Source organism: Rattus rattus, chromosome 1, assembly GCF_011064425.1.
Source record: "Rattus rattus isolate New Zealand chromosome 1, Rrattus_CSIRO_v1, whole genome shotgun sequence".
Lineage (NCBI taxonomy): Eukaryota > Metazoa > Chordata > Mammalia > Rodentia > Muridae > Rattus > Rattus rattus.
In genome coordinates this window covers 249878213-250003905 of record NC_046154.1, presented here as the reverse complement: position 1 = coordinate 250003905, position 125693 = coordinate 249878213, and the positions used below count along the sequence as shown (strand labels likewise).

Genomic DNA, 125693 nt, shown 5'->3' with positions numbered 1-125693 from the left:
AATGCAGAAATCAAATGCCTTCCCAGAGGTCACAGAGGACAGAGAGAGGTGTGCAGACCACTCCTGTAAAAAAACCATCTCGGGTTCTGCAGAAGTCCAGAAGAGCAATGCGGTAAGTACAGGGTGGGCGATGGGGTGAGACATGGGCTGAGGTTGCCCTGAAGGAATCCATCTACTTAGGTGTGTTCTAGCTTGTTCTGAATCAGTCTTGGGAATGAACCCTGCCACCTGACAGGCCAGGCGACATCTGCAGGGGCCTCAGGATATCTGGGGCTTAGTTGCTACACCTTTAAGTAGGTCGAGAAGGGGGAGGTCACCCTTGGCTACACACTGAATCCAAGACTTGCCTGGGCTCCATAAGACCCTGCCACAAAACAAAATGCCCAGAACTAGAAACTGATCGAGAGAGGCGAGCAAGCCAGGTGGAGTATCTGCAAGGAAGATTACACGTGTGGCTGAGGGTTCCAGTACCAAGAGAAGGTGTAGAGCTGGCATTGACCTTGCATGAGCTGTCCAGGCCACACCCCCAATCTTGGCCCTGATTCTAATAAAAGTGACAAGTTCATTGCTGGGACCGGACTTGTGTCTGGAAAGGACCAACCTTGGATTCTTTGTGAGGACTGGATGGGTGGGCTGAGCCCTGAAGGAGCTCGCTCCCTGGGCCTTGAGTGACGTCACACTTTACCTGATTGGCGCACACATGCGCCAATTATAGTCCTCAACACAGATCTGCAAGCAGAACTGGCATCGATCGCCCTAAGGACATCCAGAAAATCAGACCTTTAAATTTGTATGTAAGACAGTGTCTTGCCACGCAGCCTTGTGGGTAGAGGTACACGTGAGGTTAGGGAGGGGGTGTGTTCAGGTACAAATGCACGTGCGTTCATGTGTGTGGAGAGGCCAGAGGTCAACGTCAGATGTCTTCTTCAACCGTTCTCAGTTTTGAGACAGGGCTCCCCACTGAACCCGAATCTTAGTTTGATTAGCCAGCAAGCCCCAGAATCGTTCTGCCCCTGCCTCCAGCCCCGGGATCACGAGTGTGTCCTATTGTGCTGGCCTTTTACGTGGATACTGAGGATCCAAACTCAGGTCCTCCCTGTGTCAAACACTTCACCAACTGAACCATCTCCTTAGCTCCAACCCCAAACTCTTGCTCTTCCTGCCTCAGTCGCCCCAGTGCTGGAACTACGGTGCTGGCATTAAGCCGAGCGGCAGACGAAGATTCTGAACTCAGATCTGAAGCTCTGAATTATCCACAGGTCATTCAGAACTAGGAAGGACAGGAGGTGTGAGGGAGGTGGGGTGCTGGGACACTAAAATCTAACACTGAAGAGACAAGTGGACTGGAAAGGGACAGTCAGAAGATTGGACATCTGAGAGGCTTGAGGACAGAGTCACAAAGGGGGGCGTGGTCTTCAAGGGGGAACTGAATGTGTTCACAAAGGCGTGTAGCCCTGTGAGCTGGATATTGTCCCCAGACTTAGGAGCTCTCTGTGGCTAGCTGACTCAGCGGGAACTGGGGCAGAGCTGGGGGCTGGAGAATGAATGGCAAATCCAGCGGGCACTGGAGATTCTGTTGAGAAGTGAAAGGGGAGCTGAAGGGAAGCTGAAGGGGACAAAAGCCAACTGAGTGTGCTGTGCCCAGCTGACCTTGGCTTGGGGTTGGGGCCAATTGTTTCAGCCTGCTTCGGGGAGGAGCAAGAGAATCCATTTTGGGGGGAAAGTTGAAGAAGCTGGAAGCGGGAGGGGGACTGTCTGTGGCACAGAGGTGACAGGGAGAGTGAAAGAGCAGTCGCTCCAGCGGGTGACAGAAGTGTGCGGTTTGCATGACATGTTCTACTTTGCCCAGTAGGTTGTCTTATGAAATGGAGCCCCTCCGTAAATGCCTGTTGACCTAAAACAGTGGGAAACTGGGAAATTGTTTCTGAGTGACTGAGAGAGCAGCCTGCTTCCCCACACCTCCCCGGGGACAACCCAGGCTGTTGGAGGAAATGGTTATAACCAGAGCGGTGAAGCTCTGCAGAGCAAGCCAGCCTAGGACCCAGATATCCCTGTCACAGAGCCATCTGCTAGATCCAGGATCTGGCAGGTATGAGGAAGACATATACATCTCTGCTGCCTATACCGGGTACAGCCATGTTGGGACAAGACGATGGAAGGTGAGCCTGCTCTTTGCAGCAATGAAGAGGCTGGTGTGGGCGGAGGTGCAGGGTCTGAACCCAGACTCCATGGCCCTACCTGTGTATGCAGCTCCTGTGAGATTCAGGATTAATAATGAACTTAAAAGGCTGTAATACGGGGTTGGGGATTTAGCTCAGTGGTAGAGCGCTTGCCTAGGAAGCGCAAGGCCCTGGGTTGGGTCCCCAGCTCCAAAGGAAAAAAAAAAAAAAAAAAAGAATCATGCCGTCTTTTAAAAAAAAAAAAAAGGCTGTAATACAAGACCACACTAGGTGCTACATGAACGACAGATGGTTTTCTTTTTTCCTTTTTCTTTCTTTTTTTTTTTTACTTTTCTATTTTTGAGCTGGGACAACAGGGCCTTCAGGATCTACTGAGCTAAATCCCTAACCCTTCTTGTTTTTTTTTGAACAGGGTTTTCTGTGTAGCTCTGGCTGTTCTGGAACTTGCTTCATAGAACAGACTGGCCTTGAACCCGCAGAGAGATCTGCCTGCCTCTGCCTCCCAAATGCTGGGTTTAAAGTTATACTCCCTCATGGCCAGCGACAGATGGTTTTCTTATCCCTCTCTGTCCCCTCTGCTCTTGTCCCTGACTAGTCCTGAAAGGACTGGGGGTCTTACCATCCCCTCTCTGTCCCACTGACACCCTGCAGAACTATGGGTAGTCTCTATATAGTAAGGGAATTGGTTGATGACTTACGGTCTGTAGTCAACTCCCCAACAATGATCAGCAGCAGCAGTGAATGAAAGTCCAAGGACCTAGCAGTGACTCAGTACCACAAGGCAGGCAGACAAAGGAGAGAATCTTCCTTCTTCCAATGTCCTTATGTAGGTCTCCAGCAGAAGGTGTGGCCCAGATTAAAGGTGTGCACCACCACACCTGGATCTGGGACTTGTTTTGTCCCAGATGACCATGAACTCAGAGATCTCCTTGCCTTAGTCTTGGGGGTTCATAGCCACTTTGCTTCAAGATCTCCACACCAAGATCCAGGTCAGAAACTTGCATCTCCCAGCCTCAAGATCAGGATGTAGACCAGGGCTGGAATTTGAGGTATTTCTTTGTCCTAGAATTCTTCAGCCTGTCCCAGAACTGCTGTAGACCAAACTCAGAGATCTGCCTCTGCCTCCCCCGCTGAGATTCAAGGCATGCGCCACCACCATCCCACTGATACCTGTAGAACCCCTGTAATCATCCAAGACCTTGTAGGAGTTCTCTTCCAGGTAAAAGGCAAGGAAGAGATCCAGAGTGACTGTCACCAGTGTCTGTCACAAAGCACTGAACCTTCACATCAGAACTGGCAGAACTACTGCCAAGTGTAGAGGTGCGCACATGTAATCCCGTCATTTGGGAAGCTGAGGCAGGAGGGTGGGAGGTTCAAGGGCAACCTGAGGTACTTAGATCTTGTCTGAAGAAAGAAAAGAAAGAAAGAAAGAAAGAAAGAAAGAAAGAAAGAAAGAAAGAAAGAAAGAAAGAAAGAAAGACAGACAAAGAAAAGGAAGAAAGAAAGAGAGAAAGAAAGAAAGAAAGAAAGAAAGAAAGAAAGAAAGAAAGAAAGAAAGAAAAGGAGGAAGGAAGGAAATAGAGGTCAGGGATAGGGATGTAGGTTCATGGTAAGGCCCTGGGTAATCCCACACAACAATACTAACACCAATGCTGATACTTCAAAATGTTTTAAAAGCCAAATCAATTGATACTTTTGACAAACCCAATGTTTGTCAAGTTATGCCACTGGTCAGGATTTAGGGATAGGGGACTTCCTTAGGAACATGTTTGTGTTATACTCACCTTTTCCCATCGGTTGGGTTACTCAACTGGCAGGTCGACTTACCAATCAAGATGTTAGTTACAAAGGGAGGTAACTTGGGAACTTAAACTTTATTTGACTCCTATTCAAACTGGAAGCTTCATTCAAAATGGCTTCAGTTTGGTTCCTTCTTACAGACCTTTTCTAAGCCTTTTCATAGCTACAGAACACTCTCCTATGCCTGTCAGTTCTTATTCTTTTTTTTTTTAAACTTTTATTTTAAAGATTTATTTATTTAATGTATGTGAGTACACTGTCGCTATCTTCAGACACACCAGAAGAGGGGATTGAATCCCATTACAGATGGTCATGAGCCACCATGTGGTTACTGGGATTTGAACTCAGGACCTCTGGAAGAGCAGTCAGTGCTCTTAACCTCTGAGCCATCTCTCCAGCCCCAGTTCTTTTTTTTTTTTTTTTCCAGAGCTGAGGTTGTGAGGGCCACCATGAAGGCAAGCACTCTACCACTGAGCTAAATCCCCAACCTTCCCAGTTCTTACTTTTTTTTTTCTGGAAGAGTTCATTTATTATATTAACCACTGTACCATCTCTCAGACACACCAGAAGAGGCACCGGATTCTTTTTTTTGTGAACCAGGACGAACCCAGGGAATTGAACTCATGACCTCTGGAAGAGCAGTGGTGCTCTAACCGCTAAACTAAATCTCCACCCCCCCAGTTCTTATTCTTAAGAATGTGATGATAAATTCAAGTTTGCTGAGTCTTTGGACTGCTGGAGTTCCTGTTCAGAGATTCTTGGGTTGGGTTTGTCCCAGGGACCCTCCAGAACCAGTTGCTGGAGCCTGGTGTCTTCCCGCCTTTCCACCCTTCTCCTCCTCTGATGGCCTCAGTTCCCCTCCTCCAACGTGGCTCCATTTCCCCATCACTCGGCCTGATTTGAAGTCAGTAGTCCATCTTTGTCCAAGAGGCTAATATCACAATAGGGTAGCTGGGATTTCCTGAGGTTGTACCTGCGACTTTGACTTGGTCCTGGGAAGGAGAGCTACTTTACAAGGGAGAGCGTGTGAATGGGAGGCGGAGTCACTGGCTGTGCTGTAAGCTAAGTTTTGCACCAGGGCTTCATACCCAAGGGATGGATCCCTTTCAACTTTGACAATGTGGGCCTGTGTATTTCGGAAGGTATTTGTTTTGTTCAGCAGAAGGGAGTTTGCTGTTCTAAGGACATCACTGAGATCCTTTCCCAATTCACATAAAAGCTCGTGTTAGCTGGTGGCTGCCCTGTCTGGAGACTGTGTCAGTAAATACTAGAGTGTAAGGTTAGGCATAGTGGCCCACACCTACAATCCCTGTCCATGAGAGGCAGGAGCAAGAGGACCACTGTGAGGCCAGAATGAGTTCTACATCACTTAGAGCTACAGAGAAAGACCTGATGTAAAATCAATTAATTAGCTGAGTGGTGGTGGTGGTGGTGGTGCACACCTTTGATCCCTGACACTCTCGAGCTCGGTGGCTGGCAAAACAGCATTTCCTTAGGGGTGGGGCAGGGGGTGGACCTGAAGGCTGACTGAAGGCAGAAAAACAGGAGGAACTTTCTTCAAATACCCAACCCTGTGCCATGAGATAGCAGTTATTTCAGCCTGCTTAAACCACAGAAAATAGCCACAGAGTAGCCAACAGGAAGCAACCCATTAGACTTCAAGGTCACACCCAAAACTGTCTTCTGTCATCCCACCGTGCCCCTGTGCGTGGTGAACAAGTGTATGTGTGGGGGGAGGGGCTGCACACACACATGCATGTACAAATACACACACACAGACACACACACAGACACACACACACACACACACACACAACACACACACACACACACACAACAGCTCCCACAAATGCCTTTCTCTCCTTCTCTGAACCAGGATCTTGCTACAAAACCTAGACTATCCTTCCCCAGCTGGCCTCAAATTCTCAGGGATCTTCCTGCCTCAGCAGGAGAGTGCCTGCCCTAGGCTTACCAGCACAGAGGGCTCTTAGAGCCTCTTTAGGGACAAGCCCAGAGGAGTAGATGTTAATAAGCAAGGGAGAGTGGACAGGCCTAGGTGCTTCATGCCAGAGCTCAGTCCCACCCAGAAGAAATCACACCTGAACACAGACAGGTTCCCTCCATTGCTAAATGTATTCAAAGGTTGGTAACCTAGAAAGTTCTGGAACTTTCTTATCTATGGAAAAGGAGAGCAGGACAAATCCTTTCTTCCTCCCTCTTCATTCTTCATTATTTCCTATTTGGTTTTATTTGACCTTCATAGGGTTCTGTGATTCAAATGTTTGGATTTATTTTTTTTTTTTGTAAAGAGGGAGAAATGGTTGGGCCACCATAGATGACCTCTACTTTTATTTTTTTTAAATTATCCTGTTTTTTTTTTTTTTTTTTTTGTATGGGGAGACAGTGCTCTACCACTGAGCTAAATCCAACCCATGCTCTTAAGTGAGCCATCTCTCCAGCCCTGGATTTTTTTTTTTTTTTTTTTTTTGTGGTGAGGCATAGAGGCTTTTATTATTTTTAAATTGATGTCCAGTGTACCCGGATTTGGAGTTGAGACCCAGACTCAGGTCCTATGACAGAGCAATGCACACTGTCTGTCTGTCTGCCTCTGCCCCTTTCTGTTTTGTAAGACAGGGTTTCTCTGTGTGACCCTTGTTGTCCTGGTCTCTCTGTAGACCTGGCTGGCCTTGAACTCAGAGATCTGCCTGCCCCGCTTCCCTGAGTGCTGGGATTTGAGGCCTGCACCACCATGCCCAGTTTTTGTTGTTGTTTGTTTTTTATGTTAGTATCTACTTTGTATTTGAAAATCTAGGCTGTGCTCTATTTCAGTCAAAGAAGGTGAAAAAAATGACACTTATCAAAATGACACATATCAAGAGATGATTGTACCCGTTGGTTCTGTGTGTCAACTTGACACAGCTGGAATTATCACAGAGAAAGGAGCCTCCCTAGAGGAAATGCCTCCATGAGATCCAGTTGTAAGGCATTTTCTCAATTAGTGATCAAGGGCCCAAGCCCATTGTGGGTGGTGCCGCCTCTGGGCTGGTACCCTGGGGTTTTATAAGAGAGCAAGCTGAGCAAGCCAGGGGAAGCAAGGCAGTAAGAGACATCCCTCCATGGCCTCTGCATCAGCTCCTGCTTCCTGACCTGCTTGAGTTCCAGACCTGACTTCCTTTGGTGATGAACAGCAATGTGGAAGTGTAAGCTGAAGAAACCCTGATGTTTGTGTAGGAATAGGAACCCTGACTAAGACAATAAATAATGCAGATTGTTCACTGCAGTGAATGTAACTAAAATACACTTAGAGGGGCCAGAGAAATAGTGCGGTGGTTAGTACCACTGGCTGCTCCTCAGGGAGGACAAGGGTTCATCTTCACAACCAACTCCAGTTCCAGGGTATTCAGCGCCCTCTTCTGGCATCCATAGGTACTGCATTCATGTGGTGCACAGACATACAAACAGGCAAAATACTTAAGCACATAAGGTAAAAATAAATCTTTTAAAATAAATAGTTAATTTTTTTTTTACATATAAGTGCTTTTGTAAAACTATAATGGGGGGCTGGAGAGATGGCTCAGCGGTTAAGAGCACTGACTGCTCTTCCAGAGGTCCTGAGTTCACTTTCCCAGCAACCACATGGTGGCTCACAACCATCTGTAATGGGTTCCAGCGCCCTCTTCTGGTGTGTCTGAAGACAGCGACAGTAGTACATAAAAATAAATAAACAAATATTTAAAAATTCTATTTGAAAAAAATGCTTAAAAATAAAAAAGAAAACATAATGTGGGGTTCAGGCAGTGGGGGCACATGCTTTTAATCTCAGCGCTAGGGAGGCAGAGGGAGGCAGATCTCTGCGAGCTAAAGACCAGCCTGGTCTACATAGTAAGTTCCAGGACAGGCAGGGTTACACAGAGAAACCCTACCTCAAAAAACCGAAACCAAACCAAACCAAACCAACCCTATAAGGTTATTACAACTGAGATGCTGGCATACACAATTTTATTTTGTTGCTACTTTACAATATATTGGCCTCAGACAGCTCTGAGTTTGAGCTTGCAGCCTGGCCGCTAAGGCACCTCTCCAGCCCAGTTCATTTTTATATTGTTTATTCCATATGTGTGCAGCATGTGCTTAAACTTACAGGGGTCAGTTCTCTCCGTCCAGCATTTGGGTGCAAGGGATGGAATTCAGTCTGTCCGGCTCGGCGGCACGTGTGTTTACTCACTGAACTATCACATCGGCACCCTGGCCATATATGTTTGTACGAACTGCTTTGAGTCCTATGTGGCCCAAGGAAGAATGAAGGGGGAAAGAGAACTGGCAAGTGGGTGCCTTAGCCCTTACTGCCCACCAGGGGGCAGTGCAGCACAGCTGGAAGGGACCCAGTTAGGTTAGTGTGCTCTGTTGTTGACCTCAGAAAACTGCTAGTAACCCTCTCCACCCCTCACCCAGGCTCCCTCAGAGCTACGCAAGGCCATCAGTGCAAAGCACCCGGCGACCTATTCCCCCTTTCTGGTTTTGTTTTGAGACGGAGTCTTCCCAGTAGCCCTGGCTGGCGGGGTCTCCCCAATAGCCCTGGCTGGTCAGAAACTTAACAGAAATCTATGGGTCTCTCTGTCTTCTGGGTGCTGGGATTAATGGCACTCACCGCCATGCCCTGCTCTTTGTTTTGTTTTGAGACAATGAAACTCTGTAGCCAGAGCTGGCTTTGAACTGGGCCTTCCGGCCTCAGCTCTAGTTCTAGGGCAGTGGTTCTCAACTTCCCTAACTCTATGAGCCACTAATTCTGATAGTTCCTCGTGCTATGGTAACACTCCCTCTCCCCAACCATAAAGTTATTTTCGTTGCTACTTCATAACTGTACTTTTGCTGTAATGAATAGTAATGTAAATATCTGTGTTTTCTAATGGTCTTAAGCGATTTCTGTGAAATAGTAAAACAACCTCATGGAGTTGCAACCTACAGGTTGAGAACATCTGCTCTAGCGCTTAACACACACACATACACACACACACACACACACACACACACACACACACACACACACACGCCCCTCCCCCCCACCTCTAACTGGAAGGGAACAGATATTTTGCATCACGTGCTTTTCAGGAGGGTCTCTCACTGGCATTTAGCTGTCAGAGGCTAGGACACTACTAATAACTTGCCACCTGTGTCACTGCTCCATGACAAAGAGTGAGCTTGTCTCATAATGACCGTAGTGCCAAGATCAAGAACCCATGCTCTCGGGGAGGCTGGGACCAATCAGGTAGCTCAGGGTGGCCTCAAACTTGCTGTGGAGCTGAGGATGAGCTTGACCTCCTGTTCCTTCTCTTCCACCTCCTGACTGCTGGGATCACACGCATGCACCATCACACATGGTTCGTGCAGCCCGGAAGATCATACCCAAGACGTCCTGCACACTGGACAAGCGCTCTGACAACAGGGCCTGAGTTCCAGCCCTGCTTCCCTTTCCTTCCTTCCCTTCTGCCCTCTTTCTTTTTAAATTTATTTTTAAACGCATTGGTGTTTTGCCTACATGCACACTTGCATGAGAGTGAGGAATACCCTAGAACTGGAGTTACAGACAACTATGAAATGGTATGTGGATGCTGGGAATTGAACTCGGGTCCTCCAGAAGAGCAGCTGGTGCTCTTAACCACTGAGCCATCTCCCCAGCCCCTTTATTTCTCTATTCATCTCTCCCTTTTCTTTCTTCTTTCTCTTTCTTTCTTTCTTTCTTCCTTTCTTTCCTTCCTTCCTTCCTTCCTTTCTTTCTTTCTTTCTCACTACAACCATCTATAAATAAAGTAAATAATTTTTTTTAAAAAAGTGCTTTAGTCAGGGTTACTATGTTACAGGGTTGCTGTAATGATGAAACCATTATTGCCAACAAGTTGGCGAGAAGAGGGTTTATTTGGTTACTCTTCTGTATTACATAGTGTTGCAGTAAATAATAAAAATAAAAAGGACACCATCCACGCTATTGCTGGCTCCAGCAGGCCACATGGCATCTGCGGGGTATTTTCATCTCAATCAGCAAAAACCGTCTCCACCCAGCTCACTAAGTTTCCAATCTCCATCCCATGTTGCCACCTGCTACTCTCTGGGCCCTGCAGCAATCCCGCCATCCATTTTGTTCCCAAGGCAGGTGGATATCTTGCTGGCTCTCTTGATGTGGACTCTGTTCACATTCCCAGCATCCACCCCTGTGGTTATAGTCCCAACTCCCAGTAACCCGTTAAAATCAAAACTCAATAAGCGGGCTTGGGGATTTAGCTCAGCGGTAGAGCGCTTGCCTAGCGAGCGCAAGGCCCTGGGTTCGGTCCCAGCTCCGAAAAAAAGAAAAAAAAGAAAAAAAGAAAAAAAGAAAAACTCAATAAGCTTGTAATTTATCAATCAGATTTATATCAGTGAGTTCTCCCTCCACAAAATGCCCACATAATACACTCAGAGCCAATTAATATTGCTATAAACTGCCCACCCAGATAAGACAAACTGTCCTGTAATAATCCATCCTTAAAATATTCACATCTACCTGTGGCCATATTAAGGTCACACGGATCTGGGTCGTCGTTCTTTCTCCATCTTGATTCTTCTGCTTTCTCCTCTCTCTCCTCTCTCCAAAACTCTGGGCCCGCCCTACTTTTTCACTGCCCAGTCACAGGCCTTGCCTTATCTTGTGCCTGCCTTTACCTGCATACAGACGTTGAAGGGCAGGAACTCAAACAGGGCAGGAACCTGAGGCAGGAGCTGATGTAGCATCGAGTGCTGGCTCTCTCCACATGGCTTGCCAGACCTGCTTTCTTATAGAACTGCAGACCACCAGCCTAAGGATGCCACCTCCCGTGATGGATGGGTCCCCCCATATGATCACCACGAAAATTCCCCACAGGCCTGCCTACAGCCTGATTATGAAGGTATTTTCTCAATTGAGGTTCCCTCCTCTCTAATGACTCTAGCGTGTATCATGCTTAACACAAAACCAGCCAGCACGATGGGACACTTGATGGACTGACTGTCAAGAGATTCAGGGAACCTGGGCCTGGAGGGACAACCTGTAATCCCAGCCATGCAGGAATCTGAAGCAGGAGGATCACAACTTTAGGGCCAGCCTAAGGTACTTAAAGAGAGCCCTGCTTCAAAATAAAGGAGTCAGGCATGGAGGTGCACATCTTTCATCCCAGCACTCAACAGGCAGAGGCAGGTGGATCTCTGTGAGTTCCAGACCAGCCAGGGATGGACATGGTGAGACCATGTCCCAAAATAGCAAGGCACTGTGGTGCCTGCCCTTAATCCCAGCATGAGGGAGGTAGAGCCATCTCTGAAGTCCAGGTCAGCCTGAGTTACATGCTGAGTCCCTTTCTAAAATAAAATAAAATAATTAACTAATTTGATTAAACCAAAAATAAATTCTGAAAAGAAAGCCAAGGATGCCTGCTTACCATGCGTGAGTCGCTGGTTCAGTCCTCAGTACTGAGAGAGGAAGAGAGACTGAGTAGGGAGGTTGATTCAAGGATGGGGATTAGGGAATGTTTGACTGACTGATAGACAGTTGTGTGGAATAGGGCCTGGCTGTGTGTCTTGTGACCTTCCAGAAAGCTAGGGTCCCGGGGAGCACGCACAGTCTTCAGAAAGACAGGCTTCCAGGCAAGCCATGGTCAATCAAACGAGACTTATCCTGAGTACAGCCATTTTGTTTTCAGACTCCATTTTTATCATCGGGGGGGGAAACGAAGTTCCAAGGGCTCTAGGGAAGCTTTCCAGAGGGCTAGCCAACTTCCTCCTAATTTCTTATTTTGTTCCCCAAAACACAACCATGAAAGAAAAAAATGATCCGAGTGATGAAAAATTGTAGTCATATCTTAGCACAGATGCACACGGGCCTTACGGTTTTTCTGCTTAAATATTTACTAAGATGAATGTTCGGGGATGCTGTCAGCTTCCAAGTCTGTCCTGCTGCCTCTGATTGGTCAGTTTTTGCTGCCTAATTCAAATAAATATCTTGCTTTGCATGGACTCTTGTGCCTGCTTGGGTTGCTTTGGCTTTTCGAACACTAACAGCCAGAAATTACTGTTATAAGAAAAAGCTTTCCTGGGCAGTGGTGGTGCACACCTTTAATCTCAACACTCAGGAGACAGAGGCCTCTTGAACTCTCTGTGAGTTCAAGGCCAGCCTAGTCTACAAAGTGAGTTCCAGAACAGCCAAGGGCTACACAGAGAAACCTTGTCTTGAAAAACGAAAGTAAAAACAAAAAGGTTTTGCTCCTGAGTGATATTTAGTATAAGTGTCAAGTCTAAGCCATTGCAGACTGGGGACCACTGATGTTGTGGGCAAGAGGTATTTCAGGAGAGAGATGTGGCCTACGAAGGCCTACTAACCTCAGTGGACAAGATGGCTTTTAATTTTCTTAAGATTTATTTATTTGTTTGTTTAATGTATGTGAGTACACTGTCGCTGTCTTCAGACACACCAGAAGAGGAGGGCATTGATCTCATTATAGATGGTTGTGAGCCACCATGTGGTTGGTTGCTGAGAATGGAACTTATTACCTCAGAAAGAGCAGTCAGTGCTCTTTTTTTTTTTTTTTTTTTTTTTTTTTTTTTTTTTTGGAGCCGAGGACCGAACCCAGGGCCTTGTGCTTGCTAGGCATGCACTCTACCACTGAGCTAAATCCCCAACCCCTACAGTCAGTGCTCTTAACCACTGAGCCATCTCTCCAGTTGGACAAGTAGGCTTTGTGTGACAGAACCTCAGCCCCAAGGCTGGTAGGTTAGAACATTCTAGAAACAGAGGATTAGGAAATTAGTCCTGGGACTGCGCTGGAGACATTCCCTCCTCATCTGCTTGGTGACTCCTCAGTGATTGAAGTGTACCAGGATTTGCTTGTCCTCAAGTGTAGGAGACACACACAGAAAACCAGGCCAAGCAGAAAGGCCAATGTAGATAGGACTGGAGACTAGTCATGGAAGCCCAGAGCCTCTGCTCTGAAGGACATAGCAGAGACATAAACTTGCAAGGCCTGAAGAACCTGCCGCTGTGTGGTGCCTTAGAGCCAGGGTTACAGGTAAAATGAAGACAGAAAAGTTCTGGGCCATGAGGGTAGCACTCAGAATGTCCTCATTAGATGACTTGAAATGCTCTGGGTGTTACCTAGGAGAAAATTCAACATAAAACTTGTATCAAAGGTCAAAGGTGTGGAAAGCCCCGGGGGAATTGCCAGGAGTGTCACGTGGACTTACTGGCAATTTTTTTCCTATGTATGTGTGTTGTGTGTGGAGGTTAGAGGTTGATGTGGGGTATTTCCACCCATCTATCTTGAGGCAGGTTTCCCACTGGAACCCAGAGCTTGCTAATTCACCTAGTCTAGCTAGCTCGCTCTGGGGAATCCCTCTCTCTGCTTCCTGAGGCCTACAAGCTAGCCATCACACCAGCTTGCATGAGTGCTGGGGATTTGAACTCTGGTCTTCGGACTTGTACAACAAGTACTTTCCCTACCTCTCCCCAACCCCACCAATGTGCTTTGTGCCCCGCCCCTCTTCAGCTTTCCCCAGTAAAAAAGAAGGACATCTCCATAATTTATGTAAGTTTTATGTAAATGTCTTTGAGACTCTGGGCTGGGGTGGCACAGGCCTTTAATCTCAGCACTCAAGAGGCAGAGGCAGGCAGATCTCTAACTTTGAGGCCAGCCTGGTCTACAAGAGAAACCTGCCTCAATAAACAAATAAATAAGTTTTTTGTTTTTTGTTTTTTGTTTTTTGTTTTCTTTTCTTTTTTTTGGAGCTGGGGACCGAACCCAGGGCCTTGCGCTTGCTAGGCAAGCGCTCTACCACTGAGCTAAATTCCCAACCCCATAAATAAGTTTTAAAAATAAATAAAATGGTGGTGAAGATGTGTGTGTGTGTGTGTGTGTGTGTGTGTGTGTGTGTGTGTGTGTGTGTGTGTGTGTGATATTGTTGGTGTTGATGTTGTCTTAGTACGTACTCCTGGTTGTCGTGGAACTCAGTGTGTAGACCAAACTGACCTTGAATTCACAGAGAGCCCCCTGCTTCTCTCTACCTTCTGAGTGCTGGGATTAAATGTAGATAACACCACATTTGGGTGTTTCCTTTTTCTTTGCCTGTAGGGTTTTTGTTTGGTTTTTTTTGGGGTTTTGCCTTGTTTTTGTTTTTTTTGTTTTTTGTTTTTAGACTGGGTCACATGAAGTTCAAGCTGGCTTCATAATCCTTCCTGGTTGTTGAGTCACATCTGTCCCAGGCACATAAAAAACATTCCAAACATTCAGAAGAGTAGCTACTGTTGGGGGAAGGGAGCTCCCCAGGACACTTCCCCATTTCCAGCTGATGGCATTGGGTAGATGAGTGGTCAAAACCAGGATGGAGAGAACTGGGAAGTAATCTCAGACAGAAGATGTTCTGCCCCATCTGAGGAGACCTTGATGCCTTGGGACCCTTCCAGCGGGCGGCTGATCCGTGAGCTTGCGCTCAGTAGGGAGGGCTCCCAGCAGAGGTGCGACCAGCCCCACTCTGTAGGGGAGTGAGATCCACAGGCAGAGCAGACAGATCTCTGGGAAGATAATAAGGTCAGCAGGACAGTGGGGAAAAGGTAAAGGAGACAGATGAGTCACAGAGGTGAAGGGAAGAAACCTAGGGAGGACATGCCTGACCCGTGTGTGTCAGGTATACTACATCGAAGGAGGGGGAGGGGCACACGGGGTCACAGCCAAGGTGTTTATAAACTCCCACCAAGCTCAGGCTCTGCCGCCAGGTGTGTACTCGAACACACACACACACACACACACATTCACACACACACACACACTCATACCACCTACCACAGCTGGAGACCTGTGATACACACACCCATTTGACAGATGAGGATCAAGGAGCAGGATGTGAGCAAAGGAGGGCAGCTAGGTGACAAGGAGGCCAGTCATGGATAGCTGAGGTGCCAAGGGTGACATCTGGTCCTCATTTCCTTTAGAAAACTATCTGTTGTCTTCCTTGACTGGTATCGACTCAACTCTGACTGTCCGAAGCTTCTAAACCGATCTGAGATCCTACCCAAGTCGCTCAGATCTGCTCAGATGGTCAACAAGCCTAACAGAAGCCAACAAGATCCAGGCCCAAGAGTTTGGGTTTTATTGGGGTGGGGGTTGGGGGAGAGAGTTGGTTTTTCAAGATAGGATTTCTCTGTGTAGCCCTGGCTGTCCTGAAACTCACTTTGTAGAGCAGGCTGACCTTGAACTCAGAAATCCACTTGCTGCTGCCTCTTAGGTGCTAGGATTAAAGGTGCATCATCATGCCTAGTTCAGAAACATTTTAAATATTGTTTGTCTGTTTTGATTTTTCCTTTTTTTTTTTTTTTTTTTCCGGAGCTGGGGACCGAACCCAGGGCCTTATGCTTGCTAGGCAAGCGCTCTACCACTGAGCTAAATCCCCTACCCCTGTTTTAATTTTTCAAAACAGGGTTTCTCTTATAGTCCTGGCTATCCTGGAACTCAGGCTGGCCTCGTACTCCCAGAAGATATCTGCCTGCCTCTGCCTCCTGAATGCTGGGATTAAAGGCGAACTTCACCACCACCTGGCCAAGATCTTTTTTTTTACTCTTATGAGTGTTTTGCCTGTGTCTAAGTAAGGGCATCGCACACTTGTACTGGTGCCTACAGAGGCCAGAAGAGAGCTCTAGGTCCCCTGAAACTGGAGTTACACATGATTGTGGTAACTCCTGGGTGCTGGATATCAGACCCAGGTCCCTTGGAGAGCAACCCTTGTTAAGCCCTGAGCAATCTCTCCAGAGCCACTGACTTTATTTTGAGAAGGCTCTAGTCATGCAGTCTTGGCTAACCTGGAACTCTATGTGTAGATCAGGATGGCCTCGAACTTTTAACAGTGTTCCTACCTCTCTCTCTCCAATGCCGAGATTATCAAACCACACCACCATGCCCAGCTCAAGCACAAGACTGTGTGTGCCTGTACATATGTGCACACAAGCAGATATGCATTTGTTCACGTGTGTAGAGGCTGGGGTTGATGTCCAGTGTCATCTTCAGTCACTTCTCCACCTTAGTTTCTTTGTGTATATGGAGTACACTGTCACTGTCTGCAGACACACCAGAAGAGGCCATCAGATCTCATTACAGATGGTTGTGAGCCACCATGTGGTTGCTGGGAATTGAACTCAGGACCCCTGGAAGAGGTCAGTTGGTGCTCTAACCGCTGAGCCATCTCTCCAGCCCTCCACCTTAATTTTTTGAGACAGGGTGCTCACCAATTAGCTAGACTTCCTGGCTAGCAAACTCCAGGTACCCGTCTGCCTAGGATTCTAGATATGTGTCACCGAGCACAACTTTGTTTGTTTGTTTTTGTGGGTGCGGGGGCTCTAAACTCAGGCCCTCATCCCTGCATTCCAGATGATTTACTAAGCTGTCTCCCAAGGCTCCAGGCTCAGGACTGTTAAGGAAAGGAACCTGTTTCTTCTGTGTTGAGTCTGAAGAAGAGAATATGAAGCTGGGAGCTATTGCAACCTTCCCAGAAGCCCAACTAACTGTACTTTGCAACTAACTTGCAAAGTAGAGGTCAGCGGGCCACAGGGCTAGATGGCATTGCCCTGGCAAATGACCTGCAAGCAAGTCATTGACACCGCCTGAAGCTTGACTGTCAGAGGCCAGCAAGTTCCTTCTTTGCCTCTGTAGTTCGGGTCAGCTTTTCTGTCATTAATTAAAAACAAATGTATTGGTTACTTACAGGTCTAATGGAACTCAGTCTAATTAAAGCACCTCATAGCTCAGTGGGGCTTAAAGTAAGAAAGCTCAGGAGACTGGATCAGGGTGCAGCTTGGGATTGGGGGGAAGGGGGTGTTGATTTTGTTGAGGAGAAAATTTAAATAATTTACTTTGTTTATTTAAGGGGAGATTGGTTTTTGTGGAGACATAGTTTCTCTGTGTTACCCTGGCTGTCCTGGAACTCACTCTGTAGACCAGGCTGGCCTTGAACTCACAGATCTGCCAGCCTCTGCCTCCCTAGCACTGAGATTAAAGGCTGATGCCACCACTGCCCGGTTGGTGATTTATTTTGTACACCAGGCTAGCATCAAGCTGGTGGATAGCTACCTGCTTTGGCCTCTCAAGTGTTGACACTGAAGGTTTGTAATATAAGGGAATTAACTTCTTGCTATTCATGAATCTCTTAGAATTTATCAGAGCAACTGAAGCTAAAGATGCTGGCAAGAGGTCCAGACCTAGACAGGACTTTTTTTTTTTTTTTTTTTTTTTTTTTTTTTTTTTTCGGGGCTGGGGAATCGAACCCAGGACCTTGTGCTTCCTAGGCAAGACAGGACTTTTTATTGACTTGTATTTTAACTATTCATTTGTAGATGCATGGAAGGGGTTCCTAGAGAGCTTTGGGGGGGGGGGGATGAACTTTCAGGATATCAGGATTCTGCTGCCCTGAGCTCCTATGTGGCTGGAACTTGTTTGGTCTTGTTATTGTTTGTTTTTTAAGATTTTTAGGGGCTGGGGATTTGGCTCAGTGGCAGGCGCTTACCTAGGGCGCAAGGCCTGGTTGTCCCCAACTCGAAAAAAAGAAACAAAAAAAAAAAAAGATTTTTATTGTTTTTATCTGGGTCTTTAATCCTAGCGCTTAGGAGACAAGAGACAGAGGGAGATGGATCTAGGTGAGATCAAGGCCAATCTGCCCTTCAAAGGGAGTTTCAGGACAGTCAGGGGGCCACAAAGTAAGATCCTGTCTCAAAGAAATCATATATATATATATGGGGGGGTATGTATGGGTGCCCACACAGGCCAGAAGGGGCTATTAGGTCCCCTGGAGCTAGAGTTACAAGTGTTTGTGAGTTGCCTGATGTGGGTGCTAGGAACCAAATTCTGGTCCATTATCAAGACCAGCAAGTATTCTTAACCACTGAGCCATCTTCCAGGCCTAGAGTTTATTTCTACACTTAATTATGTATATATGTGTGTGTAGGGGGTTGTGGACATGAGAAATGCCTTAGGGAGCCAGTAGTCTTGGAACCCACAAAGCCATTCATGCCCACTGGATGTAGGTGCTGAGACAAACTTGGGTCCCCCATGAGAACAATACTCACTCTTTATCAACGAACCATGTCTCCGTCCCTTGGCAGTAGAGTTTTAAAACTTTTTTTTTTTTTCTTTCTTTTCTTTTTTTCGGAGCTGGGGACCGAACCCAGGGCCTTTCGCTTGCTAGGCAAGCGCTCTACCACTGAGCTAAATCCCCAACCCCTGGCAGTAGAGTTTTAATGGTGGATCTGACAGCTGTTATCAATGTAGCTCTCAGCTGTCCCCGCTGGATGAAGGTTTTCAGATGTCATTAATTATCTATATCTACTAAAGTGCTGTATACTCCCATTTTTAGAGGCCAGAGACAGTGAGGCAAAGAGCACCCTGATCTAGGGTCATCATGGAGCCTGCTGGTACCCACACCTACCTAGACAGCCATTGAGGAAAGATACAGCAAGGAGTGCTTGCTGAGATGTGTGACAGATACCTGCACCCCAGCCGTCACCTCAGCGATCAATTTGTACTTTCATGTCTGTGTTCGGCATGACTGCCAACCTCTGAAGAGCAGACACTGTCCCTTGTCCCTTGCCCTGGGCCCATGCCTGGCTTGGCTAGCAGCTTTGTCATGGTACCTATCCTCTCCTTTATCTCTTCCTGTTTCCCTCCTCAGCCTGCAGGAAGTGTAGTCCCGCAGTGACATTCTCAGATCACATGGGAACTGGAACTTGCCACCCACATCTGAGGCAGGTTTGGTCTATGTTTTCCTTTCCACATTCATCAAATGGGTATGATCGAGAGATTCTTCAGCCTACAACTTGGCTGAAAGTGTTAATTAAGGAATACCCAAAAAGATGTATTATCTGTAAATACTGATGATAATGATGACAAGCCCCAACGCAAGCTAGAATCGGAGAAACCTCCCGGCGAGTGGGTCGCTGTCGCCCTCTCCTGGCCATGCTGGGTGTCTTCATTTTCACTTCCTGGGTTTTTCAGAACTCATTGTCCCTTCCCACCCTAAGCATCCACTCAGCTCCTTTTGAACTTTGGGAGTGTGGCCAGAGACCTGAGCAGTTCTGGTCTCAGGTGTCAGGCCATTAACACTGCTGTCACCCTCTGGCTTCCGGACCTTCAGTCTCATGTGGAGGTTACAGAGTTGTCCCACAAAGGCAGCGCTTAAGAGTCTGACCCACCCTGTCTCAGGCTATCCTTAGGACGCAGCCAGGGACAAGAGGCTCTGTGCTCCAAGGCCTTAGTGACTGCTGCAACACCTGAGGGCAAAGATTGTCAACCCCAGATAAGAGGTCACAGTCTGGGCTGGAGAGATGGCTCAGCGGTTAAGAGCACTGGCTGCTCTTCCAGAGGTCCTGAGTTCAACTCCCAGCGATGCCCCTCTTCTGGTGTGTCTGAAGACAGCTACAGTGTGTCCTATACTTGAAATAAATAAATAATTCTAAAAAAAAAAAAAAAGAAGAAGAAAAAAAAAGAGGTCACAGTCTTTTCCTAGGTCCAGAACATAAGCGGCAATGTGACCTTGACCGACACTGGGTACCAGGGGCACCCAAAGGCGGAAGTGGGAAACAAGCCCAAGTTGAAGGTGACCACATCCCCAAGTGAGGGGACCGTGTACAGTTTCTCCCCCCCCCCCCCACAATCTGACCTGATGAGGGCCTTGTGCCCCACGGGCCCAGATTTGGCAGCCAGACCAGAGCTGTCTGGTCCATCTCTGCCCTGGGGCATCCACAAACTGGCCATACACAACACACACACACCACCCAGACTTCTCAGCTGTTTTATTATTAATATTATCTTCTCCTTTAAGCATCCCTTTAAGGGTGAAATGAAATTCAACCATTTACAGAGAAAATGATTTCAGAATGTACATATTGATTTTCCTTTACAAAAAAAATAATACTATTATTATTATTGGTGTCCTTAAATTACACATTTCCCAGGGCCCTACCTTCTGCTTGGGTGAGTCCTGCCTTCCCACCCTGAATCTCACCTTTGTTCCCAAAGCTTCGTCAAGCTTGTCCCTTATAACCACTGTGACCCCTGGGTGAACGAGGCCAGCTGGATGCCTGTAGAGGCTTCCTTGGGTCTAGGGATCACAGGCCAGTGGTTCCTGGAGAATGGGCCCACATTCACATTCAGTTCAGTTTCTCTTCATTTTTGGGGGGAGTGGTCCTGGGTTCCCTGCCCCTCATCTTCCCAGTGTATGCTGTAGTTAGATGTGAAACTTTTTAGTCCCACCTCTCACAGGTGGTCTCTCAGCCCATGGTCAGGCCTTTTTCTGCCTAGTTGGAACTATTATGCTATCTCCCCATTACTAGTGCGAGAAGGAAGGCCAGCCCAGCAGACCTATGCTTTCCCAGTGTCCTTTTCCCTCCCTGAATTGATCACTTGTGGGCAGGAGCCCTGAAATGCCTGAAACAGGACATCTACGAAGCAGCTTGGGGGGTTCCAAGAGTGTGGGGGTAAAGATTTCATTCAAGGGGGTAGGTATCACACAGAAGCATCCACAGACATCTCAGGAGAGAGCCCTGGCTCAGATGGACCCATAAGTCTCTGGGATGCCCTGACTTCTGTGGTCACCTTTCAGCCCCAAGAGGAACCTGAGACGAAGTTTCTTTGAAGGAGAGGTTCCACAGGGGTATGTCCCTCAACGGGAGGAGAGGAGCCATAGAGCCCCTCATCTCCCTCCATGCCTGTTTGCCAGAGCAGCCACCACACTATACCCACCACCTGGCAAACTGCTCCAGACAGAGTTACATCCAGGAGATGCTGGGGTGGCAGTGGGAGGAAGTGGCGGGGCAAGGGGGGCTGAGGGGTGGGCTCTCAGCTGCATATCCCTCTATCTAGAAGATTCCATTCCTCAGACTGAAAAACAGACAGACAGACAGACCCTGTACTCCCTTCTAGTCTTGCTTTCAAGGTTCCGCCGTGGACTTCCCACCTCAGGCATATTATGGAGCCATAGGAGATGAGACCGTGAGATCCAGGTCATAAGGAAGAGGACAGCCAAGCCTAGGCTCCTACACCCACACGTTGAGTATCATCTTTATACAGGGACACATGGATACAGACATGTACAATACACACCAAGCATGCACCCATGCCCATAAATATACACACACGCACAAACACGGACCATTCCACAGGTAGCCCTGGCATACTGGTATCGAGGGAATATCAGGGGCCTCAGGAAAAGGCACCCACTCTTCCCATACACCTGCAAGTCCCCACTGTACCTCAACCCCAGGGCAGACAGGAAGAGAACAGGGTGATGAGCAATCACTTGTTCCCTTCCTGTAAAGATGCTGGGGTAAATAATACAGAACTCTCAAACTGAGGCGGACACACTGCTGTCCTGCTCAAAACTACATTTCCCAGATTCCCTTGCAACTACCTGTAGCCGTGCAGCTAAGTCCTGACCAGTAAGACACTATCAGAAGCAACAGACACATCTGACTCCTGCCCTTCTCAGGAAAGAGTCCACACTTCCTCGCCTTACCATGTGAGCAGGTGCAGCCACTCTACCAGACCTGGAGGTTGTTTGTGAAGCTAAGCTGACTGTCTAACAGGCTTTGGACCGTCTCTTTCTACACTATTTACTTAGTAACAAGCTGGTATTACTGTAATTGCTGCTTGCCAAGGGGCTTCTATAGCAGCTTAGCGTTTTCTCAAATACATCTTGCACCCTTCCCCCCCAAGACAAATTAAGAGGAATGGGTTGATAATGCCACTGACCTTAAGGTCCTTTCTTGGACCCCAGAAGAACTTGTGGTCCCTTCCTGGCCCCCAGCTTGCTCTTACAGGGCTGGGGAAGGGGATGTCATAAAAATGGGACTGGATGCCAGCAGATAGTGATGGGGAGGGAGAGAAGGATATAGGGCCTCTGTTCGTCTCCTTCTCTTGTCCCACCTACTATACTGGCTGTCCATATGGTGTCCAGCTCCTGTCCCACCCCGAGAACTAGACTCCTAGAGTCCATCAAAGCAGCTCCCACAAGACAGCAACAGGAAAGTGATCAGTCATCAAGGTATATTTGGAACCTCAGCCCCCCAGGCATGTCTCCTTAGAGAGGCAGAGGGACTGACAGCCACCGGCTCCTCCCTTCCAGCCATCTGTGACCTCATTTCTTGGGTCCAGCATGTCTGAGGAAGCTGCAAAGTGCTCTCTCTCCAGGGTGCCATTTCCCAATGCTTCCCCAGCCTCTTGGCCAAGATCAGGAGCAGATACACTTTCTAGTCCCTCCTTACTGTCTCTTCTTGCTCCTGGACCCATTGCATTTATTTACAGGATGCTGGGAACTCCTGGCATGGTATACCTCCTTGTCCATTACAGGACAACAATCTGGGATGTCAAAGGTGGGCTTCTCTTAACTAGGCTGAAGTTCCATAGCACTCCCAGTACCAGTCCCAGAAAACGACTGCATGCTCCCCAGGAACACCTCTTTCCCACAGCACTCTTGGGGACAAAAAGTGCTGCATAGATGTCTGGGCTTGCTCTTCTGTACTAAAAAATAGTTTTTTTCTTTTCTGTTTTGGGATAAAAGGCCTGACCCTTAATTCTAGGGGGCTTGAGCCCAGAGGACCAACTCCAAGGACTCCTGGCTCTCTGAAGAGCCCCAGGATAATGAGGAGGTCAAAGATAACACTGGCTTAGCCATCATCTCAGCCAGCCCAGCCCTGTGAAACTGCACAGCCCTAGCCCTCCGTTGTATCCAACTTGCCCCTGACAGCAGATGACCTTCCATCTGAGCCCTGGTTCCGGCGCCCACCCTCTACAGTGCTCTTGGGCTCCTGGTAGGGATTTTCGAGCAAGTAGCGGAACTGGTCATAGTTCTTGAGCAGGTACTTAGGAGCATACATGTGTTCACTGGGGTCTGCAGGAGGGTACTCCTGCTGTGTGCCGTCGAACCATCCCCCAGTGCGAATCAAGCTTCGGATGTAATTGAGGTCCCTCTTGTCCTCGTAGTCACCCCAGCGGGGGAAGTCACCATTCTGGGCCGACACGAGTTTGAAGTAGATGCCCTCGGGTGTGAAGCACCAGGAGCAGTGCCAGCCCGCGAAGTGCAGGGGGCTGCCGAGAGACCACTGCACTAGGATGTGGCCGGTGCGGTTCTCATACTGTCGAAAGTTGGGCATGGTGTAATACTGACGGCGGCGCAGGCGGATGCCGTCCAGCCCATACACAGCCTGCAGCATGTCAATGGTGCAGCCTGACACCACCTCCAGTGTGCCTGGTTGCTTCCAAAAGAAACCATACAGGGACTTGCGCATATGGAAGGCGAAGGGCTCTGTCCAGCCATCGTAGAGCTTGAGGAACAGCACACCATCACGCGCAGGGATCTCGTCCGCGTCGTCGATGATAAAGACGTCATCAGGTCGCAGGTTGCGCAGGCGGGAGACACCATCCTGGGTGAGGAAGGTACGCAGGTAGTCATCTGCAATCCAGCCGTCCTGACGGCCACCAGGTGGGAAGTGGTCCAGGAAGACGTAGAGCACCTTGTGGCGGATGTACTCGAAGGTGCCATTGGTCAGCATCTCTCGGAACTTGAGTGGCCGAGGCTCCCCGTAGGCGGTGAAATTGGATTCGCAGACCACAAAGGCGTCCACAACATCGCCCAGCTCATGGAAGCGCACATCCAGCAGGTCGAACTCATGGTTGATGTTGATGGCGTTGATAACCCGCCTCGGCACCTCCCTGGGTACCAGGCGCTCCTTGGTGGGCAGGTTGGAATACTGGACCACAGTGGGCACCCCGCAGCTGGGCCCGTGCCAGCCTGGCAGGCACACACACTCAACCCACTTGCGCCTAGTGCCCCGACCTCCCCGTGCACTCAACACATGCCGCATAGGCCTCCGAGCAGGACCCCGGGCCGAGGACCCCTCAGCCACCTCAGTCTTCTCCTCTGTCCGCCCTGGAGAAGGTTTCTCCAGCATCCTGGTACCTGGTTTGAAGCACACACCGCCAGCTTTGGTGCGCACAAAATACTCTGTGGTGTCCTCCGGCAACACGAAGTCCACCCGGTGCAGTTCTTCGGTGGCCTTGCTAGGGGACAGTGGCTGGAGCAGGGGGGAGTGGGAGTAGAGTGGAGTCCGTAACAAGTCGGGGTCACCCGGCTCCGGACTGGCCTGGGGAGTGACAGGGGCATTGTTCCAGAAGAAGCTGGATACGAGGTTAGGGCTGAGGGAGGCCAGTTCTCTCGGGAAGGTGACATAGGATAACGTCTTAAAGAAGTGCAGGAAGGAGATGAGGCACAGGCCGGCCATACAGAACATGAGAAAAAGCTTGTAGCGTCTCATCTTCATCCTGCAGGAGATAGAGAGAGCAAAAAGTCAGGGCAGCCTGAGACTCCTGTCCTAGGAAGGGGACTTGAGAGGAATTCTAGCTGCAGTCAGCTGTGAGAATGCCCTGCACTTAGTCACCCATCTTCTGTCCTCAAATGTTCACTGTCCCAGGACTTTAATGACACAGGTTACACACCTTTAATTGACAATACTTAAAAAGCAGAGGAAGATAGGTCTCTGTGACCCGAAGGCCAACCTAGTCTACCTAATGAGTTCCAGGACAGCCAACGCTGTATAGAAAGATCCTGTTTCAAAAAAAAAAGTTGACTGTACCAAGACCCCTGTGATCCCAGTTCCCACAGCCCTGAGACCCACTACACGTCACCTTTCTGTAGACTGCTCTTCCACCAGAAGCCACCAACTGCTCAACAGGGCTAGGCTTGGCTCCTGGAGCAAAATGCAGCCAGGGGGAAATTGTCCTGGAGGGTGTCAGGCTCCAATAGGTAGAGGGTGGGGTGTGAAGCAGCTGCCAATTGCCTAGAGGCTTGCTGATGCCCTGCCCTAGGCTACTGTTCCTTTTATATTTTTCTTCCCCTTTCTCTTCTCTTTGTTTCTTTCTTTCTGTATGTGAAGGAACCAACCAAACCTTTTCAATACATTTTCATAGAAAAATGCTGAGAAACTAAGAGTTTTAAGGACCACCAACTCATCAAGGTCAGAAATCAGGCCAAATTCTAAAGGCTAGGAAAGTGCATTCATTAAGCTGCCAGCACCTTTCCCCATCCTGGGATGGCCTCCTAATTTTATGTTCTTGTCTCTAACAAGGGGGTACCCTCAGACCTTCTACCTCTAATGTCTGTGTATCACAGGAAGGCAGTTAAGTCGGTTACCAGTGACCCGTGAATATGGGCTGGAGAGATGACTCAGGAGAGATGATTCACAGGTTATGAGCACTGGCTGCTTCCCTAGAGGACCCAGGTTCAAGTTCAGCCCACATGTGGAGGCTTGAAACGTTAACTCCAGTTCCAGGGAACCTGACACCCTAACACATACATGCAGGCAGAACACCAATGCACACAGAATAAAAATATTTAAAAAAAATCATTTGGAGGGGGGAGAGAGAGAGGGTGGGGAGCGCGCGCTGTGACAAGGTCTATACTTTATTTTTTTTATTTTAAAGACAGGGTCTCTATTATTAGTTCTGGCTGTCCTGGAGCTCACTATGTAGACCAAGATGGCCTCAAATTCACAGAGATCTGCCTGCCTCTGTGGGCCAAGGGCTGGAGATTAAAGGCTTTTCATGCACTACTGCACCCAGCCCAACTAGTTTTAAACTAAAATTGGACCAGAGTTAAATTTCTCTCCTCTCTCCTTCTCTAGATGCAGAATGATCTCCAACTGAGGACAGCTACTCTGAGTTCAGAGTTTGGAATTCCTCCCTTTATTTCTTTATTTTTGTTAACTGGGGCCTACAATCTGCTTTCTCCACAAGTAAGAGTTTAAAAGTCCACATTTAATCTGCCTCCCAGTGCTGGGATCAAAGGTGTGCACAGTCACCAACACCTATAGATAGCATATCTTTCAGTTCCACCCTGAAGCTGTCAGGAAGGGGGCGGGGGACAGTAGAGTGGGGAAACCTGGGAAAAGAACCATGAGAGGAATGGTTTGCTTTTTCTGAGTTTCTGGGGTTTGATCACAGGCCGTGCGTGCTCAGGCACTGAGCTCCATCCTCTGCCCTGACAGGAGCATTTTAAAGAATGACCACGGGGTTGGGGATTTGGCTCAGTGGTAGAGCGCTTGCCTAGGAAGCGCAAGGTCCTGGGTTCGGTCCCCAGCCCCGAAAAAAAAAAAAAAAAAAAAAAAAAAAAAAAAAAAAAAGAATGACCACAAATGCCAAAGGCTAAGATTCTGTCCCGGGCGCTCCCTGCACAAGCTCGTCCACGTGCAGTCCAACAACTCTGAAAGAAATACATTCTCTGCTAGGGGTGGTGCGGGGGGCTGGGGTGGGGGGGAGGCACGCATGCTTAGCCTGCTGGAGGCCCCGGGTGGCACTCCCAACACCAAACTCCACCAAAATAACATCAAATCGAAATAATGGAGTTTCGTTAATAGTGACACGCTGGTGTCTGTTTCCTCTCTGTAGAATAATAGTAGAGAGGCCGAGTGGATAGACCAACATCTCTATCCACAACCAGAAGCTATTTGAGAAATTAAATGGCGCCAATGAATAGCAAGTGGTTAGTTCCCACATCTCGTGAGTACAGCGATTCATTTAGCAAAGCAAAGGAAATGAAAAGGCTGGGCGTGTTTTGTGGAATTTAAAAGGAAAGGAAAGATCTATTCCTATTAACGTGAAAGTCTTTTCAATTCATTAATGAATCAGGAAAACAACTGGATTGGACCTAGTGTCTAACGTGCTGAGATTTGTGAGTCTAAGCCAAGAACAAAGAAAACCACTCCGATTGTCCACACCCAGAAACCAGTCTGTTTATTTTTTTTCATTTATTGTTGTTAATGCTATTGTGTGTTTTGCTTAGTTTTGGTTTTTGCTTTGTTGGGTTTTCGTTTGTTTGTTTGGGTTTTTTGTTGGTTTTGTTTTGTTTGCAACAGGGTCTCATTGTATACCTTTGACTGGTGGCCTGGAACTGCAGTGTAGACCAGGCTTGGCCTTGATCTCAAAAGACATCTGCCCACTTCGGCTTCCAGAGTGCTGGAATTAAAGGTCTGGGTCAACAGGCCTGACTGGCTGTTTGAGGCAGCGTCTCACAGTTTAGCCCTGCCTGTCCTGAAACTCACAACATAGACCAGACTGGCCTCAAACTTATAAAGATCCACCTGCCTCTGCCTCCTGAGAGTTGGAGGCCAGCCTGGTGTAGAGTAGGTTTTAGACAGTCAGGTTTACATAGAGAAACCCTGTGTCAAAATAGATAGATAGATAGATAGATAGATAGATAGATAGATAGATAGATAGATAGATAAGAAAAAAAAGGGGTTGGGGATTTAGCTCAGTGGTAGAGCGCTTGCCTAGCAAGCAAGGACCTGGGTTGACCCTCAGCTCCAGAAAAAAAAAAAAGAAAGAAAGAGAGAGAGAGAGAGAGAGAGAGAGAGAGAGAGAGAGAGAGAGAGAGAGAGAGAAAGAGAGAAAGAAAGAGAGAAAGAAAGAAAGAAAGAAAGAAAAAAAGAAAGAAAGAAAGAAAAAAAAGAAAAAGAAAGTAAAAGTAAGTAAGTTAGTTCCTGGCCTTTAGCAAGGTCCTGGGACCTGGGCATGGAGTTTCTGGAGCACAGTAGGTACAAAGTAAGCACAGTAAACTTTCAACCATTCAAATGCTCCAGGCTGGAAACCTCCAGCAGGATCTTCCCTTAGCTGTGTGATCAGCAGGCACACCATACTCGATCTAGAGTCTCCCTCTCTTTTTAATCTTTTTGTCACTGCCTCAACTACATTGTTTGGGCTAAAGCAGCATATATGTGAAGTGGGATAAACAAGCATTTGGCCTCAGGGCCTCAGTTAAGTCTCTCGGCCTTTCAAAAGGTCACCGTGACCAGTTTTTACTGATGGGGAAACAGACTTGGAAGGACGGTAAGACTTTGCCCAAAACACCATGACCGTGATGAGTCACAGCTCATAAAATGACTGCTGGTCCCCAGGCAAACCTGTCTCTCTCCCTCAACAGTACAGGAGATCCAGGTACAGTTAACACTGAGGAGCACATTGGGCCCTGTTGCCATGATCCTGTTGCAATGTTTCTGCCTTTGTTACCATGTTGCAATGTTTCTGCCTCTGTTACCATGTTGCGATGTTTCTGCCTCTGTTACCATGTTGCAATGTTTCTGCGGCTGTTACCAAGCTTCACTGAGACCTGAGCCTCACATCAGTTTCTGTCCTAAGCATGCTATGTGCACAGCCTCATACAATCTTCCCAACACAAAGCGGGTACCCAGGTCAGCCTCATATACATGAAGAAACCTTAGCCAGAAGAATGAACTAATGTGTACACTGCTGACTGCTCAGTAGGGTACTTAATTGAAAAGAGACAGTGGTGGCATTTTTACTGGTGAGAGAGCTCTCTTGAGCCATTCTACCTCCTAAGTTGAACCCAATTGGGATGACAGAGTCCACCCAGAGAACATGCAGTGGGCAGCCGCCATGGTCACCTCAGCCCATATCTCTATGTGCCAACACCTAGCCAACCACTGAGAACCTTCAAGGACAAACTCTGCCCCAGGGGAGCTTCCTGTCAGAGTGGGATGAATCACTCACACAATACCGTGCAGGATAGAGTTCTGACCTGGGAAGTAATGAAGCAGAATTAAAGGATAGGTGGGTACAGGCACAGACTCATGGGCGGGCCAGACAGGCTCCCTGAGCAGTGAACTGATGGGTCAAATGACTGAATTTTTTTTTTTTTTGGACCCCGCCCTCAAATGACTGGATTAAGGGACATCTGGAGAACTGAACATCTAAGAGTATTTCTGGAGGTTTGACTGGGAAGGCAGAGAGAAAAGGGTGCAACCTCTGTTCAGGGGAGGACACTAACCAATGGGAAGGGGTCTAGAGGGAACAAAATGGCAGAGCCTGGGCAAGTTCCTTTCTTCTCCTCCTGCCGACCTTAGGACTCCAGGGCTCAGATCAGCAGTTTCTCAAGTTCCCCGAGTTCCCCGTCTTTTGGCAGACTGAGAATCACACCACTCGCTCTGTGCATCTGTGGCTTAGACTCAGATAAGAATACCTCGCTGGGGTCAGGGAAAACAATAGGACGATGTAGCCAGATCATGCAGGGTTCATGGCCAAGGTCAGGGGTGTAGATTGGGCTGGCAAGAAGGTTAAGCAGGTAAAGGAGCTTGCCATCAAGCCTGGTGACCTAAGCTTCATCACTGGGATTCACACGGTGGGAGAACCGACTCTGGCAAGTTATCCTCTTACCTTCACATGTGCTTCACCTTCACCCTCCATAATTGCCTTCCAAGGTGGCAAAAGGGAGGGTGGTGGACAGAGGGCTCTGACAAGAGTGGCAGGGAACTGTCAACTCAGGGAGGTGTGTTGATTAACTGGATGGGAGGTAGACTAGCTTTGGGTAGCAGCCACTCTGCTGTCTGCATGGGGGTGGGAAGTGACCTGAACGGGGACTCCCAGCAGCATGCCTGAAGCTCTTACTTTCCTCAGATAAGAGATCCAGATAAGAGCACAGGTCACTATCACACAACTGTCAGAAGTGAAGGCCTTAGGGACACCACCCCACTCCTACCTTGCTCCTCAGGATGTTCCAGACTTTGGGAACCCAAAGATCCCAGGAGTTGCCTGAGAAACAAGTTCAACTGATGAAGGATTTTACCTCCAGAGAGCTGAGCCACTGCCCTCAGGGGCCAGACAGGCAGCTTTCTGAGGACAAAGTCCTTTGGGCCCTTCTGCAGAGACTGATCCTAGAGCTCAGAGGCTTATACTAGGTCCCACTAAAGCCATAAAAATTCTTCAATAATCCCCCAGGGGCTTCCCAGAACCTTCTCAAGGTATTCACTGTCACTCACACAAGTGCAGATGGTCCCACCCAACCCCCAGCTCTGCCATTCGCTGTGTGCATGGCCTTGGGCTTCACTGTCTTGTTAGCGTTTGTATAGAAATTCACACAAAGGGCCTAGCTCAGTCAGTATGTGCTCCGTCCATGCCAGCTCTTAGCCTGAAATTTGTCCCTGGATAAATTGTCTGCAGGTAAGGGGTTCACAGGAACAAAACTCCAGCCCAGGGACGTGCTATCCTGTCTCAAAGCAACGAGAAACAGTTGAGGCTCTGCTGTAGAGACCAGACAAAGCCTGAGCCGGCCGAGGCAGGTGTGAGCTGGAGATCGACACCATGTCCCAAGAGACCCACCGTGCCAGCTGCACCCTGCCCCTGGGACTGAGCCTCCTGGCTGAATTGGTAAAAGGGTGGAGATGAGCTGCTTCCTGGACACCGGAGACTGAGGCCAAGCCAAGAAGGTGTCAGTAGGACAGTGGCAAATCTGATCCAGGGAGATCCTCTCCCTCTTCTACGTCTCTATTCCCTCCTACACACTGTTTTCCTTGGCTCTTATTGGAAGGTGACATGAAGAAATCTGACAAGATGGAGTGGCACACCTGTGAGTTGGGTTCTCTAGACAGACGGCTCAACAAGAGAGACAGACAGAGGATTTATTGGGCGAAGTGGCTCACATGGCTTCAGAGATTAGCCTGTGAAATGGCGGCATGTGTCTGCAAAGTAGAGACCCTAGTGGGCATGTTGTGTGGTCCAGTCCAAGTCCAAGGGCCTGAGAACCAAGGAACCCTGGTGTGATTCCCACTCCAAGGCTGGGAGTTGGAGAGTTCAGAAGCCACTGGTGTGAGCCCTGGAGCCCCAAGGCCAGAGCATGAAGAGTTCTGGGGTCCAAGGGCAGAAGTGCCCCAATCCTGGAAGACAAGAATTCAGCCTCTGCCTTTTTTTGTTTGCTCCAGACCCCTATTCCACTGGACAGTGTCCTCCATGCTGAGGGTGGAGCTTTTCCCCTCACCTGTGTTTCTTAATACTGTTAGGGTAACACCGTGACCTGCCATGACCTCAGAGTCAGGATCAGCTTGAGTCCAGCCAGTAGCCCCGGAGGTTGTGACTGGATTCATGCAGCAGCAACTCTAGGGGACAGCCTGACAGGTGTCACTCACTGGGTGTCACTTAGTGACAGAGGTGCCTGTGGAGCTCTCCATGGTCCTGAGCTGGCCTGAGCAGATCAGGATCTTAGCTGGGATCTGGTGTTCCCTTGACTGCCCTTGTCCTAGCTCCTGCTGACTGGCCTCTGCTATAGTTTAGATTGTTCATGACCTAAGAGTTATTCCCCTGTATGACACCCAATGACCCTGCCTCCCTCCCTGCCCCTTGATGCCTGGATCTCTAGTGTTCTTAGCTCTGGGCTAGCAATGAGGTCTCTGGTTCTTCTAACTGGGAGAAGGGACCAGATTCATGGTAGAGACATGGTCAGGCCAACAACTATAGGCAGTACTGGGGTGTGCATGGAGCGGAATAAGAAGGCAAAACCCGGGGTTGGGGATTTAGCTCAGTGGTAGAGCGCTTGCCTAGGAAGCGCAAGGCCCTGGGTTCGGTCCCCAGCTCCGAAAAAAGAACCAAAAAAAAAAAAAAAAAAGAAGGCAAAACCCAGCTCAGAAACACCTTCAGGAATTCTGCTTGGTTCATCTGCTCTAAAGATTATCCCGACTTTGTGCTAAGGTCTGCCCTATCTATTCTAGGGTTTGCACAAGGTCCTCTAGCACTCTGTCTGCTTCTGGGGTCTGTGAGCAATCTGTATGTCCAGAAGTTCCTGAGGCACAAGGCAGCCTGTGGCTACAAAGGGCAGATCCATATGCTGCCTGTGAGTTTCTTGACTCTCTGTGCCTTGGTTTCTCCTTCAGTGGTCTGTGGAAAGGGCTGGAAGCTGCCCAGGCACACAGTAGGTGTGCATTCCCGGTTACTGTTAAGCATGGGAATTTAGTACTGTAACTTAGCTGTGTACTCTAAGGCAAGTCTCTTTGCCTTTCTGAGCCTGTCTCCTTGGATGAAAATAAGAAGCTATGGTGTTGAAGCATTCTCTAGGGCGCCTGGTGCCAGAGGCTGCTCTGTAAATGCTCACTTTGTTGTCTCCTGCCAGACATTGGGATGTAGATGTTCCACTGAACGTGCCTTGTTCTGGAAGGCTTTAATAAAGGACTGGGCCAAATGGGAGCTGCTTACCACAGGCGACTGACACTGATCACCCTGCAGCATCGTTTGAGTATCTCATGAGGCTTCAGGACCTTGAGCCAGGCATCTCTAGTCTCTACTCTTAGCTCCAAAAGGCCCCTAAGTGGGAATTCTGCCCAGGGTGTGGGGAGATGGCTCAATGAACAAAGTGTTTGCTGCACAAGCATGAAGACCTAAGTCTGATCCCTGGCATCAATGTAAGGAGCTGGGCACAGCTTCATGTACCTGTAATCCCAGAACTGTTAAGGTAGAAACAAGTGATTCGCAGAGCGAGCTCAGCAGCCAGCACAGCCAATCAGCTAAGTCCAAGTTTTTTTGTTTTGTTTTGTTTTGTTTTTCTTTTTCTTTTTTCTTTTTTTCGGAGCTGGGGACCGAACCCAGGGCCTTGCGCTTGCTAGGCAAGTACTCTACCACTGAGCTAAATCCCCAACCCCCTAAGTCCAAGTTTTAATGAGAGACCCTAACTCAGAAGGTAAGGTGGAGAGTGACTGAAGATGTTGACATCTGGCTTCTGTACGCACATATACATATGTGTACACACACACACACACACTCAGGCATAAACACATACACACACCCCACACATAATAAGGGAGGATATTGCCTACGCCCTCATTCCAAGGCAGTGCTCTCTGCCAGTGTGCCTTGGTCTTCACTCATCCAACTGGCAACACATCCATCCCTTCCGAGCCTTCCCTGGTCTCTGAAGACACACAGAGATCCTCTTGACTTAAAGCTTAATGGCCCCAGGAGTAACAACAGACAGACTGGGCGCTGACAGAACTTGTCGGACTCCTGAGGCTTCAGGATTCAAAGAGAGGCTGACACTGGGTTTGTCTCTTCACTTCTCATCCTTATCCACTCCTTGATGAGTACACATCGGATTGGGCTCCACAGGTCATGGCTATACATAGTGATCGAGTGGTCACTCTGGCCCATATATCATCCAGCTTCCTAAGCCTCTGTGATGGTTTGTATATGCTTGGGCCAGGGAGTGGCACTATTAGGAGTAGGTGTGTCACTGTGGGTATGGACTTTAATACCCAAGTCCTAGCTGCCTGGAAGTTAGTCTTCTCTTAGAGGTGTTCAGATGAAGATGTAGAGCTCTCAGCTCCAGCTATACCATGCCAACCTGGATGCTGCCATGCTCCTGCCATGACACTGGACTGAGCCTCTGAACTTGTAAAGCAGTCCCAATTAAATGTTGTCCTTTATAAGACTTGACTTGGTCATGGTGTCTGTTCAAAGCAGTAAAACCCTAACTAAGACAGAAGTTGGTACCAGGGACTTGGGTATTGCTGTGATAGGCCTGACCATGCTTTTGTTCGGAAGAATGTGGATTTTGGGACTCTGGATTTGGAAAGCAGTGGGGCTTAATGGGCTATCCTACTAAGAATATAAAAGACTTTGTTGTTGTGATCAATTTGAACTGTGCAGGCCTGGCCCAAGAGGATTCAGTGGAGAATTTCAGCATGTGGCCTAGAGACTGTTTTTGTGGTATTTTGGTAAAGAAGTGGCTGCTTTCTGCCCTTGTCTGAAAAGTCTACATGAGACTAAGGAAAAGAGATTTATATTAACTACATTGACAAAGGAAGTCTCAAAAAAGCCCAGCATTAACTTTATTCTCTGGTTAAGTCTCATGAAGAGCATTTTGAACAAATGTAGCAAGCTTAGAAAGGAAAAATATAAAATATATAGTTCAAGTATCAAAGGGGCACCAGGAAGTGGAATGGAGCTGAATCCTGTGTTCAAGGAGATTAAGTTGAATTAAGGGAGTGGTGACCTTGGGGCAAGATCCCACTCAGCTAAGTTTAGGACCAGGCCTGGTGGTGCATGCCTTTAATTCCAGGAGACTGAGGCAAGCAGATCTCTGAGTTTAAGGTGTGAGCATGCAACAAAGCAAATTTTAGATCCAGATGTGGTGTGACACACCTTTAATCCTGGCACTTAAGAGACAGGCATGAGTTCAAAGTCAGTCTACAGAGCAAGTTCCAGGACAGCCAAGCTTAGGCAGTGAAGGAGTTGGAAAACAGAAAGCTGGTGATAATGTAATAGAACAAGAGAGTCATGTTTCAGCTCCAGGAAGCAGTGAAACTCAGCAGCTTCGGCCATGTGGCTCTGGCTTTAGAGTCAAGAGAAAGAGACTACATGGACAATTGATGCTGGTCAGCTAGAGCTAAGAAATTAGTGGGTGGTGATTAAGAAGAGACCAACATCATTGAGGCGAAATCTTTTGGGAAATGTTTTCTGAGAGCACAAAGAAGCTGTGTTCCAGACATAGCCAAGGTTGTACTTAGTGCTACAGCTATACTTGGTAATGTAAGAGCCACCCAAGTGGTACTGGTTTTGAAGACATGAAGGGGTCATGAAGAGCAGCTGAGTCTTGGCACTGTGAGAGGCCATGGAAGGCCATCGGTGAAGGTGCAGCCTCAACTGCAGTTGATGGCCCAGGACTGAATGGATCATGCAAAGGAGGCATGACATATGAAGAGAGCCTATGAGAGGCTTGGTGAAGCCTAGTTGCAGAGAAAAATTCCAGTGTATTGGAGATGCCAGTACCATGGGATGATCGCCAAGAACAGCAGTGGCCGTGGAGTCGATCAACCTGAGCTTAGAGTGCTACAGAGGGCAGAGCTAGAGAAGTGACACCAGCCTTTTGGAGGAGCCCAGAAGATTATGTGTGGATCCCAGACATTGAAACAAGAAGCTTGTAACATTGAAGTTGCCTTGGAGACCCAAGATGTTTGAGACGCCAGAGCTGTGGGCTATCTGTTGAAGAAAGCTACCAACAGTGAGTGGAACCAGCACAGGAGAAAGAAGTTTGTTGCAGTCAAAAAAAATGAAAAAGGAGTTGGAGATCTGAAGATCGCTTTGATATCAGATATGGAAATGCAGAGTTTGAAGTATGCCCAGCTGGCTCCCTGTCTTGCTTTGGGGATCACAGCTGAGTGATTTGATGAATCTCAGAAGAGACTGTGAACTTTGTTAACATTGTTGAGACTGTTACAGACTATGGGAACTTTGGAAGTTGGACTAAATGTATTGTGTGTTATACTATGTTTAGGTATGTCCCCCATAGACTTATATGTTTGAACAAGCCTATGGGAGGTCAGGAAATGGAATGTGATGGTTTGTATATGCTTGGACCAGAGAGTGGCACTATTAGGAAGTGTGGCCTTGTTGGAGGAAGTGTATTATTATGGGCATGGCTTTAATACTCTAGTCCTAGCTGCCTGGAGGCCAGTCTTCTCTTAGAGGTCTGCAGATGAAGATGTGACTGACCTCTCAGCTTCTCCTGCACCATACCTGCCTGGATGCTGCCACGCTCCCACCCTGATGATAATGGTCTGGATCTCTGAACCTGTAAGCAAACCCTAATTAACTGTTGTCCTTATAAGAGTTGCCTTGGGGTTTGGAGAGATGGCTCAATGGTTAAGAGCACTGGTTACTCTTCTAAAGGTCCTGAGTTCAATTCCCAGCAACCACATAATAGCTCACAACCATCTGTAATGGGATCTGATGCCTTCTTCTGGTGTGTCTGAAGACAGTTACATATATATTATTAATAATATATATATATATATATATATTTTTTTTTTTTTTTTAAAGTTGCCTTGGTCGTCATGGTGTCTGTTCACAGCAGTAAAACCATAACTAAGATAGCCTCTGTAGTGCCAAGCTCTGCTGCTTCAAATGCCTGAGAAAAACTAGGGATTGGCTCCAGAGCAGAGCCAAGCCTGGTGGAGATCAGCTTGCTTAGAAGAAACAGAAGCCTTGGGGTACTTAAGCCACTCACCCAGCCACATAACTGAAGTGGATAATTTCTGGTTTCTTTAACAACTTAGTTGGGTCACTTGATGTTTTTCTGGAAACTGTCTTGTGAGAGGGCATGTGATGTTTTGCTGAGGAAAAAAAAAGACACGTGGTGTTTAGGAAGAATATAAATGGAACCCCACAAACAGTGAGAGGATACTCTTGCTTTGCTACACCATGCAACATTTCACAGGTCTTCACTTCATAAAAACACACCAAAGAACTTCTTGTGGCATTCTAACCGGTTCTGGCCACTTCTGCTGACTCATGCTGATTCTTCAGAGCCTTGCTGTTTCTGCTGCATCATGCTGTTGCTACTTACTGACTCTTGTTTGCTGTTTGCTATAGAACTGGACTGCTGGTATCTTGACAATGAAGAGTAGAAACACCCCTGAAGAACTATTTCTAACCAGGTCTACAACCTCCTTTTCCCTATTAACCTTCTTTCTCCTCTACCTCTCACCAGTGGGCTAGATTGAAGCATCTAAGGACCCTAAGGTAGGTTTTGAAAAGAAAAAAAATCTAAGCATAGAGGTGGTGCCCAATGTGGCCTAGGTATAAGGGGTAACTTCACTTCTAAGGTAGTAGAGGAATTAGCAAGTTTTGATGGGTTGGCAAGGTTGTTTAAGGAGGTGAGTAAAAATAGCAGCTACTGCCACTGGGTGGTTGCCTGCCTTGCTACCTGAGGGGGTTTTCTGGTTTTGCTTCATAGTTTTCATGTATATCATTTTGAGAAAGATTGGGGGGAAAGTCGAAACTCTGAAGGTTCATTCAATTTTCTTATCTTAGAAAAGATTGCAGAGTTGGCTTTGCAGATAGAGGTAGAAACACTTGGAAAGCAAAACAAGCCAGTGAGAGAACAGGGTTCAGGCTTAATGTCTGAAACCAGGAATTTACAGCACAATGAAAGAGGGCAGCAAACTAGGCTGGAGGGCAGACTGCCACTCTGCCCTGCTCCATGCACTTTCACTGCCAGGTGCCCAGAGCACTTCTGTGAGACAAGGAGCCAGGGAGAGCAAGAAGATTTGTCTGGGGCTACACAGGAACCTTCAGCTTTTCCAATCATTGTACAGCACATGCCCACTAATGATGGCGGTCATACTTATAATGAGTTTACCTGGTGTCCAATGGAAATGCAATTTAAAGAGGCTGTTGTAGTGTATGGCTTGCAGTCTCCATTCATTAAAAAAATGCTACACAGCATAGAGTTATTCCCCATGTCTGGAAGGGATTGGTGTCAGTGGTGCTAGAAGCTGGTCAACAATCACACATTATCATGCAAAGAAATGGAGCTAATAGAAGCCAAGACTGGCCAGGCATCCTTTGGTAGCTAACAGACAGATCTGAGTACTCTCTAGTGGGGCTGTAGGCTGGGGTCCTGCTCCAGGATAAACACAAATATCTGGGCTGAGGAAAGCCTGGGATACCCAGTCCATTCCCTGGCTCACCCAGAGGGGAAAAGTCTGCTCCAGGGGAAAAGGTGTTGTCAAAGCTATCAAGGACACCTGCCTGCTTGGATGGTCTTTGCCATCCTGTTTACCATGGGACAACTGCCACTGTGCCTTATGTGGGCAAAACCATCAAAGTCAGGGAGGCGAAGAAAACTACAGAGAGGGCAGTTTTTGCCCAACCTGTGCTCCGGGGTACCCAGACCAGACCAGACCACCTAGATCCCATAGAGATCCCTTGGCTGTTTTAGTTCCAGAGTAAAAAGCTCACTGACAGCTCTCAATCTTGCTACCCCACAACCATCTGCACCCTGACTGATTCCTTCCCTTCCTCCAAGCCCTCATTAGCCTGACTTCAGCATCCTGCAGGCTACCTCAGAACTCTTCTACAGAAGGGGCTGGCAAGTCCTTGAGAGAGCTGCCCTGCCAGGACTTTGACCTTCCCCCATACTCCCTACCCGGCAGTGGAGACAAAGGACAATTCTACTGTTGCCAGAGGCAAGCAGATTAGTCATGACCAAAGGCTAGCTGTGGTCAGAAGCATTCATGGCTTTTACGGTGAGCCAATGAAGCAGTGACTCTTGAGAGCCCCGATTTCCATGACCTACCTGTGGTTTGCCTAATTCATGCTAAAGTGACACGTACCACTTACCACAGCCTTGATAGAAATGCCAGGCACCAGCTAGGAAACTTCTACATGCTTTCCCCTTCCTCCCTCTGAGGTAGAGCCTACACTCCCATTTTACACATGAGGAAACTGAGGCTCAAGGGGGTTAAAGCAGCTGGACTCACTCACCTGTCCAGACCCACTGCCCTTCAGGGCTCGAGACCCACACTCCATCCTAAGTGGTTAGGAAGGAGGCAGACCTTGGCCACAGGCTCCAGGAGGCAGTAAGCAGGGTGAACCTGGTCAGCTTATACCTGAGGATGGGTCATATGGCCAGCCTTATTGTTGTTCAACAGAACTCCCTGTGACAATGGAAATGGACCTGGACTACACTGTCCAATACAAGAGCTACTCATCCCATGCAGTTACTGAGCCCAGGAACCTGACTCTGACAACGGAGGAACAAACTAATACCTGTAGCTACATGCACTGGGCACTATTGTATTAAGCTTGCAACTGATCAGCCTAGAGAGAATGGAGGCAGAGAGGCAGTTAGGTTGGTTATACCGGCCCTGCTAGATTGATGGGGGCAGATGAGGGAACAGCCAGCTGGAGTGAAGGGAAAGACCTGAGTGTGGGATGGTTGTGGGCTAAGGTCCTAGCAGACTGTACCTAGTCCAGTACAGTCTAGGTAACTGTGATGGTTTGAAAGAAAATGGCCCCTGTAAGCCCATAAGGAATGTTAGGAAATGTGGCTTTCTTTGTTGGAGGTGTCACTAGGGGGCGGGCTTTGAGGTCTCAGATGCTCAAGCCAAGCCTAGTGTGGCTCTCTTGTTCTTCCTGCTGCCTGGCCATCTGTATGTAGAACTCTCAGACACTTCTCCGGCACCAGGTCTTCCAGTACCCTGCCATCCACAGTTCCTGCCATAATGATGATGGACTGAACTCTGGAACTGTAAGCCAGCCCCATGAAATGGATTCCTATATAAGAGCTGCCATGGTCACGGTGTCTCTTCATGGGGATAGGAACCCTAAAACTAAGACAGAAGTTGGTACCAGAGACTGGGGCATTGCTGTGATAGATAGGCCTGATCATTCTTTTGTTTAGAGGAAGGACTTAGGGTTAGAAAAGCAGTGGAGGGGTTGGGGATTTAGCTCAGGGGTAGAGCGCTTGCCTAGGAAGCGCAAGGCCCTGGGTTCGGTCCCCAGCTCCGGAAAAAAAGAACCAAAAAAAAAAAAAAAAGATGAAGATGGCGGTGCTGAGGGTGATTTGAACTATGGGAGCCTGACTGAAGAGGTTTCAGAGAATTTCAGTTATGTAGCCCAAAGACCTTTCTTGTAATATTTTGGTGAAGAATGCAGCTGCTTTTTGCCCTTGCCCCCCCCCCCAAAAAAAATCCGCCTGAGGCCAAACTGAAGAGTTTTGGATAAATTGCTTCGGCAGAGGAATTATCAAAATGGCCTAGTGTCAACTCTGGTGTGTGCTTACTGGTGGTCACTCTTACGCAGATCAATAACGAAATGGAGCAAGCTGAGCAAGGAAAAGTAGGAAGTGCACAGTTTGAGGAGAAAGGGGGCACCAGGAAGTGGGATGGAACTAAATCCTGTGTTCACGGAGATAAACAGATTAAAGAGAATCCTGATGTTTAATGAAATAAAGGGAGTGGTGACCTCAGGGCAGGACCGCACCCAGCTAAGCTTCAACCAGGTGAAAAGGAAATAAAGAACCGTCTAGGCATTTAATCCCACCTTTAATCCCACGCCTTTAATCCCAGCACTCCAGAGACAGAGGCAATTGGATATCTGAGTTCAAGGCCAACATGATCTACAGATGGAGTCCCAGAACAGCCAAGCTTAAGCAGTGAAGGAATCCATCAAAACCAGAAAGCTAGTGAAGATGTAATCAGGCCCCAGAAGACTGGCCATGTGGCTCTGGCTTTAGAGTCAAGGGCAGGAGAAAGGGGTTACGGAATCTCCCTCCATGATTAAAGAAAGGCACCAAAGCCAAGCATGTGACAGGGGTGTCCTTGCATGGAGGCCTAGAGAATCCATTGTGTGAAGCCCAGGTAGTCTTGGAGACCCCCAAGATGTTAGAGATGCCAGAGCCGTGGAATACCTGCTGGGGAAAGCTGCTAACAGGGGTGGAACCAGCCCAAGAGAAAGAAGTGTGTTGTAGTCAACACAGCTGAAAGGAGTCGGAGATCTGAAGGATGTTTTGACATCAGACATAGAGATGCAGAGCTTGGAGTTTAACCAGCTGGTTTTCCATCTTGCTTTGGTTCAGTACTTCCTCACTATGCTCTCTTCTCTCTATTTCGGAATGGTAATGTATATCCTGTGCCATCATATGCTGAATATCATATATGTGTGGTCTGCTTTTTGCTCTTGATTTTATAGGGGACTACAGTTAAGAGATCACAGAAGAGACTTCGAACTGTGGACTTTTAAACGGGTCAGAGGCTTTGACAGACTCTGGGGACTTCTAAAGTTGGACTGATGATATAGCCTATGGGGACCACAGACAAGAATGTGTTGGCTTGAAAGAACCCATAAGGAATGGCACTGTTAGGGAATGTGGCTTTGTTGGAGTGGGTGTGGCTTGTTGGAGGTGTGTCACTAGGGGTTGGGCTTTGAGGTCTCAGAGGCTCAAACCAAGTCCAGTGTGGCTCACCTGCCCTGCTACCTGCCAATCTGGGTGTAGAACACTAAGCTCCTTCTCCTGCACCATGTCTGCCTGCTGTCATGTCATGATGAGAATGGCCTAAAATAAATGGCCAGCCTCAGTTAAATCAGGTGGTGGTGACACATGCCTTTAATCCCAGCACTTGGGAGGCAGAGGCAGGTAGATCTCTGAGTTCGAGGCTAGCCTGGTCTACAGAGTGAGTTGTTGGACAGCCAGGGCTACACAGAGAAACTTTCTTTGGGGAAGGAAGGAAAGAAGGAAAGAGGGAAGGAAGGAGAAAGGAAAAGAAAAAGAAGTCCAGCTAGCCTTACTGTGTCGTCTCCATCAACAGAACAATGGAGTCCACGGAAGGTCAGCGACCTGACCAAACTCATACAGGAGGTCAAACTCAGGTTTCTCATCATAGCCAGGCCTAGAGTGTGGGGATGGGTCTTCACCCTCTAGCTGTCTGAGGAACAAAGATCCCAGGGCATATGAGAGACAGATAGATTCCCCATATGGACCTGTGATGAATGGGCCCTTACTACTACCCACACACACAGCCCTGCAGATGGTCAAGGGGAACAACATCCCAGAAAGAACAGGTCAGGAAGGGGAAAGGGTCCCTCCAAGCCCCTTTGCAGCCAGAGGTCGACAGGAGGTGGCCCAGACCAGAGCAGATGTGGATAAACCAAAAGAATGAGTCATGTGTTACTCTCAGAAATATGACCTTCCAGGTTGGGGATTTAGCTCAGTGGTAGAGTGCTTGTGGCCCTGGGTTTGGTCCCCAACTCAAAAAAAAAAAAAAAAAAAAAAAGAAAAGAAAAGAAATATGACCTTCCTTCATCATTTCCTGTAGCAAGGAAGCATGACCTTTCACATATGCCATCGAAGTGCCCAAAGCAGAAGAGTCTGGACCTGGCTGGGATACAGGGAAGTTAATCCAAGGCCAAGGGGGACACAGGGACTACAGTCCAGGGTACAGGTTTGGGAGGATGAATAGGTAGGATGGCTACCTGGGAGCCGTTGCAGCAGAGGTCAGACAGAAGGATAAAACTAGAAAGAATCTCTTAGAAACATCAGCTGTCAATAAGAAAGCCAATGGCCAATGAACTAAGGTAGAAAATAGAAGTTGGGACACTGGCCACAAGAGAGAGGATCTAGGAAACAGAGATAAAAGAGAGACTCAGGGAGAGCCACAAGAGATAAGACAAAAAAATGGACCAAGGGGCTGGAGAGATGGCTCAGGGGTTAAGAGCACCGACTGCTCTTCCAGAGGTCCCGAGTTCAATTCCCAGCAACCACATGGTGGCTCACAACCATCTGTGATGGGATCTGATGCCCTCTTCTGGTGTGCCTGAAGACAGCTACAGTGTCCTCATATAAATAAAAATAAATACATCTTTCAAAAAATAAAACAAAACAACAAAAAAACAAACCAGGAGATGAATGAAAACCAGCAGGCAGACGACCTTGGAGATACACGGAGGGAGACGAGAAGAAGCAGGCTGGGACTGAAGGAAAGAAGGAGAGGTTAACTAACCAAATGGTAGACATAGAATAGTTTAAATGGGTTAAATAAGTTATGACCTAGTAAAGGAATGAGCCAAAGTTTATGGCCTAGACATTTGTTAGTAAATATTTAATCTCAGAACCATCATTCTCGGAGCAGGACTTGGGAAAGGAAAAACAGTTTATTAATTTTTTTTTTTTAACAAAAACCCTTAAAGAGCTCAGCTCAGAGGGACAGCGATGAGGAAGCTGAGGAGAGCATGAGGGTTAACGGGAGTCTTCTGAAGAGGACACACACAGCTAAGCCCTCTAACCAGGGAGGGGAGGACAGACTGCGGGAGAGCGGAATCGGGTCATCCCTCCCAGGAAATAGCACCTTCCTCATCCTTCTGTTCAGGGCAGCTGACTCCTGGAGTATTGTCTGCTGCCAGGCGCTGTGCGCCACCCACTTCCCTCCCCTCTGGAGGACAGAGGCTCTGACACACAGCTGGCTGATAGCAGCCTGACATCTGCAGTTCTCAACCCATGCATCTCTCTGCCTCCAACCAGTGTGAGCGCCCATGGTACCTCCACTAGGCTTGGCTGCAGCAATTTTAAAACCACAGTTCACAAAGCCCCAAGTTCTCTGAAGATCTGAAGAGACAGCCAGCGCCTCCTCAGCTCTACCCTCAGGTACTTGCCACCCTGGACATCCTTACCATCTGTCAACTCACCCACAATTTGATGTGGGGAAGGGAAGTCACTGGTACGTCAGGAAGTTAGAGAACGTCCAAGTTAGGAAAACCTGGGCTTCACAGGACTGACAGGACACTTGCACACATGCCCCTAACATGTCTGGTCCGTGCCCCTCCACAGGAACCTCCTTGCTTACATCTCACACCTTCCCTCTGTGTTTTACCCCAGTCCTGACCGCTGGCAACTCAGGCCATGGGCAGGAGGCTCCAAGTGATCCGGCTACTCAAGTGTTACCGTTTGCCTGCCTGACTCAAACCTCTCCCACCGCTCTCCAGTGACCTGCAAGTGTGAGAGGTTCGGGGGCCTATCCTAAGACCACCCAGAGACACCCACAGAAACCTGCTCAGAGTAGTTCATATTGCATCCTGCCCCCGGCCACTCACCGCTACTTACAGCTAAGAGGCTAAGGCACAGAATCAAGGGACAAGCCCTGGTCCTCTGACCTTACCTGAGGCTTATGTTCTCCACCACTCCACCTGTACAGGGTCACTACCTGGGTCTCTACTTGCCATCTCTGCCCACCATTCCACCATATGGTACCTGTTTGGAGGCCCTCGGCTCAGTCCCAGCTTCTGGCTTTTGTAGCAGCCGATTCCTTCCTTGGTGTCCAGGGACAAACAAGATTATCAGTTGTGTGGCCACGAACTGACCTCAGCCAAGTCCATGTCAGCACAGCTGTCTACCTGGAATGGCTTCCTGGAGCTACCTCTTCCCAGGCCTCAGGTCTCCTTGTTTGTAAAATAGGCAAACAGGCAGCTGGGGGGGGGCAGCCCTACTCTCTGAGAAGCCAGGTGTTGGGCGAGGCAGGAAGCACCACCTGCCTTTTCCCTTCCTGGAGTTGTCATGGCCAAGTGCAGGTAACCAACCTCAGACCTCCCTCCTCTGAGCTCTACGCACTCTCTGGCCACAACCCTCATCCTAGAAGACTATGTCCTACCCGCAAGGGATATTCTCAGAAGACCAAAGATAACAACTGAAAGATGTGCATAGCATGCAGGCAAGCTCTCCTTCTCTCTCTGCCTTTCTTTCTGTCAGTCTGTCTCTGTGTGCACTTGTGTTGGGACAGGGTCTCATGTAGCCCAGGCTGCTCTCCCACTTGTTATAGAGTCAAGGAAACCTCTTCTATTTTCCAGTCTTTCATTCCCAAGTGCTAGATTGGACCAAAATCTCTCTGTGTAGAGGGACCCAGGATGACAAGCCCAGGGTAAGAACTCTGCCTCCAGCTTAGTAACCACAGTTCCACAGTGGAGTGTGGCACAGAAGCTCTCCTTCCACGGGGGAACTGAGAGATCTGTGTGGTTGACCACAGATGAGACTTCAGAAGCCTAGAGGAGATCCTCAAGCAGCTGCTACACTACCTAGCAGTCCCATTTTGGCCTGGCCACAACCCTCATCCTCTGTGGTGGATATAAGTCAGACTTGAGCTTTGAAGGCGGCCAGCCAGAGTTCTAAGCACTCACGGGGGCCACCATGTTTTAACCCCGGCTCCACACGCAATGCTCCACTCATAGAGGTTTCTCTCTCCACTTCTACACCGCAGGACAGCCTCCACCTCCCTGAGGCAGTCTCCAAGCTCAGACCACTCAAAGGCCCTGGACTTCCAGGCAGTTGGCTGGGTAGCCTGACTCTTCAACTTCCCAGAAGGCTTTAACCACCAAGTCCTAACCCCGCCCCCCAAAACACACCCTAACATCAACACAATAAACATCCCACAAACCAATAACCAAACAGGATGCCCACAGGCAGGAGCCCCTTCCCCGTCTGTGTGTCAGGATCTCCATCTGCCAGATGCCACGGCATGTACTGGCCCAGCTGCCCATAGCTCCTCAGAGGAAAGGAGACATGGAGCTAAGACACCAAGACTTGCCTGGCAGACGCAGGCCCTCCCCACTTCTGTAGTGAGAGGCTGGATAGAGCTTGAGGAGAGGGGCAAGGCTTGACCTTCAAAACAGGAGAGGCCAGAGAGGAACTGGGCAATCCAAGCAAGAGATTAATGATTAATGGCTTCAACTGGAAGAAGGTGAACCTGTCTCCTGTGAGATTCTGTGGAAGCTTGGGACCTCTGATACTCACTGAGCCACACTCACTCGAACTGATCCCAAGCGTCTTCAGAGTTCCAAAGGCCAGTGGGGGACGAATCTGACAGGGTCCCTGCCCCTCAACTCCCTGCTACCTACAAGCCTCAAGCCTCCCACAGCCAGAAAGGTGGCCCTGTCTCATCAGCAGTAGGAAACGAGAATGAAGGCAAATTCAACAGACACACCGAGGCCAGCTCTGTCAAGAACCGCCTTCCATAGCTATGCAATGAAGAACAGGCTGTTCCCTGCACTAGTAACTCCCCAGCACAGCATCAAGGGGCAGCTTGAGCTTGAAGTTGGGTAGTGGTATTAAGAGTGGGTGCCTCTCAGTTTATTAAGGCCAGAGAGGATGGGACAAAAGAAACATTCTGGGCCCCCGCGGTAGTGTTGGGAAGCTCAGCTCTGAGTTGAAGGGATTTAAACTCAAAGCCTGTCCTTCCTCTATCCCCACCACCAAATGATCCTAGGCAGGTAACCTCAGAGTTCCTGCCTGCATAGTCAGATCAGCCAGCGGCTCTCTTCACAAGGACTAGATGAGATGACATTTAGGAGCCTTGACAAGGACCTGCTTTACAAGTTCCTGAGACTCGCTCTACATGTAGCCTCACCCTGTGTCTGGTAGGAAACTTGACCCCTCTTCCTCTTCTGCAACCCCAAAGCCAAGCTCACTGGCTTCCCTTTGCCTCCCTAACAGCCACAGGTCACTACAATGTCCCCACCTGGATGTCTCCCACTCTTAGCCCTGTTGCTCATGGTACATAACACCCAGAAAGAAACCCAGGTTGCTCATAGATCCTGCCAAGATGGCTCTCACATCTTTGCTAAGTTCACCTTCCTCTTCCCTACCCTTCCTCCTCGGGCTAAGCTCACCCTGGAGTCCTCATGCAGGCTGTCTTAGCCTTCTGGTGCACTGTTACCTCAGATCTCTGCGTGCAGACAGCTCCTCTTTCTGATGTCACTGCCCAAGACCTTCCTGACCCCTGCCCCAACAACTAATTCTCCTCTGTCCCCCACCCCCCCAGGTCTCAACCCCAGAGTTCATCCTTGAGGGAGATGCTAGCCCTTGTTTATGTCTCTCTGCCTTCAGGAATGTCAACTGTAGGAGAGAAGGGTCAACTTCTGCCTTCCACTCCCACTGGCTTGGCTGGCCAGTAAACAACTGCTGGGGACTGGAACCAAACAGTGCGAGGACCCAAGGAACCCTGGGAAAAGGGTTCTTGTACAGAGCGACAAGCTCTGACCCGCTCAAGGGTCCTCGGAGGATGGGCCCAGACACTAAGAACTCACATCCGATGGGACACCCTCCCTACTTCAGTGCTGAGAACACCCCACCACCTTCCCCCTCCTCAGAACATCCCCTCAACCCCCTCTGCTGAGGCCCAGTCTTGTCCCAGCTGTGCCAGCCCCTCCCACCCAGGCCTCCAGCCTCCAGCAACAAAGTACAAAAGGCCACTTTAGCTGCATCTAGCCCAGAGGGCTAGAGGAGGGAGGGGGTGCTCCCTACCCCTCCACTGTCCTCTCAAGACCTCTCTGTTGATGGAGTGAAGCCCCTTTCGAGGAAGCTTTGTTTTCTTTTTTTTTTTTTTTTTTTTTTTTTTTTTTCGGAGCTGGGGACCAACCCAGGGCCTTGCGCCCTAAGCAAGCGCTTTTACCACTGAGCTAAATCCCCAACCCCGGAAGCTTTGTTTCTTACACTGTCCTTGTGATATTGAGGTAGGGAAACGCATAAGGTCAGGGACACGTGTCATGGCAGACACTCCTACAGGCATGGGCAGCCAAAAGGAAGTGACCGTGGCTGTGGGTTACACTGCCTGCCTCCTAGAAGACTGGCTTAGCTTCTGCAGGCACGCTGCAAAGTGCTCTGAATGAACCGTTCTGACAAACAAGTTGATAACCCTATTACACATGCTTGGCACTGAAGGAGGCTTTGGGAACTTCTTTATGCCTGGTATTCTTTTGTCTGGGGCCACTCGATGATTAGCCAAGCAACCACACACACTGGATCCCCAGGAACCTCCCTCAGTCTTTCCACTCAACGGTCTGATGACCTGCTGAGAACTCAAAAACAAACTAACAACAGCAACAACAACAAGAAACCTTCCTCCACCAGGTTCTCCCAGCATCCCTCAGTCCCTACCTGTTGCGGGGTCTTCCTGGCTGGCAGAAACGCCCCCCTACCATAAACTTCTCTTGCCCAGGGACTGTGCCCTTCCCCCAGTTGTTCTTCTCTATATAACCCAGCCATTTTGGTTACAGGTTCTGTTTTGGCCTTTCAGCACCTTGGCTGCTGCTGTAAGGTTCCTCTCCCCTTCTCCACCCTTCTCACATGTTACAGTCCAGCAAGGTGGTCATGTTCAGTCTGGACCCTTCCACATGCCTCTGGCTATGCTCTCTCTCAGATCTACAATAAATCTTCGTCTCCGCCCTTCCTAGGAACAGTCATGCCCTCACTTAGTTATTTGTTTCATTCAAGCGCTCACCAAGGTGAAGGATAGAGCAGCCTCTCTAAGAAACTTCTAGCCAGGTCTCCAGAAACCAGCCAGGCTGGCACTAATCTCAGACCCCATGATCAGCAATTAAGCACTCACCATGACCGGAGCACAGCCTTCCTGAGGGAATCCCAGTCAGGTTCACAGGAGCCAGCCTGCTCTTTTCGTTCTTGGATCCAGTGCCCTCTGAATAAAGTCTAAGCCCAAAGATAAAGTCCAAGTATGCTAGGAGGGGTCAAGGTCCCAGAAAAATCTCCCTCCCCACACCTCTCTCACAGTTTGGACTGCCTGCTAAAGTTGGGACGTCTAGCCTGCTGGGCCATTCCATGATCTGTACCCTCAGCCCCCAGGATAAATTGATGCAGAGGCAGTAAGCAAGCATGGTCTGCTGGGTGAATAAATGACTCTCTTCAAGGCCACACACCTGAACCTTTTTGGACAGTGCAACGCAGTCCCAGAGCTGCCTGTCCTGTCGCCTCGGGCTCCTGAGCCCCTGGAGAAGTGGCTTCCTTATGGTTCTCTTACAGAAGGAGGGATGGTGGTGCAGAGGGGAGACAAAGGAAATGACTTCAGCCTTAAGTGTACAAAGCAAGCCACACAGGGCTGGGAGGAGCCAAGGGTGTGGAGAAAGTAAAGGTCCCTGCCTCCACAAATAAACGCAAAGTTCCCTGCCTTCACAAATGAACACAGAGAAAGCAAAGGATTCTTCTTTCTTTCTTTTTTTCCTTTTTCTTTTTAAAGATTTATTTATTTATGAGTACACTATAGGCATTCGCAGACGCACCAGAAGAGGGCATCGGATCCCATTCCAGGTGGTTGTGAGCCACCATGTGGTTGCTGGGAACTGAACTCAGGACCTCTGGAAGAGCAGTCAGTGCTCTTAACCACTGAGCCATCTCTCCAGCCATCACCACTGCCACCACCCCCTTTTTGACGGGGTTTCTCTGTACAGCTCTGGTTATCCTGGAGCTTGCTTTGTAGGCCAGACTGGTCTCGAACTCAGAGACCTACCTGCATCAGCCTCCCAAGTGCTGGGATCAATGGCGTGTGCCACCACTGCCACTAAGGAATTTTTAATGGGAAAGAACATAACCTGTTCTTCCCCCTAGAAGGCTGGGAATGGAGGTGGTTAATTACCTAGTGATTGACACTATCTGTGAAGCCAGGTCTTATCAAGCTCCCACAAGCGGGGCTGAAGGTGTCTAACAGCCTAGATGAGCTCTGTACTATCAGTGTGACAAAGACCACACCGGATCCCTTTCTAGGCCCTTAATACATGTGACCCATCGTCTTGGAAGGAGTGGAATGCGTTCGGAGTTGGGCTTCGATTAGTTATGCCTCTTTGTGCACAGAGGATTACATCGCACCAGGAAGCTTTGCTCCCAATCGTACTGTACGCATGATTAAGTCACGCACTATGTGTTCTGGAGTTTGACGTCAGACTCTAGAAGTTTGGACCGGCCCAGCTAACCATATTGCACTGAACCAGATTTCCTTTGTGCCTCTCGCAGATAAGTCCTCTGCCAACTGTAACATTTGCAGGAACACACACACACACACACACACACACACACACACACACACACACACACACACACACACACGCACGGATAAAGAATGTGGGGAATGAGGAGCGATGGCTGGAGCACTAGGCTTAGAATTCTCCTCGCGGTCTCCATACCGCTGTTCCCGTGGTGTGAAAGAATAGCTAGAATGGGAGACTGCAGCAAATGACAGGTCTGAAGTGCTCCCTGTATCAGGGGACCCAAAAACACCTGAATACGATCCCAACAGAGCAAGGGAAGGTCGTTGGCTCTGGGTGTCAATAGGTGCTCTGACAAATACTCTGGCCCACTCAGCTCTGCTCTCTACCCAGGGCTCTCCTGAGAGGCAGGCCTGAGACGGAAAGTCAGCTGGACAGACCTTACCAGGAGTGATCTCACAGGTCCAGCGCCAGCTCCCAGACTAGGGAATGAAAACCATAGCTAAGGGCTGGAGAGATGGCTCAGCAGTTAAGAGCACCCGACTGCTCTTCCAGAGGTCCTGAGTTCAAATCCCAGCAACCACATGGTGGCTCACAACCATCTGTAAAGAGATCCGATGCCCTCTTCTGGTGTGTCTGAAGACAGCTACAGTGTACTTATATAGAATAAATAAATAAATCTTTTAAAAAAAAAAAAAAGAAAGAAAGAAAGAAAAAGAAAACCATAGCTAAGAACTTTCCCAGGCCTTCGGAGGCTCTAAGGATTACAGGGCAGGTCCCAAAGCACTAGGGTGACTGATCTTATGCGAGGATATTTCTGAGTGTTGGCAAGGACATACCATAGCAGTCATACCATAGCAGAGTCAGACTGAACCTCTCTGCAATAAGAGCCTCGGGTCAGGATCTAACCATTGGAGACCTAGGAGGCCATCCATCATCAGAGGGGATGGAAGGAGGTGAGAGACGTCTTAGCAGTTGAGAGCAAATACTGATCTCACAGAGGAACAAAGTTCGCCTCCCAGAGCCCATGCTGGGCAACTCACAGCCACCTGTAACTCCATCTCCTGGGGATCTGATACTCACTTCTGACCTCTGTGGGTACCTACACTCTGCAGAAACCCACACACACATGATTAAAAATAAATCTTTTTAAATTTTAGGGTATGTATGTATGTATGTACGTACGTATTGATTTTCCAGAAACAGAGCTTCTTTATGTTGTAGACCTTGGTGTCCTGGAACTCTCTGTAGACCAGGCTGATCTTGAACTCAGAGATCTGCCTGCCTCTGTTCCAGAGTGCCAGGGTTAAAGGAGTGTGCTATGACCGACCAACTTAGTTTAATTACAATTATTTTTTACAAAACTTAGGCATGCTCAGGGCTAGAGAGATGGCTCAGCAGGTAAGAGCACTGATTGTTCTTCCAGAGGACCTAGGTTCAATTCCCAGTACCCACATGGCAGTTTACAACTGTCTGTAGTTCCAAGATCTCACCCCCTCACACAGACGTGCATGAGGGCAAAACACTAACGCACATAAAAAAATAAATAAAATTAGAAATACCACATAGGGCTTTAGGGGCTGAGCCCACTACTCCTGACCTCCACGAGACCACCAGCCAGCTAATTCTTCTTTTTTAAGATTTATTTATTTATTATATATAAGTACACTGTTGCTATCTTCAGACACATCATTACAGATGGTTGTGAGCCACCATGTGGTTGCTGGGAATTGAACTCAGGACCTGTGGAAGAGCAGTCAGTGCTCTAACCAATGAACCATCTCTCCAGCCCAACCAGCAACTTCTTGCCCCATCAATGACTTAACTTTCTCACTTAGAAAACCCAGAAAGTGCTAAAAAGCAGGCATGGAAGTGCTTACAATCCCAGTAGCTCCGAGAGGTAGGGGCAAGAGTCCAAAGTCACCTTCAGCTCTTATCCAGCTATTATCAAGTTCAAGGCCAGTCTGAGATATATGAAATCCTATCTCAAAAAAAAGAAAGAAAGAAAGAAAGAAAGAAAGAAAGAAAGAAAGAAAGAAAGAAAGAAAGAAAGAAAAGAAAGTGCTTTCTTGCACCATATACACTTAAGGAATGTTGCTAGATCCAGGAAAGTCCCATCAGGGGTTCTCATGGCCAGTTACAGCTCTAGGCTCAGGTGATAGCATCAGAACCAGACAGAGGGAAGGGGAAGCTGTGATCCAGGAACAACTTTTCTTCCCTCTTGCCTTTTGAAGACAAAACTTCCATTTTTCTGTTTGAACGTTTCCTTTTCCCTTTCAGAAAAAAGAAAAGGAAAGAGAACGGCCTGGCTATTCTTCTGCCCCACCGGATCCTTCGTGCCCGAGTTCTCACAGGCCTTCCCCCCCCCGTACCTTTTTTTTTTCTGTTATAAACCATATCCATAGATTTCCTGCCAGCTCTGGGCCAACATGCATTTTTCTCTATCAGACTTTACCTTCTGCATGCTAAAGAACGGGAGCTCAAAGAACTCCATCTGCCTCACTCCTCATCTGTTCTAGACCTGACCCAGATCCTGGGGAAAAAATCCTGTCTTGGAGACACGGGCAATATGAGAGGTAGGATTGTACAGAGAGCCCTGGGCTATCCCACATCATCAGGACTTTTAGCCTAAGTCCTGAGTGTCTCAGACCTCTATGTTTCTCTGGCAAAATGGGCCGTTTTATCTGGCGCATATCTCCACCAGGCTCCTTGGCACCCTTGGCACATGTAGTCTACTGAACCAGGGAGAACACAGACCAAAGCCTTGGGCAATACGACCCATCCTTGCTGCCCTTGGGGAATCAGACAAATGGACAAAGGGTTCAGAGAAGAGGTGGGATGGGGCTCTGAACAAAGGGACAAAAACCAGTACCAAAGGTCCTGAATTCAATTTCCAGCGACCACATGATCGCCACAACCATCTGTATCAGGATGTGATTCCTCTTCTGTCACACAGGGATACATGCAAAAGAGTACTAATATACATGAATAAATAAATAAATGCTAGACTCATTCTTTTAAGAAGGATTTATTTATTAGTTTTATGTATATGAATACACCATAGCTGTCTTCATACACACAAGAAGAGGGCACTGGATCCCATAACAGATGGTTGTGAGGCACTGGGTGGTTGCTGGGAATTGAACTCAGGACCTCTGGAAGAGCAGCCAGTGCTCTTTTTTTTTTTTTTTCTTTGGTTCTTTTTTTTCGGAGCTGGTGACCGAACCCAGGGCCTTGTGCTTCCTAGGCAAGCACTCTACCACTGAGCTAAATCACCAATCCCTGCAGCCAGTGCTCTTAACTGCTGAGCCATCTCTCTGGCGCCCCCACAGCTCCTGAGACAGGGTTTATCTGTTTAGTTCCGGGTGTTCAGAAATTCTGTAGGTAGACCAGATTGTCCTTGAACTCAGAGATCCACCTGCCTCTGCCTCTCTAGAGTGCTGGGACTAAAGGGGCATGCCACCACATCCGGCCTCTGCTCCTAGATTTCTAAAGTAAGGGTGCTGATGCCTTCACACCAAGAGTATGAGGTATGCTATTCCTTCCTGTTGCATGTTCCTGGGGACCATGGTCCCTGTTCCTTTCTCCTCAGTTGTGGGTACAAGTCACCAACCTGTGCTACAGTATGGCTCTAAATATTTCCAACTATGGCTTCACATGAGACCCTAGTCAGCCCTTGGATGTCTGGTCTCTAGAGTCCTGAAGAGGAAACTTAAGGGTTCTTGGGGAAGTCATTTGGATAGTGTTTTGCTGGGGCAAAGGCGTGAAGGAACATTTCGCTGAAACAGACACAGGAGAGAGGATGTTCTTTCTACTAAAGCAAGTACGCAAAAAAACAAGCACGTGAAGTGTAATCAATGCTCTTAACTGCTGAGCCATCTCTCCAGCCCCAGGAAATGGAAATTCTTTTCAAGCCTCAGGCAGGGGGCACGCCCCACTTAGCCTCAAGGCTGAACCTAAGGCAGTCTGAGAGACTCACTACCTTGAAGGCCTCCAGTAACTAACTGTTCTATTGCAGTGAAGAGACACCAAGACCAAGGCAACTCTTTAACATTTAGCTGGGGCGGGCTTACCGTTCAGAGGTTTAGTTCATTATAGTCATGGTGGGAAGCATGGCAGTGTGCAGGCAGGCATGGTGCTGGGGAAGTAACTGAGAGTTTCTACACCCTGATTCACAGGCGAGAGAGAGCACGACCGAGTCAGGCTCTGGGCTTTTGAAACCTTAAAGTTTCAACACCAATCCCACCACGGGAGATGGCCAAATTCCACAAAGCAGATAAGGAGTTTGCCTGCTCGGAGTGAGTCAGGCACAGTGGTTGGAGGAAGGGAGTCAGGGTGTGGGGGTATGGGGTGAGGCGCTGGGGAGGGTAGAAGGAATCTTGCAGCCTGAAAGGCTGGCAGTTCAGTTACACAGAACCCAATAGGCATGGATAGATTTATGTTGTTCCAAAACACAGAACATATCATTTCTGTCCCTGACGCTTGTTTTAACTTCCTCTTGGTCATGAGTTTAGTCATCATTGATAAACCGTGACAGAACAGAGTTATCTTTTACAGTCATTTTCCCTTATCAATCCTATAACCCAATTTTTAAGAATCTAGAGACATATTTTGCCAAAGTATGACAGCCTGTTCTTAGGCTGGTTGCTCTTGTGGCTTCTTCAAGGGCATTAGACGGAAAAAAAAAAAAAAAAAAATCACCAAGCCAGCCTGGGCAGGTGGTCATGTCCCAAGCAGTGTATTATCAACTTAATGGTCAGAGTGCTAAATTGTCATTAGTGCCCCCCAAAAAATCTTCAGGCCAAAGCTGCTACAGTTATTATCCAATCTTTGCCACAATACAGTGTCTATATTTTGTATCTTTGTAGAATTTATTTATGTCGAATCTTGGCATTCTTTTGTTTCTTGGTCACATGACACCACAGTGGCCTAACATGAGCTAACTTTTCTAAGAAGGGGAGGTCTTAATATTTTATTCTTTTCTCACTTACCCACAACATTCTTTGTCCATCGATATAAGCTCCTGTGTAAGGTAGGGCAGAGATAACTCCCAACGTAACTTTGTTGCTGTATCTTTTTCCTCAAGGAGCACAGCACGTGTGGCCCACAATCTTATCTGCCACATAATTGCCTGAGTGTACAGTAAGAAAAGGCTTTTAACCTGGTCTGCTACCCACTTCCCTAGGCCACCTTTGTCTTGCTTATCTTTTTACTTTATTTTGATTATCTTATTCCTGAGTGAGCAAAGTACAGAGGCAGATGTCCCAAGAGTATCTTGGAGTCTCATAAGGGATCTCTGGTGTCTTTGAGTCACAACCTCCAGGGTGTAAGGTAGACCGTCAAGTGGGGTCAGATAAGGGTATTTCCCTAAAATCCAGGGGTAAATGCTCAGGATTTGCCTGGGAAAGCACAGGGAGAAGACATAGATGATTCATAAGAAAATTCCATCAATCCAATATCCCAAGTTGTACAAATATTAAAAGACCCCCAAGCATGCAACATGTGGAGACCCAAAGGAAATGTGGAAGACGGCACGACAGTGGTCGGAGCGTGTGGCTCAGCTCTGCTGGATCTTGGTCAAGGAGATGGGCTGGCTTTATGACTTTCGCCTTTCCCATTAGATATGACTGTGCCAATACTTCTTCCCACAAGGTCACACCTCCTCATCCTTCTCAAATAGTACCACTCCCCAACCAGTAAGCTTTGACTGTGTAAGCTATAGAGGCCATTCTTATTCAAACCACAATAGCCTCTGAGACTCCAGCTATCTGTTGCCAACTTCTGGGTGTCAATGACTACCCATCACCTCAAAGACCTGATCTTCTGGAAGTCTTCCAAAGCTGTAACGCCTCTCAAAGCTAATTCTCGCTCGGTTGGCATCCAAAGGCCTTTGAGAGCTTCGAGATGTACATTCCCAGAGCTGTATCCACTCTTGGCTGGCACCCCACTGAGAATAAAAATCTGTCTCATATAAATACCACGCTGCTTTATTACCATCTGCCCACTCTGTTCTTTGAAGCGGGTGTGGCGAGGTCTTAGTTGGAAACAGGAGACAACTCCACAAACCTCCTCACTGGGTGTGATCAAGAAGGCATCTTCTAGATCTTTTACCCATGCAAGTCAAGTTGTATCCTTTCCGGAAATGGCCCTCACTTACTGTCCTTGTAATCACATTTAATAAATGTTTAAAGAATATTTATTGAATGCCGTCTGCCTGCGAGGTCCAGTGCCAGCCCCTCCCGCCATGCCTGTGGCTCCTTTCCTTGTGGCCCTCACCTTCAGCTGCCACAGTAATCTAACCAGCAAAATCTTCCCAGAATGCAGGCAAGCTCGGGGAATAGCCCAGGGAATAGCCCAGGCCAAAATCAGCCTCCAAAGGTGGCAAGAAGGTCCAGCAATAGCGTAGTGAATGAAGGCGTGTGTACACACACACACACACACACTCACATACATGTACAAAGTGTAATTAAACTTTCGTTTGCTTTTGAGAAAGGGTCTTACTATGTTGTGGTGCTTTGAATATGCTTGGCCCATATAGAGTGGTACTGTCAGGAGGCGTGGCCTTTAGGGCGAATGTGCACTATGGAGGTGGGCTTCAGAAGTCTCCTCCTATGCTCCGGCTCCACCCGCTGCAGATGAGAGCTTCCTCCTAGCTGCCTGAGGATGCCAGTCTTTCCTGGTTGCCTTCAGATCAGGGTGTAGAACTTGTCTCCTCCAACACCGTGCCTGCCTGGGCACTGCCATGCTTTCTGCCTTGATAATGGACTGAACCTCTGAACCTGTAACCCAGCCCTAATTAAATGTCTTCCTTTGTAAGAACTGCCTTGGTCATAGGGTTTCATTGCTGTGAATCGACACCAACTAAGACACTATGTAACAACTTTGGCTAGCCTGAAACTTCCTATGTAGATTAGGCTGACCAGGAGCTCACTGGGATCTGTTTCTGCCTTCTAAATATTGGTAAGGTAGACTGCCATTACAGTCTTCCGTGGGTTCCTAGCTCTGCCACAGAAGGGCTCTAATGCACAGCCAGGTAGGGGCTAGGAAATATGCCCTTCTTTCAACCAGTAAGTGAGGTCAAAGACAGGAGACAGCTAAAAGCAAACACCAAAGGGGAGGTGGTAGCCTGGTGTCTCTGTAGTTCAGTGCTTTTGGAAAGGTTCATGCAAGTAGGTTCTTGGGAACCCAGAGAGAGAGAAGGGCCAGGTCAGGAAGAACAAGAGGGCTCAGATGGGGAGTTGGACAAATAATTCCTTTTTTTTTTTTTTGTTCTTTTTTTTTTTTTTTTCAGAGCTGGGGACGAACCCAGGGCCTTGCGCTTCCTAGGTAAGCGCTCTACCACTGAGCTAAATCCCCAGCCCCCCGACAAATAATTCCTACAAATGGAATGTAACCTCGATCCTATGGGCATCCCACACTGCCCGGTGGGACTAACATTAGCATGTCCATGCTCAGGCAATGGGCAAGTATCCAATGAACGGGAACAGGTCATTAGCCAGAGGTGCACCTTGGAGAATACCTAGAACATCTGGAGGGCTTTGCCCGCAGATACCCCAAGTCCACAATGCCTGTTTAGATCCCTCAGTTCCAAGCTGCCACTTCTAGAAGCGTCCTAGCTGGGAGGAATAAGGCAGCAGGAAGGCTACACGGGGTTGTCCAGGCCTTCTCCTTCCCCACAGACGGCTCCACTTTAACAGGAACCAAAGTTTTGTGGCACATAACCTCTAACTTCATAAAGTAACTGAGTAATTAAGGTTTGTGAATGGTCTCTATTGCTCCCGATTTAATATTTGTAGAAAAGATGAAATTATGTGCACCAACAAGCATTTCTACTTAAGGCCACATGAGGAAAACTATTTTAGGATCTCGTTAACTATGTAGCTATAGGCAAAGCTGTGGCCCTTGGTCTGCTCCACACTAGACCATGGGAGAGGTCATGGACAATTAAATCCTACACTTGTCTCCTTCTGAGAAGTAGAGATAGTAACTCCTACCAAATGGGGTCCCTGTGAGCATCTTTCTGTATTGTGAAGCTGCCCTCTGGAAGGTCAGTGTTCCCCCTCGGGGATGGAGAAGGGAGGGAAAATGTAGGAGCACTGGGTGCTGCGCTGAGAACCATTCATTTATGTATTTACTTGGTCATCCACATTTACCAAAGGCCTCTTCAGTATGACACTGACTGACTATTGAAAACACATTAAAAACAAACATACCAGGGCTGGAGAAATGGTTCATTGGTTAGGAGCTGCTCTTCCAGAGACCCACGTTTAGTTCTTGACACCCAGGTCAGGCAGCTTACAGCTGCTTGTAACTTTGTAACTCCAGCTCCAGGGGATCTGACACCTTCTTCTAACCTCCTCAGGCACCAGCACGCACAGGTGTGTACCCTCACACAGATACAGACACATACACAGAAGCACAACTAAAAAGGGTCCACATGCAGACAAAAACACACAAACACGCCAAAGCAAGATGCACATGCTCTGTGGATGGACAGAAAGGATCAAGACCCACACTGGTTTCCCTGATACCGAAAGATTCAAGCTATGTGAACAAGAATTAGTCAGTGTAAACAAACTGTACCTCGATGTGCCCCTCTGAATAGGGGGCTTCTCTGGCACTCCTGGTATGGGCTACCATAAGGACACCGTATACAACTATTAACATTTTCATGGTCAGGGGCTGAGGCGATGGCTTAGTTGATAAAGTACTTGCCGTTCAAGTGTGAGGCTTGCCTAAGTTTGACTAGTACTGATATTATTAAAAAAATAAATAAATAAATAAAGCCAGTCCTAGGGCATGCACACTGCCTGTAATCTGATGCTGGGGAGGCAGAAACCAGTGGGTCCCTACAACTTGCTGGCCAATTGGCATAGCCAAGTCAGTAGCTCCAAGTTCAGTGAAAGACTTTATTCCAAAAAATAATGTGGACAGGTTGGAGAAATGGCTCAGCAGTTAGGAGCACTGAGCGCTGTTTGGTTCCCAGCACTCACAGGATGCTCAGTTCCAGGGGATCCAATGCCTTCTTCTAGCCTCTGGGAGTATCACACAAACTCACAGTGCAGACATAGAGGAAGGTATGGGTGCTCCCATATACACCACTTAAAAATTTTAAAAAGAAAAATAAAGTAAAGTGGGGTTGGTTGTTGAGGAAGCCACACAATGTTAACCTCTAGCCTTTACATGTGTGCGTGTGTATAGACACAACAACATGAATACATTATACTTATGCACACGCAAACTTCCATGAGAAAGTTATACACGTCTGAGGACGTTTGAGGGCACAGATATCAGTAACAGGAGTGGGCTGGTCTGACCTGGGGTTGAGGGCTGGCATTGTGAAAGAGGTATATGAGGAAGTTGCTGATAAGTGATCAGGCATTGATGGTTAGAAAGAGGTAGTGAGGGGTTGGGGATTTAGCTCAGTGGTAGAGCGCTTGCCTAGCAAGCGCAAGGCCCTGGGTTCGGTCCCCAGCTCCGGAAGGAAAAAAAAAAAGAAGAGGTAGTGAGGAATGAAAGCTGAGGTGTTTGAAGCTCACCTCTAAACTATTGGGCTAGCATGTCAGACGGACCCTTCTATTAAAAAAAAAGGAGGGGGAGGAGGGGGAAGACAGGGAGAAAGAGGAAGAGGAACAGAAGAAGGAAGAAGAGAAGGGTGGAGGAGGAAGAGGCAGCGGCCAGGTCAAGATGGAGGGGACCCTTGTGAGAGCAGCTAGAGCAGAAGAGAGTCAGGTTCAGCGATGTGGGGGAATCTCAGGAAAGAGTCCCTTATCTCTTCATCCACTCCCCTCCATGGCAGATCAGGTCCCTGGGGGTGAAATTCTGCCCCCAGCCCAGAGGCCTGGACAATCCCTTCTAGTAATGCTCTTACCTATGGCACTGTCTCAAAGCTCCCCAGATTCTTCTCATCAATAGCCCCTGGCCTTTTCTCTTTCATCAGCCGCCATTATTAGGCACCACCTGAATGCCCGTCCAGGCACTGAAGCCGATGTGTACCACCTCCCACCCGCCACTGCTCAGAAGATGAACAACACAGAAACTGACCAACACTAATTATCAGGGGTTTTATTTCACCAAACGTCCAGATGTTGGCATACCGGGCACCCCTGCCCGAGTGAGGACACGGAAAGGCAAGCCAAGTTTCACTCTAAGAAGGCACAGGAAATGGCCAGCAGAAACCATACTAAAGTGCCCAAATGACACCATATGCACTGTCCCCACTTGAGAGTCAGGGAAGCAGAGGTCACAGATATAGTCACAGATCGAGAAGTGGCAGAGCCACCATCCAAACCTGGCCACTGGTTGGAGAGTCAAGGCTTTAAGTAATTATGCCTGGGTCCCTGGCAGCCAGCACAGGGCTGGGCAGGTGCAAAGTGCCCAGGGGAACCTATTACCCTGCTAGATCCTAAACTGAGAAAAGGACTTATTTTCTCTTTATCCCTTACCCCTCACCTGAACACAATGTGTTTCTTGGCCTGAACGTCTGAAGAAACTTCTGAAGGGAGCCTGGGTCTCCAAGTGGAGAGCTAGATCTGGCTGAAGGAAAAGGGAAAGTGTCATACGGTACTGGGGACAAAGACGCTTTGTGTGCATAGCACGCAGGGAGCAGAGCAGTAGGTGTGCCTCAAGATGAGCTGTACGGTGGTGGTACCCAGAGGGGCCAGAGGACTCTTCCCTGTAGAACAGCCTCCTGCCAGCCACTCCTCACCCCTCACCTCTCACCTCTCACCTCCTCCTAGAACCCCAGAAGAAAGTCCCTTAACTCTCCTGATCCTCAGCACAGCCTGTCCCCCCTCATGAGACTGGCCTCACAGCCAACTGGCCTCAGATGGCCTCATTTTACAGGTAATAGCACCAACGCAGCAGCCAGCAATTTCCCAACGTGGTTCCGGTGTCAGGCATCCTTACGTGCCTCGTCCTCCCAGTCCTTGCCAAAATCCTGGGGAGGACTCTCTCCACTTCACAGAGGTGAAAGCTGAGGCTCGGAGAACCAACTTCCTGAAGTGAGATGGCTACGGCAGAAGGGGTACTGACCACAGGACACACAGAGTCTCAAAAGAGGCAGCCGGGGCCATTTGTTCCATCCCTGCTGCAAACAGCTCCCGGCATCCCCAAGAGCCCGGTGTGATCACCCACGGCTTCTTCACCTGGACTCCTGTTCTGAAACCTTGGCTTCCCTCTCCAGCTGTTGGCAATCAGGCTTGCCCAAAGGGACCTAAGAGCAGTTTACGCCAGATGTGTACAGGGTGTGCTAGGTGCTGCCCATAAAATGGGCTCCAATCACCCCAGATCTCTCTCATCTCTGTGTCCCTGTTCTCACCCCGAGGCACACTGAGGCACCAACCTGCCAAAAGTACCTCTCGCTGCATTTATCCTATCACTGGTGTTGGGACTCGGATTCGAACCATGGTTGCTGCAGCCATAACACGCAGTACTAACTACTATACAATCACAGCCAGCCAGCCACACATGGTTACCCACTTTCAGCTCAGTTCTCATAGCGGCTCAGTGTCCCACCATCCTACACACCATCTCTCAACACACCAGAGATTCACACCTCTAGGTCTTTTCTCTTACTATTCCTTCAGCCCTGGGAACTTTTCCACCTTCCAGTAGGTTCTTTCTCCCTAGGGCAAAGAGCCCCTCTTTCTAACTTTCCCAGAAACCCTGCCTATCTCCTTAGCGTTGGGCAGCACTAAGAATCCTAGAGTTGCCAGCTCCGGGGAAAGAGCCTTGTCTCGCTCTCCCTGCCATCCTCACAGCTGGCTCATTGCCTGGACCTTTAATAACTGTGTCCCTCCAGGTCAATCCCCCACGAAGGCGTCTCTGCACCCATGTCCCAGAGATGATGGAGGACCACAGATCAATCCCAGTAGGGGGAATCTTCCTGCCTACATCCCCACTCTGGGTTCCGAAGGTTAAGGAGCATCACCAGATCTCAGGCCATCAGAGCTGGCTGGGGCGCAACATCGCCGCTTGCTGCACCCCAGCTCAGGCGCCCTCGCCACTAGCACAACCAAGCAAGCTCCCCTCCCCACCCCACCCCGGTTCCAGAACTATTTGTAGATATTTATAGCGCCCTCCCCCAGCCAGGAGCCCTCCTCCGCCCTGGGCAGTGCAGCGCAAAGAGACGGAGACCCCTCCCCAGTAGAAGGTGGGGGCCTCTCATCCTAAGCTTTTCCCTGTTTCCCACTAAGGCAGCTGTAGTTACAGCTCCAGCCACAGCCCCCACACTCGACCAGCACCCCAACCGCGCCTGGGCCTCGGCCAGCCGCCGCAGCAACTCGGGGTCGGGGGTGGGGAAGGCAAGAGCTGAGGCCTCGCGCCCCCAGCCCCGAGCCGCGCCGGAGGTGGAAGGGAGAGTGCAGCGCACAAAGCATGGCTGGAGCTCCGCGCCTCGGGACGCCCCCACCCCACCCCCGTCCAGCCAAGGGAGGGGGTCGCTGCGCCAGGTTCTGCCCCGCGGCCAGGGAGAGCTGCGGAGAGCAGGCGGGTGGGGGCAGGGGGCGCCCGCTAAGCAGTCCCCCCACATCTAGCCCCTCCTCGGCCCCAGGCCCCCGCCCCCGGTGCTGCGGGACCAGCACGGAGGGGGGGCGGTGGTGGGGAGGCGGAGGCGAGGCCTGGGGTGCGGGGACGATGCAGAGCTGCGGCGCGGGTCCCCAGCTCCAGGGTCAACTCACCCATCGCCCGCTGGGTCTCAGCAGCGGCGGCAGCAGCAGCGGCGGCGGCGGCTCCGGGGCCCCCGGGGTCCCCGGCGGGGAGATGCTGGCGTCCGCCGCAGCCTCTCCTCGCCCCATCCCGGGCTCCGGCGGCGGCGGCTGCGGCGGGCGCCGGGCATCGCAGGCAACGCAGCCTGGCCTGGCCTGATCCCCGCCCCACCCCACCTCCACCGGTCCGCGGGCCCGGCGCGGCCGCTTGACTGCACCCGGGGGCGGTAGCGGGGCGCGGCGGCGAGGCCGAGCGCTGCGCTGGAGGTGCCCGCTCCCGCCGGCCCCCGCCCCGCCCCCGCGCGGCCGCGTCCCCTCCCCGCCAGCCGAGCTCTGCGCGCTCCGGGCCGGGGCGCCTGGACCGCGGCTCCCGCCGCCGCCCCGCGCCTCTCGTGTGTGCAGCGATCGGACGCGCGAGTGTGCGCGTGCCCTGCCTGTGACCGTGCGTGCGCCGGCCCACGGCCCGGGCGTCCAGTGCGGGTGTGTGTGCTTGTGAGGCGGAGCTGGCCAAAGTGCTTGTCCGCTCTGCGTGTGAGTGGACCTGCGTGTCTGTGCTCTGCAGCTTGTGGCAGGTTGGCCCTTGTGTGCATGGAGTGTGTGGGTAGATCTGTGCTGTGGCGTGATTGTGCGCATACTGTGGCTGGGGGCACAGGCCTCCTGTGCGGTGGTGTGACAAGGTCCTGACCTATGCGACGAAGAGTACACCCCAACGTAGCCCTATGCAGAGGCCTGGTACTAGGAAGTGTATAAAACACTGGATTGTCACAGTGTCCATGCTGGTTTGTGTCTTGCTCAGATGTGTTGGCCTCTGTACATAGTTCTGCCCCCAACCCCCTTCATCAATACACAAAGCCACCCATGAGGCTCAGATGGTGAAGGGAACGAACGGGAATGTGATGGATCTGGGATTCATCCCTAGACTTGCAGATTTATTTCCCCACTCTTCTCCCCACCCCCCCCCAGGAGGCTCACAAGGGGCAGTCTCTAGCATTCGGGTCACCCGTGGGAGACTTTTATTTATTTATTTTGGTTTTTCAAGACAGGGATTCTCTGTGTAGCCCTGACTGCGCTGGAATTCACTCAATAGACCAGGCTGGCCTTGGACTCACAGAGATCTACCTGCCTCTGCCTCCCTAGTACTGAGATTAAAGGAGTGCGCCACCACTGCCTGGCTGAATGTTTAACAAATATGTTATGTGTGGGTGTTTTGACAACATGCATGTACATTTTGTGCATATGGCGCCCATGGAGGCCAAAAGAGATCATTGGATTCTTCATAACTGCAGTCACAGATGGTTGCTTGTAAGCTGCTCTGTGGGTGCTGGGAACTGAACCTAGGAACTCTGGACAAGCAGCTCCTAACCTCTGAGCCATCTCAGTAAAGCCCCTAATTAGTTTTCTTATTCATACCTTTTTAAAAGATTTATTTATTTTATACGAATGTTTTGTCTGCATCTATGCCTGGTGCTCATGGAGTTCAGATGAGGGTGTTAGATGCCCTGGAACTGACATTATGGATGGTTGTAAGCTGCCATTCGGATGCTGGAAACTGAACCCCAAGTAGGTCCTCTGAAGAGGAACCAGTGCTCTTAACTGCTGAGCCATCTCTCCAGCCTTCGGTTTTCTTCTTAGTATTATGTAAAGTAATTTTATTTCTTAAGAACTATTCATCAAGAAAAATTCATGTCACTGGGGCAAACTCATTTCCACCTGGCAAGGAGAACCCTTTTGATATTATAGTGAAAAAAAGTTTTTAAAAACTTTTGTTGTAGGGGTTGGGGATTTAGCTCAGTGGTAGAGCGCTTGCCTAGCAAGCACAAGGCCCTGGGTTCAGTCCCCAGCTCCGAAAAAGAAAAACCAAAAAACTTTTGTTGTTCCTGGCATATGTGTGCATGTGCCTGTACTGGCTCAAGAGACCATGTTTGTTGCCTTGGAGAGTGCACAGGTGAGAGAACACCTTTTGGGATTTGATTCTTTCCTTTCGTAGTGGGTGGGATCCAGGATCAAACTAAGATTTTTTTGGTCAGGTTTTCTTGGCAAGTGCCCACTGGCTGACTACCTTCAAAGATCCCCCAGGTTTTTACCATTTTGTTTATCTGAGATAAGGCCTCATGTGCCTCTGACTGGTCTAGGACTCAGTGGACACCGAAGGATGACCCTGAGTTCCTGTCCCTTGGGCCTCCACCCCTAGACAGCAGTGATCACCCATGCCTGCTTTCTGTGTGGTGCTAGGAAGCTACGTCAGAGTGTCACAGGTGCCAGACAGGTGCCCCACTACCTGAGCAGCAGCCCCAGTCCCATGTCCCTTAATTTCCAAATGACTTTAAGTGAATAGATTATTGTAGCATGCAGTCTGGAACTGAAAAATTATCAAAAAGGTGGTTTCCAAATGGTAATTTTCATTGTAAAGGAAGTCTACCCACGGCCCCCACCTCTCAGTTCCCTGTAAGCCTCAGCTTTATGATACAATGTTTTCTTGTAGGGGTAGGGGCCTCTCCAAGGCCAGAAAAGGGCCTTGAATCCCCTGGAATATGGTTCTAAGTCGCCTACATGGTTTTAAGCAACCATGTATGTGCTGGGAATCAAACCCAGGTCCTCTGCAAGACTAACAAGTGCTCTTAACTGCTAAGCCATCTCTCCAGCCTCACTTTCTTTCTTTTTAAATATTGGGGTTGGGGATTTAGCTCAGTGGTCGAGCGCTTGCCTAGGAAGCGCAAGGCCCTGGGTTCGGTCCCCAGCTCTGAAAAAAAGAACCAAAAAAAAAAATTTACTTTTATTTATATTTGTGTGTGTGTGTGTGTGTGTGTGTGTGTGTGTGAGAGAGAGAGAGAGAGAGAGAGAGAGAGAGAGAGAGAGAGAGATTGAGATTGCAGGTGCCCTCAGAGCCAGAAAAGGACATCAGACCTCCCAGAATGGAGTTAATGCCACGTATGAGCTGCCAGATACAGGTATTGGGACTCGAACCCTGGTCTGGAAGAATAGCAACTGCTCTTTTTTTTTTCTATTTATTCATTTTTTTTTTTTTTTTTTTTTCAGAGCTGGGGACCGAACCCAGGACCTTGCGCTTGCTAGGCAAGCGCTCTACCGCTGAGCTAAATCCCCAACCCCAGCAACTGCTCTTTAACCATCCCCCAGGACACTTTTCTTTCTAAATAATTTTTAACTCTTATTTTTATGATTTACCCAGACATGTGTATGTGCCTTATGAATATAAGCAATATATATGTGGGAGTGGGATCTCCATCCCCAGAGCCCTGCTGGATTGCAGGTAAGCCACTTGACCTGACATGGGTGCTGGGACTTGATCTCAGATCCTCTGGAAGAGCAGCAGGTGCTCTTAACCACTGAGCGGTCTCTCCAGCCCTGACACTTTTGATATGAGGCATTTTGTGACCTAAAAACTAATACACCACCTCTACACCTTGACTCGCTCTCAGGGTGGTCAACTTGTCTGAATGTATTTATTTATTGTGGCACTCAGGATGGAACCCAGGCCTTCCCAGTTGCCATAGGTTATATCCCACACACAACTTGCATGCCCTTTGATTTCAACATAATGCAAAATGCTCCCATCCCCTGTCCTGAGCCTTCAGAGTTAGAAGGCAGCAAGAAGTACACTCTCCCAGTGCCACCCCTGCAGTTGTGTAGATGACAAGAGATGGCCTAGCCATCCAGAAGGTTCTGGAGACCTGCTGTTAGCTCTTTCTCCCCTACCCCCCACTCCCACCCTTGGGTCTTTGTTTTCCTCCCTTTTCCAGATTCCCAGGCTTCTTGGGAGGCCTCTGGGAAGGAGGAGGAGCTGACTCTGTTAGGGTCATACCAAAGTACGCCTCCGTTTCTCAGGGTTTCTGTGGAGGTCTTTTGGGACAGTGTGGTGAGTACGGATTTCCCCAGCCCTTCAGAGATAGCAAGTGACTTCCTTGGCCACATTCAGCCAGTCCCGGTACGGCCCAGGATAGCAAAGCCCCTCCCCGTCTCAGCCCAGGCCCAGTGGGAGGAGGAGCTCACCTCCCCTGGAGCTGGCAGGAAAGAGAGAGCCTCTAGTTCCCCTTCCTCAGACCCCTTTGAGTTCCTTCTCTCCAGCAAAGCAGCTGGAGGCAGGAAATATGGACTTATTAAAGCCTGGGTTCTAGTCCTGCCCCACTGTGAACCCTTCATTGTAGAGTAGCAAGCTTGCACGGATCTTCCTACAGGCATCAGCAGCATCTGACTACCCCTTCAGTCACTTCCTGTGTGTGGGTAGGGAGGGGCTTGGTAGGTGGTCCTCCTCCCCTCCCCCTCCTCTAGGGACAGGCTGGTAGACTTGGAGGCTGTGGGAGCTGGAGTTCCGAAAAGGCCAGATACAAGATTATCCTGCCCCCAGCGTGTTGCATGGTGTCACCTTACAGCCCAAGCCGGCTCTTTTCTTTCTAGAACTGATTTGGCTCAGGGAACAATTGCTAGGTCTGTTAGCCAGGCATTGGCTCTGCCTGCTAGGCAGCTGCATTCCCCTCCCTGGGTCATCTTACCTGGCCTCTGGCTCTATCCTTCAGGATCTAGTCTAGATAGCCCATCTTTCTGAAGGGCTTTCTAACTTCCAGAGACCTAGCCCAAGTTCTAGTTGGAGAATCCCCACCTGGGTGACCCTAAACAAGTCTCTTCTCTGCAAGCCTCAGTTTCCACCCTGGTCAAGCCTGGGGCTATGGGTAGACAGGGATCCGTTATTGTAAGGTATCCGGGAATATTCCAAAATTCTCGGAAGTATGTGTGCTTATAAGCATATGTCTGCATGTGCATGAACACATGGGTGTGACTTAGATCTATGTCTAATACAAAAATACAAACACACACGCACACGCGTGCGCGCACACACACACACACACACACACACACACACACACGTGGACATAAGCATACTCAGTGTTTGTGTTCCTAGGAAAGGCTCAAGACCATCGTCAAATCCTCAAAGGAGTCAGGACACGCATTTAGGAATCCTGGGCTCTTCAAGCATTTCAGGGACCATCTTAGGCTGATCCAACCCCTGGTGCCTAGGCCTCCTACTCAGCCTCTGCTCACACCCCAGTCTTCCATCATTCTGTGAGCACAGCCTCCCTGGGCCCCCTGTCTACCCTTCTCCTCCTCTGCCTTCTCCCCTCCCACTTCTCCTCCCCCTCCATGGACTTTTCACCTGCAAGCATAGCAGATAATTCACCGGGTTCCTGTGGCCTCGCCTGCCTGCCTATCTCCCCGCTGGGAGGCGGGGACCTTTGCTGACTTTGCTTGTACCCAGCACAGCCTGGCACATATATACCACAGGAGCCAAACCCTGCCAAATGGCCAGGAGCCTCAGGCGCCCTCCCTGGCTGACTTCTGTCTTCTTTTTGAGGAAAACCTCTCACCAGAAGGGTCTGTGGGGACTACTAGCAGGAAAGGGCCCAGAGAAGAGTGCCAGCCCCTCGGTGAGGAAGGCCTCTTCACTGGGAAGTTCTCTCAGTGGGCCAGGGTTGGTATGTGTGCCAAAACACGACCTGGGATGACAGTATCAGTTACACCCCAACCCCCACCCCTGAGAAACTCAGGCCCATGCTCTATCTTCAACTCCAACAGGGCACTCTGGCCCTGGGCTTTTCTGAGCAGCTCCAAAGATCCCACTCGGTGACAGGAAGAGACCATTGAGTGTCTGAATAGCAGAGCGAGGACTACAGGCCAAGTTCTAGATCCTAAGCCACCAGGCTTTAGCCACCAGGACAATTCCACAGGGACTACATGTCAGCTCGGACTCTGGGTTGTCGTGGGAGGGGATGAATGAGCCTCCTACCTGTCGCCAGAAAAAGAAAAAAAAAAAAAAAAATCTGGGTCTCTAAGAGAATAAGAGACAAAGGGAAAGCCGGAAAGCAAGGGATGCTGGGTAGCAGCTCAGCCTGGCCTTGGAGGTTGGCGCAGACCTGGAAATAGCATTGGAAGGGAACAGCATTCAGGCTGAGGAAGATCATAGGCAAAAGCAGGGAGTTCACAGTGCAGCCCAAACCACAGCCTGGAGATGGGGTGTGGGGGTGTGGGGTGGGTGTGGGGATGTAAGGAAAGGAAAAACTCAGGTGGAGGATCCAAGGAGCTCTGAGGAAGCCCCAGATGCCAGAGTGTCTTCAGGCAATTGCAGATGTCCCCTACTGGCCTTAGTGGGGTGAGGACAGATGACTGTGAGGAGAGGGCTGGGTCATACCACTGTCTCCATCTAAGCTGCTTCTTGCCTCAACACCCTTGGAGGGAAGCAGACACACCCACTGCTGTATGTATGCATCTGCAGGCACCCAGAGACCCATCCCCAACCTGCTCCAGATGTGAAAAATGGGTATCTCCATACTCATTCTGCCTCATAGTCACGTAGCCTTGTATACACAAATACCACATGTACACACCCAGGTCATACCCCTGAGCCCACAAATCCCTGCTGGGCACTCCTTAAAAACCAATACCACAACATTCCACAGAGTCACCACAGGGAGAGAAGGGCTTGAACCAAGCATGAGAACCTGACAGAGGTGATACAGAGTTACCCAGAATCCCTCTTTTGCCTTTATGTCCCTCTTGGATGCATAGCAATGCCTGCTTCAGAGAAGGGGCCCCACAAGTCAGAGGTGAGGATGCAGGCCACCTGAACTCAGGTTCAACAGTTGGCTGGCCAGTGATGTCCGATGTCCTTTTTTTTGGTAACTGTGCTGGCCCTAACCCAGTAGTCTGTTGTCTCCAGGAACGATGACTAGGCTGGGCTTGAAGGTAACCTCAGGAATATCCAGATTTTGCTTATCTGAGCCTGAAAACCATGGGCTCAGAGGTGACCTGTGTGGGTCAGAAGCTTCTCTGGTCCGTTTGGTGAGCAAAAACATAATGTGCCAAGTGCTGCTTCAGTCCTGGTCAAGGGCCCAGGCCATGTATCTGTAGCCAAGATGGAGAGGAGAGCTGGACGCTCAGCTGAATTCATCCATAGATCCAAGAGCAGCTACAAAAAGGCCACAAAGCCTACTGTCTGTCTACAGCCAGTTCGCAGAATGACCTATAGCACAGCACAGCACAGCACAGCACAGCACAGCACAGCACAGCACAGCACAGCCCGACAGCCCGACTGTAGAGTAAGAAAATGCATTGAGGGTGGCCAAGATGGCTCAGCAGATAAAGGAGTGTGTCACCAAGCCTGGAGACCTGAGACCCACATGGTGAAAGCAGAAGGCTGACAGGTGCCCTGATTACCATGTGATTCCACACAGGTGCTGAGACTGATGTGGCTACTTATATGCACATGGGTGCCAGTGTTCACGCATGTTCAAGACCAGAGGCATCAAACCTCCCTGGAGTTAGTTACAGATGGTTGTGAGCTCTTGTATCTGTCACATGGATGCTGTCATCGGGAAGCACAAGTAGAAGAGGGTCTGTTGAAATGGCTGCCTACCAGCTCCCCTGCCTCCTGTGGGCCATGCTTCCTATGGTTTCTCCCAGAACCTGGGCTGTCTGTGACTTGATCTGATCATTATAATGAAATGAGAGTGACCACAACATTCCTAGGCCCCAACCTCCAAGCCTCAGGTGACTGTTTTCTCCAGGAAGAAATGAAGCCATGTGATCCTCCTGCTACCGGGGAGTGAGTTCAGCAGTCTGACACCCACAAGACCGGTCGAGGAGGGTGTTGAGATGCTAGTGTGCAGAGCTGAGCTCAGGTTGGCCCAGGGTGATGCTCTAGGAATAGGAGCAATTTCTGCTATCAGCCATGTGGCCACTTGCTGTTTCACAGAGGGGAGCCAACAGTCCTATCCCACCATGATGGCCGTATCCTGTAGTTTCTCTACCAGACATGGCAGACACTGGCTACTTTCCCTTGCACTGACGAAGGATGGTGCAGTTGCAGAGAGAGAAAGCCATTCTGTTTCAAGAAAACAAACAAAAATCTCCCTTAGGGCTTACCCAGGTATAGACTTCCTATGGACCTTAACCAGAGCTGCAACAAGGGTTACAGTTGCGGGGACAGGATGCTACTGTGTGCCAAGACTAAACAGGAACAAAGGAACAAAGACCCTGCTTCCCAGCCTTTCAAGGATCTCCTCTCCTGAAGTATAGGGTGCAGCCCCATGAGAGGAGGTTGAGACTGAAGGAGCTTCCAACCCAGACATGACCCACTGTGACTCAGTACTGTTCTTGCATGCGTGTGCACGCACACACACGCGCACACACACACACACACATGCACGCACAAACCTCTTTGTGCTTCCCTGTTCCAAGGGAGAGGAAGGTGAGCCAGGCTGACCCTCATCTGCAATGCTGCCTCCCCACCTAGAAGGCAACTATTAAGAGCTCAGCTAGAGCAGGGAGGGATGACTCCTTCCCTAGACACCAGCATCCATGAGAACTTCCTAGGCCATCATGAGAGCCAGGAGTCCACAGAAACAAAACACACACACACACACACACACACACACACACACACACAGGAGAGAGGGGGGGGAGAGGCACGAGAGAGCACTATGCAGCGAAGGAGTGATGCTCATTCCTTACCTCTCTTCCCACCACCCCATTAGGCTATCTCCTTTGAAAAACCCTGAAACATCTGGGCTGAGGACTGTGAATTTCTACAGAGGGGCTCAGAGAAGAAGGTGAATTCTCAGGAAGCATTTGGGGGTTTTTTGTCATTTTTTAAAGACAGGATTTCTCTCTAATAGCCCTAGCCATCCTGGAACTTACTCTGTAGACCAGGCTGGCTTCAAACTCCCAGAGATCTGCCTGCCTCTGCCTCTGCCTCCTGCCTCTGCCTCCTCTGAGTGCTGGGTTGAAAGACATGCACCACTGCACCTGGCTCAGCAAACATCTATTTTTGTGGGACCTGGGATTGAACCCAGGGCCTTGCACACAGACAAGCTTTATCACCACTGAACTCATTATCCACAGTCCTTTTATTATCTTTTAAAATCTCTTTTGATCGTGTACTGAGGAACCTGTCCAGAGTTGGTTTCTTCCTTCAATGTGTGGGTCCCATTGATCAAACTTAGATCTTCACACTTGTCAGCAGACACATCCACCTGCTGAACTATCACACGATTTTGTTAATTCCAAAGGGCTGGCCTTGAACTTGATGTACAGCCAAGGACAATTTTCAGTCTGATCCTCCTGCCCCCACCCCTTGGGTGCTGTTTTATGAGATGTTGAAGTTTGAACCCATGGCTTTGTACACACTAGGCAAACATGCCACCCCTAAGCTGCACCTCCTATTTTTATTTTACTCAGGGTTTCCCTATATAACTTAAACTGGTCTCAAATCTGAGATCCTTGTGATGTGGCTAGCTTCCTGGGATTCCAGGGGTGTATTGTCTTACCTGTGTTCTGTCCCTTTTTTTCTTTTAGAGATAAGATGGCCATCATCGAGGTCATGTGCATTATCCAAGATCACCCAGAGGCATCTAGGTGAAGAAATCCCGAGCACCAAACCAAGATGGCAGGCAGGAAGGCGGGTACTTGTCTGCCCATCCTTCTTATATACCTGCAGATGCTCCTGGGTCTCGCTGAAACAGCACTATCCTCTCTGATGGCTTTGCAGATCCAAAGTAGAGCCAGGAAACCTGTATTTTTAACAACCACCCACTCTTGGTTGCCAAAGGACTTGGCTGTGTACAGCCAGGCTGGGGCCAACATCACAAGCCTCGCTCCCGTTAATGCCAGCTGGTATGCACCTGCTCATGCCCCGCCTACCACAGACAATCCCTTCCAACCTCCACAGGCGGCTGTGAGGCACTCTTCTGACATCAGCCGGAATGGTCTCCTCATCCCTCACCCAGCTTTGACCTGAGTTATGCACTGCAAGCTCCCAGCAGCCACCAGGAACACAGGCATTTGATTGACATCACCGGGATCCTGAAGTCTTGGGCATCATAAACCAGGGTAGGATAGGGAAGTGTTATGAATGGGTTTAAAGTGTTCATCTTGGTACATCAATTTACCTGAGACTTTTTGTTTCTTGAGGTCGTCGGTCAGAGAGAAGGCTCTACAGGTTGTTGCCAGTCTTGACCATGGGAGTTTAACCCTTAGGACCCACATGATGGAAGGACAGAACTGACTCACACAAGTTCTCCTCTGACCTCCACATGTGTGTTATGGCACATATGCCTCCACACTTACACGCCTAATAAATAGGCAAATGTGAAAATCATTAGAAAGTTCATGAAACATCTAAAACTCTCGGCAGGGCATGGCAATTTTCTGTAGGTATTTGCAGTAGCCACATTGTGGGAGGTTGGCTCTAGTTTGTGCTACAAAACTATAGTGTCTACAGCTGTCACTTTTATCTTTTTAAAACAGGGTCTCATTATGTAAGCTTGATTGGCCTAGAGCTCGCTATATAGACCAGGTTGGTCCCTAAGTCAAGAGATCTGCCTGCTTCAGTCTCCCAAGTGCTGGCATGAAAGGCATCACCACCACACCTAGCTTCCTGGCATCTTTAAATGTTTTAAATGTTTATTTGTATATGTCTGTGGGGAAGGTAGCCCCTTGAGAAGGTGGAATAGGGCACCGGATTTCTCAGAGGTGGAGTTACAGATAGCTGTGAGCTGTTTGATGTGGGTATGGGAACTAAAAACTCGATGCTGGAAGAGATGCTAAGCCATCTCTCCAGGCCTTACCTGACTTTTTCAGGGCTGGGGGCGGGGAGTGTTTTGAGACAGGGTCTCTCTACTCAGACCTGGTTGTCTTGGAACTGCATATGCCACTATTTACACCAAGCTGGCCTTGAACAAGAGATCCATCTCTGCTTCCTGAGTTCTGGTATTAAAGGCATGCTTCACCATGCCTGGCTTTTAAGACAGTCATGTGTATGGGTGTCTTGGTGGCATGCAGATCTGTGTACCAAGTATATATGCCTGGTGCCTAAGGATGCCAGAAAATGGGATTGGCTACCCTGGAACTGGATTTACAGATGGTTGTGATCTGACATGTGGGTGCTGGTAATCAAACCTGTGTCTTCTGGAAGTGTAGCCAGTGTTCTTGACCACTGAGCCTTCCCTCTAGTTCCATCATTTGACATTTCTTAAATACTTCCAGGTTGGGTTCTAGGCTGATTGTATGGAGCACTACTAAGGGCTGGGAGGGACCAGCAGGCTGACAAATGACTCACACAGCAGGTGCTGGGAAGTTACTCTTTGGACCATGGGGTGACTCTGCTGAAGTGACAAGAGCAGGAGCTTCATTGCAGCAGGTAGGGGAAGACAGACACAGGTTCTAAGTCCTATTCCTGCTCCAGGCCTCCAGACCAACACAATAAGAGAGAAAACTGGCTCAGTCAGTCTCCAAAAGCAGAACTGCACCCAGCCCGTGGGTCAATGGTGGGAAAAGCTGACTTCAAGACAGCCTGTCCTCTATGAGGCCCCCATGTTGTTGAAATGTCAAGAGCTTGTTTGCGTGGAACAAAGCGCATGCGCATGCGCATGCTGAGCTCGTTGGGGAGGGGGGGGGGGCCCCCACGGGTGTCTTGCAGTGATGCATTCTTGTTTGGTTTCAAATAGGGATCCAGAAGGAAGAATCGTGAGATTCCTGTGTCGCCAGAAAGATTTGGGAGCATGGCCAAAGGCGTCCATCTGGACTTCAGCTTAGAAGCCACTGCCCCTAGATAAAGCTGCAGGTGGTACTGCCTAGCACCTGTGCAGGTGACAGTTCTGGCTGAGCTGCCACTAGACATGATGTCTGGGCTTGGCACATGGTAGATCTTGTCTGACACTCTTGTGACCTGTCCCTGGCCCAGGTGGCATTGCATGGCAGGGTGTGGTCTTGCCTCTCGCTGTAAGACTCCCCATGCTGGTTAGACAGTCTTATTAGGAAGCCCTCCTTACCTCATTTGGAAAACTAAAGGAAACCAAGACTCATCTCCAGTGCCTGTCCAAGGTCACACAATGACAACGTCCCTTCATTTGCTCTAGCTGCTTAACCCCTGTGAGGGATGGATGTATGCTGGGCACTGACCTTACAGCAGCTAGGTATACAGTGAATTTATGGGTGGGGCAGGCCTCCCACAGGAGCTGGCTTTTATGCTGAACCCCATGTGACAAGGGCACCCAGAGTACTAAGAACACAACTGATGGGGCTGGCGAGATGGCTCAGTGGTTAAGAGCACCCGACTACTCTTCCAGAGGTCCTGAGTTCAATTCCCAGCAACCACATGGTGGCTCACAACCATCTGTAAAGAGATCCGATACCCTCTTCTGGTGTATGTGAAGACAGCTACAGTGTACTTATATATAATAAACGAATAAATCTTTAAAAAAAAAAAAAAAAGAACACAACTGATTTTCATTGAAATCCAGGCAGGTCTGTGACCACTGCCACCCATGTCAGGCTAGTGAGAGAAATGGAAACTAGACCTGGCCCAGGAAGCCTGGTGAGAGCCAAGGGCTGTAAGGATCTGACTGGGCCCAGGGACACACTCACTCCAACTAGTGTGATTCAAGCAGGTGCCTCAGTTAAGCCAGGGACTGAGTTCTGTATAAAGGACTGACACTGTGAGCTTTCCTGTCTGATCTAGCCTTAGGAAAGGTAAGTCGGAAAGGGGAGAGGGCCCTAGCTCAGCACTGGCCATCTGCCTGGCTGTGACACCGCTCTGCCTAGCTTTTGGAAGTCTTTTCTGGTCTTAATACCAGCTCCTCCTGAAGTTTAAAAAGACTCCCAAACTCTTCTAGCCTGTCCCAAGCCATCTCTCATCAAAGGAGCCTGGGCCTTGAGAACATATCCCACCCTCACCTGCACGACAGGTACACATAGAATAAGTGGTACAAAGTCAGGGTCAGAGGGCACAAGGCAGAGTGTCCAGTGCCTCAGCCCTGTGGGACAAAGCAGGCCCTGAATGGCAGGTCTACTGTCTCCCTTGAAGGAGTTGAGGGTCACAGTAGTCCTCAGGACACCTAAGGGCCGAGCTTGCTGACAGGGAGCCCTGCAGAGGGGGAGGATGTGGGAACCCAGTGACCATAGTGGACAGAGCCCAGCTTGTTCTTAGGCAGAGAGCCTTTCAGCCTGTAAGCAGTCGGTCCACAGAGAGGGATGAGTAAGTCCTCAGATGAGGAAGAGGAGGCATGCTAAAGAGATCTTTCAATCAAATAAAACCAACCAGCTGGGGGTTGGGGGTTGGTAGGTGAGGGAGAGACAAGGCCCCTGACTTGTGACCCAAGCCTCATGCAGTTAGACACCACCCCAACCCCTGCACTCACTCACTGGGGAGCAGAAGAGCACTGCCCTCTTTAGCTCCGACAGCAGGCCTGTGAGGGCAGTGGTGTCTGCAGCTAGGAGATCCAAGTTCAAATCCCAGCACTGCCACTCAACCAGTATGGCAGGCCTGGTTCTCAAACTTCCTGAGCAGAATAGGAGGCAACCACCTCCTGGGTGGCTGGGTTACAGACAGACAGGATGACACATGACATCTTTACTGTACTGCATTAAGAACATGGTTCTATTTCTAGAGACCAAACAGCACCACATCCCTGGGGGAGGCCCTCCATTGTCCCAGGTCTTTGTGCATCGGCTGAAAGCTGCTCACCTGAAGGGCAGAGGTGACTTCCTAGTGAGGAGCAAGAAGGCTTCTTCCTCTTCTCCCCACCACCCCACGGTTTCTCCTCAGCACTGAGCAAACAGCCTCCTTACGGAAATGGAGTCTGAGTGAGACATGCTCTAAACTGGCCTTTGCCAACAGGAGACACTGGACTCACCGCCCAGTAGCTGCACCGTGGAAAGGGTCGCAGAATACCAGGTACAAGGCTGCAGATTTGAGCTTGGACTCCTCCTGATGGGAGGGCTCAGGTAAGGGGAAGCACCCAGCCACCTTCCTCCTCTGAGCATAGGGGCAGCCACACTGCAGGCAGCTGTGGTGACCTCCTGTCTGATGGTAGGAAACATGTCAACAGGTCCAAGTGAGCCTGACAGGCACAATCTTTCCCCGGCATGTCCACACCATCACATCTGATGCCCTTGGTCTTTCTGGGTGGGTGACTCAACCCCTTCCGTCTCACAGTCATCTTCTACTCCTCTTTCAGCAGAGCCCAGAGCCAACCAGCTTCCTCATCAGCGTGAAAGCTGTTGACTCAGCACCCCCATCACCGGGCTTCCCAGTACCAGCTGGGAGGAAGGCACTGGCTTCTGATTTGGCCTGCCCCACCCCAGGGCAGGATCTAGCAGAAGCAGACACTACAGCTTGGGCCTGTCCTGCCATCTGTACCCCACTGGGAAGCCAGCTCTCTGGGTTAGCTCAGCTGCCAGCTGGCTGACCCGCAGCCCAGGACTGACATTCCTTGGCCAGCTCTCTCTGGTCCAGTCCTTCCTTGTCCTGCTCCCCCTGTGACTGTTGCACGCCCTCTGCTTCCCTGGACTTGTCCAGTGACATCCAATGACAGGCACCTACTCCCATTACTCTGTACTCTGGATCTAGGAGTTTAGGCTGAAAGATGGGAAAGGATAACCACCCAGAAGCAAAGGGCACTAGCAGAGGCCACAGGCTATTCCAGGGGAACTTGAGGCAGGTAGACAGCCTCGAGGGAGCAGTGTCTGTCTGGCCTGTGGTAGTTGGGGTCCACAGGATGGCTTCCTTCTTTGAACTTGTCAAGAGGCACTCTTGATGGTTTGTAAGCCACCTGCAGCTTTCCCATTGGCCCTGCCTAAGGATGCCTGTGGTCTGGACACCCAGCTTCTTGTGTGGAGCAGCAGTGCAGTCAGTACTCAGGCTGCAGTACATCAGTGACACACTGCCCACTGGTTCCACGGCACCTGCAAAGGTTAAGAAGCTTGTCTTGTCTTGTCACTTGCCCTCTGAGGCTAGACTAAAGTGCCGTCATCACGCTCTGCTCGCCATGGTCCACGCTCCAGAGTCGGTAAAACTCAGCAAAGTCCACATAGGGCTCGACCCTGCCATCCTCTCCAGGTGGAAGGCGAGTGAGCGGTCTGGGCGGAAGAGGCCCCTGTCCCGAGCTGGAGCTGCTGCTCTGGGTGTGGGTGTTGGTAGACTGCAGGGTCAGAGTGGGGCTCTGGCTACAGAAGAAGAGGGAGGCAATCAGTCTGGGGGTAGCTGCCTCAGGGGCCGTCAACTTCCCACCCACCCGGTGAAAAGAGTGGCCCTTTAGGCTCAGGCCTCTCTGCCAAATATCCATAAAAAAGCCAGTGGGGTGAGATGGTTTTAAAAGACAGGCTGACCTAGGTGACAGAATAAGGCTAGAGCCAGACGAAGAGACCTGTGAGGTTCAGGCCGTCAGACAGAGAAGCATGAAGTTTGCCTGGTTGGCTGTGTGGACACAGCTGGCGGTTCCCTGGGGAAGCATGGTGGGGGGTTGGGGTGAGGCTATATTGACTGTGCTGGGGACACCACACGGCTACCCATGATGCCCAGATGTCTACACCAGGCCCTCCTATCCAGAGAGGTGGTGGTGGGAACAGCAGCAGCAAAGACTTGGGGACAGATGGGAGGCCCTCTGAAGAGGCAGAGGAAAACAGGGACACTCCTCCCTGCCAGCCCTTCTAATTGGCCACATCCGGCTAAGCTTTTATCCTGAAGAGGGGCTGGGTGGGGCAGCTGTATTATTCCACCAGTGCAGGGCTGGAATGTGGAAACCAGATCCCCCCTGGAGAGGTGGGGGGGGGGGCAGAGTACACAGTCACAGAAATGAAGGGGCGGTAGATAATAGACCTGTCAGGCAGGTCTGCACCGTGCCCTCCTCTCAGACCATGCCCTCCACCCTCCGTGCTCCTTAAATTAGACGACTGACAGCAATGGTCCGTCACAGTGAGGGAGAGCAGCTCTGAGGACCCAGTACAGGCCAGGCAATGAATCTAGCCAACTACAGATTCGTGAAGCCAGTGACCCTGTTACAAGCTCCAAAACAGAAGGAGCAAACCAGAGAAGCTGCCATGGATGAAAGCTGGCCCGAGACATCAGTCGGCCACCTTGCTCCTTGCTCGGGGCCCCTTGTCCACCTTGCCCTGAACCTCCACTTGCCCCAGGTCCTGTTCAACACCTACTAGAATTAACAGTATTGCTCCTTCCTACCTGTGTCTAATAAGACTCCCTACCCAAAGGGAAGGGGGGAATTGGAGGTCAAAGACCCCAGGGTCCCCACACCCCAGGCCTCTGAGCCCTAGGCCTTGGCTGTACAGCGGTTTGTCCCTCTCCAGGTACCTAGAGTAGGACAGCTTACTTAGTGAGAGTAGGAGTGGCTTCATCCAAGGTGGAGGCACTGTGAGAGCCGTTGACCATCTGGCCCTGAGAAGGCATGACGAGGGACAGAGTCACACTGGTCTTGCTGGTGCTCTGGGCACTTGAGTAGGGCACAGAAACAGGGGACACATGGCCCCTGCAACAGGGAAAGAGGGCAGGGGAAAGGGAAATTGGTCTGGAGGAAAGCAAGGTAGTAGGCTCAAGGCTACTCCTGAGTGATAAGGGCTATCTCTCTCAAGCTCCACTGTGGCCCTCCACCCTTGGGGCAGCCCAGGGTAGATGTCCCTTGGTAGAGTCTCTTCCAGAACAGCAGTCGCCCTCCCTGCAGCAAGGAAGCCCACTGGGGATCAAGGTGGGGGTAGAATAAAATGCTGGGTGGGCTCAGAAGGGTTACTGCACAGCATTGCATGTGTGGACAGACAGACACCTTAGTACAAAGGACCACTGTTTCTTGTTGAGGCAGGCCCAATGAAAATATGGTTGTAACAGCAGGCCAGGGGGACTCACATCCCCAGTGTCCATGGGAGAACAAAGCCATGGGGAAGAGGGAGCTCCACGATTTGTTTGTTTAAAGCAGAAAGGAAATGCAGCCCTTGGACCAGTACAGAAGGTCTTGCCTCTGCCCAGGCAACTTGACTCAAGGACTAAAAAGGAGAAAGGGAAGGAGCGAACTGTCTCCACAGCCCCAAATGGTCAGAGCAGTGCCAGGTTCTGGGGTGGACCATCTGTCCAATACCTGACCTCATCCAGGTCCCTTCATGCTAGAGCCTTTCTCCTTCCTGTTAGGGTTGCTAGTAAAGGTGAGAAGTGACCACACTGACCATAGGCTAACAGGGACTCCACCATCGGATGGTGGCAGCTGTCACCTCTACCATGCCTTTGTGACTGATGTGCTCATGCAGCAAGACTTCCAGGGTGGCCAGGGCAATTGATCCTTCTTTCACAAACGGAATAAAGATTTGTAGCTCAGAGTCAGCCTGTGTTGAGCAAGGCCAGGCCACTGGCTCCTTTGCATTCTAAAGCAGAGAGCTCATGTTGTCAGCGGTCTGTGCTGCCCTAGCCCAGGACTCATCTCAGGTGCTTCTACCTGTACAGTACATTGCATACATACCTGGGGCCGGGGTGGGTGTAGGCTGGCTCATTTCACCTAATGGATAGCCAAAGTTCCTCACCAGCAGGGTCATGTCTTCATGCCGTGGGCAGAACTTGGCCCGCCCCCCGCTGGCAAAGGTGTCACTGTGGATACGCTTTACACGGTCTACCACAGCCTGGGCAACTGCATCGAGGGAGGTCTGCTTGGCAAATTCGGTGTCAATCATTGCAGCAACCTCCTGGGGTGTGGAGGGAGAACCTGATGAGAATGGGGGGCAGGGAGAGGAGCGATCCCAGAGGCCTGTGTAGGAGACTTAGAGATCGCTAGCCCAGCAGGTGAAGGAAGTCTCTGCCAGTTGAACTGTAACCTGAGCTTGGGATAATCCTTCTGGAACGCATTGATTAGAAAAGGTGTGGGACCTTGTATTCTCTACTGGCCTCCATACCTCACAGGGTTACATCCACCTCTGTGGGTTGTCACCAGGGATTACATAACACATGGGTACAAGGGCACTCTGAGGACTGCTAAGAAACACAGGGAAAAGGTTTTGCCTTCTTCCCTGGATAAACACCCACACTACATGCAAGGCATTTTGCCAGAACTGCCCTCCAAGATGTCCTATGTCTGGTGTATTCTAGAACCTATAAGATTCTTCTACTGTGAAGACAAAAAGTGAAAGAAAGAAAAAAACAACAAAAAAGAAAAACAAACCCACACTGAAGGACCAAAAGCCCAGCCAAGTGTGGTGGTGCATACTTGCACCCCGACACTCAAGAGGCAGAGGCAGGGGGATCACTGCAAGTGCCAGGCCATACATAATAAGAACCAGTCTCAAAGAAAAGAAAAAAGGAAAAGAACAAACAAAACAAAAAGATCAAAAATACAAACTCAAGTCTCTACCTGAGCACTGGCTGTAGCTCCTGGAACCAAGAGCCCAGGGGAGGGGAAGGGGGAAGAACCTGAACCCGGTGCTGAAGCCTGGCTCTGTGGCTGGCAGCCATATTGCCTGAGACAGGACCCTGGACCTCGGTGAAGATAACCACTGGGCCCTCTATGCTCCAGGCTGCTGGGATGAAGGATAAAATAAAGTGGGTGGGAAACCTTGAACAGGGGTCAGGTGACAGCCAGGCTTTAGTGAGTGGAGGAGGCAGAGCTGAGAGCCAGGCACACACCTGTAATCCCAGCACGCAGAAGGCAGAGGGAGAAGAATTCCACATCTAAGGCCAGCCTGGACTGTATCACCAGTTTCAGGCTAGTCTAGGCTACAGAGTAAGACTCTACCTCAAAAGAAAAGAGAGGGGTTGGGGATTTAGCTCAGTGGTAGAGCGCTTGCCTAGCAAGCGCAATGCCCTGGGTTCAGTCCCCAGCTCCAAAAAAGGAAAAAAAAAAAAGAGAAAGAAAACCAGAAAAAGATTATCTTCTTACACGTACAAGAACCACATCCAGAGAAGACGGACATACCTGAACTCGGACACACAGCAACCCGAGGTACAGGCGGCCAACCTCCGAATGCTAGACAAGCACTGTGGCAAGGCCTGTAAACCTGAGAAGCTGGGCAAGAGGACGCTGTGCTTGAGGCCTGCCTGGGCTACACAGCAAGTTCAAGTCTATCCCAGGCAACTGCTTTTCTCCAAACATGAAGACAGAACAGAGCCTGTGGGTGTGACCTGCCCGGCAGCCTCGATGGGCAGAACACACAATCCTGTGACCCTGGCAATCTTTAATGGCTACTGTCTGTCTGTAGCTCTAAGGTGTAGGAAATCATGGGGCTCCCACTGGTTGAAGAATTGAATCCTCTCACCCTTAACCACAGAGGGAGACTCTGCCACAGAGGAGGCAAAGACAGCCCTGAGGTCCCAGTAGGAAGGGGAACCGAGCCTGAACCCGGGCACGGCTGTGGGCAGCAGGTCACTGCTCTTCCCTGCAGCCCCAGGGTAGGTTAGTTCCCAGCTCCCCTTTGCTTCGGGCCCTGGCTTTGGGCCCTAAAAGGAATGTCTGGTGACAGGATCTGAGAAGCAGGGCTCCAGACACCTGCCTAGCCTGCTAAGCTCACCTGGTTGGCCTGCCCAGGCCCATGGGCTGCCTCCAGGGCCTTGTACAGCCCCTCCGACATCAGTACCAGGAAGCCCGTCACACCATCCAGAGGCTGTGCGCCGTGGATTTCGGGCTCTGCGATGATGGGTTTGGATTTGGCAGTGCTAGGGGAGACAGGAGGGACAGCTTTGTGTGGAAATCCCCCAGTGGGCACTGCTTCTGCTGAGGGTAAGAATCTACCTCACAACATAAAAAACAAAGCACTGACTTGCTAAGAGGGAAAGGGGCAGAAGGAAAGAGAGAAGCAGACTAGCTCTGTCTTCTGAGGCTGTCCACTAAAGTAAAGCCCAGGGGCCATGCAGAGAACAGTCAGACGCCAGATCGGGCTCCACTCTGCTCTTCTTCTTTTTTTTTTTTTTTTTTTTTTCTTTTTTCCGGAGCTGGGGACCCAACAGGGCCTTGCACTTTCTAGGCAAGCGCTCTACCACTGAGCTAAATCCCCAACCCCTCCACTCTGCTCTTCTGGCACAGCCGATCAGAATGGGCATCAGGAAGCTGTCTCTAGTTGCTTGGTCTTGGATAAGGTCCCATATAGCTCCGCAGAGCTACAACTATGTAACCAGGAGTAACTTTGGGCTCCTAACACTCCTGCCTCTCTCTACCTTTCAAATGCCGGATGGCAAACTTGTGCTATGATTGCCCCTGGCTGGGAGGCTATCTCACAAAAGCCTGTATGTCAGATGGGTGATGTAATGATGCCTATCTTCCCAGTGCTTGAGCAGCTGTGACAGGAGGATGAGAAGTTCAAAGTCAGGACAGCACAGGTCTCAGTCTGGGTTACTAGTAGAAAGCCTCTTTTGGAATAAAAATAAATTAAAAAAAAAAAAGCCCACCCACTTGCTATAACTTGGACAAGATAGGTGTCTATTCCAATTAAGATCCCATACAGTACACTGTCTGCATGGGGTCAGGGCTGATGAGTATCAGTCATTAAATGTCAGAAAGCTCTAGTGCACACTCCCTGTGAAGATACTCTTGACAAAATACTGAGGAGGAAGTCTGGAAACATCCTGAGCCATTCTCTCGGGGCTGCTCAGGTAGATGCTGACACAGCCATCTGCTGGAATCAGGGTGTCTGTTACAAGGCAGGACAGCAGCTCAGGGCAGGTGTGCGAGGTTGGAGGGACAGACTCCGCCATGACCTGTCCTACTAAAGGAGCTGCCATGACAGTCTGATGTTAACAAAGTGGTCAGAGAAGCGAGAGGGCAGAGCCCAAGGAGTTTGTGTGTGCACCTCAACTCTGTCCTAGGACTGGACACATATGGGCTGTTAGCTTCTGGGTTCAGAGGTCTGGTTTGAGATAGAAGGCCGTATGCACCTGTCACAGACCTCCTACCCAATAAAGTAAACTGAACCCTGCAAATTAGGGGCAAAGCTTTTAAGTACTGGGTGTTCAGACTCTGGGAGGGGAAGGAGTGTTAACTTAGCCAGACCTGCTGTGACACAATGCTGACCTGGCATCACATAGGCACACAGCAGTAAAGGACACATGTTCTAAACTGAGGATGCCTGGGTTCAGCACCTGCACTATGACTGGCCAGACTCCTGAATGTCTCCATGCCTCACTTTCCTCTCATGGACAGGCTTGTGGGGCAATGACAGCAGGCAGTTTAGAGGGCCTGAATAAGCACTTTGGATCCATCAGTTCCTTTCATTCTGGCACCTCATGCTATTGCTGGACCCTCCAGTCAGGACCTGTGGCGCTTTTGCTTCCTGGACTTGGTGAACTTCCTCCTTGACCCTTGTGGGCCTAGCTTATAGGACCAGCCTGTTGACCTAGACCCTATTCCATGCCCAGCTCTCGGGAGGCAGGCAGTATCTCTCTGGGCCTGGACTTTGAACGGTAGCCCTGCCACTGCAGTCGGGTGTCTGCTTCTAGCCCAGGCCCTCTGGTCTCACAAGGGGCTAGGGCTGCAGAGATGGCCACCTACCTGAGCAGGTCAATGTCAGTGTAGCCATATTTGACCTTGTAATCCCCAATTCGCCTGGTGCTCTCCTGTCCACAGATGACGCCCACCTGCTTGATCTTTCCTGCGTCTAAACCTACCAGAGAGAGGACAACATGGTAGGCCCATTTTCCCTCAGTGAAGAGTTTAAGGGAGATGTGGCTGTGACGTCCATGCACATGGTGAGTGAGGACAAAATAACAGAATGGAAACAGTTCCAGAGCACCACAGAGGACAACCCACGTGTCCCATGTTCTCAGTCCCCCATCCTTAACAGAACAACCTTCACGCAGGCCCTACTATGGTCTGGAGGTGTCACGTCCCCCTGGGCTCATGTGTCTGAACATTTACTTCCTAGTTGGTGGTGCTGCTCTGGGACCTTTTGAATATGGGGTCTGGCTGGAAGAAGGTAGAGTGGGCTTTGGAAGGTGTGGGTCAACCAGCTACTTGTACCCCTCTTCTCTTCCAAATTTGCTAAGATTTAATAATTAGCTGTCACAAAATGCTGCCACCACCAGTGGTGGCTCGGCCGCCATGCTTCCTTGTCACGTGGATATTTAGCGCTTTAAAGCATGAGCCAAAAAACAAAACAAACAAACAAAAAACCCCTTTCTCCTTCAGGTACTTCTGTTGGGTATCTGGTTACAGCAGTAAGGAAAATAACTATAACAGGCCTCTCCCTACAGGCACAGCAGCACCAGCCTGCACAGTCCTGTCTGCTTGTGCCCAGAGCCCAGGAGGCAGCAGTGTCTGCAGAACTGGGAGGGAAGGGAGGCACCAGAGACACTGGGATTGCAGGACTTCTCTGCTCTCTTGATCTCTATCAGGAAGAGGGACATGTGCCTAGTATGTGCCAGGCATTGAAGGGAGCCCACAAACATTAACTCTCTGAAGGGGGTTCACTACCCATACCACACAGATGAAGAGTTTCCCAAGTCTCAACTGCCCAGCAACAGATCCAGCCTTGGCTACCCGCCCAGTCCTTTAGCCTGGACTTCCTTACCAAAGGAGGGAACAGAGGGAGCCCAGGAGCCAGCCTCGCTGTTCCCACAGGCCCCTCGGCCCCGCCTCTCTACCCACCCAGTTGTGAGAGACGGAAGAGCTCGTCCTCGTTCTCGGCGGTGTGGTCCACGTTCAGCTGTGTGACCTGTAGCCCGTCCACTGTGGATCTGCACAGGAGGGCCCTGTTTGTACCTGCAGCGCGATTTGACCAAGATTAAGCAGAGGGGAGAACAGGAGCCACAACAGAAAAGACAAGCAGATGTTGCACACACCAAGGGGCTCAGAGGACAGGGGTAAATCACCAGGCAAGGACAGCCACCTCAGCAGGGAAGCAGGTTTCGAGCTACAGTGTGATCACAGGACTGAGTTCAATAAAAGACTTTTCCTCAGGGGTCCATACCAAACCTTCAGATTATCTTGGCACAATGTCTGTGGTGGCTTCAAAACAACTTATGAATACGGGGCTCTGGATGAAGCCAGACTGCACAGGACAGGAAGTGTTGGGGCTAGAGTGGGGCGTGGAGATGCACTAACTACTTATCAGCTGTTTTATGGTTTGCAAGTTGATCCCTAAGAAAATTTTAAGAGGAGGAAGGGAGTCAGGGACACCATGAGTGGACAGCTACTGAGTCCTTACAGTGACATGTATCACACACGTTCTTGGGTCCCCTGTTGGCCCCTCCTTTGGTCTTAAATACAAATGTCCCCATCATCCAGCTTCCTGCTGTTTTTAAGAATTCAGAGCAGGTCTTCACTGCAAGCAAATTGGCCTTCTAAAGAAGCAGCCATGGGGCTGCAGATACTGGGCCCACAGATAAACTAGGCAAACCTGGGATGTTGAACACGCAGGGCTGTCTCTTCAAAGGGAGAGCTACATAAGCTGCTTTTCACCCACAGGCCTGGGAACGGAGGTGTTAACAGCCTAGGTGACCTCTGTGCTATCTGTATGACCAAGATCACACCAGATCCTCCCGTAAGGCCTGAAGATCTTAACACATGTACTTATCTATTTATAGAAGTGACGTGTACTTTGAAGAGTTTCACTGTGTATGGTGCAGGCCTTTAAACCCAGCACTCAGGAAGCAGTGGGGGGGGGATCTCTGCAACTTCATGGCCAGCCTGATCTAAAGAGTGAGTTCCTAGACAGGCAGAGCTATGGAGAGAGACCCTGTTTCAAAAAAGGAAAGGAATCCATGTATCTTTTGGACCTGCCGCCTGTGGCAGTCTCCCTTCCTAGCCATGGAAGAGCATGTTCTTGTTATTGGCAAAGCTGTCACCATTTCATTGGTACTACATTCTGACTTGAGCAAGTAACATTCTAAGAAGAAAAACATAAGAAAAAAAGGGAAAAAAAAAAAGGAAAGGAAAGGAAGTAAGAGTCTTGATGTAACTATGTCTTACTGCACCCATAAAACTATGTGATACCTGGAACTTACTCCAAATTGTACGCTGCCTAAAATAAACTGCCTACTGTCTGTCAGACTCTAGCTCACTGGGTCTCAACCGTCCTAATGCTCCTACTCTTTAACACAGTTCCTCTGTGGTGACCACCAACCATAAAAGTATTTTTGTTGCTACCTCATAACTGTGATTTTTGCTACTGTTATGAGTCATAATATAAATATCCATGTTTTCTGATGGTCTTAGGTGACCCCTGTGAAAAGGTTGACCCCCAAAGGGGTTGAGAACTGCTGCTCTAGATGTCTGAATCAACACCAGCTACTAAATCATGTTGAGCTGGATTTTCTTCTTGCCTCCCATGCCAGCCCTACTGTATGCAGAGACACACACCCCCTCCTCCAGATGGCCCAGCAGTTAAGAGCACTGGCTGCTCCTCCAGAGGACACAGTTCTATTCCCAGGACCCATGTGGTGGCCCACAACAGTCTGAACTCCAGTACCAGGGAATCAGATGCCTCTGCAAGCACCAGGCACACATGTGGTAGAGACAATACGTGTAGGTAAAACACCTATACACCTAAAATAATTTAAAGACAAAAGGACAGGGGGCTGGAGAGATGGCTCGGTGGTTAAGAGCACTGACTGCTCTTCTAGAGGTCCTGAGTTCAATTCCCAGCAACCACATGGTGGCTCACAACCATCTGTAATGGGATCCGACACCCTCTTCTGGTGTGTCTGAAGTCAGCTACAGTGTACTCATATATAATAAATAAATCCATTAAAAATATATATATAAACAAACAAATAAATAGATAATTAAAAAAAAAAAAAGACAAAAGGACAGACACAACTCATCACGAGCCATGACACCCACCTGCCTACTGCTGTCCTTCTATCTGGGATTGACATAGACAACAGAATGAGGAACCGGCCCAGTCACCCTGGGAAGCTTGGGGTACGCACAGACAGAAAGCAGACTGGTATGGGGCAGGTTGGTGGCTCACCGACATTGGCAACGTAGAGCTTGTTGTTGAGAAGGACCGCCACGACAGCCATGGCCCCTCCAGAGATCTCCTTCTCCAGTGCCTTGAGTCTCTCAAGGATCTTCTGATACTGAGGTAGCAGCTGGTGTTGGGGCACACCCTGCAAACCATCATCAAGAGATCAGAGCAGCATGGGGGCTTGAGGACCACCTTACCATCCTCTCCTTCCCTTTAGATAAAGTATACAAGGCCCCTGAGCAGCCAAGACAGACGGATGACCATAGGTGTGGCCAGGCTGGATCCCTGTAGGCTGCCCTGGGAAGGTCACTGTTGCTTTAACTAGGGGCAGCCTGAAGGTGACCCTGGCTCTGGACTGAACCAGATCACAGAACCTGGACAGGCCTTTCCTTCCACCTATCCTGCCATCTAAGGATGAGCCTCCGAGAAAAGCTGCCCACTGCTGGGCTGGAGTCTCTACAGGGACACACCCAGTGCCACCCCAGCCTGCCCATCAGGATGCTGCCTCATGATTCCTGCTGCAGCCTTACTGTGGCTGTGGGTGGCAAGTGATACAGAGGTGAGTGCTGGCACCCAGCAGTACTAGTACAGACAGTCGGTTACCTCCGGCAGCTGGGACTGGAGGCTTGCTTTCTCAGCCAAGGCATCATCGATAGACTCCAGGAAGCTCCTCTCCACCACATCGAAGGCCTGAAGAGACACAGGGCAAGGCAAGGGTTGGCTCAAATAACACCATCACCTCCTGCTAAGATGTCCCTATGGAGAGAATAGATCCATGGCATTCATGGATGGCCTCGTGTGACAGGTGACACATCATTTCTGCCTCATATGTGTGCTTTTCTGTCCACTGTTTGACAAAGACCTTTAGCTGTGGGATGGGAGAAGGGTGCTACTTATGCAGCCTGCAAGGAATGAGAGAGAAAGGGCAGGCCCTGCGCTCAAGAGTGTTGGGGTGTGAACAGCAGTGAACTTCACATTTGGGTTCACGTGAAGTGAGTCAGTCCAGGAGTGCTTGGTCACTGAGTCTGTAGGGGCATGACAACCTCGGGCCTTGATCAGGACCTGCTGGACACTGGTGAAGCAGAAAGCTTCCTCCTGGTCTAGCCTCTGCAGAGCTCCAGTCTAGAAGCACTGAGACCACAGAGAACAGGAAAAATCTAGGGCCAATTTCTCAAAGACCAAGAAACCTTCCTAGGTAGAAGGAAACCCCAGCACAGAAATAAAACAAAGAAACAACAGCAACAACACAAACAGCCCTGACCAGTGAGGTTTAGGACAGAACAGGACTGGGAATGGCTCCAGAACATGCAGCACTGGAGAACGAGCTCCCGACCACATCTCAAACAAAGGGATCTATCTCTGTTCCCAGTGCTGTCTTCTCCCAAGTCAGTCCTGCTACCAATGGAAAAGCTGCTGCTCCCTGCCTGTCCTGGACTCCTGGTAGCCAGGAGCCCCTGCCACCATGAAGTGTACCCAGAACTGGGGTTGGGGATTTAGCTCAGTGGTAGAGCACTTGCCTAGGAAGCGCAAGGCCCTGGGTTCGGTCCCTAGCTCCAAAAAAAAGAACCAAAAAAAAAAAAAAAAAAAAAAGTGTACCCAGAACTGATCTTGGTAGGGGATGAAGAAGCAGGCAGTCTTCAGATCACCCTGTCTACACTTACAGATGCAGGGCCCAAGTTCCAGGGAGTAGAGGACACACAAGTCAGTCAGGCTGTTGTCACCTAGCCCAGTCCTCTTACCTGCAGCAGGACCCGTCGCACATCAGCATCTGTGTGTTCGGTGTTGAGCTGGCCCAGCAGGAGCTCTGCCGAGAGCCTCTGCGCCACAAAGTTGGTCACTCGGTTGCCATCATAGCCATTGAAGACCCCATACAGGAAGCAGTTGTTTTCACTTCTAGCAGAGGGAGGGTGGAGGGGGAGGGCTGAAACCAGGGGCATGCAGGTGGTAGAGGAAGAAGGAAAGGAATTGGGGAGGGACTAAAGGCAGAAAAGGCTTCAGGCACACATCTGGGACCCTGCACTGGGTCCATCATTTCACCACGAATCTTCCCTGCCAGCCTCGTCCACCCCTGTCCCACAGCAGGTGACACTTCCCATGGGCCCTACTGCACAGGCAAGCCTCATACATGCAGGTGGCAGGACAGTGTCTTCTTGCTCATGAACTGACTTCTTCTGCTCAGCCCACCCACCTACCTGAACTTGAGCCAGTTGTCCTCCGGAGGGTGACTCTCAGTGGCCTTGCCATCAGCAGAGTAGCTACGGTTGGAAGCTGAACCAACGCCGGAGAAGTGACAGAGTGGCAGGTCATCTGTCCAGCTTGGCTGCTGCTCCTGGGAAGCATCAGGAAACTGAAAACCACCTTCTTCCCCAGATCCCACTGCGCCTGCTTCTCCAACAGGGGCAAAGGCAGGCCTGCAGGCCACAAGATGGTTACGTCTGGGAAATAATGTGTGTCTGAAGGGACACTGACAAAAGTGTTTCCTGTTTTTATGATGCATCCACAAACTGGCTCCCTTGGGAACCTGAAAACTACGGCATTCCCAAGTGGGGACTTGGCTACTTAGAAAAGAGAGCAAGCTATGCTACTGTAACACACAGGAATAAGCCTAACTTACAGGAAACTTCTCCACAGAGGTCCTCATTGGACAGCATAAAGGAATCTTTGGGTGCTGCTTCCAACTGCGGAATGCATGCCCCACCACACAATGCCTGACCCGTGTGCAGCTTGCACTGTCTGTGCTATAGACAGCTTCCCACACACGTTCTCAGGAAGGTAGCTTCGCCCTGGCCTTCAGAAACTCCAGCCTGCAAGTCAATCTGTCATACTCCCCAGTTTGGAGGCCTTCACTGTGTCCTGTCTCCTTCAAGCTGCAGCTTGAAGCCCTGCGCACCCCCCTTTTTTTGTTGGGCAAGCTTTCTGGGACTGTCAACTCGGGGTCACTGCCTTGTGTATTCATACCGCACCCTGATTCCATCTCTCTTACCGCACTCACCCTTTCCCATCAGATTTGGATCTCAAACCAGTATGTTTTGCTTAATCACTGCTGAGATTTACACACACCTGTGTGTGCGAACATGCACACTCACACACGTCCAAGTCTTGGCTTAAATACCCCAATTCTTCTTAATTTTGTAAGGTTCCTGGAGGTGACCCCTAAGCATCAATATTTTCTCTTGGAACGTAAGCCTTATTAGTAAGCATGATGCAGTGATAAGATACAGTGCAATGGATGTCCTCCTGGCTGCATGACGCAGGACTATCTGATCCCATAGCCGCTGGGGCAGGCTCCTTCTCAGCACGTCATGCTCATAGGCATTAAACGTGGTAAGACCCACTTCTTTGAGATGTAGATCTTCTGGCAGACAGGGAAGCTGGTCTTGTGTGGGGCTTCAATTACATGTTTTCTATCCTGTATCTTGGGAAGGATGAACCTGAGGACCCAGCCAGTGTCCTGGAGGTTCCCCAAAGCACCTTGCATATGCAAACCTAGTCTGTGAGAACATAGTATCAAAGACAAAACACCCACTGGGAGGCCATCTCGAAGGTCCTGCAAGCGCCTGTGCAAGGCGGGCATCAGAGCTGTATGTGGTACACATACATACGTGCAGGCAAAAACACATGGATAAAGTAAAAGTACTCTGAAAAGAAGAAGTTGGAAAGTTTTATTGAAATATTAAACAATTATGACCACCAGCTGCAACTTCTTACAAGTTAACAGTAATGATCTTGAAAAAAAAAAAAAAAAAAAACAGATGTAAAACAGCCGGGTGGGCGGTGGCGGTGGCGGCACTCGCCTTTAATCCCAGCCCTTGGGAGGGAGAGGCAGGTGGAGCTGAGTTCCAGACAGCCAGGGCTACACAGAGACACCGTCCTGAAAAAAAATAGGTGGGGGAGCATAAAACCACTGCAGCTGGCTGCTCCAATCAGCTATAGAAAGTCTCCGGCTACCTTCTGTTGCAAATTTCATCTGCTTATTTACATGGCAATGAAAGTCGCTAGATAGACATGCCTCCCAATTATAATTGCTTTTATGCCACACACATCGATTTCAAAGCTTTTGGAGCTACTACTGCAGGGTGTAGGAGTTTTATTTTGAATGTTCATGTAGTAAAATCGATGTCTTTGGGTATGCAATCATGCTGGTACCTTCACAGGACACAGAGCGCCCTGCTGAAGTCCTTGGGAGTTGCTCCACCCACCCAGGCCTGCTGCATTGGCCTGCTCTCCATCCTGTGGTTTTTTGCCTTTTTAAGAATGGCATGTGTCAAAGCGTATGGTGTGCATCCCCGAGAGAGAGGCTGGCTTCTTTCGTGCATTCTGCCCGAGACTCAGCCGTACTGTTGCTTGTGTGCATTAACAGCTCGCTCATCTTTCCTGAAGCATTTGTCATTCTCCTTTCCCACTGTTGAAAACAGTAAGTAGTCTGCTTATCCCGGCATCCTCCAAAGCATGTCTGTGCTATCCACAGTCTTCAGTATTTAGAACTGCTATAAATGTTCATGTCCAAGCGTTTGTCTGAATTCTCTATCTAGGGCTCGGGCTGCTAGGTCACGAAGATCTACTGAAAGGCTGACAAGCATAGGGCACACAACCATACATGCAAAAAACAAAAGCACCAGGTCCAACTAATGGTTGTTTAGCTTTTTCTTTAATATTTCTTTATTGGGCCGGGAGTGATGGTATACAACATTAGTCCCAATATTTGAAAGGCAAACCAGCCAGAGCTATACAGTGACCCTATCTCAAATAGGAGAGATAGGTTTTTAATATTTTAAATTTACATATTTGTGTACGTAAGCAAACACCCCATGTGTGTGGGTGCTCCTGGAAGAGGGTGTCTGATCCCCTGGGAGTTAGAACTTGAGGTGTGGTGAGCCACTGGACACCCCTGCCAGGAAAGAAACTTAAGTCCTCTGAAGAGCAACAGCGGTTTTTAACTAGTAAGCCACTCTCTGGCCTCTGGGTGTTTAGCTTTAGAAGAAACTGCTAAACCATCTCCTAGGGCAGCTGTGCCATGTGTAGTCCCTCCTGCCAGCAGCGAGCACTCCAAGTGGACAGCATTGTGTTCATCAATAGGTATCATCTGTCTGCCCTTTACTTCACTCTAAGGCATGCCTGATCTCAGGGGTAATTTGCATGTTCCTGATAGTTAATGAACTGAACGTCTTTTCAAGTGTTCACTCGCCACCCAAGGTTCTCTCTGGCAAGTTTTTATTTTCTGCCTCCTTTTAAATTGGGCTGATTAATCAATGAGTTTGGAGAGTTCTTTATATATTTGCAGTAGAGTCCCTTGTTGGCTACATGATTTTAAAATGTCTTCCCAAGTCGTACTTGCCTCATATTAGTTTTGGTAAAATAAACCTAAATTTTTGTGATTTCTATTTTAATGATTTATTCCTTTCGTGGTTTGTGGCTACCCTTCCCACCCCCCAACTCCCAAGTCAGCATTTCTCTGTGTAGCCCTGGCTATCCTAGAACTAGCTCTGTAGAACAGGCTGGCCTCAGAGATCCACCTGTCTCTGCCTCCCAAGTGCAGGGATTAAAGGCATATTCCAACATTCACACCTTCTTGGTTTGTGCTTTGAGAGTCACGCCCAAAGCTCTTATGCAGAGCAGGTCATGAAAGCCTCACATTCACCTGAAGGTTTACAGTTCCAGTTCTACACCTGAGACCTCTGTTGAATTAATTTCTGCAGAAGGCAGCTGTAGGTTGATGCTCCCCTGCAAATGGCTGCCTAGCCGTTCTAACACCACCTACTGGAGAACAGCTTCCCCCAGTGAGTTACCATCACACCTCTGCAAAATGGTCCTGCTGTTTCTGGACTCTGTTCTGTTTGTCTCTGTGATGAACATTTTCTCTCCAGCTTTGCGACAGTGAGCCTTAAATTCACACAGAGCAGCGGTTCTCAACCTTCTTAATGCTGCAACCCTGTAATAATAATGTTATGGTAACCCCAACCATAAAAATATTTTGCTGCTACTTCATAACTGTAATTTGCTACTCTCATGAATCACAGTGCAAATATCTGATACAGAAGCTGTCTAATGTGACCCCTGTGGAGGTTGTGACACACCGGTTGAGAACCACTGACCTAGGTGAATTTCTCGAATATATTTTCTTTCCAAGAGTGTTTTGGTTAGTTTAGTTTCTCTACCTTTCCATCTAAATTTTACACTTACTTTGTTCACATGCTGCGCACACACACAAAAAGTCTTGTTGGGAATCCAGGCATAGGGATACATGTCTATAATTCCAGCATTTGGGAAGCTGAAGCAGTAGGATTACAGTTTGAGACGAGGCTGGGCTACACGGTGAGACCTTGTTTCAAAAAGAATGAATAAATACGTTTTTTTAAAAAAGGCTAATGGGATGTTGGTTGCAAGTACTTGAATCTCTGGGCTAGCCTCTGAGCTCTGATGTTACAGGAACTTGAGTATTATACGTAGAAAACCTAATTGTTAGAAAACACACAAGTTTGGAAGACACTGCCTTTGTCAGATGCAGTGAGGTGTGTCCTGTGGAGGTGCAGTTTGGGTGCCTCTGAAAGTCTCCACACACAGGAATCCTAAAGAATGGGAAGACCCTGCCCAGTTTAAGACGAGTTTCTAGGGAGAGGCAGAGTCAGCTGGATGGCCTTGAGCTGCCCCACCAAAAGGTGAAATGACTCAGCCCCTTACTGATTTGGCTTGCAGATCCCTCTCTCTCCTTTTAGGCTTGGAAGAACCTTCATGGAAAGAGCTTGGGTAAGAGATAGGGATTTTCTCTTTGGGCTTGCAGGAACCACAGAGAAGCAGCTGGCAGGACACAGGTTAAAAACAAAACAAAACAAAACAAAAAACAGTATTTTAGGAAAGATAGCTAAAGAGCCCTCTTGGGTTTGGAAGAGCTCAAGAGAATGGTAGATTAGCTCAGCAGAATGACACAGAAAGATTCCTAAAGAACTAACAGTTCAGTTGTAGGATCAGGCTCGTAAATAGATGTCTGATACAGTGAGGAAAATAAGCTAACTCGCTCACCTGACACCTTACTTTACGCCTTTACTGGCATAAATATTGGATAATCTGATACATATTACACTCTGACATCTCGAGCACGCCAATCTTCTGTCCATGAATAAGATGTGTCTCCACCCATTCCTGCTCCCTTCATGGGACATTTGCTTCAGTCAGTTTGCCACAGGATCTGAGGAACCACTAGAGCCTCCTAGTAGTCTTTCAGAACAGACACCATGTCTAAAAGCTACAGTGTCAACGAATAAAATGACTGAAATCCTACTCAGCTCTAGTGACATTGGGTCAAGGGAGGACGAAGGACAAAGTGCTTCCTGGTAACAGAAACACTTTCCAGCTCTGTTCTTGGCTCTGACACACATGGGAAGGTACCTTGCTTAGCCATACATCTTCCGTTTTCTCCAAATGTTCAGTTAACATAACATACACACTCATTCAACAAATTTACCTGCTGGTGCTTAAACCATTGGGCATCACACTAAGTCCCAGGAACTACACCACAAAGTAAAACAAGAAAACTCGCTGTTTAAAGCCTCCCTTCTAGGGGAAGAAGATACCAACCACATAAGAGTGAATTGGCATAACAGCTTCGGCCAGGGATATGGGCTGCAGAGAAACACTATGGAAATCAGACAGAAAAAGTGATGGGGTGAGCTCGGTGACTAGGCAGGAGGAAGAGCAGGTGACCTGTAAGCCAGACCTCAGTGGTTGAAATACTGGTCTCTCTAGAGAACAGGTATGAGCTCTTCAAGCAGAGGCAAGATTCTGAGGTGTAAGAAGAACGTGCTTGACAAAAGGAGCTGAGGGGCCGGTACAGTGTCTATGGTGAGCGTGAGGGAAAGCAGATGGAAACCTGAGGATCGGACAGATGTGCACACCAGCTTGGAACAGTGCCAGACTTTGTGGGCCATGATAAGGAGGTAACATCTAGGGGATTCATTTTTCGGGAACTCATGTTTTACCAACCATCTCTGCCCTTAGATCTGGTGATTATGTCTCTACTCCAGGACCCTCGCTCAGGGCTCAAACAACCTGATAAAGGAAGTTCCTTTTCTAGGCTCTGTCTAATGCCTGTGGTGGGAAGAAACTAAACCAGAGACACACATAAGCACATGGGCAACTTTCAGCCAGGAGTATCCTGTTGTGTGAGGAAAGATGGGTGAGAAGGTACTATTCAGCACCCTACAGGCTGTAGATGGATCCTGTCTGCATGAACGATGAACTAATTCGCTAACATGAGAAGTGCAATCTGATGTACACCCTCATTTCAACCCGTGCTTCCTGTCTCGCGCCAAGACAGACATAGGTCTCCCAGGACTGGGACCTTTCTAACATCCATAGTGACTGGCAAGAGTAAGTATAGTCCAGGCAACCCATTCGGTTAGAGATACAGTATTAAGAAGGCTAGTGGCGAGGCCTAATAGCACACACCTGCAATCCCAGCAGCCTGGCGCTCAAGTTCAGCCTGGAATACTCAGTGTGGACCAGTGAGATGGCTCAGTGGGTAGAGGTGCCCACTGCCAAGCCTGACAATTTGAACTTGATCCCAAGCTCACGTAGTAGAAGTAGACAACCAACTCCTCCAACCTTCACATGCACGCGCGCGCATACACACACACACACACACACACACACAAATAACTAAAGAAAAAGGCTTGCTCTTACCATGTGCAAATGATGGACAGGCACTTGATTGAAGGACCTGCCTTGGTCTTGCTTAGGAAGCAATGCTTAGTGGGGACCCAGAAAGATGTGATGGGGTGGGAAGATGTTATATTGACGACCAAGGCCATGTGGGAATAACAAACTCTCCAGAAATCAGAAACCTGTGAGCATGACGACGTTAATGTACGTAACTGGTACCCTGACCTTAAGTAATTACAAGTACTGTCTGGAGACTCCTACACCAAACTACTTTGAACTGGAGCGATGGCTCAGTGGTTAAGAGCACTGACTGCTCTTCCAGAGGTCCTAAGTTCAATTCCCAGCAACCACATGGCAACCATCTATAATGGGATCTGATGTCCTCTTCTGGTGTGTCTGAAGACAGCGACAGTGTACTCATATACATAGAATAAATAAATCTTTAAAAAATTAAAAAAAGAAAGAAAAAAGAAAAAGGAATTCTCTTTCAAGAAGGGGGAGGGCAGGGTCTGGCTGGCTGGGTGGCGGTGGCCAATGCCTTTAACCCCAGCACTCAGGAGGCAGAGGCCAACCTGATCTGCAGAGTTCCAGGACACTCACGGCTATAGAGAAATCCTGTTTTGAAAAACAAAATAAAACAATGTATTGGCTGCTCTTGAAGAGAGCCAGGGTCTGATTTCCAGCACTCACATGGCGGCTCACAACCCTGTGCAACTCCAGTTCCAGAGGCAACAACTGGTGCCCTCTTCTGGCCTCTGTAGGCACTATACACACAGTGCAGACATAATTATAGGTAAAGCACCTATGCACAGAAAATAATTAAAAAATTAACTCGGGTGGAGGATGTTGAAACAGGGCCTCACTGTACAGCACTGGAACTCCTTCTATGTAGACCGAAAACTAGCCTTGAACTCAAAAGAGATCTGCCTGTCTCTGCCTCTCCTCTCAAGTGCTGGGATTAATGGTGCCACTATGCCCAACTCTAAATCTTTTTTAAGTTTTTATAATGTTGATTCTGTAAACTATAGAGAATTACCCCTATACTAGCTGGCAAACAGTAATTTTCAAGGCTCCAGTGCCACTGTGCACTGCACTTAGGAATAGTCTTTGTTTATCTTGAAAAAAAAAAAAAAAAAACAACACTCAAGAAACAAATTAATTTAACACTTTTTCTTTTTGTGTGTGATGGGGTAAGTTTATATGTGTTCCCATGTCCAGGTGTGGATGTGACATGGGGCTAAGACTGACACTGAGTGTCCCTCACTGAACCTGGAGATGGACAATTCCAGCTACTCTTGTTAACTAGAGATCTATTGTCTCTGTTCAAATGTTGGGATTACAGGTCGGCCAAAGAGCTATCTGGCTTTTACATGGCCTTCTTTCTGAGAAGTCCAGCAGGTCAGTGTCCCCCAACCATAGTCCTGCAGAAAGCCTTTTAAACTTACATTCACATAGGTCAAATGAGACCTCAATGCTTCCTTCTAGCCTTCCAGGGTGTTGACAGCTTTGAATCTCACCCTTTGACGGGACAACAATCTCACAACAGCTGTCTAGCTTGTTCAGATAAAGCCTTCCACACAGCACTTCAAATAACTTCTAAAAACCTGCCCAGACAAAAGCTATGGGGAGCAAACTCACTTCTGGCGGGGGGGGGGGGGTATCCACATCAAAGGCTTACCTTCCTTGAAAAGCTGAACACAGAGCTGGGTGTGGTGACACACCTTTGAACCCAGCACTTGGGAGGTGGAGCCAGGGTCTTTCTGAGTTTGAGGCCAGCCTGGTCTACACAGTGAGTTCCAGGATAGCCAGGGCTATGTAGAGAACTTGTCTCAAAAAACAAACAAACAACCCAAAAAATAAAAAACAAAACAAAACAACCAAAAAGAAAAGCCCAATACAGGTGGGCAAGATGGCTCAGTCCTTTGCTTCCAAACCTGAAGACCCATGTTTGATTCCCCCAAATCCACATGGTAGAAGGACAGAAATGACTGTAAGTTGTCCTCTAACCTTCACACGAATGATATTTATTCATGCACCCCTTCCCGCCCCTCACACACACAAAATAAGTAAAAAAGAAAGAAAGAAGGAAGCAAAAAGACATCAAATGAATGTCTCAACTCTACAGTCACAGGGATGAGAGAACCCTTAAGCCAACATATGCTAATGCACCTTGCTAAAAATAAGTCCCACTTATTTTACATGGGCTGTCTTTAAACATCAAGTCCTGGTCTGTTTGCCTTGGCTTATTAGTAAGACAAAGACAAATTTTACCCAACAAGCACAACAGAAAGCAAGCACAGGGAAGCGAAATTCCCGTTTGTATTTCTCAGTCTTATCTACACCCAGTCCCTGCTCCAATCCACCTGGGGAGAGTGGTGTTTCCCTAGTCTCAAGGAGTCACACCGTCCTTAGTAAATTATACACTTCCAAGTTTACATATGGCCTTAGCCAAAAGGCTGAGATCAATCTACAAGCCATCAATCCACTTCCAATTTTATCTTTAAACTGTCAATTTCTTTTTCGAAGGACTTCATTTTGAATGCAGACTTGTCCAGTATTGTAGTAAGTGGACAGCCATATGGCTTATGGTATACAGAAGACAGAAGGTGGAGATGTACTCAATCTGTCTAAGCCAGGCATAGACTCTAGGAGAGCAAGTGCTCTTAACTGCTGAGCCACCTCTCCAGTCCCTGTGTGTTTTAAAGGAGATTAGCAGTATTCAGTATTCAGGAAAAAGTAGAAAGATCACTACCACGAGTCCAAGGCCAACCTAGCTCAGGCTAGCCAGCTAGTCTTGAAACTGTCTCCTGCTGGAGGGGAGGGTGTTCAGTGGTGCTCTTCCAAAGGATCAAATGTTCAGTGCCTAGAACACAGGATGGCTGGAGGGGAGAGAGAGAGAGAGAGAGAGAGAGAGAGAGAGAGAGAGAGAGAGAGAGAGAGAGAGAGAGAGAGAGAGAGAAGCAAATTTCATAAGAGTACTGGGAGCACAGAGAGCAAATTGAGCCTTTCTCTTGATAGCACCTGAGATCTGAAGGGAACTGAAAATCAAATGCCTTCCCAACGGTGGCCATTTCTATCTATGTTGCTCCTCCAACACATCCCAACCCACACAATGGAGACACCGGCTCTGGAGAACACTGCATAAGATCTCAGAGCCTACTTCCTGTGGCTTCTGCATGAGGACTAGGCATTCTGCACTCAGGTCACTAGGCATGTGACCTCTGGCCACTGTCATACTTTAGTACTGCTAAATGGTTCACTACTTGAAAGCTGTATTCATCAGCTGGGTTCTGTGTCAACTTGACACAGATTTAGAGTTATCAGAAAGGAAGGGGCCCTAGTTAAGGCATTTTCTCAATTAGTGATCAATGGGGGAGGGCCCAGCACATTGTGGGCAGTGCCATCTCTGAGTTCAAGCAAGCCGGCTGAGTAAGCCAGGGAAAGAAAGCAAGCCAGTAAGGAGCATCTGCATGAGCTTCTGCCTCCAGGTTTCTACCCTGTTTGGTTTCCTCTCCTGGCTTCCTCCAATGATGAACAGCAATATGGGAGTGCAAACCAAATAAACTCTTTCCTCCCAACTTGTTTTTTGGTCATGGTGTTTCACAGCAATTGAAATCTCAGACACACATGTAATACACTGACCTCATAACAGTGCCCTAGTCCTGTGACAAATGGGTAGTTCTCCTATACTCTGGGTGCTGCTTCAATAGGAGGCCCAGTGACTCAGACGCAAAGCCTCAGCAAGTAGCCAGCCGACGCCAGGAGGTTGTATCACTGTGAGTCAGGAAATATTTGGTCCTCCCTGACTTTACTGACCCACTCAAAAGCATTCTTGCTATGTCGTGGCTGAGCGAGCTTTGAGCGTGTTCTATTCCTCTCCTATTTTGCCAGGGACTATCCACAAGAAGCGTCTACAGAGGATTCTATTAACATGTCTGCCAAGTCCCATCCTTCCTCCACACTGCTGAACAATTTCTGGAAAGGTCACATATTTGCTACTCACACAAACCACCCACTCCTCCACCCAGGCACTAACTGATGCAGTCTTTCTCCCACGTCCCCAAATGCCAAGCCAAGAGCTCAGGGGGTGCTAGCCCTAGGGAAGCTGAAAAGGGGGTGTTTCACACTCCAAGCCCTCAGCACGGAGCAAAACACACACACACACACACACACACACAGAGAGACAGAGAGAGAGACAGAGAGAGAGAGAGAGAGCACAGTAAGCACAAAACCCTGATTCTTTCCTCATTCAAAAGAACAGTTCCTAAAATTCTACAGAAAGTGTGCTCCAGGCCACATCAAAGGCCCTAATTCCTGCTGGTCTTGAGGGAGCAAGCCCCCTACAGTCCTGCTGTGCTTTGAAAAGCTAGTGACCCGTGGTATGTGTGTGTGTGTGTGGCCTCAGAGGCTTCACACACCTGTGCGTGTTTATTTAAGCATGAGTTCCTCACATTCTCTCGGACTCTTATCGAAATCAAGGTCTGCAGTAACAGTCCCCACCCGACTCATCTCAAAACCCTGGGAAGACAAGTGGACAAAGCCCTGTTCCCTGTTCAGGCCACAGCTTGAATATCAAATTATGGTATGAAAAGGCTGAGTGTTTCTGTGGTGAAAGCAATCCATTGCCACAGAGACCAAAAGGAAGCGTGGAAGGGCGAACAATGTCCCTGGGAAGATGGCTTAGGGTGAGGGACAGCAGTTTCTCTCTCCAATAAACCTTTTGTATGACCCACTTCTCTGAGGCCAACTCCCTCCAGGCTCCCACTGCCCTCCAGAGCCTCCATCAAATACTCTCTATGCTGCTGTCAGACTCCATGACGCATGCTCAAAGGTTCCTAATAACTGTGGAGTGGTCTCTGCAGATCAGCCTGGCAGCTGGACCTCATTCCCAGTAGCTGGTGAATGGCTAGTAAACAGCTCAGGTATGGCCAGATGAACTTCCTCCTTTCCTTTCTTTCCTTTTTTGCCTCTACTGTTGAGGATGAAACTCAAGGGTTTGTGCACACTAGGCAAACACTCTTCCACTGAGTCCTATCATCAGCTCCGGATATATATGGTGTGTGTGTGTGTGTGTGTGTGTGTGTGTGTGTGTGCGCGCGCGCGCGTGCGTATGTGTATCCTGAATATATCTCCTCCCTCCCCAGTGGGCAAATTTGTTTAGAGACAAGGTCTCATATAGTCAAATTCAAGCACCTTGCCCTCTTGCTCCAGGTTTCCAAGTACCAGGATTACAAGATTGTGTCATCACGCTGTTTTATGAGGTGCTGAGAAACAAACACAGGACTTCATGTACAATATACAAACTACCAAGTGCAGTCCTGTACTTATCTATTTTAAAATACACTAGGAAAAAAATACATAGGTAGCTCTTGTAATTTCATAAATAAAATTTCTCAGGACAAATCTAAGTCTAAAAGTGATTTCAGATTGACATTCTTTTCTTTTTTAAAACTTGCTTTTTTTATATTTTGGGAGACACCATCTTACTATGTTGCCAAGGTTGGCCTCAGATGCCTGGACTCAAGTAACCTTTCCAATCCAGCCTCCTGTGTAGCAGGTATTACAGTCACAGTGACAAACCAAACTCATTTTGCTTTTGTTTGTTTGTTTTGAGACAAATTTCTCTGTGTAGCTCCATCTGTCCTAGAACTTACTCTGTAGACTAGGCTGGCCTTGAACTCTCAAAGATCTGCCTGATTCTGTCTCCTGAGTGCTGGGATTAAGAGAGTGTGCCGGGGTTGGGGATTTAACTCAGTGGTAGAGCACTTGCCTAGCAAGCACAAGGCCCTGGGTTCAGTCCCCAGCTCTGAAAAAAAGAAAAAGAAGAAAAAATAAAAAAATAAAAAAAGAGAGTGTGCCACCACCACCTGGTTACAAACCAGCCTCAGAAGGCATTCCTTTTCCAGGGCTTCTTATCCCAAGCATGGCACAATGCTCAGTGAAAACCTTGGAGTCCTTGGCACGTCTGCCTCAGCCACACAGCTGACAGGCAACTCCATTCACCAGCAAACCATACTACCTCTGTGTCCAAAATGTAGCCATACTGTTACCTCCCACCCACACTATTATCCCAGCCAGTGTCCTCTCACACAGGACCGATGTCCAGCAGGCCCCAGGCTTCCACTCTTACTACTCAAACTCAAGTGGATTTTTTTTCTCTAGCCAAAACCCAGATGTTGTCAGGTCCCTGGTCGGAACCCTCAGAAGCTTCTCCTTGTCCCAGCAGTCACTAAGCCAACAGAGTCTTCAGAACAAGGCTATCACTTCCCCGTGGTGTTCCAACCACATTGGCCTCCTAGGGACTCTGGAATAGGGCAGGCTCTCACATACTCTCTCTCCCACATTCCTACCTCAGTCTTAACAAATGTTGAGATATTATCCCCGCCTACCCTGTTGAAAACAGCCCATGCCATCCTGTTTCTAGACCTTAGGGTTCATTAGATATTATTAAATTATACATAATCTGTATTTGCTGTTTAGCACTTGTAACACTGAATGTAAGCTTCACAAGGGCGTGTCCCTCCAGTCCAGCACAGTGCCTGCCACAGGAGGAATACTCGAGGGACACTTCAAAGGATCAGCTCACTCACCGCAGCACTGAAGACAGAGGTGTGAGAGTGTAGAGGGCACCAGGTCCTTGTGCTCAGAGATAAGCATGAGGGAAACCAGGAATGCTGAACACACAGGGCTGTCTCTTCAACAGAAGGGCTGCATACCTGTTGTTGCCCAGAAACTGGGAATGGATGTAGTTACTGGCCTGGTGGCCTGTACTGTCTGTTGGGCTAGACCACAGCTGAATTCCCCCAGACTACTGTGTTTATCCCAGATTCCTCCTCCCTAGACCTTCATCCTGAGCACTGTTTCTCAGTCAACAGAACCCATCCTCCGGGATTGTGCAAGAGTTTCGGAGCAGCCACTCCTTAAGCATTGCTGTGATAACTGTAGCCGGGAAGCTTCTTTCCAAAGCTCTACTGTACTTAACATTTGTCTAAAATAAAACTGCTCTGCTCTAGAAGTCTGACCCAACCCAGCTACTGATTCCTGTTGAACCAGATTTCCTTCTTGCCTCTTGTAGACACTCAGATTGTTTCTCTGGTTGCCCTGGGGTTTGCAGAGCCCCCACAGCTGACTGTTACCAATCTAGAATTGGAGACATTGTGGCAGTTCATTTAATAGTATCAGTCCTCCTGGGAGTCCTTCTGGACTGGGGAAACTGCTGTAGATCCATATGGGACTTACTTGCTTTTTTTAGGCTGTAAGGGCTGGGTTCTTCTAAAGCAGTGGTTCTCAACCTGTGGGTCTAGACCCTATTGGAGGTCACAGGGGTCTTATATCAGATATCCTGCATGTTATATATTTACATTATGATTCATAAAAGCAGCAAAATTAGCTATAAAGTAGCAATGAGATAGTTTTGTGGTTGGGCGTCACCACAACATGAAGAACTATATTACAACATTAGGAAGGCTGAGAATCACTGTTCTAAGACTTTCTTTAAAACCACTTTTCTGGGGGTTGGGGATTTAGCTCAGTGGTAGAGCGCTTGCCTAGGAAGCGCAAGGCCCTGGGTTCGATCCCCAGCTCCGAAAAAAAGAACCAAAAAAAAAAAAAAAAAAAACCACTTTTCTTAGCTGAATGCAGTGGTGATCTTTGAATCGCAGCAAGAGCAGATCTGGGAGCTCAAAGCCATACAGTAAGCTGGAGGTCAGCTAGAGCTACACAGTGAGACTTTGTATCAAAACAATCAACCAAGCAAATTCAGCACGAGAGAGATGACTTAGTAGTTGGGAGCACTTACTTCTGTTTCAGAAGACCCAAGTTCAGTTGCCAGAATCTTACAACTTTCAACTGTCTAACTTCAGTTCCAGAGAATCTGAAACCTTCTTTTGCCCTCCACAGGCACCAGGCACGCACCTAGAACACTTATATGCAGGCAAAATACTCATGCACATGAAACTTAAAAAATAAAAACAAAATCAACCACACAGGAAGCCCTCAAATTCAGAATCCCAAAAGACAAATTCTTTTAAAGTACCACACTGACTAGAGAGGTGAGGTAAAATCCCTTAGAATGCCTTTTCTTCCAGGTACTTTACCAACCTGCCCAGAGATGCCCTTTCAAGACCCACATCTGCCCATTACCAGCCTATCACTACCTTCAACACCCAGACCCATCTCACTAGTTATATGAGACACGTGGACTGCACAGATCCCTCACCTACATGTTTAAAATTTGTATTTCCCTTGGGTATCCCTAATATCTTGCAAAAACTGAATGAAAAAATTAAAAAGGAAAGGAAATGACTGCTCCTAGGTATGAGTGTGGTAGAAGAGAAAGTTTATTACTGTTGAAACACGGGAGAGCAGAGTCAGAAACGCCTAAGAGTCCATTGTAGACACGACCCTAAGTCTTGGGGGCAGGGGGTATAAAGGGAAGGGAGAAAGCAGAGGAACAGCAGCCAAAAGGGCAAAGGTACAAAGGAGGTTGGTAACCAAAATGGTTGACTTATACAGGAAGAACAGCCTGCCCACCTGGGCTAAAGAGTTCTGGATAGGGGCTGAGGGATGCTGGGAGAACCTGGCAGCCAGGTTCACTTTGATATGTTAAATTGGTACCTCAACTATTTGTTCCAGGGTTCTTGAGACTTAACAACATCCTTTGAAGCCTCTGCAGTTCTCTGCTGCCTGACCAGGGTTCCCTATGGAAGTCCACACTGACTGTACTATGGTGGATGCTCCTTTTCCCAAGCCGGACTGAGAACACTGTGAGAATGAATACTCTGCTGATTCATCTTCCCAAGAGGCCCAGACTAGCAGCTTGCAAGGTCATTTGCAGAACACCGATATTGAAACTGCTCTCACCAGACTCAGGACAAAGGACAGGTCACCGAGCCCTGCACACTGCCTGGCCAGGACACCAGGATTTTTCTAAGTAGGGATGTCCTGAGAATGAAAGGGGCCTTATATAGTTATCTTTGCCTGCTCCTTTCCTAGCATCAAGATACTATGAGTTAAAAGTGTCCCCTCCCCTTTTATTAAGTCCACCAGCACACAGAGAATACATTCTCTGTGGGCTGGGAAAAGTCTACATCCTACCCTAACTGGTGTTCTTTGGGTTCCATCACATCCAGGAGACAGAAGATAGTTGACCCAGTTGACCTTTCTCTTGTTAGCAAGCCAACTCAGTACGCATCAGTCACTATTTTTCCCCAGCCCTTCTTTCACTCAAGGTCACAATCATATCAATGTTCCCCAGATGCTTTCTATAATGGAGACATTTATACAAGGGCCTTGCCCTCTGGGACCTTACAAAGCCGAGAGCCAAACCTCTCTCCTTGCAGAGTTTTACAAAAGGCCTGAGCAGGCACACAATAGTGAAGGGAAGGTCATGCCTCTCTTCCTCCACTTCTCAATGCCTCAGACCCTCCAGGGCCGGCAAGCTACTTCCCCTCATCCTTGAAAAGGCAAGGCCTAGTTCCTGACCAATTGTCTCATTCTGTGATAGACACTCGACCAAGCATCTAGCACGCAAGGGTGTCAACACGCTAAGAGGCCCCTGTCTTCAAGAAATCGACATTCTATTATGGAGACACAGACATCCAAAGGCAACTCCCACAGAGTGCCACGGTAGAGAAAGCCAGAGGATCAACACCCTGTCAGTACTGATCCAAACAGTACTGTGCTAACATACATGTGTAACTTTACACACGTGTGAGAAAGATGCAGGGGCAGGAAGACTACATCAAACCATGAGGGTCCAGACTACCGTGTAGGGTGTAGGGGTGTCTGGAGCCAAACCTCACTTTCACCTTAGAGAAAGACCCGAGTGAGGCCACATGGGACCCGGTGAACTGGGAAGCAGAATTAAAACTCCAAGCCATCACTTCTTTGAGGAGTCTATACCTTAGGGGTATTTCTGGATCCAGACTAAGTAATTTTAATCCTGCCTCTGCCGCTCAGCAGCTCCCTGATCTCGGTTTCCTCATCTGTAAAACCTACGGTAAACCTATAGTACTTAGCCATTCTCTAGTGCTGCTGCGAAGCTTATGAATGTGAGGCGGTCCACACAATGCCAGAGATACAGCGCGCCTTACACAGCGGGGGAGGGGGGGGATTTATTATTAGTCGTGTCCGCCCTCCGGATGGCCTGCTCGGCGGCGCCACGTCCCTTTCCGGCTTCAGGACGCTCCCACTCCGCAGGACCCCGGCGCCCTTGACCCTCAGAGGCCCGGCTCTGTGGCGCGCACGCGCAGAACTAGGCGAGGCTCTAGACTGCCAAGGGTCTTGCGCGCGCTGCAAGCACCCAAGGGCCTCTGGGGCGAGGGGTCCGCACTCTGCCATCTAAAGACAACAGCTCCTGCACCCGAGGACACACCCGAGCTCCCAAACCTCCCAGCCCAGAGAGCGGGTCGGTTTCCTCACACTCTGGAGCAGGCTCCTCCTCTGCGCCGCCATCTTGGAGGACCCCGCGGCGCGCCAGTCTCTCGGAGTAGCGAAATGGATGGCTAGAGCGGCTTCGACTGACCCAGAGCTTATCCACAGCGCCCCCGGCGGAGAGGAGGAGGCGCAACACAGGAGCCTTGCGCAAGCGCGGTTTTTGCCCCCACCCATCCTCAGCGGAAAGAATGCTGAACTCCTTCGGTCTACTTTCTTCGAATTTCTTGTTTCCTGGGGTCTTTATGGGTGTGCTTTCTCCCGGATTCTTTTCGATGGGGATCCTGAGATCCTATTTAAAGCACCTTTGTGAGGAGGATACAGGGGAGAACGAATGATTCAGTTTACAAAAGCAGTGAGTGATGGACGGTCTTATAATGGGGCCACACAGAGCCAAGCTAGCTGACATTAGAATTGGAGAAGACTACAATTCCACGTAGTTGTAAATTCTCGGAAATGAAATTTATGGATGTTAGCATGGAAGTGTGGTGTTAGTTGGCAATGTGGAATTGCAGGCCCCTAAGCGTGACAGGCCAGTGCCCCAAAGCAAGAGTGTGTGTTCAAGAAGCACGTTGCAGAAGCTCGACATGGAAATTCACACCTGTAATCCCAGGGTTTAGGAGGCTGAGGCTGGGGCTAGCCTGGACTATGTTACGCAGGAGGTTAACTCTAGAAGGGCTCCCAAAAGTAAAACATAAAGAATATGGTGCTCAGCTTCCTTGCTTGATCTAATTAATTGATTATTGATTACCATATCCTGCCTGAGTTCATCGTCGTTTCTAAACAGCACAAAAACCAAGACTTCCAGCTGGGAAGCCCAGTAGCACTGCAAGATCCTGTCTCAAAAACAGCTACAAAAGTCAGGAGGTGGCTGCCCATACCTTTAATTCTAGCACTTGGGAGGCAGAGGCAAGCAGATATCTGAATTCAAGGCCAGCCTGGTCTACGTCGCTAGGACAGCAAGGGCTACACAGAGAAACCCTGTCTGAACACACACACACACACACACACACACACACACACACACACACACACACACACCAGCTACAAAAGAAGCATGCAGATCACAGAAGGCCCTAAGGCTGAAACCAAGATGGAGGAGGAATGAAGAGAATGTGGCTTCCCTTGGAGGTCGAATGGAAAGTTACTGGGCTGCACAGGGTATGGTGGTGCATGCCTTTAATCCCGACTCTGGAGGCAGAGGCATGCAGATCACTGTGAATCCAAAACTAGCCCAATCTAAATAGTGAGTTCCGAGACAGTAGGAGCTCGGCAATTAAGAGCACTGACTGCTCTTCCAGAGGTCCTGAGTTCAATTCTCAGCAACCACATGGTGGCTCACAACCATCTGTAATTCGATCTAATGCCCTCTGCTGGTGTCTGAAGACAGCTACAGTGTACTCACATATATAAAATAAATAAATAAATCTTTAAAAAGAAAAAAGAAAAGGAATTTAGGTCATTGGCAAAACTTGAGCAATGAGCTCACTGGTTCTCTGACTCCAAAAATGAGAAAAAAAAAAAAAACTGAAAAAAAGGGTTGTTTTTTTTTTTTTTTTTTTTTTTCTTTTTTTTCAAAGTGAGCTGGGACCAGATCTGAAAAAAAAAAAAAAAAGAAAAAAAAAAGAAAAGAAAAAGAAAAGGAAGTTATAGGTTATTGAGCAAACTTGACATGAGTTCACTGGTTCTCTGACTACTGAGCCCTGTTTAAAGTTTTATGGCCATTAAAATGGGGACAGAAAGATCCAGTATAAAGTAAAGGACTGTTGCACGCAACAATGACAATGTTTGACTTGGCTGCTGGTAGAGGGTGGATTTTGCTTAAGGTATAAAATGAGTAGGGTTTAGGGTAGTTTGAATTGTGTCCTGCAAAAGTTCAGCTTTTGGAAACATGAACCTAAAACTCACGTTGGTGGTAGTTGGTCATGGTAACTGAGGTAGGGCCTTTGGGAGACAGACAACTTAGAATAGAATGGAGTCAGAGCTCCATGAAAACATTAGTGACTTTCTAAAGAAAAGAAGAGACCAGATGACAGGCTTGCTTCTTTTTCAGAAGCAGGAAGACATCAGGTACAGATGCTGTACTATTGGACTTCCCAGCCTCCAGAGTTTTGAGCAAAACAGAAGTTCTATTCTTTATATATCATCCAGTCTCACCAAGCGCAGTGAAGACTTGCCTGTAACCCTATCCCTTAAAAAGAGACAGGAGAGGGGTTGGGGATTTAGCTCAGCAGTAGAGCGCTTGCCTAGCAAGCGAGAGGCCCTGAGTTCAGTCCCCAGCTCCAAAAAAAAGAAAAGAAAAGAGACAGGAGGACCAGAAGCTTGGACAACTACATGGCACCCTTTTTCAATAAACAAACAAACAAACAAATAATAAAATAAATAATCCAGTGTCAAGTGATTGGGTTGTTTTTTTTAAATATTTATGTATTTATGAATGTGAGTACATTGTAGCTGTCTTCAGACACATCAGATCCCATTACAGATGGTTGTGAGCCACCATGTGGCTGCTGGGAATTGAACTCAGGACCTCTGGAAGAGCAGTCAGTTTTGTTTTTTTTTCTTTAAGATTTATTTATTATATATGAGTCTGTAGCTGTCTTCAGACACACCAGAAGAGAGCATCAGATCCCATTACAGATGGTTGTGAGTCACCACCATGTGGTTGCTGGGATTTGAACTCAGGACCTCTGGTGGAGCAGTCAGTGTTCTTAACCGCTGACCCATCTCTCAAGCCCACAGTGTTCTTAACCCATCTCTCCAGTCCCCCACTATCAAGTATTTTATTAGAGTGACATGAAATGGCCTTAGACAGTGGTGATGGGAAGAGGTTTGTCAAAGGTCCCTGCAGATTTTTTGCAGGCTCGGGTAGGTTTATGGAGCGAGAAAGGCATGAGCATGAGTTCAAGGCTAGCATGCTGAGTTTGGTGTGGTTCTGAGATGAGACATCAAGTCAGGAGGGGGCTAGAGCTCAGAACACAAGCTGAGCATGCAAAGACCACACAGATGGAGCAGCCGAAGAGGCAGGATGTTGAGAGTGGACAGGGTCCAAGGTGAACTGTGCAAGGACTCGAGCAACAGTGGGAGGCCTTTTGGGAAGATCAGATTGGCACATACCTGGATTCTATTTAGAGGCCCTGAGCTGAGACCATTCAGGTGGAGGACACGCCCCTCATGCTGTGAGTGAGTAGAGGACAGGTTGGGAGTAGAGATCCAGAGACCTGGAGAGTGGCCGTTCTTCAGCGCTTAAGGATGGCAAATAGGAAACAGAAAGAGATCACAGGATTGGAGGGTTTTTTTCCTTTCTTTTTGTTCTGTTCTGTTGTTGTTGTTTTGTGTTTTGAGGCGGGGCTTCTCTGTGTAGACCAGGCTAGCCTCCCTGGCTGGCCTAGAACTCATTCTGTAGACCAGGCTGGCCTCCAATTCAGAGATCCACCTCCCTCTGCCTATCTGGTGCTCGGATTAAATGTGCACCACTACACCCAGCTTTTTTGTTTGCTTGTTTGTTTTGATCCTAGGTTTTCTTTTTTTAAAAGATTTATTTATTATGTATAAGTACGCTGTAGCTGTCTTTGGACACCAGAAGAGGGCATCAGATCTCATAACAGATGGTTGTAGGCCACCATGTGGTTGCTGAAATTTGGACCTCCGGAAGAGCAGTCAGTGCTCCTAACCACTGAGCCATCTCTCCAGCCGGATCCTACGTTTTCTTAGGGCTTAGCAAATGTCTGCAACAACAAATTGGTGAAAGGCCCCAGCAGAAGGAAACCAGTATGTTGGTAATTGAGAAAACTGAGGTATACCGGTCTCATGGTCCCCAAGTGACTAAGTGGGGAGGGGGACTATAGCTTGGGGTTCACTAGCTTCCTTCAATTTTCTCTTCACACCTCTAAAATGGATCCTGTTTTCCCCAGGACAAACGGATGTGTCACCCTGGGGTTGTTTTTGATCAGTTCAGGAAACGCTTCTGCTGCAATTGCTGGTCCTGATAACCATCTAAACTGCCAGCGCTGGCTCAGGGCCTATCACGGGTGTCCAGACCAGCAAACTGCCTTTGGTTGTACACATTTTTCCTGGAACATCCAACGACTGCATCATGACCTCCCCAGCCCCAGCAGCATACAAAGCAAGAAACCTTGCAGCAAGTCTGGCCTCCTCAAATCTCAGGTGGGCTTTGCAGGAAGGCTTGGCAACCCCTCAGGTCAGAAGTCTACACCTAGGCCCTCTGTGCTCCCAGCCCACCCTCAGATTCTAGTCAATCCCTGACCTGGTATTTGCTGCTATTGCAGCCAACACTCCAAGCACATGTTGCCTTGAGCTGATGATATACGGACCCTAAAGAACGAGAAAAAATAAAAACTTGCTGCCTCTACCCCATCCTCATCTTCCCCTTGGAGTTCTTCATTTTGTCTAGGACTGCACACAGGTGTGGTGGTAGCTTTGCTGCCCAATAAGAGGGCAAGTGACACTGGACACAACATTTTCCCTTTCTGTAATTTCTCTGTTGCAGAATTTTGCCCTGTGGTTGCATAGCCTCAGTACTGGCCATTTTATGTTTATTTATTTTGGCTTTTCTTTTCTTTAATGTATCTGAGTACACTGTCACTGTCTTTAGACACACCAGAAGAGGGCATCAGATACCATTTCAGATGGCTGTGAGCCACCACGTGGTTGCTGGGAATTGAACTCAGGACCTCTGGAAGAGCAGTCAGTGTTCTTAACAGTTGAGCCATCTCTCCAGCCTCTATTTTGTTTTTTTTGAGACAGGTTTCTCTGTGCGGCCTTGGCTATCTTGGAATTCTCTTTGTAGACTAGGCTGGCCTCAAATTCATAGAAATCCACCCAACTCTTCCTGGGATTAAAGGTATGCACCACCATTGTCCAGCTAGTGCTGACCACTTTAATAGAAACATCTATTTCCTTTATTATTGGAGGTCTAGCAAACATGCTTCCAGTACTCTAAGCAGCCCAAGGAAGTGGAAATTTAAGGGTTCTTTGGAAATCATTTGGCTGGTGTTTTGCTAGAGCAAACATGTGAAGGAACGTTTAACTGAAGTGGACATAGGTGAAAGGCTAAGGCAGACTCGTGAAGGACTGCTTCACTGAAGTAGGAGAAAGGATGTTCTGCTAAAGCAAGCACGTGAAAGGACACGTGATGAAGAATTCTTAGTTAGCAACACATGTATCAGTCCACCTTACATTGCATAATTGAGTTCCATTTGATGGGCCTCCATAGAGAGAACCGCACCAAAAAACTTCTGGTGTTTTTTGTGCTGCAGTTCTTTGCCACTTCCTTGGACTTGGGCTGATTGGCAGAGTGATGTCAGCTGAGACAGATTCATGTGCTAAGGCAAGACAGGTGGTGAGGCAAGACTCGTGGATGGCATGTGATGTTTGGAGGGTATAAATAGGATTCAAAAGATAAGTGGCTGTGGCTGAGCTTGGCTTGCTTATAGAGCTAGCTGTGCAGTCCTTGTTGGTCCTGCGTCTTCACTGATCTTCGCTTCCCTGAAAGGAACAGGCGAGAACTTCTTTGGGCCTTCCTGTTGGTCCTGGTCCCTCCTGATGACTTGCGCTGAGGCTAAGGCCTGGCTGTCTCTGCTAGGTAGTGCCACCCCTGCTGACTCAAGTTTACTATCTCAACTCTACCCAACTAGATTGCTGGTCTATCTGTGAAGTGTCTGGGAGTGGAATGAACTGCCTCTGCTGACCTGTGAACTGAACTGCTGACTTCCAGACAACATAGACGGGAGGTGCTCCAAAGAACCATTTCTAAACGGGTCCACTTCCCTCGTATCCTTTCTTTTCCACTACCTCCGGTGGGTGGTGGGCTACAAGGGAGGTTAAAGCATTTAAGAACCATCATTAAAAGTAGGCTTTGAAAAAAATTAAAGTTGCAGCCCCACAGTAACACGATGATCTATGTGGAGAGGGCCTGTGCTGTAATACCTAACAAAGGAAAGGACCAGGAATGGATGGAGCTAATGGGGTCACGGCTTGATCCCTAAGGGATCTGGGCTGGGCTGGAGATGGAGTTTCACATGTCAGGACTCTTTTGTTGTCTGTCCTTGAATTTTTTTTTCCAGAGCCAGACATGGCGGTACATGCCTATAATCCCAGTACTTGAGAGGCTGAGGCAGGAGGATCATGGTGAGTTTGAGGCCAGCCTAGGCTCAAGGAGGTTATATCTAAACTATTTTTCTCCAATTACCAAAAAAAAAAGGCCTTTGCTTTCATGGGGCCTACAGTCTGGCAAGGAAACAGAGAAGACTGCAGACCCTGTGAAGGTCCCGTGGCAAGAGACTGGGCTCAGGAAAGCCTCCATAGGTGGCGTCTTACCTGAGGCCTGAAGGGTACACAAGAGGGCACAAAGGGCGCATTAGTGACATTTCTCAATGCTGTGATAAAAACACTTAACAAGAGCAACATGAGGAAAAAGGAGTTTATTTGGCTGGCTGTTTGGGGCATGGTCCATCACAACAGGAAGCAGGAACTGCTGCCCATGTGGCATCCAGACTCAGGAAGCACCCAGATCACTTTTTCCTTTCAGGGACCCTAGCCCAGGGGATGGCACCACCTACATTGACGTTGAGTTGTCCTTCAGTTAAATCTTTTCTTTTCTTCTTCTATGTATTCCTGGCTATTCTGGAACTTGCTCTGTAGACCAGGCTAGCCTCAAACTCAGAGGTCCTCAGAGATCCACCTGCCTCTGCCTTCCCAGTGCTGGGACTAAAAGCTATCATTGCCCCTGCTACCAATGATGATTCTTAATCTCATCAGGTTGACAATTAAGAGTGAGCATCAGAGACAGAAAGAGTTCCCATAGAAGGACCATCAAGAACACTGAACTGGTAGACAGTGTACTTGTATGAGTACTGGTAGGGTCAAAGAGGGAGCCCTGGGATTAAAGGTGTGCCCTACCACACTCGTTAGATCTAAAATTAGTATCTTATAAAGCAGCAAATTGGGGTTGGGGATTTAGCTCAGTGGTAGAGCGCTTGCCTAGGAAGCGCAAGGCCCTGGGTTTGGTCCCCAGCTCCGAAAAAAAGAACCAAAAAAAAAAAAAAAAGCAGCAAATTGTCAGGTGATTGTGGCATATACTTTTAATCCCAGTACTCAGGAGGCATAGGCAAGCAGATCTTTGTGAGTTCAAGGCCAGCCTGGTCACCATACTAAGTTTCAGGACAGTCAGAGCTATGTAAAACCATGTTTCAAAAAACCAACCAAACAAAAAAAGCAGTGAATGCTCATAACTGCAGAGCCATTTCTCCAGCGCTTTGTTCCCTTTCTGACACAGTTACATTTATACTTTACATGGCCACACCACCAGTGTTTTCCCTTATGGTCTCTTCTTTCTGGGTTAAGGAGAAAAAAAAACCAAAACTCCATACTTTAAACTTAAATAAATGTTCATGTAAGTGATAATCTCTGCTCTGTTTAGAATTTAAAACTTACAACAATGTGTGTGTGTGTGTGTGTGTGTGTGTGTGTGTGTGTGTGTGTACACAGACATTCATGGGGGTGCATCTTTGCGGAGGTCAGGGGATAACTTCTGGGAATCCGTTCTCTCCTACCATGTAGCATCTGGGGATTGAACTCAGGTCATCGGTCTCAGCAATAAATGCCTTTACACACTTGAACCCTCTGTTTGAAATTCTCTTTTTTTTCCCCTTAGATTTATTTTTTCTTTTATGCGCTTGTTATGTCTGTGCACCATGTGTGCCACCTGGCCATGGAGGTCAGAAGAGGGTATCAGATCCCTTGAGTTGGAGTTGTTACAGCTATGAACCACATATGGGTGCTAGAAATGGAACCTGCAGCCTCTGAAAGAACAAGGGGGGAGAGATGGCTCAGTGGTTAAGAGCACTGACTGCTCTTCCAGAGGTAATGAGTTCAAACACCAGCAACCACATGGTGGCTCACAACCATCTGTAATAATCTTCCGGTGTGTCTGAAGACAGTGACAGTGCACTCACATAAAATAAATAAATTAATTAAAAAAAAAAAAACAACAACAAATGCTCTCAACTGCTGAGCCATCTCCCCAGCCAGCCCTTTTGAATTTTTTTTTAAAGATTTATTCAGGGGCTGGGGATTTAGCTCAGTGGTAGAGCGCTTACCTAGGAAGCGCAAGGCCCTGGGTTCGGTCCCCAGCTCCAAAAAAAAGAACCAAAAAAAAAAAAAAAGATTTATTCATTTATTTATATAAGTACACTGTAGCTGTCTTCAGATACACCAGAAGAGGGCACCAGATCTCTTTACAGATGGTTGTGAGCCACCATGTGGTTGCTGGGAATTGAACTCATGACCTCTGGAAGAGCAGTCGGGTGCTCTTAACCGCTGAGCCATCTCTCCAGCCCCATTTTGGAATTTTTTTTTTTTTTTTTGGTTCTTTTTTTTGGAGCTGGGACCGAACCAGGGCCTGGCGCTTCCTTTGCCTACCGCTGAGCTAAACCCCAGCCCCCATTTTGAATTTTTAATGGAAAGAAATAGAAAGCCAAGCTCCTAGGAGATTTCGTTTATCCAGCGGTCTTCATTCCTCCACTACTTCAAAAGGCTATCTTTATTGGCTTTGCAATGTTTGCACACTAGTCTCTTTGTTTTAAAGGTTCCCACCTCTGCAGGTTAAGTTCTGATATTAAACACAGAAGGCTCAGATGTGGGTGATCTCAGTATGTCTCCATTGAATTGGAGCTCAAAGAAAATAGGGTTAGGACTAGGACCAGAGGAAGCCATTTTGATTCTGGGGGCACTTGGTACTGGTCCATTCCCCTTTCTCCACGTTTACCTCTAACCAGAGGCACATGGACTTGCAGCTGCTCTTACTATGAGGCAGTGGTCCTCAGTGAGCTCAGAAACACCAGGTCTACTCCCAGCATCTTTGTCCTCTTCCCTCCCCAGCCATCTGCTGTCATTTCCACGGCTTCAGTGTAACCCAACAGAGTGACAGGTATGCCTTGGATCTGGATGGCCTCAGTGGAAGTTTAGAGGCCAGGACACAAATGTCTGGCAGGATATGCTTAGAGACAAATTGTGAACCATGAAAGGGAGGCCGAGTACCGCTTCAAGGATTCTGTCCCAAGCATGAAGATGAAGCTGCCGTCTGCTTCGAAGGGGAGGCTGGGGAGCTTTGCCAAGGAAAACATCCAGAATTTGGTCTTAGCACAATAACTTGCAGATGTGGTCTACTGCCTCGTAGTAAGAGCAGCTGCAAGTCCATGTGCCTCTGGTTGGAGGTAAACGTGGAGAAAGGGGAATGGGCCAGTACCAAGTGCCCCGAGAACCAAAATGGCTTCCCCTGGCCCTAACCCTGTTTTCTTTGAGCTCCAACTCGACAGAGACATACTGCGATCACTCACATCCGGCCTGGGGCTTGCTGAAGTAGGCAGCTAAGGATCAAGCACAGACAGCTACATCCTAGAACAAAAATAGCCGGCTGCGGTTTGACATTTCTACCACCAGTGGGCAATTGGCTTCCTAAAATGTGCAGCCAGGCTTGCGTGTTTTCCTGGTTCGATTCCTTTTTCCCTTTTTTGTTTTTTTCAAGACAAGGTTTCTCTGTGTGATCCTGGCTGTCCTTGGAAGCCACTCTGTAGAGCAGGCTGGCCTCGAACTCATCTGCATGTTTCTGAAGTACTGGGATTTAAGGTTATATGATACCAGCACCCAGCTCCTGGTTGACTATATATATAGTTGTAGATTAGCTCTGGCCCTGGACCAGTGAGATGGTTTACCAGGCAAAGGCACTTGCTGCCAAGGCAAACGGCCCAAGTTCAATCCTTGGACCCACATTATGGGAGATGAGAATTCAAGTTGTTTTTTTTTTTTTCTTTTTTCCGGAGCTGAGGACCGAACCCAGGGCCTTGTGCTTGCTAGCAAGTGCTCTACCACTGAGCTAAATCCCCAACCCGAGAATTCAAGTTTTAACGAGAGGGCCCACACCTTTCTAGTGACTTGGCCCCTCTCTGTGAAGAAGTACTGGGTTTGAAGCTTTTGGGATGGTGGTACAAGTCTTTGGTTCTCGTGACTCTGGTCATTCTTTCCACATAATAAATGGTCAATGTTCACGAGCTTGCTCTGTAGACCATGCGGTCCTAGAACTCAGAGATTCGCCTGCCTCTCTCTCACAAGTTCTGAGATTAAAGGTGATATCACCACGCCCAGACACAGAAAAACTTAAAGATGTGACTGCAAAGCTGGCCATGTGACCCAGATAGCAATGTCACCTGGCAGGTACTAAGCCCTGAGTTCCATTTCTAGCCCTGCATGAGCCATGCTCCTATAATCCCAGCGCTTGGTATGTGGTGCCAGGAGCATCCGAAACTTAAGGTCATCCTTGGGACCATCGAGAGATGTCTCAGTGGTTAAGAGCACTGACTGCTCTCCCAGAGGTCCTGAGCTCAAATCCCAGCAACCACATGGTGGCTCACAACCATCTGTAATAGGATCTGATGCCCTCTTCTGGTGTGTCTGAAGACAGCAACAGTGTGCTCATAGACAAAAAACAAACAAACAAACAATAAATAAATAGAGTTTTAAAAAGTCTATATTGGGGGTTGGGGATTTAGCTCAGTAGTAGAGCGCTTGCCTAGCAAGCCAAGGCCCTGGGGTCGGTCCCCAGCTCCAAAAAAAAGAAAAGGAAAAAAAAAAGTCTATATTGGGACAGGGAACCACGGAACCAGATAGGCTGGTCAGGAAGTGTATAAGGGTGGGAAAGAGACCTAAGAACTCACCTTGTTGTCCTAGAGGGCACCGCCCGCCCATAGGTGGCCCAAGAGAAGAAGGGAACTACTGAAAAGCCTGAGGACTTTGAATCATCTAGGGGGAAATAGCTTCTCATCTGGTCTGAAATCTCTCAAATGTTTTAAGTGGTGTTTCTAGGGTTCCAACTGGGACACAGCTTGTGGAGACACAAGAGGTGGGGAAGGAAAGGGGACAGAATGATAACAATGAAGTGAGAAATTTCCACCAATCCAGACACATAGAGGACTGGGAATCTTCACCCTAAGAGTAGCTCAGCAGTGTATGTGAGGCCCAGGGCTCTGTCCCCAGCACCAATAAGCACAGGAACAAAAACACCTTAACTAACCGGGCCAAGGATATCCAGCAAAAGAAGCCAAGTCCCCAGTAGGTTTGAAACTGGGGCACGCGCAAGGCCCTGAGTTCGGTCCCCAGCTCCAAAAAAAAAAAAAGAAAAAGAAAAAAGAAAGTGGGGCACGGTGTGGGGAAGTCAGGTTATGCTCACATGACCCTGTGCCATAGCCCAGCTCCTCCTCTGTAAAGTGAGCCCTGTCATGGATGCCGAAAGATGTGACTTTGATCTTTGCTTTCCAAAGTGTTCAGCATAGCTCTAGCCTCCAGGCAAGTGTGGCTACCTGACAAGGAGACTAAAGGAAGAAAATGAAAGCCCAAAATCGAATAAAGGAAAAAGGGAGGGGCTGGAGTTAACGTTCTCAGCCGGGAAGGCCACACAGCGTCCTCTCAGAATAAGTCTGGTACTTGATTCAGTGCTCTGCCTTAGCCATTCTGAAATTCTAAACCGTGTGCATGCATGTGTGTGCGTGTGTGAGTCTGCATGTGTGCATGCATGTGTGTGTCTACATGTGTGTGTGCACGCGGGTGTGTACTCATCTGATTTTGTATCTGGAGGCCCTGAGGTCTTTGGCGTTATGTGTACTTCCTCAGGAGCTGCTTGTCTTCTTCTTTTTTTTTTTTTTTTTTTTTTTTTTTTTTTCGAGCTGGGGACTGAACCCAGGGCCTTATGCTTCCTAGGCAAGCGCCTACCACTGAGCTAAATCCCCAACCGCTTGTCTTCTTTTTAAAGACAGGTTCTTTCACTGAGCCTGGAGCCTTCAACTAGACAGGCTGGCCAGCGAGCCCCAGGTTCCTCCTGTCACCATCTGTCCACAGCCCCGAGAATACAAGCCCTGAGAATGCTCGCCGTCACGCCCAGCTTTCTTTTGTGGATACGTGGGACAAACTCAAGTCTGCAAGCTCACACAAGCACTTTACCAATTGAGCCCTCTTGCCAGCTTCTGCTTTTACCCTTTCACTTGTATTTTGTAAGTAAGCCCAGTACATAAAGCAGTAAGACCAGGAGCAGAGGAGATACGGCAGATGGCTCTCAGCAGACTCAGGGCAGCCAGCATGGCGGGTGGTGGGCAGCACAGGTGTGTACCTGGCATGCAAGCATATGGTTGGGCAGTCTGTGCCACTATGCCACTGCAAGAATGGGGAGCCAGGATCTGTGCCCAGATGGACAGGAGCAAAGGAAACAGTGGTTGCTAAAGCCCATCAAGGCCATGGCAAGAGAAGGGACTTCACGAGGAAGAGCCTGACCCTGTGGAGTGTGCACAAAGGCAGCTCTGGTGTCTAGGAATGGACAGCACAGCCAGCACTCAGGCAGGGACTTTTGATAGCAAATTGTAAAATATGAGATAGATATACCTGAAGGTCATGTTAAAGCACCAAGTCTGATGCACAGAACCAAAGAGAAAGACCTTTTTAAAAAAAAATATATATATATATATATATATGGGTGTTTTGCTTCCATGTTTCCTATTTTTTAATTATTCACTTTATGTATATGAGTATGCTCTAGCTGTCTTCAGACACACCAAAAGAGGGCATCAGATCCCATTGCAATGGTTTGTGAGCCACCATGTGGTTGCTGGGAATTGAACTCAGGGCCTCTGGAAAAGCAGTCAGTGCTCTTAACCACTGAGCCATCTCTCCAGCCCCCATATCTATCTATTAAACGCTTATGTGCTCGGTGCCCAGAGAGGCCAGAAGAGGGTGTGAGAGTTCCTGGGACTGGAGTTATAGACAATTACAAACTGCCATGTGGGTGCTGGGAATTGAACTTGGTTCCTCTGGAAGAGCAGCTAGTACTCTTAACCACCGAGCCATTTCTCCAGCCCCAGGAAAGACTTCTTAAAAGAATTTATTAACGGGCTGGAGAGATGGCTCGGTGGTTAAGAGCACTGACTGCTCTTCCAGAGGTCTTGAGTTCAAATCCCAGCAACCACATGGTGGCTCACAACCATCTGTAATGAGCTCTGATGCCCTCTTTTGATGTGCCTGAAGACAGCTACGGTGTACTTATATATAATAAATGACAAAACATTTATTTACCACTCTTGCAGAGGGCCCAGGTTCAGGTCCCAATACCCACAGTGGTTAACGGCCACAGATAACCCCAGCTCCGAGGGAACAATGCCCTCTTCTAACCTTTGTAGAGACTTCACATATGTGATGCCTTGACAGACCAAACTCCCACACACATAAAAATGAATAGGTAGTTATACTTGCATAAACGGATTATTAAAATACTTACATGAGCCAGACATGGCAACCCACTCCTTCAATCCCAGCCGTCAGGAAGTAGAGCCAGACAGTCCTCCTGGAGTTTAAAGCCAGCCTAGTCTATGTAGCGAATGTCAGGCCAGCTACTGACGACTGAGTTAGATCTTGAGGATCCACACAGTGGAAGGAAAGAACCAGCTCCCAAAAGTTGTCCTCCGACCTCCACATGAGCTCTATGGTGCCCCCCTCCCTAGTAAGTATGTAAACGCTTAGAAGAAAGTCTATTTGGGCTGGGAATATAGCTTAGTCAGTATGCTAGCATGCACAGAGCCCTGGGTTCTCTCTCCTGTAAAGTATGAGTCAGGTGCGCTGGCACATGCTTACAATCCCAGCACTTAGGACAGAGGCAGTATCAGAAAGGCTCAGTTGGCAAAGTACTTATTATTTAAGTATGAGGACCCGAAGTTTGGATTCCCAGCATCAACGTAAAAAATAGAGAGAGGTGCAGACAGGAGGATCCCTGAGTTCTTCCAGTATTGATCAGCTAGTCTTCGCTGAACTGGTGAACTCCAGATTCAACAAGTGTGGGGCAGCGGAGACCGCCTTTTTTTTTTTTTTTTCTTTTTTTTTTTTCGAGTTGGGACCAACCCAGGGCCTTGTGCTTACTAGGCAAGCGCTCTACCACTGAGCTAAATCCCCAACCCCGGGAGACCCTGTCTTAACAAAATAAGGTGGAGGGCTGGCCGTGAGTAGAGGAGCTTGCTGCAACACACACACACACACACACACACACACACACACACACACACACACACACACACACACACACACACACACACACACAGTCCAAGGTCACTACAGCTCTACTGAATCTGAGGTCAGCCTTGGATCCATGCCATTTCGTCTTGGAAAAAGCAAGTTAAGCAAACAAGAGAGAGGGATAAACTCCACCAGGACATCAAAGAAACACAGCGACACGGCCCACTGGTGAGTTGAATCTTCACTTTATTACTATGTCACCAGAAGTCACCACCTTCACTTGGTCACCACAGATGGATGGATGTCATAGAGGAGGATGCCTCAGGGCCACTGGGTCCACTGGAGAGGCTTAACCAGGTGGGGGAGGGTCTAGAGCAGGGCCCAAGTTGGGGGGCTGCCCTTCACCACACACACGCACACGCACACACACACACTCACAGATATATTGTGGAGCCTTATATTATACATCTTATATATAGAAAATATATATATTTATACTATACACAGGCAGTAACGCTGCGGGAGGGACCAGGGCACCCAGACAAGAGCCATGGGCACCGGGGGGCGGAAGTTATCAGGTCAGGGGGTAGCACTGGGAGACAGCTAGCCCAGTTCATCCTCCATAAACTCTGGGGACTCCTGCTCATACTCTTCAGGGATCAAAGGATTTATGGGTCAAGGTTAGAGGTGCCCCAGGGATAACAAGTGGGAAAAGCCTGGAACCCCAAGTCTTTGAAAATCAAGAGTCATCAGGGACAGATGGAGCAGGAGACTGGTGCCAGTCCCCTGGAAATTAACCCCGACTGCTACATCCTAGGCGGACTGGGTGCCGCCCAGGCAAGATGGCCTGTGACCACGCAGGATATGTCATCTCAGAAGGCAGACGATGGGGCTCCCAATCTCTCACTCTATGTATGACTGTAAATGAAATATGATTCTCTCAAAGGGTCCCTGCAGTGATAAACGCCTGTGGAACCCACGTTTCTCAGACTTTCTTTTGTGCTTGACAGGGAAAAGGGAACCCCAGTTCCATAGGGCATGGCTGTGGGGGACCCTCTCCAAGGAGAATGTGGGAAGAAAGCGAGGCTATGGAGAGGGAAAGGAAATCCGGGGTGCTGCTGGCCTTGGGTCTTCCAGGGGTTAATGCTATGTCTGTGGGGGTGTGACCCTTCCCACACTACTGAGTCAGAAGCCTGGGTCTTACCTAAATCCTCCTCCGCCACTCACCCGCTATCTGTACCATGATGGCATGCATGGGACAAGGAGATGCTGAAGTCCCCCCCCTGGTCCTGTAAATGTCTCCAGCCTGAGGACCAGTAAGAGTCTATGACAGATGCCCAAGGCTGGGCAGAGTTTAACCAGCACCCTGCCCTCTGCCTGACATCACCTGCTGTCTGTTGCTGTCCAGGATGAAACAGATGGGCAGTCAGGCCTTGAGTCTCTAGTGCCCACAGGCAGAGAAGGCTCTGGGTTGTGAGTAGCAAAGACCAGGACTGTTCATGACCTATGGTGGCACAGCAACACTACTGTAGCCGTCTCTCCTCTGGTCTGGTGTCACTTGTTACTCTCCCCCATCCCTAAGCTGTCCCTACTTGAGCCACTCAGGGGTCATGGAGCTGTACACAGCCCCTTCCCAGGTGGGGGAACATGGAAGTTAGCAACAGCTCTCTCAACACTGTGAATCCTTAGCAAACTTGGAGATCCCAGTTTGGATCCAATTTCTAATGCTAACTCTGTGTTCCTGGTTCTGAAACTGTCCTGAGGACTAGGAAGGGCTTATTTCCTTCCTGGTTTCCTCTTCAGCAGGAGGAGCAGTGGTGCTCCTTCTAGGCCTCTGAAACTCTTGTCCCCTCCCTGACTCTTCCTCAGGCCAGCTCTTTACATGCTTCCCACTGTAATGGACCCTGTGTCTGTATGTGCTTCACAGGCTCCCACGGACAGGGACCAAACACTTTTGGTGACATCACACCAACATAGGTACCAGGAGAGCAATCTGCCTGGCAGAGTCCTGTAGGGCATGGATGAGGTGGTGGGTCACCCAATTGTTAAAAGTGACCCACAGCCCACTGACCTACTTCCCAGGAACCAGCTTGTGTATGCTGGGCACGCACAGGAGCATGACACAGACCACCTCCCTCTGTGTTCCCTCTATCCCAGGGAGGGAAGCACCTTGTATGAAAATGCCTCCTTGCTGTCCCCTTAGGCCCCACCTACTTTCCCTTCTGTCTTTGAGGCAACCCCGCGCTATTCTCTTTCCTGGGGCTGGAAGTCTCTCTGCAGCGTCTCACTCCTGCCTCATTTGGGGTAGTGTGGCTGCTTTCAAACTGACCCTGTAATTGAAAGCTCTTCCCACTGCTCCACCCCTGAACCTTTGCTGACCCAAACAAGCAGAGGACAGTGTCCCAGGTGATGCTGGGGGTGCAGCTCCCTGCTGGGTGGATGGAGCCAATAAACTTAGGATGCAAGGTCATCTCTACTACTTACTGGGACCTTGGGTCCATCTCCACCTCCTCCTGGCCTCCTGTCTACCCAGCCATGAGCAAAGGGCTCAGTGAGCCCTCCAAGAGGCAGAGATGGCTACCACTCCTCCGGGAAACTGCTAAGGGAGTTGCTGGCACACCCCAAAGGAGTTCCCCACGGGACATGTTGGAGCACGGAGCAAAACACAAAGGGACAAGGGTAGTTTGAGGGAGCACTCTAGGAGAAGACCGAGGACTGGAGGAGGGACCTGCACGAGGAAAGCAGCTGAGGCTGAGGAGGTCCTCAGTTTGAGGCAGATCATGGGGTCTCTCTGGACTCATGTCTTGAAGCGATGCCTGCCCCCACTTCCCCATCCCACCTCAGCAAACACTGAGTGACAGAGCCTAGGGTGTAGGGAACAGGAAGCAGAGAAGGCTGGCAGGAGCTCTATATCTGACCCATCATAATAACAACTCAAAAAAACCAAATCAAACCAACATAAAAAAAACAAAATAAAAAAAAAAACAAAAAAAAAATAAAAAAAAAAAAAAAAAAAAAAAAAAAAAAAAAAAAACACATAAAAAAAAAAAAAAAAAAAACAATACCAAAAACAACCACACTCACGTGGCTGAGCCCCCTGCAGCCAAACTTCCCAGTAAATGTCCCACCTCTCCTGTGTCTGGAACAGGGCCTCCTCAGCTTTCCTTACCCCTCTCTATCTCTCTCTCTCTCTCCCCAGCTGAGCAAGGCCTGGCATACAGTAGGTGCTCAGTGGATGCTCAAGGACACAATGAATGACTGTAACCCCTGGGCCCCACCTCTAGACCCCTCCTGGGCACACACTTGCACACATATGTGGACACACCCCATCATTCCCCACCCCAGCTGCACTGGGCCTCAGTGGAGTCACTTGGAGGCTGAGCGTGTGCGAGGCAGGGTCACCTGGGAGGGAGCAGGGTGCTTGGGAGGGGAGCTAGGATGGAAGGGCAGGGGCAGGGTAGGCGGTCACTGTCACCACCATCAGCGGGGGCTCAGTAGCCCTGCGACTGGTAGCCCTGGGGCTCAGCATCGAAGGCGTTGGCTGGATGCTGGTAGGTGCCACCCATGCCAGCAGGGTCCCACCCAGCACTGGGCTCCCACGTAGGGGGCATAAGGCATGCTGGAGTCCTGGCTGGGATCCATGTGTCCTGGGAGAAGAGGCCGAGTCGGCCAATCTGATACCGCTGGAAGGCTAGCACGGCCTGACCTGCCTGGGATGGAGCAGGGGGACGGGACAGGTGGGGACGGGGACAGGTGGAGGATGGTTAAGGGAGAGACAAACAAAAAGTATTGGGTTAGTAGAGGTTAGTTGACAGGATGCAGAGGGTTACAGACATTCAATGCACCAAGCTTGACTGAGGGAAAGGACTGTTCACGCAGCCACCCCTCCAGAGGTCCAGGACCTTATCAGCCATCTATAAAGAGCCTCAGAGGTTGCCTGCCCATGCATCCCAAGACAAGACCACTCCACTGTGGAGGGTTAAGAAGGGTCAGAGACACATAGCCTGCTCCCGAACTGTGTCCTCAGGGATGTTACGTGGAATGGGAGAAAAGGGTACCTAGAACAGAGATCTCTTCACAGCTTCTAAAAGCCATCTTTCTGTTTGTCTTATAGCTAGGCACGGTCACATGGGCTAACTCCCAGCCAATGAGATACAGCTGTGTTCTTTGTCCCACTCCCTGATCTAATGCCTAGAGAGTGATGGGCTAGCTGAGCTCTAGCTGCTAAAACACACCAGGGTGGAGGATGGGTAAAAGATGGGGGGGAGAGGATGAACCCGGATCACCGAGGACACTACAGCCACTATGCAAACCCTACTCAATCTCTCCAGACCTGAGTTTGTTATTATTTGAATGGAAATCACTGGCCACTGAAACTACTCCTAGCTGAAACACTTGGGACAAGTTTGAAAGACAAAAAACAGTAAAACCCACATTTCAGGATCATACATGCCATCAAATCCTCTCTTGGACCGTTACATCCTGGGTCCTGTTTCTCTCATCTCTCAGCACAATCTGGGAAAGGTCTGACTGCAGCCACGTACAGAGAGAAGACAAGGGTGCTGCTTCGGGGGACTTAAGAGCACATTAGATGAGCTCTGTAATTCAGAGAAAGCCTTCCCTACCTCTTGCCAGCCCACACCCTAGGTCATGAATGGGAAGATGAAGGCAGACAGGGGGGACCCAGGGCAAAGAGTCCTGAAATTCAGTCCCAAACCTGGGGGCCTGAGGAGTGATCGGAGCCCTCTGGGGCTGCGGTTAGAGGCAGAAACAAACAGGATGCATGCTGAGAGCGTATGGAGACCAGGCTTACTCCCTGACTTCATGATGCCCACACAGAGAGCTGGAGAATGACTTCCACAGACCCCTTCCAGGGGAGAGTGCGCTAGTTAGAGCAGTGGTTCCAACCTGTGGATCATGACCCCTTTGCAGGGTCACAGATCAGATATCTATGATCTGACCTATAACAGCAACAAAATTACAATTATGAAGCAGCAACGAGGGGTTGGGGGATTAGCTTGTGGTAGAGCGCTTTGCCTATGTTTAAGGCCCTGTTCGGGTCCCCAGCTCAAAAAAAAAGAAAAAAAAAAAAAAAAATGAAGTAGCAAACGAAATAACTTTATGGTGGGGCGGACACGGCAGAGGAACCCAAAGGAAAGGGTCCCAGCATTAAGAAGGTTGAGAACCAGATCTAGAGGGCACTTAGGAACTGTGTCAGGTTTTTCTCCATCCTGCCAGGCCAATGTTCTACTGCAGCCGTGCCAGCACGAGAGGCCACATACAGAAAGGAGAAGGACCTGGCCCAGCAGAGCCGTGAGAGGATGCTGAAGGACTTGCTCGGTGTGCTGGGACCTGCACTGGATGTGACATCTTGTGCAGGCAGCAGGCCTCTGTCCTTGCATGCCCCAGTGTCGCAGGTCCTCTGCATTCAGTACAACAAGGCAGAGGCAGCTCTGGGGGTCCTCCTTGCCCACTGCATCCCTCCACCCCTGCAGGGAGCACAAACGCCAGGCGTGGGGCTGTGCCTTCCCCAGCATCTGGGCCAAGGTCTTCTGGGTTGGAACAAGAAAGGCTAAGGAGGGCTTAGGAGATGTACCTCACGGAGGAATGAATGAATGAATGAACGAATGAGATGGACAACAGAATTACGAGCAGGCATCTCTGTGCAGCAAACCCCTGTGCTAACCTTGCTACCAGTTGCCTAGAGGCGTTGATCCATTCATTATCAGTCAGCCTAGGAAAACTGACTGAGATTCGAGGGTGCAGAATTTTGCTTTCAGTCACACGGGCACAGGAGAACGGTTGGCTAAAGGTCCTCTGTAGGTAGCCAGCCCAGGGAGGCATCTAGGGCTGGTCTTTCACGCCGCGATCATGAACAGGTTTATCCTGACTGTCCTGTAGGCTCAGCTCCCTTTCATGGAGGCACTTCAGATCTTTAACAGCCCACTCTACCACTTGTGGAGTTGGGCTACTGTTCCCCTCTCCAGCCAATAGGCCCAGGGGCCAGGAGCTGTCTAATCCACAGGCGTCAAAACAGTTGCCAATAAATGTTTACTGAAGGAGCGAACACACAGAGTAAACAAAGGAAGCAGTACAGCATGAGTGAGCCAGTGGTGAGCCATGCGAGCTCCTCCAGACAGCCTCATCCTGTCCTAGTGGGCAAGCATCTCCAACACTGGGACTTCCTGCAACTGGGCCCTGCTGAGGTGTGGACTCCCTGTCCTTCAGGGACT

At 49.0% G+C, this 125693-nt stretch overlaps 3 protein-coding genes and 1 non-coding gene across 9 annotated transcripts in view; 1 reads left to right on the top strand and 3 right to left on the bottom strand.

Moving 5' to 3' along the window:
• Window positions 1-19788: 19788 nt before the first annotated feature.
• Window positions 19789-61719, bottom strand: Mgat3 (beta-1,4-mannosyl-glycoprotein 4-beta-N-acetylglucosaminyltransferase). 6 transcript variants are annotated; one of them, XM_032918021.1, is made up of 4 exons: window positions 47813-48042; window positions 47488-47585; window positions 35841-35946; window positions 19789-24328 (listed from the first exon to the last, which is right to left on the bottom strand). In XM_032918021.1, exons 3-4 carry the CDS (start codon window positions 35933-35935, stop codon window positions 22720-22722), a joined length of 1704 nt encoding a protein of 567 aa, XP_032773912.1. In that variant the 5' UTR covers window positions 35936-35946; window positions 47488-47585; window positions 47813-48042; the 3' UTR covers window positions 19789-22719. The 6 variants fall into 6 exon arrangements, with proteins under 6 accessions (XP_032773912.1, XP_032773941.1, XP_032773921.1 ...); XM_032918050.1 differs by lacking the exon at window positions 35841-35946; XM_032918030.1 differs by lacking the exons at window positions 35841-35946; window positions 47488-47585; window positions 47813-48042 and adding an exon at window positions 61552-61719.
• A 14663-nt stretch (window positions 61720-76382) lies between these two features.
• Window positions 76383-105472, bottom strand: Tab1 (TGF-beta activated kinase 1 (MAP3K7) binding protein 1). Its single transcript, XM_032890805.1, has 11 exons — window positions 105385-105472; window positions 88500-88636; window positions 88047-88200; window positions 86911-86997; window positions 86311-86449; window positions 83985-84098; window positions 82890-83001; window positions 80917-81061; window positions 78869-79101; window positions 77751-77906; window positions 76383-76590 (listed from the first exon to the last, which is right to left on the bottom strand). The coding sequence occupies exons 1-11, from the start codon at window positions 105415-105417 to the stop codon at window positions 76383-76385; spliced, it is 1518 nt and encodes a 505-aa protein (XP_032746696.1). The 5' UTR covers window positions 105418-105472.
• LOC116890468 lies at window positions 85096-85225 on the top strand. The gene has a single exon (XR_004386659.1). It is a non-coding gene; the product is annotated as a small nucleolar RNA SNORA24 (small nucleolar RNA).
• A 17078-nt stretch (window positions 105473-122550) lies between the features above and the next one.
• The window catches only part of Syngr1 (synaptogyrin 1), a 7116-nt gene continuing 3973 nt past the window's right edge, over window positions 122551-125693 (bottom strand). Inside the window, 4 exon segments of the mRNA XM_032890798.1 lie at window positions 122551-123056; window positions 123058-123104; window positions 123107-123170; window positions 125404-125408. Coding sequence (XP_032746689.1) covers window positions 122952-123056; window positions 123058-123104; window positions 123107-123170; window positions 125404-125408 — 221 coding nt within the window. The 3' untranslated portion in view covers window positions 122551-122951.

Bases quoted from the DNA above. Each gene is read 5' to 3' on its own strand.
- Tab1 (XM_032890805.1), bottom strand. From the start codon at position 105,417: ATGGCGGCGCAGAGGAGGAGCCTGCTCCAGAGT. The intron at 84,099-86,310 runs GTGAGCCACCAA...ATCGCGCTGCAG, and splicing joins GCTCTACGTTGCCAATGTCG to GTACAAACAGGGCCCTCCTG. The intron at 79,102-80,916 runs GTGAGCTTAGCA...TCCACACCCCAG, and splicing joins GGCCTGGGCAGGCCAACCAG to GAGGTTGCTGCAATGATTGA.
- Mgat3 (XM_032918012.1), bottom strand. From the start codon at position 36,043: ATGTTGCATGGTGTAGCAAAGCAAGAGTATCCTCTCACTGTTTGTGGG. The intron at 24,329-35,840 runs GTGAGTGGCTTA...TATCTCCTGCAG, and splicing joins CACTTCAGTTATGTGGCTGG to GATGAAGATGAGACGCTACA.